This window comes from Rhinoderma darwinii, chromosome 11, assembly GCF_050947455.1.
Source record: "Rhinoderma darwinii isolate aRhiDar2 chromosome 11, aRhiDar2.hap1, whole genome shotgun sequence".
Taxonomy (NCBI): domain Eukaryota; kingdom Metazoa; phylum Chordata; class Amphibia; order Anura; family Rhinodermatidae; genus Rhinoderma; species Rhinoderma darwinii.
Window position 1 is genome coordinate 35,683,449 of NC_134697.1, and position 132,465 is coordinate 35,815,913.

The 132,465-nt window shown below is 42.0% G+C and overlaps 2 protein-coding genes across 2 annotated transcripts; one reads left to right on the plus strand and one right to left on the minus strand.

The window, feature by feature from the left end:
* Positions 1–22,020: 22,020 nt before the first annotated feature.
* Positions 22,021–61,240, minus strand: ARL3 (ARF like GTPase 3). The gene is made up of 6 exons (XM_075841073.1): positions 61,063–61,240; positions 52,568–52,711; positions 46,300–46,416; positions 45,334–45,384; positions 43,134–43,319; positions 22,021–24,125 (listed from the first exon to the last, which is right to left on the minus strand). The coding sequence occupies exons 1-6, from the start codon at positions 61,063–61,065 to the stop codon at positions 24,078–24,080; spliced, it is 549 nt and encodes a 182-aa protein (XP_075697188.1). The 5' UTR covers positions 61,066–61,240; the 3' UTR covers positions 22,021–24,077.
* A 27-nt stretch (positions 61,241–61,267) lies between these two features.
* Positions 61,268–93,001, plus strand: SFXN2 (sideroflexin 2). The gene is made up of 12 exons (XM_075841071.1): positions 61,268–61,453; positions 65,507–65,686; positions 70,389–70,559; positions 75,840–75,938; positions 78,712–78,787; positions 81,387–81,472; positions 82,460–82,520; positions 87,554–87,620; positions 88,315–88,364; positions 90,241–90,290; positions 91,431–91,478; positions 92,783–93,001. Exons 2-12 carry the CDS (start codon positions 65,526–65,528, stop codon positions 92,880–92,882), a joined length of 969 nt encoding a protein of 322 aa, XP_075697186.1. The 5' UTR covers positions 61,268–61,453; positions 65,507–65,525; the 3' UTR covers positions 92,883–93,001.
* Positions 93,002–132,465: the final 39,464 nt, after the last annotated feature.

A 132,465-nucleotide genomic window follows, 5' to 3' on the forward strand; every position in this document is an offset into this window, starting at 1 on the left:
TTCGCTACATTTAGCGTGTACATTGGGAAAACTCTTTTAATACATGATAAACGTGTACATAGGGCTCCATTAGCCAGACGGAGGCCAAAAGAGTGTCCTTTTGGCCACGGTCTGGCTGGTATACGTCAATTTCCCCCTTTTTTTTTTTTTAGGTATGGAATAGTTTAGCAGGCTGAGCTATTCCAACCTGCGGGATCCCGTAAAATAGTTTACTACGCGATATAACATATTTTTATCTCTGGCAGGCATAAATATTGCCACCTATCCTATAAACCACAGAATGCAACACAAAACATAAACGGGTATGTATGTAAGGCAAGAAATACCATAGAATCACTATGTATACCATAAGAGTATATTTTATTCAAAGTAAATATACCTCGTAAATGATTAAAAACACTTAAAAAGCATAAACATGCTCTACAAAATCTGGGGGGGGGGGGTTGCCATCCTGATTAAGTGGCCATCAAGCAAATACCCCCACACTTCCACCAAATCCCCTAAACATGCATGTCTAATATTCAAGCATGAATCTGAAGAAAATATTACATCAAACCATCTGCTGAAAACAGCATAATTACGTGATAGCCAGACAGGGGAAGAGGGGACTGAATGCCCCACACGTATAACATGGGAGCCATGGGTGACGTATGGCACTGTATGGCATATATCACATGCATACATTTAATGTACAGTATAGGTCATTGTCTTTTTAACAGGTTTTCATGATGTATATATAAAATGAATATTATTATAGTCTATGGTACCAGATTCCACTGTTTGAGCATCTGTCACAGCCTACGTTTAATGTTTACGTCGGGAGCTTTTTTTGTCGTATACGTCAAAAGTAATGCAATAATGTAATGTGAAGGGGGCCTAACAGATCAATTCGCAATAATGCAATAATCATGGTGATGTAATATTACTGGGGCTTAGGGGAGGTCCCACGTTTAGGATTTGAACTGGGACTCAAGAACTTCAAGCTACATATCACTTTACAGTAAATTGGCAGCCACATTTCCAGTAACACCTTTACCTTGTGTCCTTCTAATTTAGCATATTAGGATTAACTGCTGTCACAACTGAAGTTTAAATTTCTGTTAAGATTTATAGGCTAATACGTTAACCATTGCCACCATCAAGGCACTACAGGTAGTACTGCTGCCAGGGACCCAGGAACACAAAGTCTAAAAAAAAAAAGGGTCAACGTTCTCCTGTCTATTGCCTCCTGCTACCCACTTTTCACTTCTCTGAAAGTATATGGTCTTACTGTTTACCTCATGCATATCTAATAACTGACTGGCGATGCTGGAAGGGTGGTAATAGTGGCAATTGCTGATGGCTGTAAACAATTGTTTTCGGAATATTGTGTCTTGCCTTCCAGGCCAAGAGTTACCAGACATTTTCAAATGGTAAGTTAAAGGCTATGGACACCTTAGACATAAAAAAAAAAATAATGATTTTTACATATGCTAGTGGTTACCAGAAGTTAAATAAAAAGTTGTACTAAGTTTCAGACTGAAATCTTCATTACTTCATTCATTTTTAGACACTCTGATATGCAGTTTGCAACTTGCTCCTAGTTTCAAACTTTTCTCATGTTGGTGTCCCTTCCAGTAATGCATGCTGTATGTTAGGTCTGTGACTCCATAAAGTTGGTGTCTTCACTAACTCTCATGTTTATTCTTGTACTGCTTCCTCCTTCTTATACAACTGTGTGATCTGCTCTCCCCTGTACCTACACAGACATTGATGCTGCCTGCCTGTGTGAGATCTCTCCTCTCTCTCTACGCCGATACTGCCGGTGGGGGTCCCAGTGCTCGGACCACCACCGCTCAAAACTTCTGCCATTTCATTATGACAGGTGAATTTTTTTTTAAAAGTATAGTTACCCTTCAATATTATTCTACAGAGCTATGACAATTAATGCAAAGTATATTTATTCTACATTAGAATTTTTCCAATAATGTCAGCAGGGTATTATTTTAGCACGGTTGATTTTTAATAGGGTGCTTGTGAAGTGATGGAATGAGCTGTGCTCTAAGTGGTTGAAGTTATCCTGAACTCTCTCATACAAGCCCAAGAATGTTGGCATCTGTCCTTAGTCAAATCCATATACGCTAATAAAACTACAGGTCAACAATTTTTAAAAATGGGTCCGTAATGGAGATTATTTTCATTGTTTCGTTCTTAACTATTTCATGCATGGCAATTGGGTAATACGTCAGCCAAAATCTATCACATTTTATTTGTTTTATTTTGCAAAATAAAACTACTTAATATAGATCAGGATTTTTAGCACTGTACAGAAAAGGAGCAGCAAGCTGTGTCTCAAGCTGTTAAGAATCTGCAACTCATAACCCCACAATAGCTGTAGTGGAACAGCTTGCCTGCCTGATTTAATAATATAATAATAATAATAATGCACAGGTAGGTTAGCTGTGGCTCCTCACTGGCCCTAAAACCACAAGTCCCAACGCCTGGTAAGAGACGCTGAGACTTGTAGTTATTGAACTGTTGGAAAGCCAGATTGATTTTGCAGTGATATTTCGCAAGGTAATTCTGCTTTGACACTTATTAGGACACTAGACCTTAAAATCTGGCAGATTTTTACCTGACAGCAGAACATTTACCGTGTTTTTTGCGGCGTTTTCCACCCGCAGCCATTGAGCGCCACGGGCAAAAAACGCTGTGTTTAATACGATCTCTGCCTCCCATTGATGTCAATGGGAGGTCAGAGACGGAAACACCCGAAGAAAGGGCATGTCGCTTCTTTTTTGCTCGCGGGAAAAAAAAAAACGCCTCCACCTCCCACTAGAATCAATGGGAGGTGATTTCGGTCATTTTTTTGAGCCGTTTCCGCGACAAAAACAGCGCCAAAATACTCTGTGTGAACTAGCCCTTAGGGGTGCGCGACATGTACAGTAGCACAGGGCCCATCAGCCACCCCTGGTGAAAGGGGTGCCTGATACGCTTGGCTTGTAACCACTACAAATCTTCATATAAATTGTGTGGCAGTTTTATTAAGACATTTTATAGCACAATTAGTAGATTACTTGATGTATTGAGCTGTTATTTAGGCAACTGTATAGAAGTGTTATTTGGACAATGTATGGCACTGTTACTTGAGCCCCTATAATTGGACACTGTATGGTATGGTTATTTGTACACTATATGACTGTACATTATATGAGGTGGGGGCTCAACAGAAGGAACTGCCCCGGCCATTTTCCAATATAAGGCCGACACTGGGCTTAGTTTGCCTGTTCTTAATGCTTACAGATCTGCGGAGGAGGGTTTCTGCTGCAGCACGCTATTTTCTATGAAGGGACGAAGCAGTATATGGCCTGCTACTATTGCCAAACATATTGTTTCCCATCCACTAAATCTGTATGGGAGAGAAGGGGGTGGAATAAAATGGGCATATACTGAAAAATTAAAACAATTGCAATACAGGAGATAACAGGATCAGAAATTGTAGTAAGACAAAAAAAAACCCTAGTAACATCTATTGTGAAATGATAAGTGTTGATAGGACTTTTTTCCTATTTGTTAGAACTCGATAACTACATTTTTTCAATTATTAATGAGTGAGCGGAAATGGTCTGTCTTGTCTCAAATTTGTAAGCTGAGATAGACTGTGTGCTAGGGAGGCATCGCCTGATAAACACATATAACAGGTTGCAATTCTATGTACATTGGGCCTCATTTATCAAAACTGTCAACATAAAAACTGGTATTGTTGCCCATAGTAACCAATTATAGTGCAGCGTTCACGGTACCACAGCTTAAAGGATGTGTACAGCTATGAACCCAAAAACAATTATTTTAATAAATCAATGTTTTAAGTGATTTAAAGCAACTTTTAAAATTTAGTTAAATTATTATTATTTTTTTTTTTAAAGTGCACTTTTTAAGATACAGCTTCTATGTATCCTGTATACATAAAAGCTGTATAGTTCTGTGAAAGCTGATGGCTCGGCTGAAAGCTGGTCGTGCATGTCGCTGACACACAGGATCCAGCTAATAACAAATCACATCTAAGTTCAAGGATGCAGGACCAGCTTTTAGCCAAGCCGTCAGCTCAGCTGACCTGACGGATGCGGTTTTGACAGAACAATACAGCTTATTCTGTATAGGAACGCCGTGATTCTAGTAACCTCAAAATATGCAGAGAATCAAGGTGTCCCTATACAGAATGACTTATTCCATATGTTATGCTAAACATTTTATACTGTGATCAAGTGGAACCCCCCCCCCCTATAAGCAAGGTATATTTGGAACGTAAAGCAATTAGCACTTTGTCATAGACAAATAGAGGTATTTCTGTGCAGATGTTGTAGTCGATTCCCTTAGCAATTAACAGCTGTAGGTTGTACTATGCACATGATGGAGTGCATGACCGACGATATACTGTAATAGAGGTGTGTGAGAACTTGACAGAGTGTTTTACATGGATAATGTGTGGTGCTATGTGGTGACAAGCTGGAATGTTGCAATTATTGGAATAACATCTGGCCAAAATCCTAATTTAGACAAATCTGAAAAAACTGGCGAGAAGAATGTAAGGCTGATATATAATATTCCTTAAAGGATGATTATTACAACATAATAATGATGAGGGTTATTATTACTATTATAGTACCCGATTTGTTGCCTTCTTTGTCTTGTTTCATGATTCAAAGCAGTTCATTTGGATGTCGACAGGAGGGATTTTCTGGTACAGCTACTATTTGCCCAATAATAGCAGTAAAGCTTCCCATAACACATTACATTTTTGTCGGCAGGCACATATGTAGCGAGCTTCAACAGTACAGTCGGCGCACATTCTGTAGCGTTGGCGCTTGCTACATCTGTTCTGCAAATTTCCTTAGAATCCGTCAAAAATTTTATGTTTTTCACATCAGATTTAAAGCTCAACCAAACATGCACAGTATCATGGGAATCCGGTGTGACAACTTTGAGCCTAATTGTTTAACAACTATTTTATGTTTATGGCCACCTATAGAGAGGTAACTTATCGGTACACCTTAAAAACAATGGTGCACAATCTGATCCTTTCTTTGATTCATATAGACAAAGTTGAGAAAATGCCCACGAAAGCCTTGAATATCGTTACCAGACACCTCTTCCTTTATAAGCGCAGCCCAATCTGACCGGACCTGGGCTTTGTGGTGTCTGTTTACACCTGTAAGGAATTTGATTCTGTGGAGTGGTCCTATGTTTGTAAAGTACTCCGCGGGGATCAATATAGGTCCAAAATGTTTGTCATGGATACAAGTGCTGTGTAGTACTCCTACGGCCAGAGTCTGTACTAACCTAGACATCTCATAGTCATTCCTCCTTAGCTAATGCAGGAGACAGGGATGCCCCCTTTCTTCTCTCTTTTTCGCCGTAGCGATTGAACCACTGGCGGGAGCTGTCCGTCAATCTCAATCTATTAAATGTTTTCCGAGGGGGTCTATTGTTGAAAAACATTCCCTCTATGCAGAGGATACCCTTGCCTATCTGGCAAACAGGATGTTGGTCCTAACCTGATTTCCCTGTTAGGTCTTCTGGAGAGTTAATTGGGCTAAATCGCTTAGGTTTCCATTACTGTCCTACAGCGTTCCCTTTCTACTCCTCCCGGCTGACCGACTCAGTGTTGATCAATTTAAATATCTGGGGGTTCCGGTCACCACCAGCTTGGAGCAGTTCAGACAGCTTAACCCTAAACTACTATTAGAAGTTACAGAGGCAATGCCCTGGTTAAGTGGACAGAGGATTTGCCTTAGTTGGAGGAGGATATATGGGAAGAGCTACTAGACTTTTTTTTTACCCACAGTGGTAAGTGCTAGGGATACCCTATATACAGTATAATGTTATTCATAGAGTATATTACACATCTGCTAGACTATGGAAAATCTGCACCTCTGACTTAGGCACCTGTTTCCGCTGTGGTATCTCGGTGGGCCCTGATCCTGTAGACGTTTCATGCTATTAAAAATGTATCCGTTCCATGGTTTGTATATTGTTTTATTTTTTCGTATTTGGAAATAAACTTCAAAAATAAAGCCTTTAAAAAACAAACATTGGAGCACATTTATCAAGGAGTTGTAGGTAAGGAACTAGCCTAAAAGGCATTTGCCGTTTTTACCAGACAGCTTGTGCCTTTTCAATAATTTGTTTTCACAGCCACCTATACAGTAGAGTTGAAGGTGAAATGCACCAGAAGGGCCTAACACCACTAGCTTCCCATACCACTGCCTTGGTGATTTGGTAGAGAAGTTCATGATAAGTTAAAGGCCAAAAGAGTAAGCGGATTAGCATGAGACAGGGCTTACTACCTTCAAGAAGTCTGGAGAAGTAAATAAATCAATGGACGATGGGAATTAAACAAACAATGAAACTCTTCATCACCCGAAACCATCAGTCATGTTAATATTCATATCCCTTCATAACATTAGACCACTAGGAATGTTACCAAGGAAAACCATGGTTAATATGTATTAACCTCTAAACCACTGTAGACCACCAGAAATACTACCATTAACTTTTAGACCATCAGGAATAATATTATTACAACCTAAGGCACCCTGGATCACTAGGAATATGCAGCATTAAACAGTAAGATATCTCAGGCCACCAGGAAAGTTATGTATTTACCTTTAAACCAAATGCCTAGAATATTAGGTATTAACCCATGAGTAGTTTTAAAAGGTGTCATTGATGTATTCAGTTTATGATTACTTAAAAAAATTTGCTTTGGCATACTGTGCAGGTCAACGATAGACATTGGAAAACCCCTGCTGAAGGGCTGGTGTTGCAAGTAAAATAATTGTAGATATAGGCATGTTGTGGAACTGGTTGGGTGTCTAGGTTTAAGTCTCAGAATTCTGTCTTGTATAATGCTCTCAAAATGAATAGGAATTGACATGATATGCATAGATAAAAACGGAGAGATTACAAAACACAACCTCCTAGAGCTGCCTATACTATACTTATTTATATAGATTTCCTTTGGAAACCAAATAACCAGTATGTTTTTGGAGTGTGGGAGTAAACCAGGAGGAAGCACACACATACGGGCAGGAACCCAGGACCCTAGTGCTGCAAGGCAATAGTACTGACCCCTGAGCCACAATGCCTCTCCTTGTGTTGCCACCCTTGTACCTGTCCTAGTCTTGTTGTCCTGCAATTTGTCATTGGTAATGCGTGAATTGTCGGTGTAACGTCCATCTCTTCTTCTGATTGGTTGCTGCTGGCGCCAAGGCAGACAACCCTGTATGATGCAGCAACATGTCATATTTCTGTGGAGAAGTCTCAGGCAGGGGATTTCCGCTAGTACCTAATTAAAAGTTTAAGGAATCCCAGACACCTCAGCCAGTTAGAATTTTTTTTTATATCTAGACCATATCGGGCGTATAATCTGGTTGTATTTTTACATGGACAAGACCGACAGAGAACAGCAACCGAAATATGTCTAGTGAAGAGTTGATGAGGTTGAACCATAGGTGGACATAAGTAGTCTATGTTCTTGGTGTATTGTGAAGGAACCAATATCTGTTCGTCCATGAACTTACAGATTTGCTTCAGTGTCTTCCATTAGATTATCCTGAAACTAGAGGTCCAACGAACGTGGGTAGATTTCATGAGTTGATATATTATGTGACTCATAACCCTGAGGTTTCTATTCTTGAGGGTGACTGGGTAGGTTCAGGATGGAGTTTGTTTACTGGAAGGGTGACACAATGTGGCACCTTGCCCGAGAATTATCACCTGCATTAGATATAGATGTCTTCTCACTTTTTCATAGTGAAACCAGGAATGATGTGCTCATACACGCAAACCTAACCAAGCTGGTTTATCATTACAACCAAGGCAGTTTCTGTTACACAATTACTTTTGAGACAATTTCCTTTCTTCCTCTTTCTTTGCATGCAATTTACATATAAGGTACCTGTCAATAAATGTGCTAAAAGCTAATAAACACATAATAGCCAATAACATCCAAACTCACTCAAAACGTTTCTCTGAGCACTCGGTAATGTGCAGATGAGACGATGCCATGTGTCAATGTTCATATGATAGTAAAATAACTCAGCATGTAAAGTAGAGATGACACAAAAATTCTGATGAAATCCAGACGGAGGAAAATTGGTTATGCGTAGGTCCAATCTAAATTAGTCCCGCTATGACACAATGGATATCTAGTAAGGTGATGGAGAATGTAATGCAGATTTTTTCACAGCAAAACCAGGGAAAATCCTGAGTTATTCTACATGAAATACCATGCAAATTTACATGCAGATTTTTCTACAATAGGGCATGCTGCAGATTTTAATTTCAGAATATTCTTACATCCACATTAATTTCGTCAGGCGCCTGTGAATGGGGTTTCGAAAAAAACATTCAACTGAATTTACTATAGGAATTATGTGGACCCACAATAATGAGGCACAAGGCAAACGCCAAATCTAGGATTCATGACCTCACCATTATTAAAAATGTTACACAAGCATCTAAGACGTTCACTGTTGCATAGTCAATAGGAATTTCCATTCACATACTGTATTTATTTACTGCTGAGGTTTTGTGCCAGATTTAGGCCTTGTATATATTTTTACCTCTTATGCCGGCCATATACATTAGACATCAGTCAGCTATCTCTCCCTTCCATAGACACGATTCTTCTTTCCGCTGCCACCTTCTGTCGGGGGAACTGTCAGGTTGCCCAAATACCAGGAGAATAGCTATAGGGGCTGAGGAGGTAGATATTTTACTCAGGCACTGGTGCCCGAGTGGGGCCAAAGATCCCTCTCTGCCACATAAGAAGACACCATTATTATAATTGGTACATGGTAGGCGGGGGACCTGTGACAAATTTTGTATTGGGGTCCAGGAACTTCAAGTTAAGCCTCTTCCCCATACACATTCGATTGTCAGCTGATTCCACCAGTGAGTTCATCTCACTATAGTAAATGGGCAGCTTTAGGCATCTTTTTTTTTTTTTTTTTTTATAAGGCCCAATTGGTCTTTAGCCTTTCACTATAAGAGAGACTTCCCATTCCTTTTATTAACGTAGTTGCCCACCGTAAAAAAAAACCTTCTCCACCTTGCCTTTTCTGCTTTACAAAGTGGTGCCCAGGGGCGTGGCCAGCAGTCGATGGCGCCGGTCGCATAAACTGAGAGCTCCGCGCCCTGCCACGCAGATCCAGCAGCCTACAGCGGGGAAAGGTGCCTCATATGGGGAAAAAAAGACCCCAAGGGTCTAGACTCACCCCTGCAGCACAGCACCAGGTCGCCGCCGCTCCACCAACGATCGACGGCTACTTTCTTCGGCGGCAAGCCACGCCGCTCCCTCAGCCGCAGCCATCTTGGACAGCCTCGTGTCAGAAGGAAGGGGAGATGTCCGAGCAGGGAGAGGAGACAGTGCCCCACGTACAGGGTAAGCTGAATAGCCGGATGGCTAAAGTTCACCCTCCCAGCTCCCCTAAGCTGTCCTCCACCTCGTCCTGTGAACAGCAGGGAAGGGGGTCCCCTATCCCAGGAGCAATGGAGGCCAGGCCACGAGGAGCATCAGCTCAGTTAGAGGCCCCAGTACACCTGCTTGAACCACCAATGTCACAGCCCTCAGCACAAATGGCCCTACAGATTTGGCCTGCACCTAAACCTCAACGGCCCACGATCCAGCAGCCGGGGAGGAGAGACGATCTGGGGGATACACCATCTTTGACCCCCTATGCCCAGGCCCCTGTATATGCCTCAGATTCTGACCTGGAGGATTCAGCCTCACTTCCTTCAGATGTGCCCCCTATGTGGAGGGAATGTTTCTCACAGTTGCCCACTAAAGAGGACTTTAAGAGTATGATACAAGAAGTGAAGGCAGCTTTTCGTTCAGAATTGGCGGGGGTGTCGCAGCATATACAGCAGATTGCTACGAGGGTGGAGGCTCTAGAAGATGACCACGATGCCACTAGGCGCCATGTCTCTGTGATACAGTCTTCAGTGTCCTCCCAGCTGGCGTCCATTAGAGATATGCAACTGCATCTAGAGGATTTGGATAACAGAGGTCGCCGTCATAATATAAGGATAAGGGGCATACCGGAGCCCTCGGGGTCTGAAGATCTTCCCATCGTGTTAGAGACTATCTTTAACGACCTTTTGGGTGCACCCCCGTCTAATCGGATACCGCTTGACAGAGCGCATAGAGCACTGAAACCAAAATCCATTACATCTCAGCCCAGAGATATCATCTGCTGTGTCCAGGATTTCCGCACTAAGGAGGACATTATGCTTAAAGCCCGTCAGCGTAAAGACCTGGAGTATGCCGGTGTGCCGATTCAGTTATTCCCGGATCTCTCCTGGATTACGTTACAGAAAAGACGTCTGCTTCGTCCGCTTCTCGCAGCCCTACGGGACCACAATATTATTTATCGATGGGGGTTTCCGTTCTCCCTTACAGCCCGAAGAGATGGTGTTTCTGCAACCCTGAGGTACCCAGGGGATTTGCCTCATTTCTGTGACTCCCTTGGTATACCAACGCCCAAGATGCAGAATTGGGAGACTCCTTTGCCGCCTTCGTCTCCACCTCCAGTCTGGCAGTCGGTCCGAAATAAGCGGAGGACCTCTCCAAGACGACAGTCTAACCGAAGTTCACCAAGACCTGATTTGAATTGATGGACGCTGCGCAGATACACGGCACCTCCGTAATATATGTGAAGGAGCCTGGTCACCCATACCAGCTGCTCCCTTCGCCAGTTGCACTATCCTAGGCTAAAAATGCATTTAGGATTATATTTCTGATTTTATGTTGCTTCTCTTTAATTCGTTAACGTAAATTGTGGCAGGGCGCGATTGCCCGGGATACACTTGGCTCTTTCACCCCCTTTTTGTTTTTTCTCGGCCTGTACGTATTTATACGTACTTTTGTACTAGGTTCCTCGACTGTTGAGACCCGACCTCCTTTTTTGATAGGGGTAATTTGTTTTGCAGTTCTCCCTCTGTTTTTAGAGAGAGTTGCAAAGGGTAATATTGTATTACCAGTTTTCTTTTGCTTTAATATCACCCGCCCCAGGGTATAGTATTCTCCCTGGTAGTATTTTCTGAGTGTGTTTGAAATTCATTGATCTCATGCATTTCTCTTTGTTCTCACTGCAGATATGTGTATTGTCTCCCTGGTACGTCTTTACCCCAGTGTCTTTCCCTCCCCTCCTACTTTCATCCGAAATAACACTTGAGACGACAGTGAATCCTCCAAGAACCTCCAAGGTAGAAGGACGCCGTAGAACGCTGCTTGCTTTGAAACCGACATGGGACTGGCCCCGACATAACTGTGAGCTGTATACATCCGCACTTTCCACATCATTCTTTGCTCTTTCATACATCTTTGACCATGGTTAAATTTGTCACACTTAATGTCAAGGGTCTCAACTCCAATGTGAAGAGACGCTTGCTTCTCAGGGAGTTGAAATCGCTTGGAGCGGAAGTTGCTTTTCTGCAGGAAACACACTTAGATTCATCCGGAACTTTCCAATTTGCCCGAGGGGCGTATCCTGCTGTGTACTCTGCCTCGTCAGGTCGCAAAAGGGAGGGGGTGGCCATTTTGATAGCAGCTTCCTGCCCCATACAAGTTCACACCTCACATCTAGATCCGAAAGGCAGATATGTTATAATAGAGGGGACTTTGCTTGGACAGCCCATTGTTTTATGTAACGTTTACTCTCCTAATACCGCACAGATTCCATTCCTACGTAGACTCCTTTCTAAACTCCAGAAGCTTCCTAGGGGGGCATGGCTGGTGGGAGGAGATTTTAATGTCCCGTTCTCCACGTCCATGGATAGGGTCTCTCTTACACACGCTACTCCGACGCCCACCCTTACAGGACTTTCTACACGTTTTAGGCAACTAATTAGAGAGCACCAGCTCTATGATTTGTGGCGAGTGGATCACCCAGGTGATAGGTCCTATACCTTCTTCTCCCATACGCACAGCACTCATACACGCTTAGATTACTTTTTTGGTAATGTCCCTGCCCTCCGTGCGCTCCAGGGGGCGAATATAGACCCCATCTCTTGGTCAGATCACGCACCAGTTTCTGTGTCCCTACAGATAGGGAAACCAAATACGAGAGTATGTCATTGGCGCTTAAACGAAACTTTGATTAAGTCCCCTTCTCTTAGGGACAGCCTGGCCGGACATATGCGGGAATTTTATGCACTTAATGAGGGATCGGTTCCTTCAGTATCCACTCTTTGGGAGGCGCATAAGGCGGTGATGAGAGGGCAATGCATAGTAATGGGATCTAGATTGAAAAGAGACTCTCGGGCCAAGCGGGTGGCTCTCCATCGGACAATTACTAAGTTGGAGAGAGAAATGGGGATTAAACCGGCGGTCCCGACACTACGGAAATTGATAGAGGCTAGAGCACAACTCAAGGACTTAGCTATGAAGGGGGTAGAAAAGTCATTACTATACACAAAAAGGAAATATTACGACAAAGGTAATAAGGCGCACTCGCTTCTGGCCAGACTATTGCGGGATCAGGCGACTGTTCGTACTCCACAGGCGGTTCGGGATAAGGCGGGCATACTCCAGCATCACCCAGACACGATAGCCACACTTTTTCATGACTATTATAAATCCTTATACCACCTGCCAAATACCTTACCACCTGATCCGGCTCGTCGGAGGGAAACGCTGCAAGCATATCTCTCTTCCTGTGCTCTCCCTAAACTGAAAGATGAGGAGCTTTCATCCCTGAATGCCCCGATCTCTGCGGAGGAATTGTTTGATATATTGAAGGACCTCCCTAGTGGTAAGGCCCCTGGACCAGATGGCTTTACATATGGGTATTATAAGACCTTTGCAGAGATCTTGGTTCCACGGATGGCTTCGTTATTTAATGAATTCCTACAGGGTTCTCCCATCCCTCAAACATTCCTGCATTCTCATATCACGCTGATCCCTAAACCGGGTAAAGACCACGCAGAGTGCTCCAATTACAGACCCATAGCCCTTCTGAATTCGGATCTAAAAATTTTCACCCGTCTTCTAGCTAATAGACTCAATGTTTGGCTCCCTTCTTTGATTCATAAAGACCAAGTGGGCTTTGTGCCTCTTAGGCAAGGAGGAGACAACACACGAAGGGCCCTTGACCTCATTGATGCCCTCCAAAAGCAAAAGGAATCGGCGATCCTTCTTAGTCTAGATGCAGAGAAGGCGTTTGACCGCTTGGGATGGCCATTTATGTTCGAAACTCTAAATTCATTTGGGATTTCGGGCCCTTATTTGACAGCACTGCGTGGTCTCTACTCCAAACCGACAGCGGCAATTAAACTCCCACACTCCACCTCCCCTCCGTTTCAAATCTGGAATGGTACACGTCAGGGGTGTCCCCTATCCCCACTTTTATTTGTGCTATGCATAGAACCTTTAGCAGCTCAAATACGGAAATCCAGGGATATAGCGGGGGTCCAGATACAAGATAAAGAGTTTAAGGTTTCCCTGTTTGCAGATGACGTCCTCTTGACTATCACTAAACCTCATACCTCCCTCCCTAACCTTACTACAGTTCTCCGTAGGTATGGGAGGCTGTCAGGATATAAAACTAATACATCTAAAACGGAAGCGCTCCCTCTTAATGTCCCACACCAGGAGCTCCAGCTACTCAAACACAACTACACCTACAACTGGAAGGAAACCTCCCTGACTTATTTAGGAGTTCAACTCACTCCCTCCTATACGTCGGTTTACAAGGCTAATTTCCCCTCTCTGTTTGTAGAGCTACGTCAGCTAATGGCCAGGTGGGATCCTCTTCCCATGTCATTTTTTGGGCGCATAGCAGCGGTCAAAATGACCTTGCTCCCTAAATTACTGTACTACTTTGAGACTTTGCCGGTAGCAGTACCTATGAAGGAATTGCGGGCCATGCAGTCTTCTATCCTCAGGTTCATATGGCATTCCGGCAGACATCGAATTCCGAAATCAGTTTTATTATCGGGTCGATCTGCGGGTGGGCTATCGGTCCCTGATGTGGTGAAGTACTACTGGGCGGCACACCTCCGTCGCATACCCAGCTGGGTGTCTTTAAGGGCGTACAATAAATGGACCGAAATAGAGAAGCTATGGATGGCCCCGGTCCACCCAAACTCCCTGTTATGGGGTGACCCACTGGTAATGCCGACTGCATCTTTATTGGGTCCCATGAGATTTCAAAGGGAGGTGTGGGAAACCTGTAAAAACCGCTTCCATTTGGCATCGGGTTGCCCGCCCTTGACTTCGGTACTCTACACTCCCACTATTCCGGGGGGCACTACCTCCCGAATAGTCCGATTGTGGACGGGAATTGAGGTATTTCACCTGGCTGATATGGTTGATCCCCACACGCAAGAGCTTCACCCGTTTTCATACTTTCAAAAACATCATAATATTCCCTCCGCTGCGTTCTTTCACTATCTTCAGGTTAGACATTACATGCAGCAAACTTTTAGATCCACGCGGGTTACTGCACCTACAAGCTTCGAAAGGTTATGTCGGTATGCTACCACCACTAGGGGGCTTATCTCAGCCATTTATGCATTATTGCTATCCCCGGAGGGTTCCCCTCCGCCTGGGCATAGATACATGTTGAAGTGGGAGGCCTTACTGAATAAATCCATCCCGCTCTCATTGTGGCAGATTATTTGGTCGCAAGCAGCTAAAACCTCCATCTGCACTGCATATAAGGAAAACCAATATAAAATCCTTATGTTTTGGTACCATACCCCTGCCTTTTTGCATAGTTTCAATCCGGGTATTCCGTCGGATTGCTGGCGATGTAGAGGTCAGAGAGGTGATCTGTTCCATATTTTCTGGAGCTGTTCACTGGTACAACAGTATTGGTTGGAAGTTAAGAACTTGGCATTGGCGGTGTTGCAGCAGGATATTCCCTTAGACCCTCTTCATTACCTCCTAAATGTTCCCCCTAGGTCTTTGGGGAAATCACCAGCTCGACTCTTTCGACACTTTCTCACAGCCGCTAAGACGTTGATAGCGTGGAAATGGAGACAGACAACCCCTCCCTCCCACATCGACTTAGTAACTAGAATTAGGGAAATACGTACAATGGAGCATATGACGGCCTCTATTGACAATGAACTGGACAGGTTCAAAGTGGTGTGGGACCCGTGGGACAAGTATTGGATACAGGGAACTCAAGATTAGGTGGTAGGTGGAGCTCCGACTATCCCCCCCCCCTCACCCCCTTAAACCCCTGTGTTTTTTCCCAGATGTTTTGTCTGTCTATTGAAAGTTACTGTCTTACTATGTGAATTGCATGGCCCTTCATGCTGCTCTAAGTTATATGTATATTTTTGAAAAATGTTCAATAAAAACACAGTTGAAACCAAAGTGGTGCCCAAAACTTTAACCCATATTCAGAACCTCCCTTGTACGCAAAAGTCACAGGTGTCTCATTTTATAACAGAGAAATGTACAAAGAAATTGCTAAATATTAATGAAGTCAGAAATAAACAGCATCTGATATACAGTAGGTTCCATGTATTCCCCTTTCTTTTCACATTGAGTTCTGCAACAATAAACCATGACAGCTACAATAAATGGTGGGGCTACAGAAATCAGATATTAAATATCAAGACGAAATAGAAACATAAAAGTCAAATCACTCTGGTATTCTTCTTTACAAGACGGCAGATACATATAAACCGTGATACATAGAGCAATAACCCCTGTAAGATACGAAGAAATAAACAAAATTGCTTAAGACATAATGGGGTCCAGTCCACTTATTTGCAATGATGTAGCCTGTACAATACAATGAAACACCAGCATCCTGGAAATATGTACACAGTGCATGACTAGAAGGAAAAGGGAAATTCCTGATTTATTCGGATGGAAAATGATTGTCACTGTTACAAAAGTTTTATTTCCCTCCTGTGTGCTTAATGCCTACATGCACAACCTACAGCCGGCAATACGATCTAGGCAGCCCTCTGCAGAACGCTAGTCATAATCATAATGGTCAACAAGCGTCTTGCATCACTTAAATTAAAGCGTACCTCCAGCGAGCCACTTAAAAACATTCAACACAACACTTTTCCAGAGAAAAATGGCAATGAATGATGTCAGGAGTAGCCTGGCATTGCTCGGTACCCTGTGCTGTACTCCACAAATCAGCGGTATTGCAGTCCTCACCCAGAATGCTGATGTACCCAGAATAGAATCGTTGTCCTATTGTGGCATAGACTTATACAGTATTTCACCAGCCTTGCTCAACGCTCCAGAATAGAGTAAAAGGAGTTGTCCAGTTTCAGCAAATGAATGTTATTTTTTTTTTTTGTGTAATTAAAACTTATACAATTTTCCAACATATGTTCTGTAATAATTCCTCACGGTTTTCAAGATCTCTGCTTGTTGTTATCCAGTAGGAACATTCATTGTTTTAAAATTCTGCCCATGGTCATGTGATGGACACACAGGTGCACAGTTCGTTACAGTTAGGGTATGTTCAAACGGCAACGCAAAATGCGTCTGAAATTACGAAGCTGTTTTCAGGCAAAAACAGCTCCTGAATTTCAGACGTTTTGACAAGTGCACACCTTTTTCGCGGCGTCTCTTATGGACGGAATCGGAGCTGGTTTTCATTGGAGTCAATGAAAAACGGCTCCAATTACGTCCCAAGAAGTGACATGCACTTCTTTGAGGCGGGCATTTTTTACAGCGGCGCGTAAAAATACACATCGTCTGCACAGAACACCGCAAGACCCATTGAATTCAATGGGCAGATGTTTGCAGACGGTTTTGAGACGTTTTTTCAGGCGTAATTCGAGGCGTAAAACGCCTGAATTACGTCCATAAATAGGGCGTGTGAACATACCCTAACAGCATGTGTATCAGAACGGTGTTTTGTAACGATCTGTGCACCTGTGTGTCCATCACATGACCTTGGATAGAATTTTATCCACTGGAAGTAAGCAATGAACAACAACAATCCGATTTTTAAAATCAGGAGGTATTAATACAGAAAAGTATATTGGAAAATTGTGTAACTTTTAATTATACAAAAAATAAAATACATTTCCTAAAACCAGACAACCCCTTAGGGAGTTTTATATTAGTAAGACTCGATTAGTAAATGTTTCCTAAGTGCAATTTATACTGTGTCAAAAAACTTTTTGCTGCTTCTTCAAGTCATTGAAACTGATAATGTGGCCCTCGGTCAGAAAAAAAAAAAGTTGTTCACCCATGGTCTAATACAATATTTGAGATGGCATTACATAACTCCTACAAAGGCATTACTATGGCCATATTTCCAATATTTTAATTATTTAATATGTGTACAACCAATACCAACCCATAGTGTATCATATAGTTTGTATAATAACAAGGATCGCCAACTGTTAATGTGCTGCAATTCTAACATCCCATCAGGAATCAGCTTTCAGCAGTCTAGAATACTAGATGGATGAAGAACATTAACACTAATTATAATTTACGACTCGTGCACTTTCCCTAAAATATCCTTCATTTCATTAGATACAAAATTCTAGATTTTAGGAAAAATTAGCTGATTTATGTCCTAGGCATAAAGGAATAATTTGAATAGATTTCATCATCTGTACTGTGTACCTCAGTCTTCACGTACACTTTGTGTCTACAGCTTCTATACAGGAGTATCTTTCCATGGTAACTGACAATAAGCAAACCCTTTGTAGTCTGATACTGCAGTCATTATGTCTTCCACTAGTCCCCTTATTTTTACTAACATACAATTGTCAGGTATGCAAGAAGTAGATAGTAGGCTTGTAGTCTGTTACCATGGCAACATATAGGCCTGTATAGGAGCTGCAGATGCAAAACAATATAATATTTTTAATTAAGACTATTTTCAATAACAATATTATGGTTTTAGGTCAACATATGGGACGTGGCTTTTGAATCAAGTTACATTACATGGATATGGTTAATGTGTTAGGTCTGAGCACATAACCATATGATATACAGTAGTATACCTTAAGTTGCTTAATTTTTTAATTTAGATGTATTGGAACAAACCTGTCTTACATATTCCCATAATGGTTGTCTGATGTAACCTTTAACATGCATGTCCAGCTTTGGCCAAACATGCATGTTAAAAAAATACCCCCCCCCCCAAAAAAAAATCTAGTAGCACAACACTAACGATGATAATGATAACGATGCTATCCTCTTCTTTCTTGATCCCACCCAATTTCAGTTTGTAACCTGATAAATGGTGAAGAAGCATTCCTTTTATCTCCTACCTCTTCTCTCCTCTCCTGAGCTTAGGCTATGAAGATAATAAATTTGGATTTGGGCAAAGCGATGGGGCTTAGGCACGCTCCTTTAATTAAGCCCCACCCTCTCCGACACACCAGCCAAAACATGGATAAAACCAGGGTGTGAAATACTCCAGCTTCTCTGCCAGGTTTCTGTAAGATTGTTTGTTACAGGAGTTTGCGGGCGCCAATAGAGAAGGACAATAGGCGTTTGCTTCCCTGTTTATTTTTCCCCTTTCATTTCTAGGTTCAGCATTCCTGTAATTCTATGAGGGTGGGGAGATGAGCAGCTACCAGATGCATTAGATGCCCCTTTTCTCAGCAGAAATAATAGAATTGGACTTGAAAAGTACAACCTGTCATTTTCCCCAGACATCAGATGCTGGGTAAAGGAATGGATCAGTAAGGTCCATCAACAAATATCTATGGTCTGTGGCCATCTTAAAGGGGTTATCCCAGGATCTAAAGTTTTTTCAAAAAGCCCTGTAGCCTACTAACTTATAAAAACCGACATAAATGTTATACAACAAGCTTACCCTAGGCTTTTCTTCTATTCCTTCTGCCCCCGGTTCCTCCTTCTGTATGCACGAGGGAAAGGTGGTGGTCCTGCAGAGCTGCACTTGTAATTGGAAATCTCCTCCAGGCTCCTGTGCCAGTGAAGACTGCTAGACCGCACATGTGTCGTCTCAGTGCGGAGAGCCAGGAAGATATGGTCTATAGAAGACAAGCGGATCCAGACTGCGCGTGCTCGTCCTGAGCACGGCAGAACTACTGGAGGACATAACTTATAGCAACAAATTGATTGCATAGGGTACTTTGGGGGGTGAATTTCTGGAGAACTTTTCTGGGTATTAAATTGTATTTGCCAATTTTAATTATTTTAGCAGTGGGTGGGGGGGGGGGGGGAGATCACGGAAATTGGAAATAACGGTGATTCCTCCATGTTTTTTTGGGTTTCGTTTTTACAGCTTTTACCCTGCTGTAAAAACAAGAACTTAACTTTATTCTATGGCTCAATAAGATTACGGTGATACCAAATTTATATAGATTTCATATTTTACTACTTTTTTTAAAAAAAATTGTTCTGTTTCACCACATTCTGAGAGCCATAACTTTTTTATTTTTCCGTGGATTGAGAGGTGTGGGGGCTAATTTTTTGCGGGACAAGCTGTAGTTTTTATTGGTACCATTTTTTTGGAATGTACAATTTTTTGATCACTTTTTATTACATTTTTTTGAGAGCTAAGTTGACCATAAAACAGCAATTTTGGGTGTTTTAAAGGTTTTGTTTTTAAGGCGTTCAACAAACATGTTAAATAACGCTATATTGTAATAGTTCAGACTTTTACAGACGCAGCGATACCAATTTTGTTAATGTTTTTATTTTTTACATTACTTGAGGAAAAATGGGAAAAGGTTTTTTTTAACTTTTTTTTTTTTTAAACATTTCATTAGTCCCTCTGGGGACTAATGCAGTATATTGTCATTTTTACCAGCTTCTGTTAAGCCCTGCCACAGGCAGTGCTTAATGGAGGCAGAGTGAAGCCAGTCCTGGGGGCCTTCATTAGGCCCCTGGGCTGCTATGACAACCACGATGAGCTACCTCAGATCAATCACAGCATTTTAGGGGTTAAACAGCTAGGAGCAGTGCGATCGCTGTTCCTGGTCCTTAGTCCTGGGTGTCAGCTGTAAAACACAGCTGACACCCGTTGAATATGGAGCGCGCGCCATACATCACCCCCTGCACTATGACGTACCTGGCACGTCAATTTGCGGGAAAGGGTTATATATACACTGAGGGAATCTAAATCCCTGTTCTAACAAGCTCCTGTAGAGGATTGATGTCGGATAGGGATGGTGCTGCTCAGTATGTGAATTGCGAGAGTCCTGGAGCCTCTCCACAACATATACTTGATGGGCAGTTTTTATTTTTGCTGCAGACTAGTCTAAGCAGATACTTAACAAATCAGAACTCGTCAGAGAAATGACAGGTCCTCTGTAAATACCACACAATTTCTAGCATGCACACAAGGCTTCTACCAGTAAGGGCTGTTTATAGAGTAGGTCACATCTGAATAAACCTAGGTAGGTTTTATTTGTTCTACAGAGAATGTAAAGGAAGGCCGCACCAGTCTATTATTTCTATATGACTGCTATGAACGCAGTGTAACAACATGTTATCATATACCCTTCAAAATAATCAAGAGTATGTCATGCTTTAAAAGGCATAGATCCTACAGATTAAACTGGTTTAGTGTTATGTTTGTTCTTAGCAGACATGAATTCCTCAACTGGGAGACCGTGTCATGTAGAAAAATGGCAATTATCTAAAAATCAAAGACTGGATTTTGTATTTTAAGAGTATGTTCACACAGGACGGATGTGCTGTATAAAAGCACATGGAATTCCATCCAAAAAACCTCACCAAATTGTTGCGCAGTTTTTCGGCTGGAATGTCCACTGCGGAAGAATGCACATAAAAAAAAAAGTTTCATACTTAGGTAGCCATGGCGACGTATCTCTCCACCGTCCTGCAGCCCGGCCTCCAGGGTTGAAGTTTCATCTCATGTGACCGCTGTAGCCTGTGATAGGCTGGCCGGCCCGGACGAAGAAACAGAATTCTGGGTAAGTATAAGATTTTATTTTTTCCCGAGTTCCGTTTTTTTTGCAGCAGAATTGCTGCTTTTCCGCCGAAAAAAAACCCTGCAACATCTGCTATTTGTTGAGGGTTTTACCTCCTCATTGGATTCAATAGGGAAAACCGGCAACAAATAAGCAGCGATTACATAAATACAATTGACATGCTGCAGATTTAAAAAAAACAAAACACACCACAGGTCAATTTCTTAGCGATTTTTACGCTTAGCATTTACGCAGCGTGTGGATAAGATTTGTTCAATCCTCATCCTCACTGCTGCTACTGTATTATGCTGAGGATTTTGCACAACGAAACCCGTTGCAGGAAATCCGCAGTTTTTACACTATGTGTGAACTTACCCTAAGATGTCTGTTCTGAAGTTGGTTTAATAAAGTTTCACTGCTGCGGCTATGCTGTACTCGAGGGGGGGGGGGGGGTTATTAATCGTTCTACGACAGTTTTCTAAAGCGGAAAAGGTTCAAGTGCCACAAAAAGTTCCAAAAAGGAAGGACTACTTTTGCAGCATTTACGCACCAGTTTACCAAAATGTGGGTAGAGCTTAGTGAAGATTTCCCTTACGAGCGCACGGACTGCCAGAGAAGCATCTAATTAAGAGGCGTGTGCCCCTTAATAAATTAGGTGCATTTTATTCCAATTTGTGTGAAAATTCCGCATTTACAGTAACACCAAAGTGAATGAGATTTAGCAAATCTCAGCCACACACTGCGGAAAAAACACGCAGAAAAGTTGTGCGGAAAGTGCTCTGCGGTTCCACTTTCAATTTCACAGCATGTCAATTAATGCTGCGTATTCTGTACAGACGTGCTGCGTTTTGTCCCTTGAATGGGGAGCATAAATTCCGCACAAAAATACGCATGCAAGTTGAGTTTTGTACAGCAGAAACGCAGTAAAAAAAAACGCTGGAAATCCGCAACTGCACATATAGGTTTTCTTTAATCAATGCTTCACACTAAAACCTTTATGCGCAGCAAAAACATGCTATTTGGTGCAACACAGGGTTGCAGGATATGGAACACTAGTGCAGTCAATCCACTTTTTAGGGCACTGTTAAATATATGAACAAATAATGGCAACACCATGCTGAATTATATTGGAAATATTTAAGCTTTAATCCATGTAATTGATAACAAACACAAAACGTGCATTTTGGAATTGACTGGATTTCAATAAAAACGGTCCTTTTCTCAGCACACAAAAGAAACACATAATAAATATGTAAATTGATTCCTACTAGACAGATCCAACTTTTATTGTGATTATTATATAGAATACTCTAAAAAACAGCAATCAGAACGTGTGCAACATTGCAGTGTACCGACCGAGTATGAAGAAGTGGGGCAGCGAAATGTGCAGAAGAGAGAACGTGTACTAGTGAGAGGGTTTATGTAAATCTATTACAAACCCAAGAGCTGGTAAAAATGTCTTACATTTCCAAGGGTACGATGGCCAAATTATTCAAAACCAGAAATACTAATTAAATTTGAACAGCTCCTGGAATTGGTACCGTCAGTTAAGATCCATGAGCACTCATCTTTTACCCTGTGTTTATAAGAACGTTCGACATCCTTTCTAATACACAATTCTGGTCCTCCATTATCATCATCTTACATTATTCAACTTCTCAACATCTAGTACCTGAAAAACTTTGGTCATGTGTTATAGAAAATGTTCCACTTTTCAAGGAATGCCCCTAAAGCTTAACAACCCAAGACCTAAAATTCAAGGTTTGATTGGAGTTAAACTCAACCTCCCGTTTCTCCCAGTCATACTCAAGGGCTCCAGGAGATCAGGGCTGGCTTTCTGTAGGGTCCTCTTATCAGAAAGCTGCTTTAAGTGTCCTTGTACACAGACCACTGACATGCAAAAGAACAAGGAGGTCACCGGTGAGTTTATTTCCCAAACGCTAAAAGTCCATTATTTTGTTAGGGAAAGAATTTCACCAATAATCAACCTTCCATGTCAGTTGAGGACCAAGTCAAACTGCACCAAAGGTTCGATGCCTCCAGGACCCTGGAAAGTGTTGTTTATGTGGGAATATAGGACTAGGTGGATAGCGGTCAAATCTAGTCATTTTTAGGTTTTGTATACCTACTGTAAAAACGAAATAATCTAAAATGGTACACACAAAAAGAGTAGTTTAACTTTTAATTGTAGATTTTGGGTAAGTTCCTTGTGTCCAATGTAAATTGTAATTTAACCAGATTTTATATTCACCCAATAAAAAGGTATCAAACACAAAAATAACTGCCACAAATCAAGATAAATGTTGAAAAACTGCTTGCCGTAGCACTATATAAATGGCTACCATAGTCCAATTGGTTTAGATGACCCATAACACATTACACCACTTTATTAACCAAAGGCCTTTAGTGTTTTTGTTTTTTTTTGGGTTTTGGATTTGTCATATTATTTCCGTAGAGCTTCATCTCCCTTTTTATTGGCAGCTTCCAACTTCAGAGAATGAAAACCTTTATAAACCCATATCAAATTTATCAGCAAATCTGATTGACATTATTATAAAGATACGGTGTGTAGAAACGGAGCAGATGTGGTTGATATGAGTTACACCAAGTCTACTCCAAGAAGATGACGGAGTGAGAAGAAAACTACTGACCGTCCAGAAATGTTCCTTGGGATTACAGACAGACGTGACCACAAAAGTTACTGAAACTCTCTTATGGGAAACATAATTTGAATGGCATTTGTGGCAGATTTAATAACAAGAACTTCCATTTCCATTCAGTCCCCTGCACTCCTCTAATGGCGTATAGTGAATATAGGTCACTCGGGCATTAATACAGAGCAGCTACTATTAAACAGCATGCCTACGTCACCCACTGATACCAATGAATGGTACAAAAGGCATTTAACAAAGACCTTACCTACAATAGGTCTTCACTTACACTGGCGTCTAAATATACACGACTTTCATTGAAAAGATTAAATACATGGCAAGTAGGCTAAAACAGTGTAGACATGCTTGGTTTGGAATGAGCTACTCTTGGCCGGCAAATAGTGTTTATTTGTGTTTCATCGGGAATTGGTGCAAAAAGACAAGTTAGCTGTGACCTCTTAGTCCTTTGCAGGTGAGTAGAAAGCTGGTGTAGAAGTCTTGGGTGGATCCATTACTGTTTTCAGTGTATTACTTCTTCTTTGCATTAACATTTTTGCAAACCCAGTTCATTCCATCCTACAAAAGAAAAGCACATTTTTGAAATGTTATATGGGCACATGACCTCCCAGAACGTCGGCCAGATTACTGTAGGACTTGACAACTTTGCTCTCACAACTGTGTAGAGCTTTATTCAAGACTACTTTGAAAATGTAGTGAAAGGACTTTATGTAATCCTTGATACATCCTTTTGCCGCTACAGAGAAGTGTAGATATGCTGCATGATGAAATGATTAAACTGAATGTTTAGTCTTTGCCTGGGATAGTTGACATTCCACCTCCTAAAACCATACTGAAAGTTCCTTTACATGGAATGACGTTTTAAACCACCTACAAATAATCAATAGTTTAAAAAGTGGTTCCTGAGAATCTGACATTTTCATCAGGACGAGACCCCCCCCCCACAAGGATTGTCATTGATGCCTGGTGAAGGCTCCGTGGGTTATGCAGCAAGGCCATCTCTAAGTGTTGCTTTGAGCATTTACCAAATCTTGCCATCAATAATGACAATTTATGATCAAGATCAATTATAAATAATTGTTTTATCACGGATATTTTTCTTTATTTACACCGGCTAATTATCACTACGATCACTCTGAAACAACCTTGGATAATAGGACGTGGAGCGATTATAGGTGTTCCTGACTTAAATGGGTTGTCCTATTGAGACAAACCCTGTCCATATGCCAAATTAGGGACCTTATGGAGGAGACTCAGCCGCAGTACCAGGAATAGCCACAACTGTATGTACAGTGCTGTGGTTGTGTAAACAAGGAAGGGGAAATGGTGCTTGCTGGAGCGCTGCATCTCCTTCATTCTGTTGATCGGTGGGGGGCCCAGGAGTCAGACCCCCACCAATTAAATATTGATGGTCTATACGAAGTATAGGCCATTAATAATTTAGTCCTGGAAAACCTCTTTAACAACCAAAAACTATCCATAAATGAGGTTATGAGAAAATGAAATATTGAAAAATGTATCAATGTCCATTACAATACAGTATAGGAATACGATGGGGAAAAAAAAATTTAAAATAATAATTTTGCTTATTTCCACAGATACCATAAAGCCCATAAAACATATGCGACATGTAGGAAATAAAAACGGTTGAAGCATAGTAAGTGCAGTCACTACAGTCCGGGGAACACCAAAGTCTACGGCTTCACATAAAACCTTTGGAATATTACACAGGGTTTATAAGGCATAACAACAAAGCTGGGTGCATTACATTACCAGGTGATGGCCGCGGTCACATAGGATAAAACTTACCCTTTATCACTTGGCAAATATTACTTTAAATCTAATGTACTGAGTTTTTAAACGTAAATCTATACTGAACAATACTAGCTCAGCCACTATGGAGGCGGATAGATGTAGGAGGTGACAGATGGTGCTTCAGTGAAGATGTTGCTGTGTTAATGTTAATGCTGCTTGCTTGTCCCATAAAGTGGATTTATAGGTTGGAACAGGTAATGGTCTTAAAGGAGAAGTGACATGATATTATTATACAGAGTAAGATCTGCAGGGAAAGAATCGTGGAAGTAGATATTATACATACAGACCAATACACCTATGGATCGCCATTAAATCACTGCACTTTCAATATGACAGTATTAATAGTTTTAATGTTCTTCATCAAGTTCTTATGAGGAGTTCTTAAAATAATAGAGTAGATGATAATGTTTGAATAGAACTAATTCCGTAATAAAGTAAGAGATACAGGTGAGGATCAGTCAATCATGGGTCCATCGGAAAAGTAGATATCCAAAATGTTAGTCAAAAAATTTATATTTTTTTCTGAGGGTTGAGTTCTGCGAATTGGCAGGTGTTACAACAAGGAATACACAAGCCGACCCCTATAGACTTATTTACTTCCAAGTAAAAGTTACTAAAAAGGCCACAAATAGATGCTATAAATGTAACAGATCATTTACCTGCATGTCCGCAAGGCAATATATCAAATCAATATTGATTAAATCCCCAAAATTGGTGACCGATACACTTCACTCCCACTTCTTTATGGACAATTCCTCTATTAGAGTCTTACAATCATAATTATTGTAAATTAAAGTAGGACCTGTCACTAGGTCGTAGAAGTTAAACTGGTTTACAGAGCTGAATAGTGCTCTCTCTCTGATTTCAGCGCAGTTTCTTTTTTTTATTTTTTCTGACCACCCCCCCCCCCTCCCCTCGTTCCAGAGATATGGCCCACTGTGTTGGCTCTCTATATGCTAATTTGCTGTAGTTAGCCAACAGGGCATGAACTACCCTCATGCTGCCTCACACCGATTGGTCAGCATCAGAGGCAGGGAAGATAGCTCCACCCTGTTGGCTACCTCTCTGCTAATTTTCTGTCGTTAGCCACTGGCTCATATGTCTGGAACAAGGGATCCAGGAAAAACCCCAACAAAAAACAGGTCAGTTAACCAGTTCAACTTATATGACCTAGTGACAGGTCCTCTTTAAAGGCTTTTATATAAAGGGAATGAGATACCATTTCCTTTATTTTCAATCCATAAAACATATCCATAAAAACAGGGTCAAGTACGTTTATTGTTTCGAACACAAGGTAGGATGATTAAGAGCCTTGTCTTCGAAGCGCGTAAGTGTACTTGACCCTGTTTTTGTAAATATGCAGCATGTTTTATGGGTTGAAAATAAATGAAAACTTTTAAATCGAAATGGAGTTCTAAATCTTCTATTTCTTTCATCGAATATGTCTGCCTTGAGGAGCAGCGAGCATATCCCTGCACTTCAAAACTGGATGCGGTGCTCTAATATATAGGGGAAACAGTAGGGCATTAAGGTGATCTGGACTGTATGCGGTGTCATGTCCATGGCCGCGGGCCGTCAGCCTCACTCACCTCCTGACGGCCGCAGCCATGGGTCTGCGAGCGCTGGCCCCAGTCTCCTCCTCAGGAGACACCAGCGCTCACTTCTGCTCACCTCAGCCGGGTTCCGTAGTGTGCGCGCTCGTGCCCGCTCTTAAAAGGGCAGCGCGCACACCACACTTTAATGTAAAATTAGCCCATGAGTACCCTGGACTATAAGAAGGGCCCAGCCCCTTCCTCACATGCCTGAGCGTTGTTGTCATACCCAAAGTTTATCTATGCAAATGGTCTCCTAGTGTTTTCCAGTTCCCAGTGTTTCCCGTACCTGTATCCTATGCTATCCTGGTCAAGTGCCGCGCTGAGCTGTAGTCATGCTGTGCTGCATACCACTCCTGTCTTGCTACATCACGCCTGACGTCTGCCTGTTGCCTAGTCCCAGCCGAGCCTGCCTTGTTACTGTCCGAGCTGCCACAGGTACCCTATACGAACTATAGACTGTTACCTGCGCCCTGTTGGCCAGCTGCCATACCGTCAAGGCAGTACGGCCCAGTGGGTCCACAAACCAAACGTGACATGCTGTTTCTATTACTCACATCAGCCCCTGTCCATGATAGGGCTCACAGTCCAATTTCTATGTAAGTAGGGCTGGGCAATTATGGGCTAAATCAAAATCAATGATTGATTTAGGCCACACCCACATCTGGATACCACGCCCCTTATTTGCATGCTATGCCATTGAATTTTTATTCCAAGCCTGCAGTATACCACTGTGTATAATATACCCGTTGCCGCCACACAGTATATTGCCCCTGCTGTATACCACGGTCTATAATATACCCGTTGCCGCCACACAGTACATTGCTCTCCACACAGTATAATGCCCCCATAGCTGCCCCCACATAGTATAATGCTCCTATAACTGCCCTCCACACAGTATAATGCCCCACATAGCTGCCCCCTGGGAAGAACATGCAAACTATGTGCCCCCATGGCAACACATGGTCACGTAATCAAATAAAACCGTGCTCCAACCCAGCCAAACACACACTAAAAATCAAGCGCAATTCTAAGGCCTCATGCACACATCCTTGTCCTTTTATATACGGCTGCAAAAAATGGATCCGCAAAACACAGATCGCACACGGGTGGCTTCTGCATTCAGGACCTGCTTTGAGTCCTGCAGATCGGGCACACTGATCCGAAAAAAGACGTGTGCATGGCCCCATAGAAATGAATGGGTCAGTGTGCTATCGGTTAAGAAATGTGGATAGCACAATGAAGAAAATAACGGACGTGTGAATGAGTTCTAGATGAAACGCTAAACCACGTTAAGCTAATGAAACAATCTCAGAACTCAATTTAATATTTTTTTTTTTCATAATAAATATTCTATTTCGAAACGTCAAGCAGGCCAGTTGTTTGCCATGAGACCCACAATGTGAAATTGGATTCCTCAGAAGCGGTTAAACTGTGACATCACATTATCTGCATTCACCATGAGCCGGCATTATAATCAATAAAATATCTATCTTACATGCATCATCTCCTCTATCGCCTCACTGCGGTGAATAACGTGTGTGGAGTAAAATCTGCTAAAGTATCAGATGCGTCTCTGGAATGAAGTCATCCCATGCTTCTGTAGCCCGATATCTATCTGCCCGTATCAGGAGCCATCATGCCAAACATGAGACATGGCCCTTCATTAATTTTCAATGTAGGTTTATTGGCTGCACCAGAACAGCTGAGGCAGCTTAAAAACAATAAAGATCAGCGGAGACCTTCTCCTACCCAAAGCACTTACTCCATACACAACAATAGGTCCGCAACGCAATAAACCAGCATTGTCGGCTCGTCTACCTATCTATCCATCATATACATCTATTAAACAATGCAGTCTGCTCAAATACCGTGAAATCTATGGAGTGCTGCACATTAGTGTGAAAAAAAAAAAGGAGGGCGTAATCTGCAGTCATTTGAAAACCCAGCACATATAAAAGGGGCATGGTGCGTGGCAAGGGCACGGTGCAGAAATTAGGTAGGCACGTCAGCATTTTAACAAAGCTTTCACAAAAAATATAGCTCAGGATATGATAACCAAGAACACGGCCAGATGAGAAGGAGATCTGCTAAACTGCTCAGGATAATCACACCCGTGAAGCTGCATTTTTAATGGTTAATCATTTCCTGAGTCAGATGATTGAAATGCTATGACTGCAACCAAAACACACAACATCAAGAAGCAACGTATGACACCGTGCAGACTGGAGCATGACAAATCATGGAGGACAGTTGCAATAAGCTCCTCGAATAACAAGCAGGCCTCAAAAGCGTGAAGGCTCCAGCACTCGATATCTGTCAGCCTTAATGATATCTCACCCAGTGATACGATCAGAGTTCACTGCGACATCAGTGCAACGCCCTGCCAGGCCAAAGCAAAAATAACCACAGCATAAAATGCAGGATCAGGGACACAGCCATATAAGATTTATTCAATAGGATTTTTTACATTTTTATTTTTAAAGAAAGTGTTCAAGTAAAGAGCGCCTGCCAGCTCTCCTGACATGTCTGTTTTAGTAAATATTAAATTCCCCATAAGGTAACAAATCTGAAACCTATTTTCATGGAACTTTGCATTGTACCATTTCTCTGTTATTCCTCCTGGAAATGTTCGAATTACAAGATAGCTCTGTGATACCATTGCTTTTGTCAAGAAGGTGTGTCCCTACACAGTCTCACACTGTCCAAACAGTTGGGTGTCCCTACAATAGAAACAATTCGTTTTTAAATGGACCCTAACTTTTCAAACAATTTATGCTAATCTAGTATACCCGATCTAGATTAATTTTGTAATTTACTTACTGTTAAAATTTAGTTTTTTATTCATGCAAATTCTCTGTGAAGTTACTGCCACTAGGTGTCTCCCTTCCTGTAATCTTCTGTCGACCCCCCTTTGTCAAGCAAAATCCATCCCTAGTTTCAGAGCACAGGAGACAAACTGCAGGAAGTGGGGGTGTGTTTTTACACAGACTGCCCATAAAAGTCTATAAAGACGGTAGGGGGAACAGGAGGAGGGAGGGGCAGAAAGACATAGACACGCTGCCCATAGAAGTTTATGGAGAGGGGAGAAAGATATATACACACACGGACATGCAGTAGCTTTCTGGTAAGTGTTAGATCACACCCCAGATTCTAAGCTAAACTGCTCGTTACCGCTACAGAATCTCCTCCATGCTGCTGCAGCTAATATATATATATGATAGAGATATGAGTGCAGGATTCTCCTCTCCTGTGTGTGCAGTGTATAGAAGACATGATAGCAGCTAGGCTCCACCCACTAGCTCAGAGACAACTGATAATTAGAGATCGAGCCTGTAGAGGGGAAAACTGCAGGATACAAGTCATATAATGGCCAGAAATAGTGTTGTTCCTCATGCACACACATGACAGCTTATTTTGAAAAAAGTCACCTGAAAAGTTAGGTACGCTTTAATTTATTCATACATTTCCAGGAGTAAAAGGAGCGGAACAATGCAGAGTTCTAAGGAAATGTGAACCAGCATTGCTATTTCATGGATAATACAAGTATTTACTAACAGAGGAGAGCGGACAGGACCTCTTTCAAACAAGGACAGAAATATTGACTTGAACTACACAAAACAGATGTTGTGGATGTATTCCTTTTGCTGTATTAAAGGCCAACGGTAATTTTGCAGATTATTATTTTTGCTCCAATGCACCCTAAATAAAAAATACAAAAACTGCAAATAGTTGTGATTAAAAATATACTACGGTTTTGAGTTTACAGCTCCTATGCACTTATGTGTCTCCATGGTTACAGATTACAAATAAACCTTCTGTGTAGTTTGATCCTGCAGTCACGTGTTACTATACTCCCTCTGCCTCCCTATCCTATGGTCTGTAGATTATCAACAGGAGTTGTGTCTATAGAAATGAAGGAAATTTTTAAGTGAGCACTAAATGTGTTTACGCAATGCCTAAATGTTATTGTAGCCCCTTTCAATTGTACAATCTGCCCAAGTGGCCCTCTAATTAACAAAAGGGTAAAGACCCTTTTTGATGAGAAGATTCTCATCCGAAAAATCCTTGATGGAGCAAAAGAGACAGGTGTAAACACGCAGCGATCGAACGATCATCGATCTTTCGTTCATGTATCGGTGATCACGTATTTTTTGCTGACAAAATTATATTGTTCATCTGCAATAAATATGCAAGTGTAAAAAGGAACTGCTTTTTTTTTTCCACGACAAACTAGTAGGCGTGTTATTCTTCAGAGGAGGTGTGTCCAAGAATTTGTGAACGTCCCACTAATCGCAATTACAAATATTTAAACGTTAATATACACAATAAAACACAGCTCGTGCAACCCGTTCGATTGCGACAATTTTACGGCTGGTCTAAAAGGACCCTTATGCTCCCCTAGGTTAGAGTGCAATAAAATGCTATAAATAACTTTATAAGACCGGACTTCTATTTAAGCACTTTAATAATGAGTTAAGCGAAGCAGCTAACACTCCGCTAGCTTAGCAAAGCTTTAAAGGAACAGTGTCACCAACATTTTTTTTTTTATATCAGTTTTATGTTAGGGTTTTATTAAAAACGTTTATATTTATTTGTGTGTTTGTGTGTTACTTTTTTCTATTTTTACACTTTTTCTTCCCTATGGGGGCTGCCATTTTTTTTTCCATTTCTGTATGTGTCGATTAACGACACATACAGACATGGAATACGGCAGCTCCAGTCCCATAGGGACTGCGAACGGGGCCCGTTCCATCCACTATGGTGTACGCCGTGTGTGTGGGAACGGCGCATGCGCCGCTCCCACACAGTCCGATTTGAAATGCGCGCCGTCCGGCGCCATTTTCCTGTGGACCAGAAGTCGCGGCCGGGCAGTAAGATTACTACTTCCGGTCGCGGCTTCCGGACTTGTGCACATGGAGCAGCGGAAGCAGACGGAGTGGACGGACCAGCGGCGACTGGAGCAGGTAAGTGATTTCTATATATGTTTGTGTTTCAGTGTGTTTTACTAGTGTATGTAAACCTTCTACACTGTGTGTTAGCTCAAAAAATGGCGACACACAGTGTAGGAGGTTAGACCGTTCAAACCCCTCGTTTCTCCCGGCACTAGCCAGGATAAAGGAGGGGGGGGGATTCTGAGAGCTCACTAGAGCGAGGGATTTTTTCCCAATTTTGCAGCATAAAGCAATGTCGTTGCTTTACCACATGCAATGCTGCAATTTTGGGAATTGCTCCATCTAGTGACCAGTGCTGGGAAATATTATAAATTGAATCCAATTTATAATATTTCCTGACTCGTGAAAAAAATGAAAAAAATTAGAACAATGTTTAATCACCTACACACTAATTGTTTAACTAAAAAAAAAAAAAAACATGTTTTGCTGGCAACACATTCCCTTTAACTTGCTGTTCAGACTTCAAGTAACAGAGACTACGATGAAACCTGCAGGCTGGAAGTGAACGAAAAGGTCGCCATCGAAAGGTCACTCCACTGCCACCTAGTGGTCATCGTAGTCTATAAGCCTATGCTTCAACAGCAAGCCATAGAAACCAATATGGGAGAGAAAAGCAAGAGTTGTGGGAGGAACTGGAATTGATGGTGTTAATTTTCTGCGGCTGTCTCCTAATATTCGGGTACGATAGGGAGAAATCTGAAGACTGGCAAAGGCAGGCTTTCCTTAGATAACCTGATAGGAAGCCTAGAGCAGGATAAGGGGGGAGGCAGCCCCACTGGCAATGAAGGAAGGATAGATTTGGAGAGAACGGGTGGAAGAGGCAGCTGGGAAACTGTGGAAAGCAGCCAGGGAGAGAGTCAGCAGCATTCTGAGCAAGTAGATATTAATGCAAGAAACCCATCGCTACAGCAATGGAGCTGAAATAAGATGCAAGGCGTATACAAAGCCCGCTCTCAGCAGTTACCTAGTAAGGGCCTGCAATGCATTTTCCTTGACACACGCTCCATGCAGCTCCTCCCAAGAGGTCATGGAAGCCAGGTTCTTAAAGGAAAACCTTTTATTTGGCTGAAACATATTTAAAAAAAAAAAGACCTTGTTTGCTGCAGGAAGGAAGAGCAAAGGGGCCGTCAGCAATGTGTTTTTTTTTTTTTGTACATTTTTTAAATATGTGACAATATACATTGCCATTAAAAAAGTACCAGAAAATAACTTCTTTAATATCGACTTACACGCCAGCAGTAGTGATGATAGGGTTTTTGGAAGTTACTATGCGTAGAGATAGAAATACAACATTAGGAATTTCAGATGGCGGATTTCTGAATAAATTGTTGTTCATGGTTGGTCTGTAAAGGTTGTCATTCTGGACGACAACTTCATAAAGTTAAAACAACAAATCTAAGGCTCTGTTCACATCTGCGTTGGGGTCCCGTTCTGCCGTTCCGTCTGAGCTTTCCGTCGGAACGGGACCCTGAGCAGACACAAACTGACACCAGAGGTTTCCGTTTCCATCACCATTGATTTCAATGGTGACGGAGCCGGTGACCGTGGTTTCCATTGTGCACCAGACCAGTCGTTTTGCCGGAAGCAATACCGTAGTCGACTAGGCTATTGCTTCCAGCAAAACGACGGGTGCGGTGCATAAAAGAGACAAACGGAAACCATGGGCACCGGCTCCGTCACCATTGAAATCAATGGTGATGGAAAGAGAAACCTCTGGTTTCCGTCGGTGTCAGTTTGTGTCTGTTCAGGGTCCCGTTCTGACGGAAAGCTCAGACAGAACGGGACTCCAACGCAGATGTGAACAGAGCCGAACAACCCTCTGCTTAGCTCCAGCTTCCAGTAAACGTTTACCAGCACAAGTTTTACGTTCAGTTCCTGTTGGTTGTTTTGTTTATGGGTTACGCACGGTTAGCCCTCTTGGTAGAAAGCCACCTACATAAGACACTATACATATTGATGGACCGATCTGCGGAGATCAGGATGAGTTTCCCAGAAATCCCAACTTCAGCAACAATCAGTAATGCCGTTTCTTCCCTTAGTCCATTGTGGCCAATAAGACGCCTGTAGTCGTAGCTGGAATTCCGAGCACACTGAAGCTTCTATTATACAGCCGCTCCTTTAAACAGAGGACACTTATGAAATATGCATACTGCCAGGGAGCTGTAATGCAGTCGTGCTGTATGTATTTTTCATTAGAATCCTTTATCAATATGGTAAACCTATTTGGAGCACAGAGACAGACTGTGTGTGAAGAGGGAAGGGGGAGATGAGAGGTTGAGTGAGAAAGGGAAGGAGCATGATAGAAAGAGACACGCAGACAGCTGTGGAGCCAGTGAAAGCAAGAAAGGCAGTCACAGCGACAAGCTCAAAAGAGACAGCCAGCTGTTCGTCAGATTGAGATCAACATAATAAAAAGAGTGGGATGCGAGGAAGCTTGAAGGAGCCGTATATACTGGGTCAGAAGGAAAAGCTAAATGGGGTGACACACACCTAAAGGATAGACATTCAGAGGCAGCCCAGGACTGAACAAAGGCAAGAATATAATAAAACCAGAGACGGGCATCATTGAGGTTGGCGAGAGTGGCAGAAAACAATGGGAAGCAGTGAAGACAGACAGTGGTACACAGGTCATGGAACCCGTGGGAGAAAGGCAGAGTCAAGATAATGGGAAAACTAGAGGACTGAATATTTAGGCTCTGTGTGTTTGGAAAAGACTATAATTGTATGAATTCAAATATTTTTTGTACCCACTTTTCATTGACGGTGGAATATCAGACGGATTGAATCTTACGTTTTGCTGGGTTCAATATAACATGAGTCTTTTGGGGCTTGAATGTTATATGTAGGTGGTATATTTGGCACACAAAGTACTCTATAAACAGGTATTCAGCATTTAAATACCTACGAAATATCGAATACAAGCAATGAGGACTGGGTGATAAAAGGGTCAATCCTGTGTACATAATAAATAGGCCGCTTCCGATAATAAATACATTTTAGGAGCGGATATAAATCCCATTCTCTACCACACCTGCACATTGTGTATGTAAACTACCTCCCACACATTTCCCCAGTACTGTTCTGGTTCCCGTTGCTTCTGCTTTCCCTATAGGAACAGAGTGCCCTGAGTGGGCTGAAATGTATACATCTTAGCTTTTACCCCAAGGGGTGAGGACGACACAGCAGGTCTATAATAATACAGATGCCGTTATCTCCTATACAATTTCAGATGATAGAGGTTTTAAAATTTAGAACATGAAGCTGCTGGGTTTTTGATGAGACAATTTAAAAGAAAAACTATCCTAAACTAGGAAATAAAGGGGTTGGGGTGGTACTTGTGTATTTACGGACATGTAATATTGGTTGCTATATGGTTATGTGTAAGCATGGCTCTGTTCTCATCTGCATTGCGGTTTCTGTGTATTACCAAAATCGGATCAGTCGTATGACAGATACCACTGGAGCCCGATGAAACCCCCCAAATACAATCTGACAGAATATGCGACGGAGTCTTCAATGCAGATGAGAACAGACAAACTACAAACAAGCTCAAGGTGCTGGGATCCATATTCAGGAAACTAAATTTCAACTTTGGGGCATCTAATGCCCTTAAAAAAACCAATAAACTTAGATATCCAACTTTAATTTAAAAAAAACAAAAATATGCAAATGGATGCTTTTACCTACAAGCAATCCTTACAGGGTAAAATACAGCATGCAATGAAGCATGCCACTTTTTTTTCTGTCGGATTGTTCAAGAATCAGACAGAAAAAACCTCCATATAAAATGGGATACACAGAGGTTTAGAAAGGACCCATGCACCTCTATGGTTGCCTTGTTTTGGCTCTACAACATGTAATGCGGCGGAGGCCTTTGTCAGAGCAGAGAGTCTCTTGTTCTGGCAGACCTGGCCTGCATTTTCACAATGACTCAACCCCTGTAATGCATCTTCTGTTATAGCCAGAGCTTTGTGCCAGATTTCAAATGACAAATCTGTGACTAATACTAAAGTCTTCAGGTGGTTTATTTGTGAATTATGAAGGTCCAAAGTCATGGATGGCGTTTTTGTTTTGGTGACATAAGAAAAGATAAATGTTAAAAATAGATGCCCAGCCAGAAAAAAATTATTTAGAAAATAGTTGAGCAGGTTATAAAACAATAGAAGAAGTCATAGTCACCGAACCAATCCCTCGCTGCTCCGGTTTTGACATTGGTCTCTACTTCCTGCTCCAGTGATGATGTCTTGACACGGACATGTGACCGCTGCAGCCAATCATTGACCGTAGCAGTCACAAGCGTGTCAGGACGTCATCACCAGAGCAGGAAGTAGAGACCAATGGGGAGCAGCAGAGCCGGAGCAGAGGTGGATGGGTGAGGCAGGTAGGACTTCTTTTTTAATTTGATAACCTGCACAAAAATAATATACATGTCACATGCTTATGTTAAATTACATTACTAGTAGCTTAAATACTTCAAATGAGTGGTGAGAGGACCAATTTTTCTTGTATATTTACTATATTATCATTTAGAGGTTTTCCAGCTACTAACGACAGACCTCGTTAAATGATGGCATCCATAAGATAGTAAATATACAAGAAAAATTGGTCCGCTTACCACTCATTTGAAGTAAGGGCGCCATATTCCATAATTGATGGATGCACGGGCAAGAGAACTACGTCGGGAGTAGGTAGAAATCCAAGGAAAAAAGTTAGAGGTCCAGCACACGATACGATATGAAAAAAAGTGTCAGGAGACAGATAGATAGATTGTATCTTTTAATCTAAAGAGTTTTGTATTTTTTCATATCATATCGTGTGCTGGACCTCTAACTTTTTTCCTTGGATCCATAAGATAATGCCGATCATGGGGCTGTAAGAAAGCAAGACCTATATGATAAATAAGCATCCCCTTTCCTTCAGAGATCCCTCAGTAAGTGAGATCATGTGACAACCCTTTATCCATTTTATACGGATTCAGAGCGGAATCGCTGAGGGAAGGGAACCCCGCAATACCATAGAAGGCAGTATAGTTTTTGGACCCTGATCAGCACTTCAAGAATGAAGCAGGCCCTAAAGTGGGTGCTATTGAACACACAAGGTTAGTGTTATTATGGTATCTTATACACCGTGTTGCAAATTATTATGCACATTGGATTTAAGTGTCAAACATTTAATTATTAGTTTTTCAATTAAACTCATGGATGGTATTTGTATTGTGTCTTAGGGCTCTTTGGATCATTGTAATCAATCTCAGACACCTGTGATAATTAGTTTGCCAGGTGTGCCCAATCAAAGGAAAACTACTTAAGAAGGACGTTCCACATTATTAAGCAGGCCACAGGTTTCAAGCAATATGGGAAAGAAAAAGGATCTCTCTGCTGCCGAAAAGCGTGAAATAGTGCAGTACCTTGGACAAGGTATGAAAACATTGGATATTTCAAGAAAACTTAAGCGTGATCATCGTACTGTGAAAAGATTTGTGGCTGATTCAGAGCACAGACGGGTTCGTTCAGATAAAGGCATAATGAGGAAGGTTTCTGCCAGACAAATTAATAGGATTAGGAGAGCAGCTGCTAAAATGCCATTGCAAAGCAGCAAACAGGTATTTGAAGCCGCTGGTGCCTCTGGACTCCCGCGAACCTCAAGGTGTAGGATCCTCCAGAGGTTTGCAAATGTGCATAAAGCTATTATTCGGCCACCCCTAAACAATGCTCACAAGTAGAAATGGTTGCAGTGGGCTCAGAAATATATGAAGACTAATTTTCAAACCGTGTTGTTTACTGATGAGTGCCGTGCAACCCTGGATGGTCCAGATGGATAGAGTAGTGGATGGTTGGTGAATGGCCACCATGTCCCAACAAGTCTGCGACATCAGCAAGGAGGTGGTGGAGTCATGTTTTGGGCTGGAATCATGGGGAGAGATCTGGTAGGCCCCTTTAGGGTCCATGACGGTGTGAAAATGACCTCTGCAAAGTACGTAGAGTTTATGACTGACCACTTTCTTCCGTAGTACAAAAAGAAGAACCGTGCCTTCCGTAGCAAAATTATCTTCATGCATGACAATGCACCATCTCATGCTGCAAAGAATACCTCTGTGTCATTGGCTGCTATGGGCATAAAAGGAGAGAAACTCATGGTGTGGCCCCCATGTTCCCCTGACCTCAACCCTATTGAGAACCGTTGGAGCATCCTCAAGCAAAATATCTATGAGGGTGGGAGGCAGTTCACATCAAAACAGAAGCTCTGGGAGGCTATTCTGACATCCTGCAAAGATATTCAAGCAAAAACTGTCCAAATACTCACAAATTCAATGGATGCAAGAATTGTGAAGGTGATATCAAAGAAGGGGTCCTATGTTAACATGTAACTTGGCCAGCTAAGTTTTTTTGGATTGAAAGAGCTTTTTATTTCTGTAAATATGACCTCCTGATGCTGCAAATTCAACAAATTACCATTTTAGTTCTCTTTACAACCTTTAACCCCTTCAGGACCAAGCTCATTTTGGACTTCAGGACCAGACCCATTTTTTCAAATCTGACATATTTCACTTTATGTGGTAATAACTCCGGAACGCTTTTACCTATCAAAGCGATTCTGAGATTGTTTTCTCGTGACACATTGGACTTTATGATAGTGGAAAAATGTGGTCGATAAATTCAATATTTACCAGTGAAAAACACCAAAATTTGGTGAAAAATTGCAAAAATTAGCATTTTTCTAAATGTAAATGTATCTGCTTGTAAGACAGGCAGTTATACCACACAAAATTGTTGCTAATTAACATCCCCCATATGTCTACTTTAGATTGGCATCGTTTTTTGAACGTCCTTTTATTTTTCTATGACGTCACAAGGCTTAGAACTTTAGCAGCAATTTCTCACATTTTCAAGAAAATTTCAAAAGGCTATTTTTACAGGGGCCAGTTCAGTTGTGAAGCGGCTTTTAGGGCCTTATATATTAGAAACCGCCAAAAAGTCACCCCATTTTTAAATCTTCACCCCTCAAAGTATTCAAAACAGCATTTAGAAAGTTTCTTAACCCTTTAAACGTTTCACAGGAATTAAAGCAACGTAGAGGTGAAATTTTCAAATTTCATTTTTTTTTGCAGAAATTCATTTTTATTCTATTTTTTTTGTAACACAGAAGTTTTTACCAGAGAAACGCAACTCAATATTTATTGCCCAGATTCTGCAGTTTTTAGAAATATCCCACATGTGGCCCTAGTGTGCTACTGGACTGAAACACCGGCCTCCGAAGCAAAGGAGCACCTAGTGGATTTTGGGCCTCCTTTTTATTAGAAAATATTTTAGGCACCATGTCAGGTTTCAAGGGCTCTTTCGGTGCCAAAACAGTGGAAATCCACCAAAAGTGACCCCATTTTGGAAACTACACCCCTTGAGGAAATTATCTAGGGGTATAGTGAGCATTTTGACCCCGCAGGTTTTTTGCAGAAATTATTGGAAGTAGGCCGTGAAAATAAAAATCGTCATTCTTTCAAAGATTATGTAGGTTTAGCTAATTTTTTCTAATTTCCACGAGGACTAAAGGAGAAAAAGCACCACAACATTTGTAAAGCAATTTCTCCCGAGTAAAACAATACCCCACATGTGGTTATAAACGGATGTTTGGACACACGGCGGAGCTTAGAAGGGAAAGAGCGCCATTTGGCTTTTGGAGCTCAAATTTAGCAGGAATGGTTTGCGCAGGCCATGTCGCATTTGCAAAGCCCCTGAGGTACCAAAACAGTGAAAACGCCAAAAAAGTGACTCCATTGAGAAAACTACACCCCTTGAGTAATCCATCTAGGGGTGTAGTGAGCATTTTGCCCCCACAGGTGTTTCATAGATTTTATTAGAATTGGGCAGTGAAAATAAAAAAAATCCTTTTTCTTCAATAAGACGTAGCTTTAGCTCCAAATTTTTAATTTTCTCAACAAATAAAGGAAAAAAAGAACCCCAACGCTTGTAAAGCAACTTCTCTGGAGTACGGCAATACCCCACACGTGGTCGTAAAATGCTGTTTGGGCACACGGCAGGGCTCAGAAGGGAAGGAGCGCCATTTGCTTTTGGTGTACAGATTTTGCTGCATTTGGTTTCTGGTCGCTATGTTGCATTTGCAAAGTCCCTGTGGGACCAAAACAGTGGATCCCCCCCAGAAGTGACCCCATTTTGGAAACAACACCCTCAAGGTATTCACCTAGGGGTGTAGTGAGCATGTTAACCCCACAGGTGTTTTGCAGAAATTCGTGTGCACACGATGTGGTAGAATGAAAATGGGAATTTTTCCTTAGATACGCCAATATGTGGTGCCCGGCTTGTGCCACCATAACAAGACAGCTCTCAATTATTATGCGGTGTTTCCCTGTTTTAGAATCACCCTACATGTGGCCCTAATCTTTTGCCTGGACATTCGACAGGGCTCAGGAGTGAAAGAGTACCGTGTAAAATTGAGGCCTAATTTGGCGACTTATAAAGTATTGGTTCACAATTGCAGAGGCTCAGATGTGAAATAATAAAAGAAACCCCTGAGAAGTGACCCCATTTTGGAAACTGCACCCCTCAAGGCATTTATTAAGAGGTGTAGTGAGCATTTTCACCCCACGTGTCTTTTCCATAAATGATTGCGCTGCGGAAGGTACAAATTAAAATGTTTCCCTAGATATGCCAATTCAGTGTCAAATATGTCGTGACCAGCTTGTGCCACTTTTTTTTTTATATACTCCGTTCACCGTACGTTATAAACTACATGTTACCTTTATTCTGCGGGTCAGTACGATTCCGGCGATACCAAATTTATAGAACTTTTTTATAACTTTTTGCACAATAAAATTACTTTTGGAAAGAGAATGTATTTTTTCTGTTGCGATGTTGTGAGAGCCATAACTTTTACATTTTTTCGTCGATGGAGCTGTGTGACGGCTTGTTTTTTGCGAGACGAGGTATAGATTTTATCGGTACCATTTTTGGATACATGCGACTTTTTGATCACTTTTTATTTCAATTTTTGGAAGACAGTGACCAAAAAAACAGTAATTATGGCAGTGTTTTTGAGGTTTTTTTTTTTACGGCGTACACTGCGCTGGATAAATAACATAATATTTTTATAGTTCAGGTCGTTACGGTCGCTGCGATACCAAATATGTATGGCTTTATTATTTTTTTCAATAATAAATGACTTGATAAGGGAAAAAGGGCGATTGTGTTTTGTGTTATTATTTGAAACTTTTATTGTATGTTTTCCAACTTTTATTTTTACTTTTTTTACACTTTTCTTTAGTCCCACTAGGGGACTTGAATGTCCAACTGTTTGTTTGATGTCCTAATACATTGCACTACCTATGTAGTGCAATGTATTGGAACGGTCAGTTGTTCACTGACAGCAAGCTGATCAGGCTCCGCCTCTGGGCGGGGCCTAATCAGCTTACGTAATGGCAAACAGGAGTCCATTGTTAGGGCTCCTGTTGCCATGGTAGCAGTCGCCAGCCTTGCCATTGCATGGCAAGGCTGCCGATTTTCTACAAACCTCTAGGATGCAGCGATCACAATGGATCGCTGCATCGAAGGGGTTAATGCCAGGAATCGGAGCTAGCTGATGACGCCGGCTCAGAAGCTGAGCCGGAAGCTGAGCCGGCGCCATCTTGCCGATGGTACCGGAAGCCTCCTGGGCCCCGCCGACGACGGGACATAGGAGGATTCCGTTACAGGCTGATCGGGAGGTAAGCATTAGCCCTCCGATCGCCTTTGCAGCCACCGGCAACCCAGCGATCACGTTGCTGGGGTGCCGGTGGCTATAAACTCCTCACATGCTGCGATCTCTATTGAACGCAGCATGTGAGGGGTTAATCGGTCGGATCGGAGGCTAGCTCCGGTCCTGGCCGATACCTTAGGGTGCCAGCTGTAACATACAGCTGTCACCCGGTGGTGATGTCGCTGGCTCAGCTCCTGAGCCAGCTTCATCTCCATGACGTACAGTAACGTCAAAATGCGGTAAGACACCGATTTTAATGACGTTTATATACGTGATCCGGCGGGAAGGGGTTAAGGGTATGTGCACACAATGAGAGGCTTTTACGTCTGAAAAGACAGACTGTTTTCAAGAGAAAACAGCTGCCTCGTTTCAGACGTAAAAGCTCCTCCTCGCATTATGCGAGGCGTCTGTGACGCTCGTATATCTTGAGCTGCTCTTCATTGAGTTCAATGAAGAACGGCTCAAATTACGTTGCAAAGAAGTGCCCTGCACTTCTTTGCCGAGGCAGTCAATTTACGCATCGTCGTTTGACAGCTGTCAAACGACGACGCGTAAATGACAGGTCGTCTGCACAATACGTCAGCAAACCCATTCAAATGAATGGGCAGATGTTTGCCGACGTATTGTAGCCCTATTTTCAGGCGTAAATCGAGGCATAATACGCCTCGTTTACGCCTGAAAATAGGTCGTGTGAACCCAGCCTAAAATGTTTTGATCTCTGTTGTGCATAATAATTTGAAACAGTGCATTTTGAGTTTTTTACTTCTGTTATCATTAGGAGATTTGTTCAATAAAATTCACATTATACTCCAACGGTTAATGGCTTCAAGATTATACTGACTGTCATTTGCATCGACTATTTAGGAAAATCAGTGAAAAATAACATTTGCATAATAATTTGGAATGCGGTGTAGATGCCATAAAGAGGACTTGTCAACTATCCTGACATGTATATTTTAGTTCACACTTGTATTCCCCTTGAAATAACAATTCTGGAGCATCATTACTTAGAACTCTATGTTGTGCAGTTCCTCTGTTATTCCTCTTAAAAATGTATGAATAAATTGACAACTGGGTGTTAGCAGTAGGGGTGTGTCCCTGCATACACCGACACTGTCCAATCAGCACTGGCTGACTGTGTAGGGACACGCCCCTTTGACAAGAGAGATGGTAACACCCAGTTGTCAATTTATTCACAAACTTCTAAGAAGAAAATGAGGAAGAGGAATGGCTCAATGCAGAGTTCTAAGAAGTTCTATTTAATAGGGAATACAAGTATTTAATAAAATAGGACATATGAAGAGAGGTGACACTTTAATCTAAAAAAGATCTGTTAAAAGTGGTGTTAAATTACTCAGAAGATATTTGTCCCTCACATCCAAATGCTTCTGCCAAGGAAATTATAAGCAAAGTCAATTGTACAACATACACTATGTTAATATTACTATAGAACTCACTTGTACTCCCTCTCCTGTGAGGGCTGAACATGACTGGATCTGCCAGACTCTATCCCGAATCGTGTGCAAATTGAGGCCTTCAGCAATTTCTGAGGCCGGTGCAGCCGTCAGTAAATCCTGTTTATTAGCAAAGATCAGCACAGGGACTCCACTCAGTTTCTCCTCATCCAAGAGTTCAGCCAATTCCTTAAATAAAACAAAAATTAAATATAAGGAGATATGTTCCAGGATATTATCTATTTTGTTCTATGTATCAGATAGCCTGCCCTAACCAATATGATCTTAATACATACAAACCATCATTTGTACCCTCAGGAAATTGTGCCTTCCAGAGATTAGCAGTATAGGAAAGTTTTAAAAGAGCAAACAAGTTGATAGATTTTATGATGTCATTGCTTGGTGTAGGAAGATCACATTGGTGAAGTCTGATCTCGGATGACCCCTCATTTGCAGAATGGGCTCGATAGACCATTGAAATCCTTTGGCACTGCTCGGAGATATATGTTATTGACCTGCACGTTTCTTTGCTTAGAATGTTCTGTCATATTAGCAGACGTATTGGGAATCAAGAATTGGGAACGCTAAATCTCCACATGACAATCCTCTTTTCCCCCAGGAGAAAATCAATGCCAGGGGTGTTTGACAGTTCTTATTCCCCTCTTCCTATTGCAGTAAGTCTGCATGCTCAGTCGTTCCCAGCATGCATGTTTATGGGGGAGATCGCTGTGGGCTAAATGAGGCCATCGATAGTGTATGGTCAATCTGACCATTCAGGTAAAACCTTGCAGAGAAAAAACTGCAGCAAAGATGCCATGTGGAAACATGGCCAAAAAGTCTTGTAATAGACAAAATGTATTGTGCGCATGTGAGTATATGTTTTTTTTTAATAAAGTCATAGTCGTACATGGAGGTTTTTTCACAGTTTTGTAAATTACAGAAAACCTGAGTTTCGAGCATATTTGCAAAAGCTGTGCCGAAAATACATAAAATCATCGACATAACCTGTGAATACGGCTTAATACCAAGTGAAACTAATCTAAGTACTAATCTAGTAAATGTTATCTTCCTTGCATTATTTAAGCCAATGCTCATTTAAGATTCACAAGCAATGACCTAGGCCAGCTTACTGAAGGAAGATCCAAGTGATGTGAAGAAGGACCTTATTCACACACCACAGATTTTGCATTTTTACGTGGCTAAAGCATGAAGTGGATCCAGAAAGAAGGAGACCTATCAGTTTTTCATTTAGAAGTTTCCTTTATTTAGGATCTACTCCTATTTTGGCTTTTAAAAAAAATAAATAAAGAATACAACAAATAATGCAGACATTACTGTACAAAACCGCAAAAAAAATAAATCACCCTGATGCTTCATTTTTCCTTTAGCTTCGCTGCGAGGGGAAATGAAGGCGGCTAGATGTTACATGGGACTACAGAATATGAAATGTAATCAAAACCATATGCAGCCTATGGTTCAGAGCCATATGTATGCCCATATTTGTGGCTGTGATGAGAAGAAATAAAGGTGAACTATATATGAAAATTCAGAAGGGGAAAAATTCTCTGCGGATGCAAAAGGGATAGAAATATAGCAAACAAAATTTGCATTAGATGTCCATTCTTAGGATCAATGCACACGATGCGTATCATGTGAAGTTTTTCCACGCGGATTTGCGTGTGGCCAATCCGCAGCGTAATGCAGTACCAGCATAGTCAAAGAGAATCTAATGAGAAAACTCATGTACACGCTACTGTATTTTTCAGGACGGAAATGGAAGTGCAGTGCGTTTTTTAGCATCTGCAGCATATCAATTTACCTTGCGTTTCCGCTTGCGAATTGTATCTGCCTAGTGCTGTGGAAAATCGGACCAAAACCTGCAGCATGAAAACGTGCCGAAAAACGCATCAAAGCATAAAAACCGCACCGAAAAAACAAATAAACGCATGATCCGATGCGGTTTTTACCTGCATATTGCTACGGCTTTGGTGCGTATTTTCCACACCAAAATACTAAAGGTGTGCATGTAGCCTTAGGGAGATATGTCAACAGCCTTTCTATCTACCTGTGGGAATGAGACCACAATGCAGAAAAGTTAAAAGTCATTCTTTATTTGGCGTTGTAACTTTGTATTATTACAACATAGCAACAAACACAACAAATATTTAATAAAAAGACAGGCAATACAAAAGAAAATACCAACCTGACCCGTTTCTTCAAAACGCTTTCTATCTGCGCTGTCTATGACGTATATCTAAATGGAAAGATAAAATACCTTCATCATTGTTTACAACTTTATAAAGCATTGCAAAGTATTATTATAGATTTATGTAGCGTCATCAGCGTTCATAGTGCTGTACTTTGTAAAACAGGAAACGACAACAACAGCCCACACGTGAAAACAGTGAGAAGCAAGAAATAACAGTACAGCAAAAGAAATACTGTGTAGAGAGACCCCTGTCCATGAGCTGGCAATCTATTCATTATATTTGCTGTAAAACTCATTCACAACAAAAGAATTCCCCTATGGCTTTTTACTTTAACTATGCAGACATGTTACATTTTGATCAGACATTCATGAGATCCAAACACCTTAATAAGGGCCTGTTCACATCATCGTCGGGCTTCCGTTCATCGGTTCCGTTCGACCCTTCCGTTGGAGGAACCGATGAACGGAAAGCCAAATGGAAACCATAGCTTCCCTTTGCATTACCATTGATTTCAACGGAACCGATGAACGGAAGCCCGATGCTGATGTGAACACATCCGAATATCTAATGTTTTATTTATTTCCTTACAGGGTTTATTTTTATGGAATAGTTTAGTTTATGAATTTTGAAGTACAGTTTGACCAGTGAGGGCCCAACCGCTAAGAGACTCTTACAGGGGGAGGACTGTTTTAGAAGCTGAATGGAAACAAACACATGCCGGCAACTTCTCCAACAGGAACAGGCTATGCCGTTCTCCGTCAGACTCCTACCAATCAGCATTTATCGATCGGACTCGTCACCCAATCTGCTTTGCAAAAAATAAATACTTTTAATGATTGAATTATAAAATATTTTCAAGCAGAGTTTTTGTACTGTACACAAAAAACAAGGTGCTCTAAACCCTCTGCTTGATCCAGCTTAACTGTATACATATGCTTTTAACGAACTCAAACACTTACAAGTACATCAGTATTCTCAAAATAGTTCCTCCAGTACGGCCTGATTTTCCTCTGTCCGCCTATGTCCCATACGTTGAGTTTAAACCCCTGAGATTGTACACTCTTGATATTGAATCCCTAAAAGTAAAAAACAAATCAATTGAAAAAATGAATTAACAATGATCATTTAAAAGAATTACTAAGACAGTTATATGGCACTTTAGAAATTGGTTCCTTCACTGCACTTTTGTAGTAACATTATAAAATGACTGGCTGCAGTTCACCCAGTCCCAACTTTACATAGGTGAAATGATCCAGGGTTTCTGTAACCTGGTAAGCGTAATTTGTAGTGGAGGCACACTCCCTCGCTGCCTTATAATTTAGGGTTAGCATAAATCAACAGTACACAATCAATACATACAATTTTGTAATAGGTCTTATGAGGAGAAAGTGTCCTGCAGACTCCCTCAAATGATCTACTCAGTCACTAAAAAGTTTGTCTTTAGTGAAGGGGAAGGAGAAAAAAGGAAAAGGAGAAAAAAGGAAAAGGAGAAAAAAAGGAGAAAAAAGGAAAAGGAGAAAAAAAGGAGGAGAAAAAAAAAAGGAGAAAAAAGGAGAAGGAGAAAAAAGGAGGAGGAGAAAAAAGGAGGAGGACAAATGATGTAGCTGCAGTCTCTGTGCTTCAGACTGGAACATTACATATGCTTTAAAGGTTATGTACACGCTTGCAGGGCTTTTTTTTTGTATTATTCTTCTTTAATAAACAGATTAGTCAGTGTGTTTGATGTAACTTTATAGATTTTATTAAAAATTCGTTTTACTTTTCAAGATACAGCTGCTCTGTATTCTCTAGCGCTAAATCCTGCTCCTGTCAGGTCCTGACGGGTTCAGTGACAGCGTGTCTCTGACTCAGATGTGACCTAAGTTATGAACTTAGATGTGATAGATTACAGGCGGCTCCTGCATGTCAGAGACAAGAAGGACCCGCTGTCACTGAACCCATCAGGTCCGCGGGACTGACGGATTCAGGTTATAGCAAACGATACAGCTGTTCTATATAGAGAATACAGAGCAGCGGTATCTCGAAAAGTAAAACAAATATTTAATAAAAACTAATTTATAAAGTTACACAAACAACACTGACTAACCTATTAAAAAAGCAAAAAAAAAACAAAAAACGCCCTGCAAAGTTGTACATGGCCTTTAAAACTTACTGATCGTCTTCTAAATGCAGTTACCCCGTTTTGTCCGCTAGTCACAAAATTCAGCTTTCAAAGCGGTCTTGTTCGCTTACGTCACACATCTCCCATAATGCGGTTTGCCGCTGTGTACGGGTACCTCATTGATGAGTACACCCACAGTGGGCCGTCCTTTCTATTTGTATAATCGAGCATTCTCCAATTGGCCTGCCAGAAGCATGTTCAGTTTAGCGCTACTATTGTGCTCAGAGGTGTAGATGTTATTACATGTGGGTGTAGTAGACGGGCACTGAGAGATGGAGAAGGAAGGTGAATGGAGGAACAGAGAGGTGGGTTAGGTGGGCACAGGGAGGTGGAGGAGGCAGAGTAGGCGGGTAAAAGTTATTGAAGGGGGGGGTACTGGAAGTAAATTTCAGAGAGCTTTGGCTGGATATTGCGATGGAAGAGACGCCAGAGCTATGAGATGAACGGAAATTGACGTTAGCCGGAAATGTACTAGATAAACAAATGGAATCTTCGACTGGCTTCATGTGAACCGTCAGAAAAAGTTTAAAAATTTTTTTTTAAAGAGGATTTTTTTTAAAATTATGTCAGAAAACCATTCAGGGTAGACTAGATCCCTAGAAACTAGTCTATCTCAGAGTAGAGTCTATTCAAACTTGCGTCATGGTTTCGATTTTTTACAAGATCGCTGACGGACATGACAGATGAGTTATGAGAAGTTTGTTTTATGTTTATCCTGATTGACTCCTGGCCAAGTTCACACAACATATTTGACATAGATTTGGCCGAGATTCGATGGTAGAAATCCATTTTCTGCCACAGCTTTTCAATCAAAGTAGGTGTATTTTTGCTCACAGATTATCCTAATTCAATGGGGATAATCTGCATGGTTTTGCATTGGAATTCACATCAAGGAGTAACAAGTTATTTATTTTTTTCCAGCCAGGTGGTTAGCAATACCACCTGCTAAAAATTGAATGCATGCTACACTATTCTGACCTTCAAGTAACAGAAACCTAACCTCAGCTCAAGACACGCAAGGGATAAGAATGGATACCAGTACACAAATAACACCATGCTCAGTCTTGCACTGCCGTATTAATCAGCTTTTTAGCAGAATAATCGCCATGCTAAGCTGTTGCCGTAACTCCCGACCACCTTCTCAGACAGTGGCCGAGGAGCAGTGGCAGTCGGACATGGTCGGAAAGGGGTCAGGGTGCCCCGTTCTAGAGATAGGTCCGGGCCCCAGAGGTCAGACTTGGATTTATTAGACAATTATGGCATATCCTGTGGATATGCCATAAATGTTTAAGATGGGAAAACCCCTTTAAAGGAAAACTCTTACCAACACTAAAGTTTATCAAGTGTTCCATTAAGGAATCCATGCATCAGTCTGCTACCTGTTCTTTTTCTTTCCTGCTTCTATCACTAAATATCACACTGGTACCGTTGCATAGCAACAGTTTTGGATTAGGCTTCGGTGACACTTTTTCTACTTGAGTTAATGGGAATATATGTGTCACTTATACAGGCACCAGAACTTCCTGTATGATGAAATTACATGGACTCTTCCACACAATCTCTCCACAGGGGGATAGACAAACTCCTATCAAAGTTATGGCTAATAAGACAGGCTCCAGTCACACAGTTATAATGTAGACGATCACAGCTCAGCCTCCCTGGCTCTATACTTATAAACTATTAGTTTATTTAGAATAATGAGGGAAGGATAAATCACACTGTTCTCCCAGATGGCATAGTTAAGGCCCTTTTACATGGGCCAATGATCAGGCAAAAGCTTGTTCATCGGACGATCGTATCGTTTATGCAGAAGAAAATATTATCATTGTCTGCAGCACATCTCCCTGTGTTCACAGGGAGATGTACTGCCGACATGATTGTAATGCATGGGGACGAGCGATCATAGTAACGAGAACTCATCCCCATACATTACTGATCATAGCTCCTTGTGAATGGAGCAAACGAGCGGCGATCAACGAGCGGTCTTGTTGATCGGTGCTCGATGTTACAGCTGAAATTGGCCGGTGTGAAAGGACCCTAAGTACTGGCTGTAGCAGCTGAGGCATTATGGGATTGATAGCATAGCACAGAGGAAGAGGCTGGATTACAGGGAAGTACAATATACATAAAAGAAGTGCAAGCTGAATAGACAATCAGGTGGAGGGAGCAGAGATGGTAACCGGGGTTACATGTAAATAGCATTATCTGGATATTCCTTTTAGAGAGCATAAAATTCATGATTGAATAAAACACAAAATACTTCTATCACGATTCTGCTATGCGTTAAGATTCTCAGCATTCACATTATTATTTTATTCACCGATTGGAAGAATTAAATACGTTTCCCCAGGGCTGGGTATCGCCTAATTTTTCACTGAATAGTCACCGATGGGGGATATAATTTTGTTAAAACATACACAAAAAAATAAACATCCGGTCTGTCGAAACAATTTAGACGATCGTGTCAATGCAATTTGAAAAACCACAAGACTTTCACATATATATTAACCCGTTAGTGACCGCCATTACGCCTTTTAACGGCGGCCACTAACGGGCTTTATTCTGATGCATGTGCCTTTTTACGGCACTGCATCAGGATAAAGTAAACAGAGCAGGGAGCTGTCAAATCTCCCTGCTCTCATCTGCCAGAGGCAGCTAAGGGCTGGGAGCGTCCCTGCTCTGCCGGGTGAGATCGATATTAGTATCGATCTCACCCGTTTAACCCTTCAGATGTGGTGCGCAATAGCGTGCACCGCATCTGAGTGGTTTTGGAGAGAGGGAGGGAGCTCCCTCTCTCCCCCACCGACACCCGGCGATACGATCGCCGAGTGTCTGTGTCTCTAATGGCAGCCGGGGGCCTAATAAAGGCCCCCAGGTCTGCCTGGAGCGACTGCCTGCTAGATCATGCCGGAGGCATGACCTAGCAGATGCCTGTCCGTTTTAAACGGACAGGCAGTAATACACTGCAATACAAAAGTATTGCAGTGTATTACAATAGCGATCGGAGAATCGCATATTATAGTCCCCTAGTGGGACTAGTAAAAAAGTAAAAAAAAAGTTTAATAAAGTTAATGAAAAAAAAAAAAGTGAAAAAAAATGAAAAACCCAGCTTTTCCCCTTACACAATGCTTTACTATTAAAAAAACAAAATAAAGTAAAAAAGTTACACATATTTGGTATCGCCGCGTCCGTAACGACCTCGACTATAAATCTATAACATTATTTAACCCGCACGGTGAACGCCGTAAAAAATGTAATAAAAAACTATGGAAAAATTGCTGTTTTCTGTGAATCCTGACTTTAAAAAAATGTTATAAAAAGTGATCAAAAAGTCGCATCTACTAAAAAATGGTACCAATAAAAACTACAAGTCTTCCCGCAAAAAAAAAAGCCCTCATACAACCGCATCGGCGAAAAAATTAAAACGTTACGGCTCTTCAAATATGGATACACAAAAACAAATAATTTTGAAAAAAAAGCGTTTTTACTGTGTAAAAGTAGTAAAACATACAAAAACTATACAAATTTGGTATCGTTGCAATCGTAACAACCCGCTGAATAAAGTTATGGTGTTATTTATATCACACGGTAAACTCCGTTGATTTAAGACGCGAAAAAAAGAGTGTTGAAATTTCAGGTTATTTTCTATTCCCCCCCAAAAAAAAGTTAATAAAAGTTAATCAATAAATAATATGTCCCCCAAAATGGTGCTATTAAAAAGTACAACTTGTCCCGAAAAAAAAAGACCTTATACAGCTATGTCGACGCAAAAATAAAAGAGTTATAGCTCTTGGAATTCGACGATGGAAAAACGTAAAAAATGGCTTGGTCATTAAGGTCTAAAATAGGCTGGTCATTAAGGGGTTAATATATTTGTATCACAATTGTTGAAGTTCTATACAAACAAAATATTTAAGGTTATGTTTTAACAAAATGTTATCCCCATCGGTGACTATTCACTGAAAAATCAACTTAAAGGTACATTATTATATGTTAAAGAACAAGATATGTGCACAAACAAAAGCCAGCTCTATACAGAAAAGTAGCAGTGTGGACCCAGCCTTATACGCCTGAAAAAGGGTGGATTAGCTCCCAAAACGTTGCTTATTCACATCGGCGGTACTCAAATAGCGTCCATGCTATTGTATTGTGAATAAATGCAAATTTGTGGCATCACGTGCTAGTTTTTGTATAACCTGTAGACCTGCTAGATTGGCTAATTTTATGTTTCACTTGGTGAATTTAGCCTATTATCTCAAAAAAGTAAAAGCAGTTTCAAAAAGTGGAATTTGGCCCTAAATCAAGAACAATTGCATTATAACAAAATAAAAGAAATTGTATAAATAAGTTCCCTAATATATTCTATATAACGAAATGACTCCCCATACAGATGGAAAAATGTAAATTCTATGCAGACTTTATGACAGCCTGTAGCACACATGCTATTTTATGACAGCCTGTAATCTGGGTCTTATCCACAAAATAGACTGCTGTTAAAGTCAGCCTGCAGTCTGCTAATGGATTTCTGTGACATTGAAATCCTCATAGGCAGAGATTTCAATAAGAAATTGTGGTTTATACAATCAAATGTGAATCCACAATTTTATGATTTGTTAACTTCCTATGTATCTACAGAGCCACTACTATTATGGGAACTGTGGTCTAGACTGATTTACTTCTAATCGTAAGTGGTAATGATAAAAATCACTTTTTTAGCCAGGGCTCCACGGCAATATATTGGGCACAATTGTACGAAGTTGGGGGGGGAAGTGTCCTCAATTGGATTCAATCACATTGGCAAAAAATACAGCACTTTTGAATTTTTGTGATCGCGTAATCACAGATGCATGACATCGCAAATACCCACGCAATCCCATAGTGTATCATTGCATGCAATATCGCAATGCTATTTACCATCCAGAAGCGATTTTCGTCCACATTTAAATGCCTAAGTGTGGTGCCATGTGCAAGATGGGACCGAAGAGGTCTATTTCTTCATCTGGATAACAATTCTAAATTTGCATGAAAAGATTCATTTAATCTCCATTATGGCACGTGCTACTCACCTGTGTTGGAGTGATGTGACTAATGTCCTCCGATGCCAACTGTTTTAACAATGTGGTTTTTCCTGCATTATCGAGACCCAGGAGCAGGATTCGTACCTCCTGATCTGGAGCACTTTTCAATTTACGCAAGATAGACAGCAGACCCTGAGAAGGACAAACAGCAGCAGAATTACAGTCATTTAATAGAATGTTTTTAGGATTTATTATTTTTAAAACTAGTAAAAGGTGGGGCCGTTGTCCACAGCAACCGTTCAGATTTCAGCCCATTGGAAAATCAAAGCAGGGACCCAATTAGTCACTATGGGAAACCGGCCTCTCTGCAATTGAACCCATGCCCATCTATACAATCTGACAAAAAGCAGCCGATTATTGATCTGGACAGCCAAATGTTAGACATAAACCAGTGGTGAAGCCCCCATCCTGATACCAGTGGTGAAGCCCCCATCCTGATACCAGTGGTGAAGCCCCCATCCTGATACCAGTGGTGAAGCCCCCATCCTGATACCAGTGGTGAAGCCCCCATCCTGATACCAGTGGTGAAGCCCCCATCCTGATACCAGTGGTGAAGCCCCCATCCTGATACCAGTGGTGAAGCCCCGTGCAGGGATAGAGAACAAACCGGTGCGCCATTCTCCATCGACCCTATTGCAAATGCAGAGGCTGCCTTGATGGCACCGTTGGTGTGCGATTCCTAACGTATTGTCTGTTGTATAAAGTAAACCACCAAGATAAGCAGTCAACATTAGGATTTATTTCCCCCAACCCGTGAACAGAACACTGTAGGACATACCATTTTGTATATCCATTATTCAGCTCCAAAATTACTTAACATAATAAATAATAAATTATTTTATCCAAAAACATTTCGTTTCTCTGTATTAAAACAAGAAGTATAAAGGCCCGTCCATCATCTTAATTCTACAATTGACAAGTAAACAAGAAACAAAAGCTGAAACCTTCTGTAACATTGCTGGGCCTGGCATACACAAAGCAATATCTTATCCGATACACAGAAACGTTAACTTTTTGCATAAAATGAATGAGCTAATCCAGTACATTCACTGTGTATGCACATAAAAGCATTTTATAGTAAAGAAATAGATTTTAAAATGGTTGCTGTGGTGAAAAAAAAACAAAAAAAAAAAAAACACAGCAAGATGCACAACCTCCGACCCTTGGTTAGTACTACCAGAGGAACAAAAATCACACAGGCCGAGACTAAACGCCAGTAAAATGGAAGTTATCAACCTTTCCACACGTACGCTCACACAATTTGAAACAATAATCCTGAAGAAGGGTCTCTTGTTGCCACAAAACTTTTGAATCTTTTGGGCGGATAAGAAAACTACAGTGACACAAACACATCACTACACAAGCCAAACAAAACCTGCGTAGAACATAGGATAGAACTGTGATTTATCAGCAGTGACTGACAGGAGTCTGGGGCCCTTTATCACCCTGAGAGCAAAAATAATGAAAATGTCACTGATGGTAAATAATCGAAATATTGAGATATTTCTCAAACGGATGTTAAAGAGGCTCTGTCACCACATTATAAGTGGCCTATCTCCTATATAAGGAGATGGGCGCTATAATGTAGGTGACAGTAATGCTTTTTATTTAAAAAAAACGATCTGTTTTCACCACTTTATTAGCGATTTTAGATTTATGCTAATGAGTTGGCTTAATGCCCAATTGGACGTGCTTTACTTTAGACCAAGTGGTCGTTGTACAGAGGAGTGTATGACGCTGACCAATCAGTGACCAATCAGCATCATGCACTCCACTCCATTCATTTAGGCAGCGCATAGGGATCCTGCTAGATCCTTATGTGCTGTCTTATACTAACACATTAACGATACTGAAGTGTTTAGACAGTGAATAGACATTCCACGGAATGTCTATTCACAATCTCTGCACTTCGTTACTGTTTCTATGGTAGTTACAGCAGAGGAAGCGTGATCTCGTTCTAACCTGTCATTTACCTCGTAATCTCGCAAGATCATGCTTCCTCTGATGTAACTACCACAAACAGAGTAACGAAGTGCAGAGATTGTGAATAGACATCCCGTGGAATGTCATTTCACTGTCTAAACACTTCAGTATCGTTAATGTGTTAGTATAAGACAGAACATAGCGATCTAAAAGGATCCCTATGCGCTGACTAAATGAATGGAGAGGAGTGCATGACGCGGATTGGTCACTGATTGGTCAGCGTCATACACTCCCCTGTACAACGCCCACTTGGTCTAAAGTAAAAACACGCCCACTTGGGCATTAAAAAACTCATTAGCATAAATCTGAAATCGCTAATAAAGTGGTGAAAACAGATAGTTTTTTTTAAATAAAAAGCACTGCTGTCACCTACATTATAGCGCCCATCTCCTTATGTAGGAGACAGGACACTTATAATGTGGTGACAGAGCCTCTTTAAGTGAGCTTGATGAATTAAAAGGCAAAACATTCAAATCCTACCACAAACGAAATAAGGGCACTCAGGTCTTTGGAAGAGGACAGGACCACGATCATAAAATCCTCTGGCAAAGAGGGTGAACGTGGCGGTACTGGACAAACACAGGGACATGTGTCAGGACATTTTATCAGATCCCAACTTCTAAAATAAATTACGAGAGAATCCCATTACCCATTTCTCCGCTGGACTGGAAAACATTCTATTGAAAGTCTTTAGAAATAATCTCATCGATGAGGGTATGTTCACACGGCTTATTTTCAGCCGTTTTTCAATAAAAAAAGACCCCCTTATCACTTGCCATGTACAGATGGTCTATGAAAGCTATGAAACTGCTGCCACCTCGTAGTGTTATTTTCCTTTTCTTTTCGGGGTGTTTCAGAACGATTTATTTTTAATAATGTAAAGTAAAACCTACTTTTTAGATTGTCCCCCACCACCCCCGATTCTACCAAATCTACCGATGTAGAACTCTCTAATCACATAAAAACAGCCAATATCAGATGAATCCAGCTGTACATAGCCTGACATCCCATAGTCAGAAGAGCGCAATATCGCCCCCTACATGTCCTAATCCTAGGCCCGAATGTAGTTTCAGGCAAAGAATTCAGGCTGTGTATGGCCAGCTAAAATCAAATAATTTCTGAAAGCTTTAGGGTATATTAACAAGGTGCGGTCATATAATGGGTTTTGACAATACTGAACTGTTTAGCCACAATTTCATAAAAATGGTGGCAATAAGCGCTATTTGACCGCACCGTGTGAATAGACCCTTGCAGTCCAGGATTTAGCACATTTTAGCTTCCTAGACAGAACACAGGACTGGTTTCAGAAACAGGGTTATTGTGCTGTCAGCCATTGTCCACCTATGGCCCAGTATACACAAGTTGTGAAACGCAGAATGCTTCCTAGCGCTGACTTGGCTGTAAAACATACAACGGCTTTGGTTATTATCTGATCTTGAAATTCACGTGACCAGGAAAGGTATTAAGTACTTTAAGATGGTTTAGCTGATAGCTACATCGCTTCTGTGTCCTGGCCATATGTTGTAGCAGTAACGGACAGAAACGAAGACCCAGTTTGGAGCCATTACAATAATTAATTTAGGAAATTGCATAACTAGTAATCCCATTATAATCACTGACATATAAAAGTAGTCTATAGAGAAAAAAAAAAAAAAAAACAAAAAAAAAACAGTATACCATGAGGGCAGAGAATCTGTAAACCAATACCAAGATTTTAGTTATTGAATTAAATCTAATTTACTCCCCTGAATATTTTCTGTTATAAAGTCGAATCTTCATTAATATCCAGGATTTTAGAATTAATGGCCTCACTATTAGATTGGTTGGGGTACGACTCTCAGCCTCCCTGCCAACCACCTGTTTGAAGTGGCCACAAACCTCGTGCGGGCGCAGCAGCCTCTTATGATTTACATCTCGCCGTTACTTTCGTAGCGGCTGTGGATGGTATTGAAGCATTAGTTCATTTAGGTCCGTTAGCCACGACAGGAATGACTGATCCGTTTTCAAATGGATCCCGGCGAACCCAGGCAGACCCCATTGCCTTATGACAGCAACCCCTGACAAAAACGGCATAATACAGATGTGAACAGAGCCCTAGACTTCTGTTTACACCTGTCTGGAGATCATGGAAATTCTTGTTCATAAATTTCATCAACGATAAGCAAATTTTATCCCTTTTCGCTGAATATTTGGCGAATTTCCATTATGCAATTATTGTTGTGAATGTTCAATGTCATTTAAATCCAACCGTTATTCACAGACCAATTTACACCAAGTCTGATAAACTCTGGAAGATACAAGAACAGGTTATGAGACGTGGAAATTATTCAGTATTGCTGTAATATCTAAATTATTAATTTGTCTCACTATTTCCAACTTCAGTAGCTAGTGTGCCAGGACTGTCTCCATAATTGTGTTTTGGCATGTTGCCTGGGCAACAAAGAACGTCCCATGAAAAAACAACACGGATGAGAGCGCGGGAAATCTGCAGCATAATACAGTAGCAGCAGAGTGGAAGATATTTGAACAAATCTCATCCACACACTGCGTAAATGATGAGCGGAAAAAAACGCACAGAAATTGACCTGAGGTGCGGTTTTTTAATCCGCAGCATGTCAATTGTATTTGCGTAATCGCTTATTTGTTGCGGGTTTTTCCCATTGAATTCAATGCGGAGGTCAAACCCGCAACAAATAGACGTTGCAGTTTTTTAACAGCGGAAAAGCAGTAATTCCGCCGCAAATAACGCAACTCAGAAAATAAAAATATCTTATACTTGCCCAGAATTCTGTGTTTCTTCGTCCAGGCCAGCCTTCTGGGATGACGTTTCATCCCATGTGACTGCTGCAGCCAATTACAGGGATGAAACCCTGTGTGAACATACCCTAAAAATGCAGACATCGGCTTTAAAGGGGTATTCCCGAAGTCATAAATGATCACCTATGCACAGTATAGATGTTTTGATCCCTGGGGCCCACACCAATCGTGAGAACAGGGGTCCTGGAGGAGCTTGAATGCTGCAGCAGTCGAGCATATACCCTTTAAAACGGATGTCTGTATTTTTATAAAAAAAAGGTTTATTAAAATTAGTGCTGTACATACAGGTTTTTTTTCCATTTAATGTAAGGACAATAAAATATATTTTATACTAAATAATGACTTTTTTGTGTCAACCTTTATTTTATTTTTTTCCGGTTAATTATGTAACATATTTTTTTTAATCTTATGAAGGGATAACTTTTTACTTACAATGTATTAATATTCTCCTGTATCTAATGTGTCACTATGACAAGGGGTGCTGTTAGGGCTGCATATAGTGTTCCCCAACAGCAGGCTTACTAAACACAGCCCTGGGGGCCTTTCTAGGTCCCCAGGGCTGACTACAGAGGGTTTCTCCAGTCTCTGAATACGTCACCGGGTTCTGATTGTTTTAATCATAGAGGGGAATTTCCTTTGATCATGCCACTGTCACGACCGTGGCGATCAAGGGGTTAAATAGCTGGGATCCGAGTTTCCTCCGATCCCAGCCGTATTCAGGAGGCTTCTCCAAGTATGAGAGCTGTTAGTAACGTCTCCTGCTTAAGGAATGAGTACTCATAAGGCTCCATGCACAAGAACGTATTTTTGCGGCCACAATTCACCCGGTGAATTGCGGCCCCATGTTTTCAATGGGCCCATGCACACGACTGTGGTTTCCACGGTCTGTGCATTGCCCAGGAGCCTGGACCCCAAAAAGAACGGACATGTCTTATTACGGCCGTGTTTTGCGGTCCAGGCTCATAGAAATTAATGCACGCGGCCATGTGCACGGCCCGAGATATGCGGGCGGCCGCGGGTGACACTCCGCGTCCGTCCAAGCCGCAAGTCACGGCCCGTGCACACCACTACGGTCTTGTGCATGAGGCCTTAGTCTTTTCTACAGCGAAATCAAGATGCCGCTGTAGACTCAGGGCCTGCACCGCCTGCCATCAAAAAGACAGTGGGTGGCTGAGAATGGGTTAAACATGAAATTTCACATAAATACCAAACCATTTTTGAATCACCGACAATAAATACAGTAGGAAAAGTATTAAAGGAATTCTGGTCTTCTGAAGTTTATTGAAACAATGTAATATAGGTCCTGGACTAGTTTGGTAACAAAGAACATCTATGGAGACAGCGCTACATTAACCCCGTTGTTTGTTTACATCCTACCAATTCGGTCCACGGATTCATGAAGTTCCCACAAATAGCTTTAGGTGACCTCATTACATACATATACCGAGTATGCACAGAGTTCATTTCAATAAACTTTATTTATAAAATAATTAATAAAAAAAAAAAAAGTAAGCTCATGACAACATTTAGGGTATGTTCACACGGCCTATTTACGGACGTAAATCGGGCGTTTTTGCCCCGAATTACGCCCGAAAATAGCGCCTCAATAGCGCTGACAAACATCTGCCCATTGAAAGCAATGGGCAGACGTTTGTCTGTTCACACGAGGCGTATATTTACGCGCCGCTGTCAAATGATGGCGCGTAAATAGACGCCCGCGTCAAAGAAGTGACCTGTCACTTCTTTGGCCGTAATTGGAGCCGTTATTCATTCACTCCAATGAATAGCAGCGCCAATTACGGCCGTAATTGACGCGGCGTTCAAGCGCCTGCACATGCCGGTACGGCTGAAATTACGGGGATTTTTTCAGGCTGAAACATCCCCGTAATTTCAGCCGTAACGGACGCCCTCGTGTGAACATACCCTTAGGCCTAAACCTTCATGGTTGATTTTTTTGAAGCATGGGCACGCCACTAAAATCACAAGTGACCAATCCCCTAACTTGCAACAGTCACTGGTAAAAGTAGCGCAATATCCCATTATTATGTGATGAATAACAGACAGTTTTTTTCAATAACGTGACTAAAAAAAATTATGTTAGGTTTATACAACTAATTATCATCAAGTTGTGTAGTTAGGTTTCACATTGACAGATATTTTAATATGATCTGAATGCAATAAGCACACCTATGCGTTACATGGACTACCCAATCATTTTAACGGACACTTTGTAATGCTTCATTTCTCCTGTGGTGGCGCTGCAGAAGAATTAAACACTTGATACTGGGTTCCACAACAGATTACAACTGATCGCAGTGGGTCACAGCATTTGCACTTCTTAGAAAATTGGATAGTAAAAAGCAAATGAACCATTTAAAGGGGTTGTCCAGTCCCTAAAAATTAAAGGACTATCCTCAATTTTGTAAAAGTATGCAGCTTATCCAACCTAGAACCTGCAGAGAATTCCGGCCAAAAGACCGCAGCAAATTGTGGTGCAGATTTTTATCCGGAATCGCCCATGCAAAAAAAAAAAAAAAAGCCAATACTTAGCTTCACTGTCGTTGCCATAGTGACGCATCCCTCTGGTCTCCGTGCAGCCCGACCTCCTGTAATGACGCTGGGATGTCACATGAGATGAATCGTCACCCCAGAAGGCTGGGCCGCACGCACCAGATCCAGGAAACAAGGAGCCGTCGCTATGACAACGCCAGGGGGGTAACTATAGACTTTTTTAAATTCAATTTAAACTTGAAAAAGATTTTTATTTTTGTAGATTTGCCATTTTTTGCAACGGAATCCCAGCTTTTTTGCCACAAAAAAATCGCAATAATTGCTATTTTTTGCAGCTTTTATCTCCCCATGGAATTGAAAGGGGAAAAACCACAACAAAAGTGCAATGTTTCTGCAAACACCATGCACCAAAAGTGCAGCGTCCCTTAACATGATGCAGATTAAAAAATACATCGCAGGTCAATCTATGAACATTTTCTCAGCAGATTTTTCCTGCATCGTGTGGATGAGATTTGTTCAAAGCTCATCCCCTTTACCACTACTGTAAAATTTCCGCAATGAAATCCATTATGGAAAATCCACAGCTAATTCAACCCGTCTGCACATACTCTATAAATAAGCGTATCCACACCTGAAGGTTTTTGTTCAGGTTTTTTTTATGCAGTTTTTGTAGCCAAAACCAGGAGTGGATTTAACTAGTATCTATCCTTGTGCTTTCACTCCCATTATGATCCACACATGATTTTAGCTTCAAAAACTGCATCAAAAACCTGAGCAAAAAGCTGCAGGTGTGAATGTACCCTAAAACTGACTCTATAATGACATAGTGAGCAGCATCCTCCCCAGACATAAATGAAGCGCTTCTAGGAGAACTAGGAGCCTGTTGCTTAGCTTAGACTAGTGGACAAGGATGATCCCCAGCACAGCTCTACGTGATTTGATCCTCTTACTAAGAGTCACCCAGGATGAGCAACCGACGATGTCCCAGCTCCCCCTTCCCTTCTAAGCATCATGGCGTCCCAGCAACAGAAGAGCCCTCTCCTCCACCAGGTACTGGGGATGCTGAGACCTTCCATCTACGGCGCTCCGTCAGCTCCCTACACCACTATCCGATCACCCGTTATCCCGATCTACCGTTACAGATAACCGATAAACCGCTCCGCATCACTCACCATCCTCTCCACGACTCTCCAGGTTACCAGGGGCAACTACGTCACCCAAGCCGCTGGTTACGCGTAACGCCGCTGGGCGTGTCACGCTCTGTACGCTGGTTGCCTAAACACACGTTCTTACCACGCCCACTATGCGCCCATAAACCAGACCGTATGCGAGTAGTGGATCTGTTGCACGCATGCGTGAAGAATATCTTCACTCGTTGCCGAATGAGTACAGTAAAAGTGGGCAGTGCCCAGTGCTGTCATATTATTGGTTGATGGCGCATATCCTGTCTACTGATTGGCTATGACGCGTCAAGTAGCTAGCGTGGACGGAAGGGCTGAGTAAATGGATAGTAGCGCATGCTTGTATAGAGAAGGAGCTGGCAGTGTTGGAGCAGTGGTGCAGGTATTGTAAATACAAATTAGTGAGCTGAACGTTTATATACGCTGGAATCATGCATACATAATAACAGCAATAGGGTAAGGGTGTAAAGTAAAGTCCAAACATATTTTTGACAATAGATATTCAATATAAACATTTCTTTCTGGACAGGTGGGTTTATTTGTATCTCTTTTTTCCTATTCTCTTTGTATCAAGTTTTTGTTGCATAGAATATAATTTAGCACATACTGGATAGAAGGACCTATTACTGATGTCTGATAAATTGCACTTTTTTTTGTACTTTTGTCCTGGGCTTCCTAGAAAATGCACAGTGAATTCCAGTGTTATTCATTCGATCTCTACCGTGTTTGTGTGTGTGTGTGTGTGTGTGTGTGTGTGTGTGTGTGTGTGTGTGTGTGTGTGTGTGTGTGTGTGTGTGTGTGTGTATATATATCTAAACAAAGTACTTGCAGTACCCATAATATGCAATATTGGTCCAGGGCTCAGGAGGCTTTCTTGTTTATACCATATGGAGAAGATCTGTATAGATTCCTAATGTCAGTTGACAAGACCTATGTAAACAAATAATCCCTGCAGCCGCTACATTTGAGATCACTAATCGGGACAATATTTAATATGGTACATATTACAAAGTGTGAACACTAAGGTATATTTACACGCGGCAGATTTGTTGCAGAAGTTTCTGCCACTGACATTTCAAAGGGGTCGTTTCTGCCACAAGACATGGGTTTCTGTAGTTCTATTCAGATGAATGGGACAGTCACAGAAATTTTAGCAATAAATTTGCTGCACATCAATATGCCCATACTGCTCACACTTTTTAATACATACCCTGTTAAAAACTGGCCGCCATTTGACAGCTGCGTGTGTCATCCTTGTCTGATGCGCGGCTGCGTGATTTTCGCGCAGCCGCCATCATAGAGATGAGGCTTGTCAACGCCCGTCACTGTCCAAGGTGCTGAAAGAGCTAACTCTTTCAGCACCCTCGACAGTGAATGCCGAACACAATATCGAAAAACCTGTTGAAAAAAAAGAAAAAGTTCGTACAGCAGATTTGTTGGAGAATTGTCTGCAACTGAAAACCTGTCCCGTACATGTGACTTTGGTTGTTCCTGCAGCACGTGCATGGATTTCTGCAAACCACATTCAGAATAATAGAACGGTCACAGAAATTTCTGCCACATGCTACTTATTCTCACAGATTTTTGTTTTCAGCGGTGCGGACAGAAATCTGCAAAGATTTTTTTCCGCTGCATGTGAACGGGGTTACAAACATTCAATTTACATACACTGAGTGCAGATTGTCGTCGTGTTTGACGCAGATTTTGGCCACGTCAAAATCCGGGTCAAATCCTGAACGTGTGAATCGGGGCCTAAAGTTGGCTGAAAGTAATATCTCAGGCAGCAGCTGCTGAAATTGTAGGATTTTATTTCCCCTGGACAGTGCACCTGCTAAGAGGTTTTTCGTGGCTAGTAGAGGAGAACGATAGGTATATTTGTACGTTGAACTCGCCTTTCCAGCTTTCACCTTTCTGAATTGTGTAGATGTAGAACAGGTTATTTCAGGCCATTACTTTTTGACAAGCCGTCTTCTCTACTTACATTCATTTATCTGGGTAATATTTGCCCGAAGGTCAATGTTACAGTGTTTCTTTCTTGTTTGCTTATTGTATATAAATAATTTAGCAAATGATGGTGCAGCTAGTCCCATGTCATGTACAAAACAAACATGATACAAAGGTCTTGTCTGGCCAACTGTCTATAACTCCAAATGAATTGAACCCTGTCATATCTGTACACTAGGCATGGATATAATTTCAGCATACAGAGATGTATATAAAGTTATAGGGCAGAGAGAAATAAAACAAGCGCTAGGTCCAGGTTACACTTTGTAATTTTTCTCATAGTAACTTTTGCTAATGTATTGCTATGGACTACATCGGTCAACAGTTGCAGTCCATAGGACAGTTGAAATTGGAGAACTAGAAGTAAACTAAGAAGTTTAGCTCCAGCTTTAAGGTGGTCATACACCATAGATAGCTGTTGGCTCAATTCTCATTCAGCCGACAGCTATTCCTCCCGAATCCCCCATACACATGCACGCTCGGCCGAGTAATAAGGGCAATAAGCCACTGCCAGATACCTGGCAGAAACATATCTCCTGTAGGAACAAAAGATCTGGCATGTTGAAATCCAACATCCCCGATTCTTCTTTCCCCTGGCATCTTTTTTTTTTTTTTTTATTGACCGGCCATCAATATAAAATGTACGGTCATGCTAGCATGTATGACATGAGACCGTTGAGGTCAGTGATTGGCTGCAGCGGTCACGTAGATGAATGGTACGTCATCACTGCAGGAAAAGTAAACAAAGACTGGCAGGGACCACCAGAGCATCGGCGCTGGATCGGTGGGGGATTTAACAGATGAGTAACCCTTATATATTTTATAACATTTACTGCAGTTAGTTTAATTTTGTCAAATTCTCAGACAACCCCTTCAAGCAGGACTGTTTTCAAAATGTTGGTCTATATCCGTTTAAAAAATCCTACAAAATGCACACCGAGCCAATTGTACATGTTTGTGGGGGATTTGCGAGAGATGGCTTCTGGACGAATGAATGTTCGTCTAACAGCTATCTAATGTGTATTGCTGGCTAAATCCTAGCTCTCAAATTATACTAAGGCCGTATTCACATGAACGTGTTAAACTTCCGTGTGACGGCCGATGAAACAACGGCCGTCACACGGACCTATATAGTTCAATGTTGCTGTTCACACGGCCGTTGTTTCAACGGACCGTGTGAAGGGTCCGTCGAGAAAATAGGAAATGTCCTATTTTTTCACGCTTCACGCATCCCTCCATAGACTCCAGTCTATGGGGGATGTGTGATATCGCGTCCCGCAGCGTAGAGTACGGATGCACCTCGGACGTGAAAAACTGCAGTTTTTCACGTCCGAGATGCGCAACGCTTGTGTAAATCCGGCCTAAAGGTGTTTGATAGAGTTGAGGTCAGGGTTCTCTGCAGGCCAGTCAAGTAAGGCTGGACTCACACGAGCATGTTCGGTCCGTAAAGGACGGAACGTATTTCGGCCGCAAGTCCCGGACCGAACACACTGCAGAGAGCCGGGCTCCTAGCATCATAGTTATGTACGACGCTAGGAGTCCCTGCCTCTCCGTGGAACTACTGTCCCGTACTGAAAACATGATTACAGTACGGGACAGCTGTCCTGCAGAGAGGCAGGGACTCCTAGCATCATACATAACTAAGTTGCTAGAAGCCCGGCTCCCTGCAGTGTGTTTGGTCCGGGACTTCCGGCCAAAATACGTTCCGTCCTTTACGGACCGAACATGCTCGTGTGAATGCAGCCTTATTCTTCACTACTTACTTCTCCAAATTAGACCGGCATTGTATGCTGTATAATACGATTTTTCTTCCTTAGAAGGCCATACAATAGAGATTTCGGATAACAAAAAGGCTGCTTTCAACCATTTTCTGCCAGCGCCTTTTCACCGAGCATCACAGACCAGGATTAAAGACAGATATCTGTGGAAAAGTTGATCTGCTGTGTTGAATTTTTTTGGTCGTTGTTGGGCGCAATCCTGTAAAGTCTTTCATCCCAAACATCACATCTGCCTCCCATCAATAGAATACCAGGCCACAGATCAAGACAGAGATTGATTATTGATTTTAACTTATGATTTTGTCGTCCAGAACGAGAACCTTGAACGACCAGTTATTCAGAAAACGGCGGTCTGAAATCCCTAATGTATGGCCAGCTTTAAGGACCCAAATGATGAAACAGCCCCGCACCAGTATTTCTTCTACAACCAGCATTACAACTGAAAATGGGCATCCAATAATCCAGTCCAAGATGGTGTGCTTTAGATTACTACTGCCAATGTTTGGCATTGCACATGATGATCTCAGTCTTTAATTCTTGATTTTATGCTCCTGTTAGCAATGGATGAGGATGAAATGAATGACATGAATTTTACCAAACAGTCTTCTATACATATTTATCTAATTCCATAATAATTCCTTATTCTTTTTTAGTTATACTAGGTTTACAAATATGGAAGTCGATGTTTCCAAGTTTAATATTGATGCCCCAAGATGGGACCAGGGTACGTTCATGGGCAGACTGAAGCATTTCTTCAACATTACAGACCCCAGGACAGTGATTGTATCAGAGCAAGAGCTGGACAGAGCAAAAATGCTTGTTGAAGCATGCAGGTAATTTCAAAGGCTCACATACTATAGGCCTTTTTTATTTTTGAGGTTATAGACTTATTGTGTGTCACATTGTGCGAGTCCTACTCTGTGCCATCTGTAGCTTTCCCTTGTTTATGGAGTCACGTATGTGGCCTCCTTTCCTAGAGGAAAAAAAATGCTGTAACGTATTGATTTTCTTTCTAACTTCAACAAAAATTGTTCGAGCAGCTGGTAGATGTTCTTATAGTTGGCGTAACTTTGCCAATTTCTCTAGCATTCTTATGCCATTTTATGGATTGTGATATTGCAAAGACACTGTGACATAGGTGTCAAACTACATTAACAGCTTATAGCGATGTATCACTTTATTTGTTTTAATTTTTTTGGAATATTTTTATGTTTTTTACAACCCTTTGATTATGGCATATGTCGCGGTCAGGCCTCTGGACAAGAGCATGGACCCACTGTGACTATTCGATTCAGCTTAGGGCTAAAATGATAGTAGAGTCTAAAGAATTTAGTAGTCTTCACCTTAAAAAGCCCCTCACAAGGGTATGGACATTGTACAGAGAATACAGCGGTTGCATTACTGGAGTAGTTTCCCATAGCAACCGCTGGCGGCTTGCAGATGGTATCTCTGAAGTGGGTACCATAACTGATAAACAAAAGCATGGGCTTACAAATCTGAGATCAGGACTGGCAGAGTTCATTCAACACGATAGTCCGATACAGGTCAGGGCAGGCAGCGATGGACAGGAACCAAGAATCCTAGTTTCTCCGGCAAGGAGTGACAATTCCGAGCAGGTTTAAATAATTGATCAGCCACAGGCTGAGCACCAACAGCTGAAATGTGCTTGTCCCTTTAAGATGTTGCGTGCTGCTATGGAGATCCCTTTGGGGACCCCAGCGATCAGAAATTTGGATAAATTCTGATTTTGTTAATACCCCTTTAAAATTTTCTTTATCGTTCATTTTTGTATGCCCTACTTCGTCCATATTTAATCTTTCCCTAAATGTATCTGCCACATACAAGTCTGTGGTATAGAGACAGAGAATCATGTAAAACTAAAATAGACACATATTATATATTGGAGTGTTACATGCTAGAAATGAACCCCTGTACACGTATTTGGTATCATTGTATTAGGGAAAACTTTTGCCAGGATATGTTTAATAAAATTAACCCAAACACATAAGAGTGAAAAGGGAGAAAACATGGAAAATAATATTTTTCTTATTTGTTCATGATGCTGAAAATACATAAAATATGATGGTTCCGTTTGGCTACCAAATGAAATGTATTGCTTGTATGTATAGGAAAGACAATGGGGTACAGTAAAAAAATAATAAAATGACTCCCAATTACAAAAGGGTTACATCTGTACAAGTGTTAGGCCCCATTCACACGTCCGTGCAGTACTTACGGTCAGTAAATACTTCACGGATAGGCAGTGGAGTGTGCTCACAGTAATAAGTATAGTCGCACGGTCCGTAAATGCGAAAAATAGGATATGTCCTATTTTTTGCGTCTCATTTCTACGGCCCGGACACACCCGTAAATATACGAGAAGGTGTCCGTGGCCGATAGAAATTAATGTGTCAGTTTTCAATAATAAATACTACGGACGTGTGCATGGGGCCTTACTATGTAAAAAAAATAAATATGTTTTAAGGTGAAGCGTCTTAAAACAGATTTCTCTTTAAATTGCTTGAAAACAAATGAAACCGTTTTGTAAATGGAAAAAGTGTGGGAGCGACTCGTATGAAATGAATTTTTTCCTCACTTTTAAGAGTTAATGAAACGCAGGTAGAGCGTTGCCAGGCAACAGGGACAGCTGGGTATCAAAACATCTCTAGTGCTCGGGATAGATCAATAAACCTGTCAGATTTTAATGATCAGCTTTTCTGTGAAATCCATTAAAGAGGCGCTGTCACTTAGAAATTCACTTTTCAGCTAATTAAAATCACGTAACAAACCCCTTTATCAAACATAACAATATTAACGGAGAATATTTAAAGTCTATTACTATGCTAGAGGAAAATACTGATCCAAGCTTTAAGGCCTAGTTCAATCAGAGTATTTTGCAGGTAGAAAAATTGGACCTCAAAATTCCTTCAGGACCCGCCTGCACTTTCTTGCCGCGTTTTTTGACTGCGTTTTTCACCCATGACTATTAAGCACCACTGGTAAAAAACGCTGCGAAAAACACTTTTTCTGCCTCCCTTTAATTTGAATGGGGGGGTCAGAGATGGAACTGCAGCAAGAAAGGACATGCCGCTTTTTTTTTCCTGCGAGTGGCTAAAAGCCGCCCAGCCAAAAAACGCCTCTGCCTTCCATTGAAATCAATGGGAGGCAGTTTCGGACGTTTTCTTTGGTGCTGATACCGACGCGGTTTCCACATTAAAATCGGCACCAAAAAACGCAGTGTGAACAGGGCCTAACCGTAATCAACTATCGGGGAGTTGTAATATGGTCGTCACTATGGACAACCGCGCTGGTTTTATTTGTACAGTACCAGTACAGGACTGGAGGACATTCGACTCTAAGTCTTACTTGTCATCACCCCTGGATTGTCCAGGAGTCTCCCGAAAAAAAAGGGGAGCCTTCTCATAATGTAATTATGTTGTATAGTACTATTCATGTGGGCTTTGTTGCTGTTTGACTGGCACTATAATCACAAGGGGCACTCTGGCAGTGTATATAAGCTGTTGTTATGGAGGGATGGTGTCTTTTTGGACACATGGCTGGAGTACAGGTGCTGCATCTGGGGGTCTCCTTAAAAACATTTAATAATTGTGGTATTGTAATACATGACAACGGGTTCCATAGGCCTATCTAAATTTAGTCAGTAGGAAAAAATAGCAGGCTTGAAAAAGTGGCTCCTAAAAACGTCTTTCTTAGGGCTCATTCAGACGAGCGTAAAACTCGTCCGTGTGCTGCAAATCTCCCACAGCACACGGACCTATTGATTTTAATGGGGCTATTCACACTTGCGTGAATTTTTACGCAGTGCGAGTCCGTTACATGAAACTCACTGCTTGTCCTATATTGGTACGTTTTCACGCACCTACTCGCCCATTGAAGTCAATGGGTGCGTGAAAACCACGCACCACACACGGATGCACATCGGTGTGCTTTGTGTGATTTGCGCATCAATTCCATTGAAAAGTGCTTTGTGAGTGCATGAAAAACACATGCCACCCGCAAAGCACACTGATGCAATGACGCAACACACACAAACAGATTTATGCGTGTTATTCATGGGCATAAATCTGTCACGTTCGTGTGAATGTAGCCTTAGGCCTGAATCACCCTAGGCATCATTCCAAAGCCCCCTCCACTTCACTCCTTCCATTTTGTTTTTAAAGTGTAAGGCTAGATTCACGCGAGCATATTACGTCCGTAATGGACGGAACGTATTTCGGCCGCAAGTCCCGGACCGAACACACTGCAGGGAGCCGGGCTCCTAGCATCATAGTTATGTACGATGCTAGGAGTCCCTGCCTCGCTGCGGGACAACTGTCCCGTACTGTAATCATGTTTGCAGTACGGGACAGTAGTTCCATGGAGAGGCCGGGACTCCTAGCGTCGTACATAACTATGATGCTAGGAGCCCGGCTCCCTGCAGTGTGTTCGGTCCGGGACTTGCGGCCGAAATACGTTCCGTCCTTTACGGACGTAAAATGCTTGTGTGAATCCAGCCTTAGTAAACGTTCAACAAACTTCTCGCATGTCCTAGTGACATGTCAGAAGTTTTGATTGGTGCGGGTCCGAGCACTGAGACCCCCACCAATCGCTAAAACGAACCGGCAGAAGCACTTGTGTGAGCGCTGAACCGCTTTGTTTCTGTGCGGCTTTTTCCGGAAAGCCAATGTAGCAGTGTACGGGCTCATAGACTTTCTATTGAGTCCGTACATCGATTTCCGGAAAAAGCTGAACAGAAACCAAACGGCTCAGTGCTCACACAAGCGCTATTGCCACTTTGTTTTAGCGATTGGTGGGGGTCTCCGTGCTCGGACCCCCATCATTCAAAACTTCTGACATGTCACTATGACATGTCAGAAGTTTGTTGAAGGTTTAGTTACCCTTTAAGACTCATTTTCTTCGAATCCATTGTTATGCTGCATCATATTTGTAGAGTTTGCATTTTCAGTAATGCTTCACACTGAGGAGATCTGGACCTGTCCTATTCTTCTGGTGGCAATGCCCTTTGTATAAATACCATCTAGAAAAAGTTCTCTTCTACTCCTCCCTAGCTTTTTATCATTGGCTGGGACAGAAGAATTTATACATATATGCCCAATATAGTATATTAACTAGCGGGGCCCTAGCAGCTTCACATTTACAAAACAAATGGGCCCCATATTTGGACACCATAGTTTGGGTCCTTCACTGAAGTACCGCCTGTATAGCGGTCGTGCTGCAGTAATGCAGCTCTGCTCCTATTAAAGTGAATAGGAGCATAATTGCAGTTCTGCAGCATGGCCACTAATGCAGTGTACTAAGCCATCTACAGTGCATAACATCTGGAGGCAGCCGGAGCAGCTGATCGGTGCGGGGTCCAGGTGTCGGACCCCCACCGATCATATACTGATCTATCCTGTGGAAAGGTCATCAGTATGAAAAAATATTCCATCCCCCGACAACACCTTTTTAATATTAATGAATTATAACGTTCAATGCTTTCCTTAGCCCAGATTAGACTTTGTGTTCTGTGTTCAGAGCAGGTGTCACTCCACCCGGCACCAGTGTACAACAACTCCACTTTGCCAAGAAGCTGTACGACTCTGCCTTCCACCCTGACACTGGGGAGAAGATGAACCTAATCGGAAGAATGTCTTTCCAGGTGCCAGGAGGGATGGCGATCACCGGATGCATGCTACAATTTTACAGGTACAGTCATCTTATGGATTCACTTTTCCACCTTGACCACCCAGCTGCGTTCAACATTAATGTTGTGCAGGGACGGACATAGGCAGTAGGGGGCCCAGTTAAGGAATAATTTTGGGACCCTTGCACTCCAACTGCTATGAAATGAGAGTGAAGGATATCTCAATAGAATTCCTTACTGGTGTGCCAATCTACCTAGTAATTGTGAGCCATGGGAACCAGTAGTAAAGCCTCTTGCAATCACTCTAGTTGGTTTAGGAAGCATAATTACTGTCATTTTAAGGTGGGAAATGGGCCCTATTACCTAAAGGACTTTTGTGCAGCTGCCCAGGTTGCACATGAGATTTGTCCTTCCCTATTGTGGATGCCTGTAACAATGAGCTTATCAATAAGTTTGGGTAACTCAAAACTTTAAAACTAAAGATAAACTTTACATGTCTGCCATACCTTAGCAAAGTGTCTAGTTTAAAACATAATGTTATTAAGAAAGTTGTGCTCAGCTGTAATACAAGACACAGCCTGTGAACAAGAGTGGTGCTGTTTCTGGAAGAAAGCTGCAATGTTTTTATCTTTTGTAACTTCTTTAATTAATGTTACTAATAATTTTCATCTAATATTTTTCCTAGAAGGCTCCGGTCTAATATTGTTAGTTCGTAACTCCATACCTTACCCCAACGTACTGGTGGCTACTAACATTTAACTATTTAGCTGCTGTGACCATTTTGACATACACAAACAAAACCTAAATAATACAGTTTAAAATATCATATTATACCTCCATACGCACAATATTTATAAAGAGACACCTTACACATTGTAAAAATGGCACCTCTCACTACACTCATGGACGCCTTCATGCAATTTTGCAGCTAAGTGTAACGTTGTGTAAAAAATGCATAAAACCAGTGGTGATCTTTCTTCCTGCTCTCACTTGCAGCTTCCCCCCTCCCACCTCTCGATTATAGAGACCCAAAATGTTTCTGCTCCCCGACTTCAAGATTGCTGCCCCCATAATATTGCATCTAGCTACGATTTTTGGCTTTAATATTATGCCAAGATCTAAGCTTTAGCCCTTATATTCTATTCACGGCAGACATGTCCTTGGCAGTGAAACGGTTAAAGAACAAGTTCCTGAAGAAAAGCTGCATATTATGGGTCAATGACTTATTGATCTTAAACTCCCAAGACATGACGAGCAAACGTTCTACTAGTTTGAGCGGAGGGGATTCAAAGCAGTACCTGTTTTTATATAAATAAAAATGAATTACATTTCTGCAGCTGTCGAATATATATATTTATATAGTTACAATTTAAAAAAAAAACGTTTGACATGTCAGAAGTTTGATCGGTGGGGGTCTGAGCACTGGTACCCCCACCGATTGCTAAAATAAAGCTGCAGAAGCGATGGGAAAGCCAGTCCGAAACGTAGCGCCACAGTGCTCACTTGAGGCGTTTCGGTCGCTTAGTTTTAGCGATTGGCGGGGGTCTTAGTGCTCAGAACCCCCATCGATCAAAACTTCTGATATGTCACTATGACATGTCAAAAGTTTTTTAAAAATGTAATTACCCTTTAACTACAAAATATATACTCGACAGCTGCAGAAATAGCATTCATTTTTATTTATATAAAAACAGGTACCACTTTGAATCCCAAAACGGAAAACTGGCGAACAAAGATTTAGCGAATGGTAATTCTAACGGAACCGTTGCTTCCCGTTTAATCTTTCAATCCTCTCTTCCTCTGACAGACGAGAGATAAACGTATACTAACGGTAGTGTGAACGAAGCCTAAACTGTCTGTACCCCAGACTGAAGCGTTTTACCTTCTGTGATACATTGTAGCAAACTATCAAGACTAGTGCGATATTTGTGCTGCTTATGTATTTGGCCTACAGAGAAGTATCTAAACTCGATACAACTGTATCAAACCCTCAGCTGTGAAAATTTATTTATAGAAGACTGGACAACACCTTTAAACTTATACTTTTTAAAGTAAATCTGTACAAGAGGTAAGGCTTTGAAGATAGTGGACCCCTGCCTTATGGAAAACATTGCAATGCTTTATTAAAAGATATAGCCCTTGGATTAATATTACAATGTTCTTTCTGGGAGCGCTCACCAGAGTCATTAGGACTCTCTATTGGGCCATTTCCTGTAAATCACCCGTCTCCATGTTCTGAAGAATTTATCTGGTTAACTTTATCCTGACATGTTATTTACGTGCTGTTTAATGTACTGTGTTTATACTGCGCTTTGTTTATGCTGTGTTCTATACAAAAAAAAAATGAAGTGTCTGGTTTGACCATCGTAAATATTTTTGCTTTCTTAACTGTAGCGCCTCCGCAAGTAAGACCCAGAGATTTCGAGAATGAATTTGTAAAATTATAGATCAGAGAAATGTTGCAGGGGTCAACTATTCATTCTAATTTTTTAATATAATTTGGGCGGAATAGTAAAAGTCGGCAGTGTTTTGTATCAGTATTTGTAAGTCAAACCCAGTAGTTGAACCTAAAAGGTAGAAAGTATAATGGATAGATTTATACCTCTTCCTACTTTTGGACCTTCTCTTAGTTTTGGCTTACAAATACTTATATTGTTAGAGGTACACGTTAACATTTGTAATTAATGGCTGAAGAGGTAATAATGCATCTTTTACTAGTAACCTCCGTTCTCCTCCGATATCCCATCAGTCTACACTACTAACTAGAAGAAATCAGGTGGATTGCATGGTTTTTTTTTCTCTATAGGGAGATGGAGATAAGTGGAATCAGATGTGTCTGGCAGCTACTTATCTCCGGTTTGCCCAAATAATATACTCAAATTATATGATACAGCTACTACATAAATTGTCTTTCTAGGAATTCTCTTTTTATAATAACCTCTGAATCCCTCCCTTTAGTAGCATCGGCGCACTGATAATACACGTCTCCTGATTCATTCACGCAGCTACAACGAGAAACATTATTTTTTTCCTACATGTGTATGAACAGGAAACGTCCACAGCTAAAGAGCGGGTTTCAGTAATAAGTAAATATTAAGGAACCGTTTATGCGATTACCTGATATATTCCTGTTAGTTCACCAAAAGTGAACCTACCCTTTATCTGCTATATTATGTGAGTCCTCAATGTATGCCCAGCTGGTACTCAGATGTCTGCCCACCAATGCCTTCTCACGGGTCGGTTAATCATTGCCCATATTGTCTGGTAGAGATGTGACTAATGTGCTTCAGTTGAATTTAACAAAAATGTGTAATGTTTTAACCTAATACTGTTGACACTCTGGTTTCTGTATGGATCTTTGGTTAATAATACATCAGAGAGCACCTATGTTTTATGTGGTCTGCAGTATCCATTTATCCCTGTTATAGCTGAAATGCACTTACATCGAAATTTTGCATTCAGAATTCAGATTTTCCTTTGAATAAATGTTTGCATAATCCTGCTGAATATTTATTTCATGTTGCTTATACAACACCAACATATTTCTCAGCACTGTACATTCACACTAGTCCCTGTCCCCAATGGGGCAGTTTTTGGGGTATCGGAGGAAATCAGCGTGCGCAGAGAAAACCTATGCAAAGACGGAGAGAACGTGCAACTCCATGCGGATGTCGTTCTTGTTGGGATTTGAATCCAGGACCCCAGTGCTGCAAGGGACAGTGCTAGCCTATGGGGACTTGGCTATAGCAGTCAGGACTCTAGAGTGGAGTTCACTGAGAGGGACATCTACTCAGAAATTATGTGTTCCTTATGGTTCTGTAATATTCCTTTAATGTTACAAAAATATTAGATGATTGCCTTCTATAGACCGTAGTGTAAAACTCTGTATATTATTGGAAAATACAGTCCTTAACATTGAAATTGCAGCCACAAGATGGAAAAGTTTTGGAATTGTGTAAATCTCGGGATCGATAGACATATTAATGATATGCAAATGATAAGAAAAAATGGAAGCAAAATATTTCAAACGTCTCGATTTATTCAGTATAGAGTATAAGCGCACTTCCATGCCTTGGCAGCTATCAATGGTTGTCTGAGGAATGTTATACCACGCTGAATGCACTTGGGCACGCAAATTATCAAGATTGCCTGCTGGCAGCTCCCTTTGCAATTGCCGACCAATGACATCCCAAATGTGCTCGATGGTAGACCAGTCCGGAGACGCTGCAGGCCATTGTAGCACGTATAGGCCAGGCTGGCTGCTCACAGTAGCACGAGCAACATGCGGCCTGGCGTTGTCCTGTTGAAAAATTGTCTTCTGGGACATTGTAGAAACAGACGTACCACTGGTTCCACGACCAAATCAATGTAACGCCGAGCTGTTAGTGTACCTGAAATGAAGATTAGAGGGGTCCTCCATTCCAGCCTCCATTGCCATCTTGCTGTGCCTTTGGGAGCAGTGATGTGTGGTCAATGGAACACCTGTAGCTAGATGTCTGGCTCGTAGCCCAATATCGTGCAAACGCCTTCTGATAGTTTGTGCCGACACTGGTTGCAGGCCTAGGCTTGGGATGTGATGTCCAATTTCATTTGCAGTACTTTATATGGGAGTACGGGCCGAAAATGCGGATGGCTTTCTGCAGCCAGCCATGCCCATAATCGCGGACCGTGATTGCGGGCACGGCTGTGTGCATGATGCCTTGATGACCTGTCATCTACGGATAAATGAACGATTACAGTTGGTAAATGCCAAACCCTATTACAATACTAATGTGGGCATCATAGCGTAACTTTGTGGGGCCATAATCTGCAGTTCTGCTGATTTTCACGTTTTTATTTTATCACCATCATCTTGGAAGAAGACACAACTCTACTCTGAGTGAGCCGCCTACCAGTTTTGTAACAACTGATTTATATTGACCTAATGATACTAATAACCTAATTTATCCCATCATTTATGTAATACGACGTTGGCAGCCCTGTACGTACCTTTTAAAAAATGTTGTAAAACAACCATTGTACATCTGTATTCATCTTATATAATATTTACTTCCATTTATTATTAAACAGGTTTCATCAATCTGTATGTTTTAGGCTCTGTTCACATTTGCGTGGGGGTTTCCGTTAATATCGGAAACCACAACACATCAGCCGAACGACGGACCCCATTGATTTACAAGGGTTCAATTGGGGGCTGTCATTTTGACTTGAAAAATAGTGCCGCATGCAGCATTATTTTTTGCATCAAATGTGACGGAATCTGTGAACATTGCCTTAGTTTAATCTGATAAAGTCATTAGTTGTATAGATCTTTATAACTCTTTTGTTGTACATTTAAACAGGACAGTTCCTGCAGTAGTGTTTTGGCAGTGGGTTAACCAGTCTTTTAATGCACTTGTAAACTACACCAACCGAAATGCGGCTTCTCCCATCACTCCGGGGTAAGTCCTCATCGATGTTACTTCGTATCTCTCTCACACAATGTTTTATGGGTTCTTCACTTCTTATTATTTACTACTCTGCTGCCTATGAATTCCCGTGTCTCTAAGTTTTGAAGGCGGATGTTCTGATATAAAAAAGGCACCTCCATAGTAAAGCTCAGGAAATGTTTTTGCTGATAACAATGTTGACTTGAAATAAATAAATAAATACAAAGAGCGGTCGTCTTATTAGGTACAAGTATGAAATGGTCAGGGAGTCTCTTCTGGAACATGCTCTCTACACAGGTAGCAGGACATTTAAGGGATTACCAAACCCAGTTTACACCCTGCTAATGAATTCTGATTTCATAGAATGGGATTCCCCATTTATGGCCCCCGTCTTTTACACATAGTGGAGAGGGGCCCTGGGTGACCCGGCACGTCCATGCCTTTACACAGACAGACAGTCTATTGATTGTCATGGGACCTTTGTAATGTTATCACTGGGGTAGGTTTAATTAAAATATAACTTTTACTTGTAAAATATAAAAAAAATGTGCATACATGCGCACAAAGTAGATATAGATCAACACATATGTTTCTTTCTCCCTGTTGCAGGAACAATCAATGGAATTATTTAGTCTCTCCCATATTGGTAAGTGGTGCAACCAATAGATGCAATTGTGCAAAGGAGTCCCTTAGATCTGTTCACAGGGTATATGGAAAAAAATGCTCCAAGATATACAATATCGATTTACATCAAAAGGCAGAAATTTTAATATTGCTTTTTCTTGGGTTGTACACCCCCCTACCCGTTCCGTGGTTCAGTGGGGGTCCATTACTTTCCATTATGAGTACTGGGAAACCTCTGTCCTTTTTAAAATACAATATTTTAAAAAAATAAAATATTTTATTTAAAAAAGGACAAAGAGGTTTCCCAGTCCCCATACTGGAAAGTAGAATGGACCCCTGCTGAACCACGGAACAGGTAGGGGGGTGTACAACCCAAGAAAAAAACAATATTACATTTTGGGTGACAAAGGAAAATTTCTGCCTTTTGATGTAAATCGATATTGTATATCTTGGGGCATTTTTTCCATACACCCTGTGAATAGATCTAAGGGACTCCTTTGCACAATTGCATCTATTGGTTGCACCACGTACCAATATGGGAGAGACTAAATAATTCCATTGATTGTTCGTGCAACAGGGAGAAAGAAACATATGTGCTTTTATTAAAAATTCTGCGTACCTGATGGGTTCAGTGTCAGCGGGTCTTGCCTGTCTCTGTCACACAGGAACGACCTGCAATCTATCACATCTAAGTTATGAACTCAGATGTGATGGATAACAGGTTGATCCTGCATGTCAGAGAGAAGCAGGACCCGCTTTCACTGAACCAGTCAGCGCCGCGGACCTGACGGGTATAGGATTCAGCGTACAATACAGCTGCTCTGTATAGAGAATACAAAGAAGCTGTATCTCAAAAAGTAAAAATAATTTTTAATAAAAACTAATTATAAAGTTGCACCAATCACACTGACAGGCATTTTTTTTTTACATAAAAATGTCAAATGTTTACATCGCCTTTTAACTCAAAATTAGTCATGCTCCTTTTTTTAACAATGAAAGAAAACAAGAGGAGTTGGTTTTCTTCGAAAGACAAGTTGTGAGGAAGGATGGACACCGCACCCAGCATTTCCCTGGGAAAATGTGTTACCCAATAGATAAATGTAGAACATAATGAAATGAAAACTATTAAATTGGATGTTCGCAATAAACGTAATGATTATTTTAGTATAACTCCATGTGATCACCGACAGTCATTCTTCCATCAGCCTCTCAAAATATTGTCCTGTAATTTTTCCAAAAAATGCAGCAGAAATCAGACCATAGATATGAGATACCTTATTAGACAGATCATTCAGCCAACTGTCCAGTTTGACATCTGGTCAATCATTCTAGGCCCACCATAATATTAAAAATAATGGTTGATGTTTTTGGTTTGTTTGTTTTTTAAAAAAACCTCACCTAATCTTCATTCCCCCTGGCTCCTGCCGTTCTCAGTGACGTCACCAACTTTGACCACCCTCTGCATTCACTTAGACTGTGCTGAGATCTAGGGCCTCATGCACACGACCGTAGCTATGTGCACGGCCGTGATTTTTTCCTATGAGCCTGGACCGCAGAACACGGCCGTAATAAGACAAGCCTGTTCTTTCTGCGGTCCAGGCTCTTGGGCCATGCACGGACTGTGGAAACCACAGTCGTGTGCATGGCCCCATAGGAATGAATGGGGCCGCAATTCTCCTGGATTTTCGGGGGAATTGTGGCCACAAAAGCACGTTCGTGTGCATGGGGCCAAACTAAAAGCATCAGCACACTCTCAAACTAACACTCCCATATTAATATTGGGGAGAAGCAGTAGTCTAAAAGAAATGGCAAAATCCATCTCTGAAAGCCACCAGCGCAATCCTACAGGAGAAAGGATGTCAAGGCTGAATATAGCTATTCAGCCCTAACATCATGTTCTGACTGGACAGTCCTTGTAACCCCTCCATTAACACAACTGTTTGACCCACTATAGAGTGAGGTATATAAGTGACTGTCAGATACCTCCAGCAGTCCCCATAGACATCAGTGTCGACACTTTTGACGGGATCTTCTGACAAAAATATGTCTACGGCCAATTCTCACGTACATTTTTTTTCACATCTTTGTTTCTTGTAAGATTTTGGCAAGCGTTAAATGTAGATTACGTGTTATATGAAAATGTGCTGTTTTACACTTGCAGCCAGATTGGAGTTGCCTACCTGACGGCCACTGGTACTGCTCTAGCCACTGCTGTTGGACTTAACCTGTATACTAAGGTATGGAAGTGCTTTCATGTTAAAGAAAACAATTATATTCTGTCCAATGCAAGTTCATGCTCACCATTGCCCTCTGCAAATTATCCACAATTCTATTTACCTTACCATTACTCTTAGGCCTGATTTACACGAGCGTGTGCGTTTTGCGCACGCAAAAAATGTGGCGTTTTGCATGCGCAAAAGGCACTTAACAGCTGCGTGTGTCATCAGTGTATGATGCGCGGCTGCAAGATTTTCGCGCAGCCGCCATCATTATGACACTCCGTTTGGATGTTTGTAAACAGAAAAGCACGTGGTGCTTTTCTGTTTACATTCAGAGTTTGACAGCTGTTGCGCGAATCACGCAGTTGGCACGGAAGTGCTTCCATGCGGCATGCGTGGTTTTCACGCACCCATTGACTTCAATGGGTGCGTGATGCGCGAACAGCGCACAAAGAAAGGGCATGTCGTGAGTTTTACGCAACGCACTCGCCCTGCGCAAAATTCACGCACTGTCTGCACTGCCCCATAGAATAATATAGGTGCGTACGACACGCGTGAAAAGCACGCGCGTATATTACGCTCGTGTAAATTATGCCTTAGGCTATGTTCACACAGCAAACCAAAAACGTCCGTAAATTTGGAACTGTTTTCAAGGGAAAAGAGCCCCTGATTTTCAGCTGTATTATAAGCAACTTGCTTTTTTTGTGGCGTTTTTTTACGGCTGTTTTTGGAGCTGTTTTTCTATTGAGTCAATGAAAAACGGCTCAAAAAACAGCTCAAGAAGTGGCATGCACTTCTTTTTTACGGGGGAATTTTTACATGCCGTTTCTACAAACGGCGTGTAAAAACGCCCCGTGGGAACGAAACACAGTTTTTCCCATTGAAATCAATGGGCAGATGTTTGGAGGCGTTCAGCCCCTGTGTTTTTCAGGGTGTTTAAGGCACGAAAAACGGCTGAAAATAGGCTGTGTGAACATACCCTTATATTTGCTCACAAGAACATACTTCGTAGACCTTGCAGCTGCTATGGGCTCCATGAAAAGGTGGCCACAGCTCAAGATGGTCATATCCTCTGTCCTTATTAGTAGTGTTTACCAAGACGGGCACCTCTCAAAAGGGGAAGGGGGTAATACCATCCTTCTTTCCTACGAGTTCAAGGTCTCCTATCCAGGGAAGAAGGGTGTGGTGGAATAAAACAGGATTTTGATTTAGCCCCCTGTAATCAATATACACTCCTGACTGTTTATCGTTGATTATTAACTTTTTGCCTATTATATAGATTTTGCATTCACTAAAATTTAACGGCACAACCTTTCTAAGTGATCTAGTAGAGTCCTTTTTAGGTAACTCATTAACAAGTTAAAATTAAACTTACATTAAGGTCTTACATTGAATGTTTAAACAAACCACCTATACTCAGGAATACATTTAGGGCTCATTCACATGGACGTGAATCTCGTGAAATAACGCACAGCATACAGCCCCATTGATTTTAATGGGGCCATTCACACATGCGTGAGTTTTCACGCAGCGAGTGTCCGTTGCGTGAAACTTACTGCATGTCCTATATTGGTGCGTTTTCACGCACCTAGCCGCCTATTGAAGTCAATGGGTGCGTGAAAACCACAGACCGCACCAGGATGTACATCTGGGTGCTGTCCGTGTTTTACACATCAATTACATTGGGAAAAAAAAAAGCGATTGCGACTTCGTGAAAAACACATGCCACTTGCAAAGCACACGGACAGATTTTTTTCGCATTTTTTACGCGCGGAAATCTGTCTCGTTCATGTGAATGTAGCCTTACAGTTACATACTGAAGATCGTTGCAGAAAAAAAAGTAACTTTTGGATGGCACAATAATTGCAAAAAAACAAACAAAACCCAGCTCTCTATAGGTGTATTATTCCTACCCATTTGCTGGTCATTCCTCGTTGTGTAGCAGGAGACTGTTTCTATACAGATCAACAAAATTGGCACTCTTCAAGGGCAACACAGTTGATGCCAGGGCTTCATGGGAACTTGGCAACACAATGGCATGTGAATTAGATGGTGGTGTAACTTTGTTTCTGTTTGAAATGTACTAAGGTTCTGTTCACACTTGTGGTTTTTTTCTGTCCAGTTTTCTTTGCTCTAAGCTGGGCAAAATAATACCGTTCTATCGAGTAAAAAAAAATAAAAATGGAAATCTGACAGACCTGTTAAGTCAATGGAAACCATCAGGGATTAATGATAATAATCTGTTCTGGCACTTTTTAAAAATGGAAGCTTTACCTCCAGTGGAAACAGAACTTTAGTTCTACTAAAAGCGCAGTTCAGTATCAAAGTTTGCAGTTTGCTGTCACAGTGGCATGCACAGCCAATCCGAGCCACAACCCATTCACAACAGGACACCTAATCTGACTAACAGATCTGGTAACAGCAACTTTTTGATGGTTTCTGGGAACCCTATTGGAGGTTTTTGCTTTCTACATAGCACAGACCACTATGTAGAAGCCGTAATAAACATATGCAACAAAGGTGCTAGATTTTACATTTCATGACTAGATCCAGTGGTAAGACTCTTTGGTTGACCATTGTTTTTCTAAGATATTGAAATAAACTCTTGTGATTTTAGAAAGCGCCGCCATTGATTGCTCGTTGGGTTCCTTTTGCTGCTGTTGCTGCGGCCAATTGTGTAAACATTCCTATGATGAGACAACAGTAAGTTCAACCCCAAACTATATCTACCTCCAATTGTTCACCCAATTAATATTCGTATACTCTGTTCACAGACTGCCACTTATTTTTCATTGTGTATCGCCTTAAAGAGATGTTCCCAATATAAACATTTATGGCATATCCACCGGATATGCTATAAATGTCTGATAAATGCGGGTCCTAGGTCTGGGACCCGTAGCTATCCCTAGGAGTCACTCAACCACCGTCCTGGTGAGGCGACCGTCACATCTAGGCTGAGAATGAATGGATAGGTGTGCGCTCTCCATTTATTCCTATGGGAGTTATAGAAATAGTTAAGCATGCGAAGCGTGACCCCCCATTTATGGCATATCCCGTTTAATATGCAATAAATGTGCAAGTTGGGAATACCCCTTTATGTATGGAGCCAGTTCTTGTCTAAAATGGATCATTTATAAGCTGGTAATAACAGAGAATGTTTTCTAACTTGTTCAATAACTTTATATAACCTGTTCAATATATATTTTTTGTATATACACTATATTTGTATATACACTATATTTTGTATATACACTAAATCAAGGAGATTTATAATTAAATGAATTTTCCCAACATGCCAAACTGAACTGGGGACACCTGTAGATAAAAAAAAATTAGGGGACAAGTACAAAATCATAGCGTAGCGAACGATCAGTTATGATCAATGAATTATGCCATAGTCTAAAATTATAATTTCACACGATTAATAGTCAAAAATCCTAAATTTTCAGCAGACATTGGTCAAGTGCGAGTCTTTTAGAATTATCGTTGGGCAGTTTTACACATCCATTTGTCTATGGTTTGTTTTGCATGACTTGTATTTGCATGAATTACCATCGATGAGTGAGACCATTGATAAAGACCAAGTCAATAACAATGCAGATATTCATCATCTTTCTATAAAAGATAGATATATTTTTGGGGAGAATATCTGTTTTATGAACTGATGTCATAACTTGTGTTTTTGCTTAGGGAAATTCTTAATGGTATTTCAGTCACGGATGAAAATGATAATAAGCTTGGACACTCAAGGGTAAGAACGTCCTGTTGAGACATTTCACTATACACCGATGATTGAGGAGCCAGGAAACAGACCTTCAAAAACAGCACCGCACTTGTTTATGGTCTGTCTGGTATTGCAGCTCAGCCACATTCACCCAAAATGTGACAGATCTGTACTAGGGAACCTGTAACCGGGACAAATTCTATTTAAAATAGGTCTTGCCGTTGCCCTGTCAATAGTGAATTACTGGGCATTATGTAAAGCATTAAATCCATCACCAAAGTGTAGAAAGCATGTCAAAAAGTAAAGTATATTATTTATTTTTTTCACTTTCCTGACTGAAACAAGGTGGGATTGCTGAATGCCCGAAGTGATCAGCCCTAAATTGCACCCCTGGCTTAGTACTTTGGAAGCTGCACTTAAGAATTTCCCATTACTACCAGCTAATGCCCAGTTTCCATAGTACAACGCGCCAATTCTTATGCTGCATGTTTATTTAACAACTCACGCTCCCAGCTAAAAAGTAAATAGAATAATTCTAGACTTTGCATATAAGACGTTAGGGCATCTTTAACTGCCTTATTTCTTATGTAAATTAGAAAGTAGAACCTTTTTTTTTTTATATGTTTGGTTACGCTCCTTGTCACTCCCTTAAATATGTAAGCCCCACCATCAAGACAAGAAGGAAAATAAAAGGCGAACACAGAAATACCCGCTCACACATTCACGCATGGATGTCTACTCGGTCTTTCCGTTAGGGACAAGTGTACACTACCACTATCAAAGTACCAATATAGCAAATTTTACCGCCATAGAGTGACCATATAGTGGTCTGATGCCAGTATCCTCACACTGCAGACTACACAAGATAATACAGTACTGATCAGAAACAGGTAGAATACATAACTATTAAATCCAGTGGCTCACAGGTGATGTCTTCTCTGATTGAAGTCGTTGTCTTCCTCCTCTTCTCCATCCAGCCAAGACCTCCATGACAACTTTTCCCAACAACTTCAAAGTTTGCTGCCCATACATTTTTGACCTCTCTCTTCTGCAGGCCATCCCCAACCTCTATAGCAACACAAACCCCCATTCCGTTGCCCTCCTAACACTGCCATCTTGCTGCTACCAGCAATACTGTGCCTGGTGCTACTTCACTAGTGCTACACCAGGTGCCGCCATTACTGTACCTGCAGTGCTCTTTCTAAAGTCTCCAAATACTATACCGCAAAAAGAATAGTGCCTGAGGATGCGGATACAGTTGAAAGCCAGTGTGTAACTAGACGGGACCTCTAAATAAATTCAGATCCCAGACCCCTAAATCAAATCAAGCCCTAAACCAAACCTCTGAATTCTCTAAAACCGCCCATGTGAGAGTGTGCAAAACAGTCAACAAAGCAGTGTCTGAAAACAGTGCTGTATTGCTTCACCCCCTATCCAAGCTTCTTTGAGCTAAAAGTATGCGTAGGAGTTAATATTTATATAGATTTTAACCACAGCCAGTTAAATTTTTCAGATTAAGAATACTAGTTGTGGTAGCAAATATATTTTTTGTATGTAGGCCTGCAGTGTAGCTGTGAGGCGTCTTTACTTGTCATATGTTCTACAGCAATAGAGAGTCTAGATGGGGAATACAGACTATCTAGAAGAACCTAAATTTCTACTGCAGTGCAGCCATACTGAAGTGCTGGTGTAAAGTATCTGCTGTGTTATTACAGTAATCCGCAGACAGAGGGCAGCACACACCTGCAAACTGTGCAAACGATTGTCGATGAATACAACGCTGATTCTGCCATATTCATGTCGCCAAACAAAAAACAAATCTTTCACATTAAAGTCATACCCTAATAGAAGAGGCGTAGTAATTCCAGTCTTGTTCTTATCGATTGTATTACCCGAACACAAAGGGGGGATTTTCACTGCCTTTTAATTATATCATTGCCAATGACATTTGGTGGATTTAAATTATAATATACCACTAAAGTCTATCAGCTATTTTGGTATAGATGAAGGATTGAAACGCCATTGAAAGAAAGCTAGGATGTACTTATTTAACCCCTCAACGACCCGGCGTAAAACCTTTAATGCCGTTTTATATGCAATTTATGTGCGGTGGCATCCTGAACATTTTTCTAATATAGTTTTATTTAAAAAAAATGTTAGTTTAGATCTGCAACTTTTATTTACTATACAAAGAAGCTGCATAACATAGTTGTAAGCCAAATCCATCAATGAGCTAGACTGACGGCTCGGCTGACAGCGACTCCTATGATCAACTTTGATTTAATCAGTATTCGGGTATGTTTATACGTAGCATAAAGACTGCGGATTTTCTGCAACGTATTTCATTGCAAAAAATCCGTAGCGCAATACAGTAGAAGCAGAGCGTAAATAATGCGCCGAAAACAAGCCCATAAATTGACCTGCGGTGCGTTTTTTTAAATTCGCTCCATGTCAATTTATGCTCCGGAATTGCAGCTTTTCCACATTGAATTCAATAGGAGGTAAAAACCGCAACAAATAGCAGATGATTTTTGCAACGGAAAAACTGCATTTTCGCCACAAGAATTGCAACTTAAAAGAAAAAAAAGCATGCTCATACTTACCCGTTCTTTTAGGGCACATTCAGACGTGGCAGATTGTTAAAGGATCTGCCAGGCACAGCTTCTGTGTCAATGCCCATAGGTAATCAGTCTGCACCTGCTTCTATGTCTGGGAGACTAACTCCATCTTCCACCACTCAGGAAGGCAGGCTTAGGAGTGGGAGAGCCTATCACAGCCTGGCCAGACGGAGCTAGCTCCCGCCCTCTGTCTATTTATACCTGCCTTTCCTGTTCCTCCTTGCTTGTGATTCTTCTCGTTTGGTTTCCTGGCCCTGCTGCAGCTTCTTGAACTATTTGACCCTGCTTCATATTGACCCTGGCTTACTGACTACTCTCCTGCTCTGCGTTTGGTACCTCGTACACTCCTGGTTTGACACGGCTTGTTCACTACTCTTGTTGCTCACGGTGTTGCCGTGGGCAACTGCCCCATTTCCCTTAGCTTCTGTGTACCCTTGTCTGTTTGTCTGTCGTGCACTTATTGAGCGTAGGGACCGTCGCCCAGTTGTACCCCGTCGCCTAGGGCGGGTCGTTGCAAGTAGGCAGGGACAGAGTGGCGGGTAGATTAGGGCTCACTTGTCTGTTTCCCTACCCCCAGCATTACAAATTGCTGTTGAATTCCGCTGCAGACAGTCCACAGTGGAATTCTGCAGCAGAAGTTTTTTACATTTCTTTCTATACATTTTTAGGAAACTTAGTTCAGACGTTGCAGAAAACAACTGTGCAGAAATTAGACTGCGGTGCAAATTTTTCCTCCGCAGCATGCTCATTACATTGCGAAGAAGAAGCGGAATTTCACTGCGGATTTCAGCCTTTGCAATGCAAATACTGAAATCTGTGGCAAGTCCGCTGTGATATCTGCAATGTCTGAATTACCTGTCAAATATGCAAATGTTGGTGCAGATTCATTGCGTAATTGCCCCGAATCTGCACCAACATTTGCAGCGGAAAAATTCCACCACGTCTGAACATGGCCTTATACTCCATCAAGGCTGGCCTCCTGGGCTGACATTCCACTTGACTGCTGCAGCGGTCACATGGGCTGTAGCATCATCCAGGAGGTTTGATTGCATAAGGAGCAAGTATAAGGTTTTGTGTTTTGTTTTTTTTTTACTGGTGTTTTCCGTAGCGGACATCCCGCCCAAAAAACTGCACCACGTTTTGTGGGACGAGATGTAGTTTTCATTAGTACCCTGGGGGCCTATGTTAGACCCCCAGCTGCCATGGCAACGTTTCGGGGGCCTGTTATTACATTAGCGGGCCGCCTATGGGTGACAAAGGGAGCCCCCTCCCTCTGTCAAACCACTTAACCCCTTAAACTTACTATAACAAACTCTGTATAAACTCACTGTTTCTACTATGCATGCATCAGGCAGAAAAATAGCAGAAAAGAGGATTTAGAACATCCGCAGTAGAAACCAAAGGACAAGGGCCATGGACTTGTGGGTCCCTCCCCTCTCTCCCGGGGCACGATGTCAAATGGATGAGAATTGACACATTACCAGTAGAGTATGTTGGGGGCACAGTAACAGGAGATATCGGAAATTCAGCAGAATTCAAATAAATGTGTATTAGTAATCTTTACAACTTTACAGCCTATGTTTAATTAAATCTATTTATAAGAAAGTGGTCAAACCCTTTAATCTGCTAGAGGAGGAGGAGACAGCTGCTTGTAACGGGTTAATAATCTAGATGAGAAGGACACTACTGCTTGTAAAGGGTTAATCTGAGTCTCTCACTACATACACACAGAACCAGCAGCCGCCACTGAGGAGAAAGTGGTACAAAAGATGTGACAGGATTTACCTTCCTTGTATTTATGGTGTTTTATAAGTGAGAGACTCCTCAGATTATCCAGTGACCACCTCTGCTCCATAATACACAGGCATTCATCTTACATTGCTGCTAATATAGTAACAATCAGCATGAAGAAAGATAGCAGCAGACAGAGGCGTAACTTCAATCTCCAGGGCCCTAATGCAAGGGCCCCCATTCACCATATATTATTTTTAATACTGGTGACTTCTTATGCGGCTGAGGGGACTTCGTGCCCTCTCAGGCTTCAGGGCGCAACTGCAACCTCTGCACCCCCTATATACCCTGGCAGCAGAGATCTTCGCTGCACACTCCGTCTCCTCCTCAGTGTAGACTCTCCTAGCTCAGAAGCATGAAGTCTCAATGCTTGCACTTCTCACTGCCTTATGTGGAGAGCCGACTTCAGATGAAGTGGTCTCCGCTTATAAAGGGCTTGCCTTTATCACTAAATTATAAATGTCTCCTATTACTGGAAGTGATAGGCCATCTTTAAGTTGCTTGCTTGGGGTGAAATTTTGATATAAAAAAACATTCCCAACTCTGTCCAACATATATGTAGACAAAAAAGGAATATGGCATTACACCTTAATTTATGTATATATTTAGTTCTGCAATATCTAAATTTTTACAACGAATTTGTGATTTTAGAAAGCTGCCTTGAAGGGGATTAGTCAGGTGGTAGTCTCCAGAATTGCAATGGCTGCTCCAGGGATGAGTAAGTATGATTATTGGCACATTATTGGAAGAGACAAAATTATATTACAAACTTTTAAGTCTACTGCAAAAAGATTATCAATCATCTTCTACTTATTGAATTCGGTCATTTCAGCCACACCCATTGTTAAAGGGAAGGTCCACTTTGCAAATAGTCATGTTTAAAAATCTATAGTTTTGGGTCTACTGCTCTTATGCAGACCTACTTGTCGTCATGGTAACAGACTGCGTAGTCTGATACTTTAGTCATACTTTCTTTCATCTGTCCTTTATGTCTTGTGAACGCTAGGTTAGAAGCTGACAGATGGAGGCCAATATGACTGCTGGATGACCGTACACATGGCTGTAGTTTATTACCATGTAGACACATAGGCCTACAAAGGAGCTGTAGACATTAAACAATTTTTAATTAAGACTATTTGCAAAGTTACTTTAGATTTGATCAAGTCAGTCTGTTAGATTTTGGTCTTATTCTTCTGTTGGTAAGGTCACCAAACATATTAGAAAATGTTTGGTCTAAATTATAATGAATGATCGGACGGACTGCGTTACCAACATGCTTGAATATCTGTCGTCAGGCAAAACAATGTGGCCGATATTTTTATATATTTATAGTTTGTCAACAATATTTTTTTCTTTAGTAACAGCAACTTCTATTTGTCTCATTATTATTATTATGTTGTGTTTCATTTCAGTCTTGCTGCCTATTCTGATGCAAAGATTAGAGGCGTTTCCCTTTATGAAGGTAAGTGGTAAACATCCATGTTCTTTACAGCTGATTTCCTCTGAGTAATGTACTACCGATGTGTGAATACTGTTCATTATAACAATTACTCTACAAAATATGTATGTACACTACAACATTGTACCGAATAAAGTCCAGTTCAATTCACGATTTTAGCGCGTATGCCAGGAAAGCACATTAGCCCAACAGAGGATAAAAATAGTCTCCTTTTTTCTCCGTTGGGCCGGTATACGTCAGTATACCTTTTTATATTTTAGGTATTAAATAGACTATGCTATTCGATACTACAAGATCCTGTAAATAGAGTATACCATGTGGGAGCCTATGGATGACATATGCCACTATGTGGCATTCAATATGGCATTCGTTATACGTAAATGTCATGAGCTTTATTTAATGTACCGTATAATGTACTGGAGAACTGGAACAAAAAATATTTGTGGGGTAGAATGTGAAAAAAACTGCACTTTTCCCCATTGCTTTTTGGTTTTATGGTGTTTACCATTTATGTTTTACTACGGTTACAAAGAAAAAGATGAATACGTATTCTGAGAGCTATAACTTTTTTTTATTGATTGAGCGGTACAAGGGATTGTTTTTTGCGGGGCAAGATGCATTTTTCATTGGTACCGTCTTGCGGTGCATGCAACTTTTTGATCACTTTTTATTAAATTTTTTAGGGGGAAGCAAGGTGACCAAAAAACAGCAATGCCTCTGGCAAGTCTTAATAATAGATCACAGAAGGCAGACCTGAAGGCCTTCAATAGGCCTCCAGCTGCTATGGCAACCGATCAGCACCCCATGATTTAGTCGTAAGGGTACAGATGGAGCCCCATTCCTCTGTCTAACTGCACAGGTGTCGCGGTCGCTATTGACCGTGACATCTGAGGGGTTAAACAGTTGGGACCTGAATATTCTCCAAACCTGGCCGTTGCAGGCAAATGTCAACTGTTTGAAACAGCTGGCACCCCGCTGCGTATGGTGTGGGCTTAGCTCCTAAGCCTGCACCATATTGTGATGGCATACATCCAACATAATAGTACGCCGGATGTCACCGAGGGGTTCAAAGAAACGTTAAACCTAGAAATTCATTGTAAAAGTAAACCGGAAATAAACTTGTCAGTCTGAAGCAAAGTCTTACATAAATCTTGCAAAGAACACTGGTGTTAATTTCCTCTTGATCTCAATTTTCACACAGCTAAGGGGCCGGCTTATTATTTTTTGTTTAATATTGCAGACTGAATATTGGGGAGGTTCCTTCTGCAGCCAGTTGTCTCACAGCCAGGCAGAGTATTGTGAGAAGGAGGAGGGGACATGGCTGATCTCCTGGGATACATATAGCAGACTTTTTTTTATGTATTTTTCAATTTTTATTGCATTATGAAGCAGAATAGGATCAAAGGAAATTAGGAAATTACTAAGAAATGAAGATTTTCGAGATTGTTTTAAATTTTTGTAGTGTGTATTTTCTATGATTATTATTCCTTTAAAGAAACAGGAGATGTGCCGAGACAAATCTCCTGCCAGCCTCCCCTCTCTACCAAACCGCAGCATAAATAACATTGTTTACGTAATTAATAATCTGCACCCCTGCTGGCAGACCTCTTCCCCTTATGAAATGAAGGTTGTCTAAATTCTGATATAATCTATAAATCGCCTCCATAGTGAATGGAGGAGCGGTGTCTGTGTTTCCTTTTGCTATTCAGTCTCCCTAACTTATTCCTCCATTGCCTAGCAAGTACTTAACTTGCAAGAATTATCCATTAGCGATTCTGAAGAACTCGCTTACAAATAATTAAAATCTTAACCTTTAGTTAAAATATTTTAATTGAAACTTGTATAATTCAGAGTTTTTTTTTTTGTTTTTTTTTTACAGAAAATCCGTTTTCTCCATGCTCCCCTGCAAGTCACATTGGCAGGTGGATTGTAAGTATATTTTCAAGAATTTTCCTATTTTCTACCATTAGTAGTTTTCTTAAAGGAAGAACTAATATACTGTGTTTTGGCAAGTGCAGGGCTGGAGGGAGGCAGTGGATGACTCGCCAAAGATAGAAGTTATGCTCTGCTCCTTCATGCCCTGCACTAGTTATAACCCAGTGCGGCAGATTTACTACTCAAAATGCGCCCCATTAATTAACTATTTTAGACACTTCTTGTGCTGTGCTCGACAAGGGTCTGTGGCTCCATGTGTAATGTGTGTGGTATAGACTAAAAGGGGGCATGGCTTAAAGGTGACGCTGTGTGCCAAACTTTTGGTGAAAAAACTGGCGTAATCTAAGCCAACCAAGAGGTGGTGTAAGGAAGAGAAAAGTGTCTAACATGTCTAGCAAGATGTACCAAATTTATCACACCGCATGTGTCACTGTAATAAATTTGCTGCCTCATCTAAGTTTGTACTATCTAAAATTTAGAGAGTATTGGTAAATCTGCCCCAGTGTATCCGTATTACTTTGAGTGTTCATTTAATATACTTTGATTGAACATACAGAGAACTAAACACTGCACATAAAAACTACAATATTTTCCTACCTTCTATGTATAACCTCAGCCGAGAGCTGGGTTGCCACGACTCATCTACCGGTCATGACATATCTGATCGAAAGTTGGAGAACCCCTTTTATTCTGCATCCTCCGCATCTTCTGACTATGAACATCTGGTATTGCTTACGTTTAAAATCCATATCAATAGACTTTGTACCTATTCAATACAATGTTGGTCTGGTATACTGTTTTGTCTTTCATTGTATTTACTCGATTACTAAATTAGCTTTTTTTAATTGCTGTTTCCTGCCTATTACCTATCACTTCCCTTAGTGATATAGAGTTCGTAAATATGGTGCGACATGATAACATGACTATTCTGCTGACGGTATATGCTAGTAGATTCCTGCATCGGTCAGACCCCTCCTGTATTCTGCTGATGGTTCCTGCAGGGCAATTGCGGGAGTTTTGAGATTCCATGCAAGATGTCATTGGTTCACTCCGATTTTAAGCAGCAGTGTTCTTTTCTGTGATCCGACCCCCACGCCTTAATTGCCTGTCTTCTGCCTGTCTTCTGTTTTACAGCTTGCTGTTCATGGTCCCTATTGCCTGCTCATTGTTTCCACAGCGATGGTAATTTTTTTTTTCCTAATTACTCATCATAATGTGTCTTCATTTGAATAGAAGTATTCGCTTTGTGTTGATCAAAAATATATGGGAAATTTACTGAAATCACAAAAAAGTACCCACAATGAAGCTGCAGTTGTAATCCCTGTAGTATATGATGACCACATTTTATTTAAAAACCACATAAGTAAAGTAAAATTGTGTAATTGACTTTGCTGTAGATGTGTCCGTATTGATTTTCACAGAAACAACATGAGGCTTCACAACGAAAAAAAAAAGTCTGACATAGGTTTACACGATAATAATTGAACTTGTCGCAGTGAAGTATAGCCGACCTGTTTTATTTCCTAGCCACTATATCTGCAGGGCTTGATTTATAGGAGGGGAAAATGGGAAAATTGTCCACTACCACACATCCCCCTAAGATGAAGCATCCAAACCGAGCACGCAGTAAGGGCTGATAGTTTGTCCTCGCTCTCACCAATGATTATTGTATGGCTACTGCTGGTAATAGGTTGTCGGTTAATGTGGGCACTCTAAAGTGCTGTTATTTAGGTGCTAACAACACTCTGAGGGCCACACACCATTGGTTTTTCACAGACCTTGATGTGGCCCTAGCAATCTTTTGCAGTTGGCTGCAGCAATCTATTGACTCTTTGTTGCATTGCACCCGTTTATTGACAGGTACAATGCAATGGTCTATAATGTAATACTGATACAGTGTTGCTATGTATCAACGTTGCACTCTATTATACAGTGCACATTAGCATTCATCCTATATATATATAGCGCCTTCTTAAATAGTTTTATTTTGTAGCAATAATAAACTAAAGGGTAGATTCAGCTATGCTTTATCTGTGTTTGGAATGCTACTTTGATAAGCAGTAGAGATCAAATGGCTCTGTTCACACTTGCAACAGTTTTTTTTCCGTCAAGTTTCATTTCCTTTTTGATGGTAAAGCTCTGTTCACACTAGCATCATGGCCTCCGTTCATAAGGGAGCCATGACAAGTTTGAAAGATCCGTTTTTGTACTGGAACAAACTAATCCTGACAGATCCCATTGACCTATAACGGGATCCATCAGGGTGCCATTATTTTTTATGGTAGGTATAGCGATGTAGACTCTGCTATTCAGCCCTTTAAAAAAAAATACTGGAACCCCTGATAGGGCATAATGCAAACAGATGCTTAGAATAATATAGCATGCTGTGGTATTTTATCCAGTAAAAAAATAAATAATTGTAAATTGTACAATTCAGAATTATTGAAGTACTTAACAACCTACTGTAACATTTTCTTTTATTTCAGTTCTATGGCCGTGAACCATCTAGAACCTGAGCTTCGAGATTCCATCTGGAACCAATATGGAGACAAAGTTCAATATGTTTATTTTAACAAAGGCTTGTAACCACTGGACATTAACTCTTGAAAATCTGGGAACCAGTTGTATTCTGAACCTAAAATGATGCTATAATTCTCTTTTAAAACTCAAATATGCCAAAAATACAGAGACTCATTTTAAACTGACTGATATCCTCCTGAAGGATTTGTATGCCATTTTTCTTGGTTAATTGTGAGATTATGCAGATATGTGCGATGATATATATGTACAAGATCTAAGCAAGCAATTTACTGTTTACAGTATTTCTTTATCTGTATGTATAGTGTGATGAACAGGCCAGAAGTAGACGATGTTGCTGTAAGAGTCCATTCTTCACCCGGAAGAAGTGCGGTGAATATGGATAGACAAAATGTTCCTCCAGGAGATCTTTATCCGACATTGCCTTTCATTCAATGTACTATAGAGTAATAAACCAGAGGTTTGATATCAATATGCTTGTGAATCCAACCCTCTATTCATTTTAGTTTAAAGAGTACCTGTCCGAACTAAAAAAATAAAATAAAAAAACTAAATTCCCAATTCCTACTTAGGCAGCGGTAGATGTATATTAAATGTAGAGAAGACAGAAATGTTATATCTGATCTGCATATTTAGGTTTTTTACTCCCTTCTGTAAATTCACATTTTCTGTTAGGGATCTGCCAGGTACTTCATCTAGCTATACTCCTGGGATTAATCAATCCACACCTGAGGCCAGACCTGTTCGACTGACACCATCTCCCACCAACCAGGGTGGCAGGCTCAGGAGTGGGAGAGCCTATCGCGGCCTGGTCTCTCGGAGTTAGCTCCGCCCCCTGCCCTTTATTACCTGCCCTGTGCTCTCCCTCAGTGCTTGTAATTCTTTTGGATTCCTGGCCCCACTGCTGCTTGCTCCAGCCTGCTTCTGCCGTGCTTCTGCCTTGCTGCAATTCTGCTTGACCTGCTTTGCTTGCCCTGGCTTGCTTCTGTCTCCGTGCCCGCTCGGGTGTACTCCTTCGTCCTGGTCCTGACTGTTCGTTCGCCGCCCCGTTTCCTCGTGGCGTTCCGTGGCTACTGCCCCTTCCCTTGCGTGTTCCCTGTTTGTCTTCCTGTGCACTTAGCCAGCGTAGGGACCGCCGCCCAGTTGTACCTCGTCGCCTAGGGCGGGTCGTTGCATGTAGGCAGGGACAGGGCGGTGGGTAGATTAGGGCTCACTTTCCCTTCACCTCCTTCCTGCCATTACATAATTACAAGCCCTTACCTAGTCTACCATTTCTCCTACGCTGACGCTATCATGGACCCCCTTGAGACCCTGACCCAGCAGATGCAGGGCCTCTCCCTACAGGCCCTGGCCCAAAGGGTCAATCAGGGTGACGCTGCTTTAGTAGTACCCCTCACCTCACCTCTAGAACCCGACCTCAAGTTACCTGACCGGTTTTCAGGGGACCGTAAGACGTTTCTCTCCTTCCGGGAGAGTTGCAGACTGTATTTCCGCCTAAAGCCCCACTCCTCAGGTTCCGAGAACCAGCGGGTGGGTATCATCATATCCCGACTCCAGGAAGGGCCCCAAGAGTGGGCCTTCTCCTTGGCTCCTGACGCCCCTGAACTTTCCTCTGTTGATCGTTTTTTCTCTGCCCTCGGACTCATTTACGACGAGACTGACAGGACTGCTTTAGCCGAGAGTCAGCTGGTGACCTTACGTCAGGGTAGGAGACCGGTTGAGGAATACTGTTCTGATTTTAGGAAGTGGTGCGTAGCTTCTCAGTGGAACGATCCGGCCCTAAGGTGCCAGTTTAGGTTAGGATTATCTGACGCCCTGAAGGATCTGCTGGTTAGCTACCCCTCGCCTGACTCCCTTGACCAGGTTATGGCCCTAGCAGTACGACTTGACCGACGTCTCAGGGAACGTCAGCTAGAACGCTTCAGTGTGCTCCCCTCTGACTTTTCTGCGATTCCCCCCGAGGTCCCGTCTCCTCGCCCCTCCACGGAGGACTCGGAGGTACCTATGCAACTCGGGGCCTCCATGTCCCCTCGACAACGTAGGGAGTTTCGCAGAATGAATGGTCTCTGCTTCTACTGTGGGGACGACAAGCATCTACTGAACACCTGTCCCAGGCGCAAGAATAAGAAGCCGGAAAACTTCCGCGCCTAAGTGATCATCGGGGAGGTCACTTGGGCGCACAGGTATTTCCCGTTAATGTGAAACGCAATAAAATTTTGCTTCCCTTTCAGGTCTCGTTTGCTGGCCGGTCTGCCACGGGCAGTGCTTTCGTGGATTCTGGCTCATCTGCTAATATCATGTCTGTGGAATTTGCTATGTCTCTAAAGATGCCTTGTATTGATTTACCTTATCCTATCCCTGTAGTAGGAATCGACTCAACCCCCCTTGCTAATGGTTATTTTACTCAGCATACTCCTGTTTTTGAACTCCGTGTTGGCTCCATGCATTTGGAGCAGTGCTCTGTACTGGTGATGCAGGGATTATCGTCTGATCTGGTATTAGGCCTTCCCTGGTTGCAGTTGCATAATCCCACGTTTGATTGGAATACTGGGGATCTCACCAAATGGGGTAATGAATGTCTTATGTCATGTCTTTCTGTTAACTCTATTTCTCCCCGGGAGGAGGTAAACACGCTTCCTGAGTTTGTTCAGGACTTCGCCGATGTGTTTTCCAAGGAGGCCTCCGAGGTGTTGCCCCCCCATAGAGATTACGATTGCGCTATCGATTTGGTGCCTGGTGCCAAGCTTCCTAAGGGTAGGATATTTAATCTTTCATGTCCTGAACGTGAAGCTATGAGGGTGTATATCCAAGAATGCCTGGCCAAGGGTTTCATTCGCCCCTCGACTTCTCCTGTAGGTGCTGGCTTCTTCTTCGTGGGGAAGAAGGATGGTGGTCTTAGGCCGTGCATTGATTATCGTAACCTGAATAAGGTCACCGTAAGGAACCAGTACCCACTTCCTTTGATTCCGGATCTTTTTAATCAGGTTCAGGGAGCCCAATGGTTTTCTAAGTTCGATCTACGGGGGGCATATAACCTTATCCGCATCAAAGAGGGGGATGAGTGGAAAACTGCGTTCAACACACCCGAGGGTCATTTCGAATACCTGGTCATGCCCTTTGGGTTGTGTAATGCCCCTGCTGTCTTCCAGAATTTTATTAATGAAATCCTGAGAGAGTACCTGGGTAATTTTCTTGTTGTGTACCTTGATGACATACTGGTGTTTTCCAAGGACTGGTCCTCCCACGTGGAGCATGTCAGGAAGGTGCTCCAGGTCCTTCGGGAGAATAATCTGTTTGCTAAGACTGAAAAATGTGTCTTTGGGGTACAGGAGATACCATTTTTAGGGCAAATCCTCACTCCTCATGAATTCCGCATGGACCCTGCCAAGGTTCAAGCTGTGGCGGAATGGGTCCAACCTGCCTCCCTTAAGGCGTTACAGTGTTTTTTAGGGTTCGCCAACTATTACAGGAGATTTATTGCCAACTTCTCGGTCGTCGCTAAGCCTCTTACGGACCTTACCCGCAAGGGTGCCGATGTCCTCCATTGGCCCCCTGAGGCCGTCCAGGCCTTTGAGACTCTCAAGAAGTGCTTTATCTCGGCCCCCGTGCTGATTCAGCCCAACCAAGAGGAGCCATTTATTGTGGAGGTTGACGCTTCCGAGGTGGGAGTGGGGGCCGTCTTGTCCCAGGGTACCAGCTCCCTCACCCATCTCCGCCCCTGTGCTTACTTCTCTAGGAAGTTTTCGCCCACGGAGAGTAACTATGATATTGGCAACCGCGAACTTCTAGCCATTAAATGGGCTTTTGAGGAGTGGCGGCACTTCCTGGAGGGGGCCAGACACCAGGTAACGGTCCTTACGGATCACAAGAATCTGGTTTTCCTAGAATCGGCCCGGAGGCTTAATCCTAGACAAGCTCGGTGGGCACTATTCTTTACCAGATTTAATTTCTTGGTTACCTATAGGGCTGGGTCCAAGAATATTAAGGCTGACGCTCTGTCACGTAGTTTCATGGCCAATCCTCCTTCCGAGAAGGATCCCGCTTGTATTTTACCCCCTGGTATAATCGTCTCTGCCACGGATTCTGATTTAGCTTCTGATATCGCGGCTTATCAGGGTGCAGCTCCCGGGAACGTCCCTGGGGACAAACTGTTTGTTCCCCTGCAATACCGGCTGAGGGTACTCAGGGAAAACCATGACTCCGCTCTATCTGGTCATCCTGGCATCTTGGGCACCAAACACCTCATTACCAGAAACTATTGGTGGCCTGGGTTGCCTAAAGATGTTAGGGCTTACGTCGCCGCTTGTGAGGTTTGCGCTAGGTCCAAAACCCCTAGGTCCCGACCTGCGGGCCTACTACGTTCCTTGCCCATTCCCCAGAGACCTTGGACCCATATCTCCATGGATTTTATCACCGATTTGCCTCCATCTCAGGGCAAGTCGGTGGTGTGGGTGGTAGTCGACCGCTTCAGCAAGATGTGCCACTTTGTGCCCCTTAAGAAGCTACCTAACGCCAAGACGTTAGCGTCTTTGTTTGTGAAACACATCCTGCGTCTCCATGGGGCCCCAGTCAATATCGTTTCTGACAGAGGGGTACAATTTGTTTCCTTATTTTGGAGAGCTTTTTGTAAAAAGTTGGAGATTGATCTGTCCTTCTCCTCCGCCTTCCATCCCGAAACTAATGGCCAAACGGAAAGGACCAACCAATCCCTGGAACAATATTTAAGGTGTTTCATCTCTGACTGTCAATTCGATTGGGTCTCATTCCTTCCCCTTGCTGAATTTTCCCTGAATAACCGGGTCAGTAACTCGTCAGGGGTCTCCCCGTTTTTCTGTAATTTCGTGTTTAACCCAAGGTTCTCCTCCGTCTCCCCTGGTTGTTCCAATAATCCTGAGGTAGAGGAGGTTCATCGGGAACTGTGCACTGTCTGGGCCCAGGTTCAGAAGAACCTAGAGGCGTCCCAGAGCGCACAAAAGATTCAGGCGGATAGTAGACGTTCTGCTAACCCCCGGTTTGTCGTCGGGGATTTGGTCTGGTTGTCGTCCAGGAACTTGCGCCTTAAGGTCCCGTCCAGGAAGTTTGCTCCCCGATTTATTGGACCTTATAAGATCATTGAAGTCCTCAACCCTGTATCCTTCCGTCTGGAGCTCCCCCCATCCTTTCGCATACATGACGTCTTCCATGCCTCCCTCCTTAAACGCTGCTCCCCATCCTGGTCCCCCTCGAGGATACCTCCTGTTCCCGTTCTCACCCCTGAGGGGGTGGAATTCGAGGTGGCCAAGATTATGGACAGTAGGATGGTCCAGGGCTCCCTCCAGTACCTGGTCCATTGGAGAGGATACGGGCCGGAGGAGAGGACTTGGGTACCTGCCCGTGATGTTCACGCTGGGGTATTGATCAGGAGGTTCCACCTCCTCTTCCCCACTAAACCGGGTCCCCTTAGTAAGGGTCCGGTGGCCCCTCATAAAAGGGGGAGTACTGTTAGGGATCTGCCAGGTACTTCATCTAGCTATACTCCTGGGATTAATCAATCCACACCTGAGGCCAGACCTGTTCGACTGACACCATCTCCCACCAACCAGGGTGGCAGGCTCAGGAGTGGGAGAGCCTATCGCGGCCTGGTCTCTCGGAGTTAGCTCCGCCCCCTGCCCTTTATTACCTGCCCTGTGCTCTCCCTCAGTGCTTGTAATTCTTTTGGATTCCTGGCCCCACTGCTGCTTGCTCCAGCCTGCTTCTGCCGTGCTTCTGCCTTGCTGCAATTCTGCTTGACCTGCTTTGCTTGCCCTGGCTTGCTTCTGTCTCCGTGCCCGCTCGGGTGTACTCCTTCGTCCTGGTCCTGACTGTTCGTTCGCCGCCCCGTTTCCTCGTGGCGTTCCGTGGCTACTGCCCCTTCCCTTGCGTGTTCCCTGTTTGTCTTCCTGTGCACTTAGCCAGCGTAGGGACCGCCGCCCAGTTGTACCTCGTCGCCTAGGGCGGGTCGTTGCAAGTAGGCAGGGACAGGGCGGTGGGTAGATTAGGGCTCACTTTCCCTTCACCTCCTTCCTGCCATTACATTTTCTCTATAACTGCTGAGTGGGCGGTCTTTTCCTGGTGTGGAGCTGGAGAGTTGTGCGGTGACCAATCAGATGTCGAGTGCACCCCCTTCTCCCCTCTCACAGCAGGAGTCAGACACGCAGGAGGAAGCAGAGAAACTTTAATGGTCCTCTACTCTGGGTATTCAATTATTATTTTAATGAAGACCAACTTCTTAGTTACTAGGTTTCTCAATGATAATAATAATAGAGATCCTTAGGACAGAGAAAGGAGAACTACAAGCTGGTAACTACAGGGGAACTACAAGCTGTAACATGTTTTACTGATTTATGCCCAAAAAATTAGAACGACAAGTACTCTTTAAGGGCATTACCAAAGATATTGGATGAACGTCCTCTATATAAACATACATATTTTCTAACCATTGAAATTAATCTACTGTTTGGATTTTATTATCTAAAATGGGAGGCACAGTACAAATTTTTGGTAAGGCGGATCTTACAGAAGCAAATCTAAATCTGACAAATAATTCATAAGTGTTCAGATCCTCCTACTGTCTGGTTGTACTCCATATTCATTTTGAGGGTTTCTTGACTTAAAGGTTACCTACTAAAATAAAAATTAAAAAAAGTTCTTTCGCGTATATCAAAAAAGTGAAAATTTTGTTTTTTAATACCTTATATGCTTAGAAATGACCGCTTGAAGTAAAAAGCCTAAAGCCTGAGACAGAACTACTGAGAGATACTGATAGCATTTTCTGTTACCATGAAGACCTTATAACAATATCTACTTCTTACCGGTCTTTAATTGATGTGAATCTATAGAAGGTCCCTATGACAACACTGAACCTGAGAGAAATCAGAATAGACTTGCTCTTCAACATTTAAGTCATCTTATGTTATTATTCTTCACCACCTGAAGGCCTTCACTCCACAGGCTAGCTGTAGCCTAAGGGTAAGTTCACACATAGCGTAAATACTGTGGATTTCCGCAGCATAATACAGAAGTACCAAAGTGGATGAGATTTGCACAAATCTCGTCCACGCTCTGCGTAAATTATAAGCGTAAAAAAAAAAACGCTCAAACGTTTTTTTAAATCCACAGCATGCCAATTGGATTTGCATAATCGCTGCTGTTTTGCTCCGGGTTTCCTTCATTGGCTTCAGTGAGGAGGTAAAAACCACAACAAATAGCAGATGTTGTGATTTTTGCAGGGGAAAAGCTGCAATTTCGCGGCAAAAATCGCAAGGAAGAAAAAAAAAAAATCTCATACCCATTCTGTGCTTCTTCGTCTATGCCAGCCTCCACGGATAACGTTTCATCCCATGTGACCGCTGCAGCCTGTGATTGGCTGCAGCAGTCAGATGGGATGAAACATCATCCCAAGAGGCCGGCGGCAGAGATGCGTCTCCATGGTTACGTAAGTATGAAACTTTTTTTTTGTTACGTGTAGTTTTCCACAGCGGACATTCTGTCCGAAAAACTGCACCACAATGTAATGCGTTTTTTTCGGCCGGAATTCTCTGCAGCGCCCAGGTCGGATACGCTGAGTGCTTTTACGTAGCATATCCTCCCTGTGTGAACATACCTTTTATAGTCCTTTACAACTATGGCGTGGTTGACAAATCCACTTTGCTGCTGTTGTTTACCCCTTGGAATAGCTGTGTTAGTAAGCCATAGCTGTATGAAGTCGGATGTAGTGACTGGTTGGAAATATAGTAACCAATATTTATTTTTAGTTTAGTTAATCATCAGTTGCATTTTAGTAAGTATTTCTATAATTAGTATCAGTGTGTTTTGTGCAACTTTTTCAATACTTTTTATTAAAAGTTATTTTTTAATTAAAAGTATTTAGAAAGTTGCACAAAACACATTGTTGGCTGTTTTTTTTTTTGTTTTTTTAAATGATTTCAAAAGGTGTACATGGCCTTTAAGTGTCTGAAATATTTTTCTTCAATTTTTAGGAGTTTTTTTCTCCAGACCTATCAGTGTTTAGTCAATTAAAACCATGGAGCAGCAGCCTGGTCTCATTTTTTAACCCTTTTATTGACCAGGCTTGAAAGGGCCTTAATGACAGCTAAAGTTTTTGCCTCTCCATTTCAGCAGCAATTCCTTTTTTTTTTTTTTTTTCATTGACGTTGCTGTATGAGGCCTTTTTTTATGTGAGAGAAACGTTTTGTTTTTTTTTGGCACAGTTTGGGGTAACGTATAAAAATAACGTTTATTTTTTATAGCGTTTACTTTTTACTGTAAATAACCTTATATTAATATGTTTCTGTGGATACCTAATATGTGTAGGGTTTTTGTTTTTATGTAATGCTTTGCCAATAAAATTTCTTTTTTACCCAAAAATAATTTTTAGCCCTTTTTTTTTATTATTACTTTTTTTTTCATCCCATTAAGGGATTACTTTTTTACAACTTTATTTTATACTTATAATATATTTGCATACTATGTCACTATGACACTGTCTGCTTTTGGGGCAGCAGGCTTACTGAACAGACAGCCCTGGGGTCTTTTCTAGGTCCCCAAGGCTGATTGCAGAGCGGTTCCCTAGTCACAGAGCAGGTCACCAGGAGACTGGTCTAAGTGCAAGAGCTGTTGGTAACCGCTCCTGCTTAGAGTATGAGCGCTCACTGTTAGGCCGGAATCACACGAGCGTTGCGCATCTCGGACGTGAAAAGCTGCAGTTTTTCACGTCCGAGGTGCATCCGTGCTCTGCGCTGCGGGACGCGAGGTCTTGCCTCCCCCATAGATTAGAGTCTATGGAGGGATGCGTGAAAAAATAGGACATGTCCTATTTTCTTACAGACCCTTCACACGGTCCGTTGAAACATCGGCCGTATGAACGCCCACGTTCAATTACAAAGGTCTGGGACGGCCGTTAAAACACGCTCATGTAAATAAGGCCTTAGGCTCATTAGCCATTTCTACAGCGATGCCACAAGACATTGCTGTTGAGTAATTTGCAGTGTATCTAGCATACAAAATACACTATCATCTTTTGCTTCCTTGTGTCCCCCTTGTTGTTGCTGCTAATCCAGGCTGCTGTGGGATGATCTCTGGTCAGAATCGGGCTCCTTCCCCCTCTTGCAGCTGACAATATAGTCCATTCTTACTTACTTAATTGCCAATCCAGCTTTACAGTCCTAACATGCTGTGGAGTCTTTTCAGCTATACTGCCATGTTACTGCAGAGGCTCTGCTCCTTCCCTGACGAGCAGAAAGTTGTTTTATTTTTGGCTGCTCAGCAGTAAACAGAGGATTAGGATATGTCCACACGCTTAACAAAAAACGTCTGAAAATACAGAGCTGATTTCAGAGAAAACCGCCTCTGATTTTCAGGCGTTGAAGCTGAAAATGAAGCTTCTTTTAATTTGGAGCTTCTTTTGAGGTGTTTTTTTTTAGGCGTTTTTCATAGTGTTCAATGGAAAATCAGCTCCAAAAAACTCCCCAAGAAGTGACATTCACTTCTTTTATGGAGTGTCTTTTTACGCTGTGTTTTTTTAAAACCGCAGCATAAAAAGACAACTCTTCTGAACTAAATGCTGTTTTTCCCATTGATTTCAGTGGGCAGATGTTTGTAGGCGTTCAGCATCCGTTTTTTCAGGCATTTTTCGAGGCGTAAAGGCCCTGAAATACGCCTGAAAACATTGCGTGTGAACATACCCTAACTATGCAGGGACTTGGCTGTGGGAAGAGTGACTGAGCATGCATGTCCACCAGTACTCAGTAGGTGAATGTGCACATTGCTATACACTTTGAACACCAGGTGGAGCCATACTATGTAAGTAAATGAAATAACTCATCCCTTTTAATTTTTATTTAAATACTATATTTATTATAAGGATATGTTCACACGCCCTATTTACGGACGTAATTCAGGCGTTTTACGACTCGAATTACGCCCGAAAAAACGACTCCAAACCATCTGCAAACAACTGCCCATTGAATTCAATGGGTCTTACGGGGTTCTGTGCAGACAGGCTTTTTTTTTTTTACCCGCCGCTGTCAAAAGACGGCGCTTAAAAAGACGCCCGTCTCAAAGAACTGCATGTCACTTCTTGGGACGTAATTGGAGCTGTTTTTCATGGACTCCAATGAAAACAAGCTCCAATTACGTCTGTAAAAGACGCCGCGAAAAACGTGTGTGCACTTGTCAAAACGTCTGAAATTCAGGAGCTGTTTTCGCCTGAAAACCGCTCCGGAATTTCAGATGTAGTTGGCGTTGCCGTGTGAACATATCCTAATGGTGCTTTATTTAAATCTACATAATATTCTTCATAGGATAACCCCTTGCCGCCGCATCCATTTTTCATTTTTATTCTTCATTTTTTTTTTCCTACCAGCCTTCCAAGATCTATAACTTTTTAATTTTTACAAATACACAGCCGTTTGAGGGCTTTTTTTTTTTGGGCGACGAGTTGTCGTTTTTAATGTCGCCATTTAAAGTAACATATAATGTACTGGGAAACTGAAAAAAACATCCTCCATTGTTTTTAGGTTTTGTTTTTACGCCTTTCACAAAAAAACGTTGTGAATTCTGAGACCCATAGAGCGGTGCGAGGGCTTGTTTTTTGGGGCGAGAGCTATAGTTTTTATTGGTACTATTTTGAGGTACGTACGACTTTTTGATCACTTTTTATTACATTTTTTGGGCGGGAGAAAGGTGACCTAAAATGGCTTTTTGATTTATTTATTTTTTCCCACAGCGTTCATCCAGCGGGTTAAATAACTTGATATTTCAATGTTTTTTACTTATACAGACGCATCAATACCAATTATGTTGTTTTGTTATTATTTTTTACTACATTACTTTAGGGGAAAATGTTTTTTGTTAACTTTTTATTTATTTCATAATTTTTTGTACATTATTAAGAATATTTTATAACTGTTTGTTACTATTCTTTTAGTCACCCTAGGGACTGTATTGCAGTGTATTGTGCTATTTACTGGCTCCTATTAAGCCCAGCTTCTGGCAGGGCTTAAAAGGAGCAGAAAGATGGCAGACCTGGGGGCCTTCATTCGGCTTCCACAGCAACCATCGGCACCCCACAATCACGGGTGAGGCAATGGTGTGACGGAGGGCCCCCCTCCTTTTTTTTTTTTTTTAACGGCCTAGATGCCGGTGTAACTATTGACTGCGGCATCTAAGTGGTTAAACAGCCGGGATACAAGTAATCTTCGATCCAGCCCTTTACAGTGAAGTGCCTTCTGTATGTTACAGATGACACTTACTAAATATGGAGCGGGCTCCGCTTGTGAACCTGCTCCATACTCCCCCCTTCCAGACTATTACGTATAATGTAGGGAAGGGGTTAAAGGGTATGTATCGTCAGAAAATTACATTTTATTTTGTAAAATACATTTGATGTGACTGTCGGCATAAAAGAAGTCTTGAAATATTGCTGTTTTCACACTGGACACTAGAGCAGTAACCATAAGCTGATATTTCTGGTATATACAGGCACAGTATGAGGAGAATCAGCTCATTAGCAGGTGGGTGAGTTAATGACAGGTCTATTGCCTAGATAAGGTAGGATAGCAGCACTATATACACAGATAGGCTCTGTATGCATTTCGCAAGGTCTCTGCAGGAGGGACTGTACTCATCACTTCCTGGAGACAGAGAATTCTCATAGATATTTACAGTCAATTGACTCCCACTGATTTCAGGAAGAATGTGTACGTCTGCAATATGCCCGCCCAATGGGAAGTTCTATACATAGAAAAAAGATATCTACATTTAAAAACACTCTTCTTCCTGATTTATTCCTCTGACGGAAGCCTCTAACACTATGTGAACAAATCAGGATCTAGCAACAAATCAGGATTTTCTATTGCAGTGGTAATGACACGGGTTAGATAAAAATGTAAGGGTAGCCCTGGTTTACCGAGCACCTTTGTACAAATGGAAGGTTTGTTAATCCTGATTGTGTCAGAAGGGATTCCCTTATTCAAAGAGAATTGAAAGAATCACTCCGTCAAAAACTAAAAATTAAGCTTCATGGCGCTCTACAAACTCCCAAAGTTTCAAGTACCTAAACTTCTTCTGTGGTCCCCATTTCCCCTTTGTCCTGGTGTGGTTTGTCTGCATCTATGTTCCCCCATGTCTGTTTGGTGCAGGCTGTTCTTTCCTCCCTCTTGTCCAACTGCTTCTTGTTACCAATAGGACATCGTACTCGCAGCTGGGGAGGGGGGGGGGGCAGGAAGGTGAAGCTGAGGGGGAGAGGGCAGGACAGTTGGTAGTTTGATGTGGCGCCATTGCAGAAGAGAGAAGTAGAGACTGTATGCCCAAAAACTAAGGCTGGAAGTTGCTGTGCCCGGTGCCGGGCTGAACCAAGAAAAAGAGACTGGCAGACTTATGGCCTGCTGAGGTGCATGGAGAGCCCATCCTCTTGTTCCCTGGGCTCTCCACCCTTAGGGTATGTTCACACGCACTGTTTTCAGACGTAATTCGGCCGTTTTACGCCTCGAATTACGCCTGAAAAGATGGCTCCATTACGCCTACAAACATCTGCCCATTGCTTTCAATGGGTTTTACGGTGTTCTGTTCCCACGAGGTGTTATTTTACGCGTCACTGTCAAAATACGGCACGTAAAAAGACGCCCGCGAAAGAAGTGCATGTCACTTTTTAGGACGTTTTTTGAGCCGTTTTTCATTGACTCCATAGAAAAACCGCTCCAATAACGTCCGTGAAAAACGCGAGTTGCTACAAAAACATCTGAAAATCAGAAGCTGTTTTCGCCTGAAAACAGCTCCGTATTTTCAGACGTATTTTGCTAAGCCGTGTGAACATAGCCTAATTCTTTCAACATAAAGCATGAGCAGGCTGTTGGGGCATAAAGGGAATCCATGACTAGTCCTACCTACAGGGGCAAGCAAGAAGTGCAAATAACCGGTTTTAAATTCAAGATTAGTGAGCCTCCTCCTGTGTATCTGACAGATGTGTAGAAACAAGTAGTTTTGCAAACATCAAGTGTTTTATTTCTGTTAATTGCAAACTGTTGAGTGGTCCTTTTAAAGAGGCGACATCCCCACTTAAAACAGACATGGACTAAGTACTGTGTATGCCAATCTGTGGCTTGGGGACTGTACTCCTGGATATGCAGAGTGTATTGCAATCTGAACGCTGGATGGTTGCAGCCGAGGGGGTTAGGGTTTGTGCACACGACAACGCCAAATACGTCTGAAATTGCAATCCTGAATTTCAGACGTTTTTACAAGTGCACGCGTTTTTCGCGCCGTATTTTACGAACGTAATTGGAGCTGGTTTTCATTGGAGTCAATGAAAAACTGTTCCAATTACGTCCCAAGAAGTGTCCTGCACTTCTTTGACGCGGGCGTAATTTTACGCGCCGTCTTTTGACAGACGCGTAAAATGACAGCTCGTCTGCACAGAACATCGTAAGACCCATTGCAAGCAATGCGCAGATGTTTGCCGACGTATTGGAGCCGTCTTTTCAGGCGTAATTCAAGGCGTAAAACGCCTCCATTACATCTGAAAAGAGGTCGTGTGCACATACCCTTAGAATATGTGAAAGGTAGTGGTGTTGCTTATATTTACATATTCGAGATTTTGCTATAGATTTTCTAGTATACGAATGGATTAGAGGTGATCTCGTAGTGTGTGAACAACTCTTATTGTACAGTAGATTCAATACTTGGTAACATGTCTGGTGCTTATATAGTTGGCCTGTAAAACCAGCGATGTGATCTGCTGAATCATCAGGAAAGTTCTGTGTATGATGCACTTTTTCTAGACCAGCTTCTGTTTTATATATTCTGTGATGGTATCGGTAGATATTTGGACAGGGCGAATGAGGATATAAAGGAAGGTGTTCATTATGTTCGTGTCTCCGGCTAAAAAAAACATGTGGGAGAAACGGTGAAGGGATTCCATTTCTACCTTATTTTCTCCTAACATGCTGGGAGCCATATTCTTCTGTACCTTACGGCATGAAACGGCTTGGTCCAGTGAGTGTTATTTTTAAATAATCACTTTTCAGGGTCAGGCTTGTATTATATCTGCAATAACTTTAGCCAACTCTATCTCTTCAACTCATCCCCAGCAATAATGAGAATCAGGGACCTCTCTTCTCTGCCAGAAATATTTTTTAACCATCACATATCAAGGTTTAGGGTCATTTCAGGTATATATAGTTCCCCAAAAGACATTATTGTATGGCATGGTATTCAGATGTAAACCAGCCAAACCTATGCCAAAAGGACACGGTTTTCCGATGTGTCTCCACAATAGAAGCCTATGGGTAATGTTCAGAATACATCTATATACTTTTTCACGGTATGCATCTGATGTAGGGCAAAAACTTGTGAACCTAGTCGTGAACCTATACTGGCAGCAACGTTTCCTTGAAAATAATTGTAAAATTTCTTTAACCGATCCAGATCATTTGCGTTACCAGACAAGTTGGTTGATCAGTGCACCCATACGTTGCATATCCACCCACTGAGTCTAATGGATCCCAATCATACATCATTCCTTTTTTTTACTTTTTGTGGCAGTTAATAATACCCTGTTGATGAAAACGACCTGCATATAGTTTATTTAAATGTCATTGTTGTTTTTTTACTTTTTGTGCCATATTATGCGTTTATGCCCCATGTCTATATTTGGAACGACTAAGCTGGGACTTATGACTTGTACCATAGAAAGAAACCATTCCTCATTATCTCCTGGAATATGGTTTCTAAATGTATTCAGAGAATGACCTTCTATATACTAAGATCTTGCCTCTTAGACAAGTGTATAAGCTAAAAAGCTACATCAAATAACATCTCTTCTAAACTCAGTATCTTTCTTCTGGGATCTGTACAACCCTAGATAAAATATTAGATTTATATAAAATGTTATATTGCTGAATATTTTTTTTTTGTGTCTGCTACAAATCTGAAATCTAAAAGCAAACAGAAATCCTTAACATGAATATTTAAAAAAATATCAATATGGGTTACATTTTCAGTAGAATTTTTTTTGTCCACAGAATAAAGCAAACTCCTAGCATGACCAATTAGAATAAAAAAGTATAAGGTAAAAGAAAATGTGCAAAAAAAAAAACACGACTACAGAGCAAAGGAAACACAAGGATATAGAAAGAAAACAAAACCATAATATAATAAATATATTGTGCAAAATACACACAACGTCCCAGAAGAAGATGCATATGTAGAAAAAATCCTAAGGGTATGTTCACACGCAAACTCAAAAACGTCTGACAATACGAACCTGTTTTCAAGGGAAAACAGCTCCTGATTTTCAGACGTTTAAGTCACTCGCGTTTTTTGCAGCTGTTTTCAATAGAGTCTATGAAAAACTGCTCCAAAAACATCTCAAGAAGTGACCTGCACTTTTTTACGGTTGTTTTTTTACGCGGCCGTTTTTCAAAATCAGTCGGAACAGAACGCCGTTTTTCCCATTGAAATCAATGGGCAGATGTTTGGAGGCGCTCTGCTTCCGATTTTTTTTTACGGCCCAAAAACGTCCGAAAATGGCTAATAAACATTAAGTAGATAAGCATGAACTAGAGGACCGATGGAATCAAGTAAGGCTGCAGGATCTGACTACACAGGGCTTGTTTGTGGTCTGTAACCTTGGAGACGCATAGGTCTATATAGGGGCAGTAGATCGAAAGTGTAGGACATTTTTAATTGAGTATGTCCAATTTTTCATTTAATATGCATTGGAATAATAAATAAAAAAATGTGGTGGACATAATCTTCAAATTTGGATCTTGAGCCCTATGATTACATACAGGATATCAATTCCTAGAAAAATTATGACAGTGCTATGACACTTCATGGCTGACATTGATAAGTTTTACTCCTGGCAGGTTGTTCTTTCATTAATTTTATTTCAGACCACAAGAATGACTGATGTACTTACAAACACTGAAAAAAAGTGGAATCTGATCTCGCTGCACACTTTAAGTGCAGCCCAATGAAATATTGGAAATCAATAAAACTCTCTGGAGTGCTTTGAGCCTCTTAGCTTATGGTAAGGGTATGTTCACACGGCGGGGGTCCGTAACGGCTGAAATTACGGGGATGTTTCAGCCTGAAAACATCCCCGTAATTTCAGCCGTACCGGCATGTGCAGGCGCTTGTACGCCGCGTCAATTACGGGCGTAATTAGCGCTGCTATTCATTGGAGTCAATGAATAACGGCTCTAATTACGGCCAAAGAAGTGACAGGTCACTTCTTTGACGCGGGCGTCTATTTACGCGCCGTAATTTGACAGCGGCGCGTAAATATACGCCTCGTGTAAACAGACAAACGTCTGCCCATTGCTTTCAATGGGCAGATGTTTGTCAGCGCTTTTGAGGCGCTATTTTCGGCCGTAATTCGGGGCAAAAACGCCCGATTTACGTCCGTAAATAGGCCGTGTGAACATACCCTAAGAGTCCTGAGACCAAGTCCCCTGCAGTTACAACAGTACAAACATGGTAAATTACAATGGGTACTATCAGGTGGGTAACATTTTGCAGCTCTTGTATATTGTGTAGTTTGAAGTCTGGAATCACCTATCCAATTTGACATTATTCATAATTTAAACCCATTGAATAGGCTCTATATGGTATTTAGTAGCAATTAATTGTATTAGTTATAGTAATGTAATATGGGACGGGGTTCTATAATATGAGACTGAATTTACCAAAATCAATAATTCGAGGACTTTTAAAACATTGATGTCATATGATGTGTCCTTGACACCCCAGGTCAATGTGGCTTGTAAACAAGAAATCTCAACGTGCTAAAGTCCAAACTTATTTGACTTTAGAGTAAAAGGTGTTTTCTTAAAATCTGTAGTATTAGGGTATGTTCACACGGCGGGGGTCCGTAACGGCTGAAATTACGGGGATGTTTCAGCCTGAAAACATCCCCGTAAATTCAGCCGTACCGGCATGTGCAGGCGCTTGAACGCCGCGTCAATTACGGCCGTAATTAGCGCTGCTATTCATTGGAGTCAATGAATAGCGGCTCCAATTACGGCCAAAGAAGTGACAGGTCACTTCTTCTACGCGGGCGTCTATTTACGCGCCGTCATTTGACAGCGGCGCGTAAATATACGCCTCGTGTGAACAGACAAACGTCTGCCCATTGCTTTCAATGGGCAGATGTTTGTCAGCGCTATTGAGGTGCTATTTTCAGACGTAATTCGGGGCAAAAACGCCCGAATTACGTCCGTAAATAGGCCGTGTGAACATACCCTCAGTGTCGGAAAAAGGTGCTTATAATATATAACAGAAAGATGCCTGAGGACAAAGCCTGCATAATAACACAATAGATGTGTAGTGGCAGTATTTCTACACTCAAGGGCATACATACTGGGAAGGCAGTCCATGGGGCAACTATGGGGAACCTGGAAAGAGAAGTTGGTCTCGATCCTATAATAATGTGTGGTGACAACCTGCATAGGCATGTGGTCTCTACAGGTTTTGCAATGTTAGAAACCAAGGAAAAGTAAAAGATTAACTGGAGTCATAAAAATATGATCGGGACACCCAGGACCTACGGTCCCTGGAGGTTTAGAGTGTCCTGGTGTCAAGCAGCACCTGAAAGTCACAGATTTTTTATCTTTGCTATGGCATCCCCTGTCTTATGTACACCATTGGAAACACCTTTGTTTCACTGCATCTTATATTTGCAGGAATTCAGGACTAAACTGCTGTAGGTGCATATCAATATGTGCTACCAACTTTCCAACATGATGGACAGTGATGCTACTGGATCTTAAACAATGGCACAAATATATCCAGTATTCTGATGAGCAAACTGTTGAGGAAAAATATATATTAATTAGACAGTGTGAACACTTCCCTAATTGAATAATTTCATTTGAAGACTCCCTTTAATTTTATAGTGAAATGATTGATAGCAAAGCTGAACAGCATAGAGAAGCACTGTGCTATAATTCAGCAGATTATAATACATTATCTGGCCTAAATAATACCTGCATTACCATTTACCATAATCAACCAATTAAGTTGTCCATAGGCGGCCTACCGAAACATTCCGTAATTGCTGGCTGAAAGACCTATGGCTGATTTCCTTATTAACGGCTCGGCTGCGGGAAGTGCCTGGAAGCTGACACATGACTGGGTGATGATGCTATTTTCTCTGCTCTCTTTATGACTCATGCACAATAGGCTGTACAGGTGATTTGAGGATACGGAACAATGCAGCGTGACTGATGGATCACTGAAAGGTAGATTCTGGAACATTTACTATAATAACATCAATACACAAACAAAGCATTTACAGAAAGGTGATACAAGATTACAGGCGTTACCACTCCGCTTAGGAGCACTATGCCTAAAGTGTGCAGTTTCATAGCGTTTGCTCGTTCATCTGCTGATCGCTGCCCTCTTTACATAGGGCAGTGATCGGGAACGAGCGTTCATGAAACTGCCGATTGTATCGTTTTAAAAAAATAAAATATCGTTGACGGCAGCACATCTTGCTGTGTAAGTAGGGAGACGTGCTGCCGACATAATGTATGGGGACGAGCGATCGGATTAACGAGAACATAGGTTCTTGTGACTGGAGCAAACTATCGCTGATCAGCGCGCTGTCTCGTTGATCGGCACTCGTTGCACCGGCCAAAATTGTCCGCCTTAATGGGACGTTTACAGTAAGGCGGCTTTCAGACAGCTGTAATACAGCTCTATACAAGAGTTGCATATTTAGTGCCAAGAAAGGGATAGGATAGGATCCTGTCAAGTCAAAGCAAGGAACCGTTACCAAGTAAAACTTTGGGAAATGTTTTCCCTGTTTTGTCCTGAGAGAATCCCAATCCTGTTCCATATGAACAGGGCCTGTGCGGCTCCATAGTTTGGCTCCCTTGTGCCGGACAGGCTCTGTTGGGTGCAGAATGTAAAGAGATATTCTACCCCAGAAGCAATGTTTCTAGGGGAGTATACCTCCGTACAGGGCCTGCTCCAGGTTTATGTTGGCCTCTGGGCGATAGTCACAGTGGGCCCTCTTATGCATCAACATGTTGCATCCACCCAATATTAGGCCTCATGCACACGACCGTGTTTTTGCGGCCGCAATTCCCCCGAAAATCCACGGGAGAATTGCGGCCCCATTCTTTTCTATGAGGCCGTGCACACGACCGTAGTTTTTGCGGTCCGTGCACGGCCCGGGAGCCCGAACCGCAGAAAGAACGGGCATGTCTTATTACGGCCCGGTTCTGCGGTCCGGGCTCATTGAAAACAATGGCCGCGGCCATGTGCATGTCCCACGATTTGCGGGCGGCCTGCGGCTGACAGTCCGCTGACAGTCCGCAGCCGGCCGACCCGAAAATCACGGCCGTGCACACGGCTACGGTCGTGTGCATGAGGCCTTATATAACCAATTATGTTGCTATTATTGTTTTTTGCTTGGTGTTTGCGGCATTTTTTTTCTGTAGAAAATAAACAAAAAGCAAATATATTTTTACCAATGTCACATGTGAACATACCATAACTAGGAGAGAGGCAGCTGTATTCCCCCTAAGTTTGTAGTTTAACCCTTCTACTGCCGAAAAGTTAGTTTTTTTTTGTCATTTTTATATCAACATAGCTTCTATTATGTTTTGATTTTTGCAATATGAACTATATTTTTTAGGTATTTTGTTATACACATAAATAAGCGTTTAATTTTATATTATATTTTATTGTGTTTTACTTAGGCCATTTACTGATCGCCATAAATATGTTCAATATTGTATGGCTCGGTACGGTTCTTGTGAAATAAGTCTGTTATTTTGTTTTGTGATGTTAATTTAATAAAGTGTATTTTTTTAAAAATAAAATAAAAAAATAGGAATTGTTTTTGTGCCGTTATTTTTAAGTAACTTTTCTGAAAAAACTGACTTCACAATTTTTTTTTTAATGTGCTGGCATATAGAGATATGTCTATGTACCTGTACTTTATGCTTATGAAGAAGAATATTGTTTTTTAGGCTGAGAAAGACCTCTCAGACCTGTGGCTCACTGTTAGGTCTCATGCACACTTCCGTTGGCCATCATATGTCCGTTAATGACGGATCCGTGAAACATGGACCACACCTGGATGGCTTCCGTGTGCAGTCCGTTGTTTCACGGACCAAATCTATGAAAAGGCTGAGACCGTTCCGTCCAAAACGGACAGGAGTACTGTGCATGGCCCTATTGAAATGTGTGTCGGGGTGCTATCAGTTAAAAAAACGGATAGCACCCTGAAGACAATAACTGAAGTGGGCATGAGGCATATTTAGCTTTTCTGTCTCCAATAAAGCAGGTCCTGAGTTAAAGACCTGGTTAAAGAAGAGGCTAAATAAAGTTAAATACATAGAGGCATCCCCCGTGTTCCGTCAGAATACTGGGTAGGGCTCAAGGTCCTGTGTAGAAGAAACTCCACAGGAGGTCAGAACATATCAGTGTCCTGTGTAGTTCCTACTACTGTCTTGTGTAAGAGAAACTACATACGGAATCTGATGGAGACTGTCAATTTTTTATGTCGAAAGCCAAGAGTGGATCCCTAAGGCAAGAAAAGCAAAAAAAAACAAAAACTTTTACTTCTCTTTTTTTGTATTCACTCCTTGTTTTGACAGGACTAAAAAAATATGCATCAACAACTGCACTGTATGAATCTAGCCTTATGGCAAAAGGTCTTTTAACTATGATAAAAAGAAAAAGTACAATTTTCCACACAAATTTAAAAAAAAGTGCAATATTTTGTGTTCCAATCTTATCTTTTGATGTAGCATTGTGCATTGTTTTATTAATTCCTTTATCTATATGTGGCACTGGGACATCTTGTATATTTACTTGATGTTTTGTTAATTAAGGAAACTGGCTCAGCAGCATGTACCAGCGGCACACCTCTTCCCAGCCTAGGCTGTATAAATATCCAGTGATCTTAATGTGAAATAGTGTTTGGCAAAAATAAGCAGCACGTTGCACTCTATAGTTACACAACATGTTGCAGACTAAACACCTATCGAGTTCCCAGTAAAGTGTCCTATCAAATTGCTAGTAAAGTAGGTATGTGTGCATAATCATAGGACTGGTGTCTTCTAATAAACACATTACAAACACGACATATGTATAGACCATATAATAAATATACATAGAACACAATTGATAGAACACTATGCATTTTACTTACATTTATTTTTGCCATTTAACAGATGTTCTATGTATTGTGTACAAAATGAAGGGCTAATATACGTTTACATGAAGGAAATAAGCGTACCTGTCATTATAAATCATTAGTACGTGTTAATATATGAGACTTTGTAATATATCTTATTAGCGGCTACTACCGCACCTTCCAGTAACCAGTTATCCCATGTCCTTGCCTGTGCTATGCCTTTTAGTAACACAGTAAGGGTATGTTCACATGCAGTAGCAAAATACGTCTGAAAATATGAAGCTGTTTTCAGGCGAAAACAGCTCCTGATTTTCAGACGTTTTTGTGGCAACTCGCGTTTTTCGCAGTGTTTTTTGTGCCGTTTTTGGAGCAGTTTTTCAATGGAGTCAATGAAAAACGCCTCCAAAAACGTCACAAGAAGGGTCGTACTCACTACCAGACTTGGCGCTAGCTGCCCGATTCGAAAAGAGGCGGCCATCTAGCCCTGCTATGCCCCTGAAGGAACTAGGGCCCTGCCTAAAGTGGATAAACCAGCAAGATAACCAGCCTAGCTAGCAGATCTTGAGTGACATCCTTTCATCAAGCAGCTGCCGACAGGTAGAGCACTCAGACTAGCCAAGGTTAGCAACAGCGGTAACGCAGTACAAAAGATAAATCAACCTAGTCTAGGTCATACACAATGATACCAAATCAGGAGGCAAAGAAATGTCAATCCGGGTCATACACAGTACCAATAAGGGAGAATGCAAAGAGGGGTAAACTGGAATACTCACAAGCACAGAACTAAAGAACCAGGTAGCAAAGTAATAACTGTCAAGGAGCCCTGAGTCAGGACGCTTTATAAAGAATTGATCTAATTGATTGATTATGAGACTAGAGCAGCTGAGAAAAAAACGCTCCTAGACTTAACCCTCGCCTACCTTTCTGTCTAGCTTCAGAATCAGAAGACATGATAGCTGGCTGAGCAATCTAGGTAACTCCCATAGACTTCAGTGGAGAGGGCCACGTGCATTCGAAGCCGCCTCACCTTTATGTGGTTGCGATAGAGGGTCAGATGGGGTCTCTGTCCCAGAGGTGGAATTTATTTTTTTAAACCTTAATCAAGCCCTTCCTAAATATGTATAGATTCTATGAAACAACCACAAGATCAATATCTAAATTGTGTGGGGGCGTGGTCTGGATGCCGAACGGAGCAGTCGCATCCCTGTGAGCTCCGTCCTGTGACCTCGGAGCAACTAAACTAAGCACTGTCAGAGCACTTACCTGCACCTCTCCGGATCCTGGTCAAGACCCCTGGGACACCGGACCATGATGACCCGTAAAAAGGCTCTAACGATGGGGCCGAAACGCCTCACGGATTTCTTCGCCTCACGAGGCACTAAACATGGCGCCGGATCGTCGTCGTCCTCTGAGGGCGCCTCCCCTGCTTCCTCGCCGAGAAGAGATGAGGCCGGTGATCCTGCGGCTAGAAGGGGTGAGTCAGCTCTCACGAGCGATGAATTGAGGCGTACTTACCCGCCGATGTCACCAAGACAGCCTCCAGCTCTCTTTCTAAGCGGTGCTCCCTGTCCTGCAGCAATGGCGCCTGTACAAGACACACTCCCCAGCATCTCCCCTCTAGCTGGCCCAGAAAAGCAACAGCCTGAACTAGAAGGGATGTCCCAGGAGGGGGATAGCTCCAATTTGGACGTAGGCCCGGACCCTATTGAGGAGATACCTTCCTCAGACCAAGTGGCTTTGGAGCACTTCATAAAGTCCTTGGTGATGGCGCTCAGGGGTTCCTTTCAAAAAGATATGGTGCGCTTTTCTACTAGAATGGCGGCTACTGTGGACGACTTGGGTCACAGAGTTGACCATATTGAGACCAAGATGGGGGAACTCACGTCGGCTCATAATGATATAAACAAAAACCTAAAGTTCGGAGTCTGACACACCAAAATAATTTTAAAACAAATTTCTTTGCAACAAAAGTTAAAACAGAGATGATTTCCACAGTGCAGAAAGACAACTAGATTAATTGTATATGATATTTCCAAATATATGGGTAATGGGCAACACTGTTTAAATACAGGAATACATCCACAGTATGTTACAATTATATGATGTGATATTCATATTCTGATACATTAATCAGCAAGAAAAGCTGTTCAGCAACAAGACAAATTTTCTATATATATATCTCTCACAATTGAAGTATGATTTAAGTAAACATAAATTGATGAGTGTGCAACAGTATAAATACCCCTGAATAGAGTCAGATGCGAAAATCAGTAGTAGTACTATGCACGAGTAAAATACATGGCTCAGTTTAAACAGGTGAACAAAAACACATGAAGCAAAAGCAGGGCAATAGCTGTATTGTCAGCCCCAGTTGCAGACACTCAATGCCCAATAGGTTTAATATAATAAGAAAAAACTTTTGCTGAAAAAAATGCATATGCTGAGAGTGGAGCTCATACCCATTGTAACAGGTCACCGTCTCTGGTGTCAACCCCGACGTGCGTTTCGGCCCGGAAACCTTCGTCTGGGGGTGATAATGATATAGTGGATGCTCACCATACCCTGGAAGGGACAGTGGCGAATCTTACATCAAAACTGGCTGACCTAGAGGACCGCAATAGGAGAAACAACGTGAAATTCAGGGGCATTCCTGAATCTATTCAACCAGCTGCGTTAACTGCTTATCTCCAGCAACTTATGAAAACCGTTTTGCCTTCTGCTCAGCAAATGGATCTTACAATTGATAGAGCCCATAGGCTTCCTAAGCCGAAATCGCTACCACCTGAAATTCCACGGGATGTTATTGCGCGCATCCACTTTTTCCAGACGAAGGAGTCTCTTATGTCGCTCTCTAGAAGATCGAATACGCTACCGACGCCATACGAAAAAATCCAGTTATATGCGGACTTTTCCCAACTGACTCTTCAAGCAAGACGACGTTTTATTATCTCTTTGACCACAGCCCTGAGGAAGAATAATATAGCCTACAAGTGGGGCTTTCCGACCAAGCTGCTTATCCACAAAAATGGAGTGCTTCATGTCGTGACGACGGTGGATGATGGTGAGGCTCTGATGGGGTGCTGGCAGGTCGCCTTAACGAGGTCCTCTCCGAAGAATGATAGGATTTCCCCGACACGAATCCCGCAGGATTGGCAGTACGGACCGACTCATCGCTGAACTGTCGGGTGTCCTGTTTTTTGAACGAGGTCATAGGGGTCTTCAGATGGACTTTCTTACCCCGTTCTTTCTTGGTAACAGCCCACCAAAGGATTTGGTGGAGTTATGCTGGATTGCATACTGTTAATTTTGTTTTTCTGATTTTGTTACTACCTAACCCTTCCTTCCTTCCCTTGTCTACATCAGGATGTATCTATTGGGTCTATACGGTATACGTAACTGGAGTTGTGCATGGGGGGTTCCCCGTATTTGTCCTTAGCTACTATCAGCTTTTCCTACCGCTAAAGTATGGCGATTCAATTTATGTCCTTAAATGCTAAAGGGTTAAATTCCCCGTTCAAGAGGTCATCGGTGTGGAGAGATGCACTCTCATCTCAGGTGGATGTGCTCTGTATTCAGGAGACGCATTTCACTCAACAAGCTAGCCCTAGATTCTCACACCACAAATACCCTATCATTTATAAAGCTAACGCTGCACAAAAAAAGGCGGGAGTTTTGATTGCCTTCCGCGATTCTGTATCTTTTAATTTAACCAAGTCTATTGTTGATGAGGGGGGACGATTCATTATTTTGGTGGGACTTCTCAATAATGTCCAGATAGCGATTGTTAATATTTATGCTCCTAATTCCTCTCAAATTCGCTTCCTAAACAAACTCATGAGACGAGTTAAAAAAATTGCATGTGGGCAGCTTATTGTCTGCGGAGACTTTAGCTTGATCTCGGACGCTCAGTGGGACACTACATGTCAGAGCGGGAGATCTTCCCCCACACTGTCTCCTTGGTTACACAACACAGAACTGTATGATACGTTCAGGTGTCTCAATTCCTCATCTAAAGAATACACATTTTACTCTCCGAGACACCGGACCTTTTCTAGAATTGACCTTTTTCTGGTGAACAGAGAAACGTTACGACAAATTAGATCATCGGATATAGGAGTCACAACCTGGTCCGATCATGCCCCCATTTATCTGCAAATAGAACTCTTACAATCCACTCGTCCTATAGCAACATGGCGAATTAATAATTTTCTCCTTAAAATACTTACATATAGATATAGCCCTAGGCATTCCTTGCCAATAATTAAACTAGCCAGGCAGGTCTGGTCACATGTTAAGAAAGTTCTGGAATGGGAGGACATAGTTGCAGAGCGTCCACTTTGGTCTCATCAGGGTCTTTCTCATTTTAGGGAGATGCAGGATTCTGATTTTTGGATTGAAGTAGGTATAACGCAGGTGCAAAACCTGATAGATGACGAGGGTCATATGATATCAGCCAGAGAGATACAGGATACATTCCGGGTCCCTGAGAGAGATGCATTCCGTTGTGTACAGATTAGGCATGCTTTACAATCCCAGTTCAGGGAAGATCAGAGATCCATTTCTTCACTTCCACTCATTGGTATTCTGAGAACACAGGGACCAAGGGGGATGGTATCTGCCCTTTATACTTACCTCCTGTCGCAGAGGGTCGCTCACGCTGAAGTGTCGGTTGAGGTTGGATGGAGGGGTCTTATTCCCACACTATCCAGTGAGGACTGGGGGGAGGCCATGGGATCACATCTCTTGGTCTCGCCTGCAGCGAACAATAAATTGACGCAATTGTACATCATACACAGATGCTATATTACCCCTATCAGATTATATCGGATGGGAAGGGCACCTGACACACGATGCCCTAGATGCTCTCAAGATCAGGCTGGCTTTGATCACATGATGTGGTTATGCCCAGTCATAGCCAATTTCTGGAAAGAAGTGACGCAAATACTGTCCTCAATTATGACCAACCCGATTCCATGTGAACCAGGTATATGCTTATTGGGGCTGTTGGGAGAGAGGACCCGGACACACTATGAGGGTATCTTCCTGCGAGAAGCCCTGTTTTTATCCAGGAAAGCGATAGCTATCCGATGGATGGGGGACACTTTTCCAGATACATCACAATGGAAAAGCTTGGTCAATGCCATTCTCCCATATGAAAATATAGTATATAAACATAGAGGTTGTCAATATAAATTCTTGAAAATCTGGGGAGAGTGGTGCTCCTCACCTCTTGCCTCCTTCAGCGTGGGTGACCTTAGAGAATCCTTACCACTTCAAGTAGGAGGGATCTGAGATCTATTTGACCAGGTATTTAATGCCCTAGGTGTGAGAATGGAGCCGGGTTCTGGTAAATAACTGCGACCTGTATGTCTACAGAATCACAAATAAGTGAGATATTGACCTGCCTGCGTGCAGTGAATATTTGGAGTCTCCTGTGACTCGCCTTTATGTATAAATGTCAATTGCAAAAAAAAAACAAAAAAAAAAACTTACATATAGAGATAACATTGCATCTAAACTACAAGAATACTTTCAATTTAATGCTGTGGAGGATACCAGTCCTTGCTCGGTGTGGAATGCTCACAGAGCAGTGATGAGGGGAATTTTAATCCAGCAGGGAGCCCGATATAAAAAACAGAAAAATTCACATCCCTGATGGATCAAATACGCTATCTTGAGGCACAACAGCAGGAGACGACAAAATCTATGTCCGGTCATGATGATCTTATGTCGTCAACTTAGGTCTTTGTTACTAGATGATTATGATAAAAAGGTTACTTCCCTACGCATGACATATTATACCTCTTATAATAAAGCCAGCAAGCTAATGTCCCAGAGAATTAAGGGAAGACGTCTGAAATCCATTATACCTAATCTGATCTCACCGGAGAATGGCTCCAAAATTATACACCCACAAGACATAGTTAACCAATTTGGTGTTTTTTATTCTAAACTTTATAATCTTAAAGAGGGTCCGTCTGTCCCCCAACCCACTGACATGAATATCAATGCCTTCTTAAACTCAGTGCAACTACCAACTCTAAAGCCAGATCAACTGTCCCTATTAAATGCTCCTGTCACTCCCCTGGAGGTTTCCAAAATTATTGGTGTACTGAAATCGGATAAAGCAGCAGGCCCTGATGGTTACTCTGAGTATTATCGCGCTATCACACCGATTCTCTCTCCTCATATGACAGCGGTATATAACCGTGCTCTAGAAACGGGAAGTCTCCCTAACGAAATGCTACAAGCCACAATAGTCACCATCCCTAAACCGGGAAAGTCTCCCAATTCCCCCGGCTAATTTTCGACCGATTTCCCTCCTCAACTGTGATACGCAAATATATGCAAAAATTTTAGCCACTCGTTTGATAGAGATTCTCCCCACACTGATACATTCGGAACAGGTTGGATTCACGAAGGGGCGACAGGCCTCTGACGGCACCAGACGCATTATCAATCTCTTAGCAAAAGCGGGGGGTAGTAGGACGCCTTCTCTCTTCCTTACCCTGGATGCAGAGAAGGCGTTCGACAGAATACATTGGGGTTTTGCTTTTGAGACTCTGCGTAGATTTGGTTTTGGAGGTCCTATATTACAGGCTATCCAGGCTCTATATACATCTCCCTCAGCTAGGGTATTGTCCAACGGTTCTCTCTCCACACCTTTTAATATCACAAATGGGACACGACAGGGGTGCCCACTCTCACCGTTGTTGTTTACGTTAGTTATGGAACCATTTGCGGAATCTATTCGCTCCAATATAAATATAAGAGGGATACCAATAGGATTCCGTCAACATAAACTAGGTCTATTTGCAGATGATGTCATCCTGACGGTTACTGACCCTTTATAGTCTCTCCGAGAAATAATGCAGGTAATATCGAGATTTGGATTAGTCTCATATTACAAGATTAATGCCACAAAATCCCAAATGTTAGGGCTTTTCATCAATCATAAGTTGAAGGGAGCCATTCAAGCTGAATTCCCTTTCAAATGGGAGAACACTTCTATCCCTTATTTGGGGATCCAGGTTGGGTTCCCACTTTCTCTGATGCCTAGATTGAATCTAGAACCCTTGCTGACCTCTATCCAGGAAGATCTCAACAACATCTCTAAACATGAACCTTCCTGTTATAAAATGTTTATCTTACCTAAAATTTTGTATTTCTTAAATACTGTATCGGTCCCTATACCATCTTCTATTCTCATGAAGTTCCAAAAAGAACTTAGAACATTTATATGGGGAGGCCGACATCCGAGGATAGCTACATCCACCTTGATAGCGAATGGACGTAGAGGGGGGTTGGGGATGCCTAATATTATTTCCTACCATAAAGCATTGCTTGTCGAGCAACTATGTGCCTGGATTTCCCCAACCTCACTGGCTAACTGGACTTCCATTGAGCAGAGTCTCACGGGCACTAATTCTCTTAGGAGTGTCCTGTTAGCTTATGCGGTAAATCCATCTCTACCCCTTCCAGTGGTTCCCACAATAAAGGTATCTGTACAGGCTTGGTTGTCTCTCTTAACGGCCACTTCCGCCACCGAACGGGGAGCGCCATTTCCCTTACCCCTAAACGTTCTTGAAGTGATGATTCCAGGCTTGAGGGTGCAGACATGGGTAGGGTGTGGTATACACCATATATCTGATTTGTATAGAGGGGATAGTCTACGTCCATTCCCAGATCTCGTTGATATGTACCGAGTCCCAGATAGGGAGATATTCTGGTATGTGCAGATTGCATCTTATTTAAATATGTTTCCAACTAGTACGGCCTCCTTACCACAGTTTATATGTGATCATCTCTCTAACCCCAGCAAAGGGGACCTGAATTTTACAAAACGTATATATGACTGCCTAAATGGGGATGTGGAGATCAACAAGCGGGCTCATTTTCTAGGGTGGGAACAGGACTTGGGACAGACGTTTACCAAAGAGCAGTGGGCTGCGGCTATCAAATGGACGATGAAATCCTCCTTGTGTATGAATCTCTTAGAGGTCTACCATAAAGTGTTGATGAGATGGTATTATACACCATCCAAACTTGCTAGGATTTACCCTCACATGTCGGCCTTATGCTGGAGGGGATGTGGCCAGATAGGGTCTATTTTGCATATTTTCTGGAGGTGCCCTATTATAATGCAATTGTGGGAGGATGTATTTCATCTTCTTTCCTCGGTTTTGGGAATCCCCATTAACAAGGATCCTGCGTTGGCTATACTGTCAATGGGGCTGGAAGACATTCCACATGATTTTAGGTGCTTGGTGGGCAATGTGCTTCTCACAACCAAACTGTTAATAGCCAAGGCTTGGAAATCTTCCACATCTCCTTCCTGTAATGAAGTAATAGGGAGAGTGTCCAATCATTGTACCTATGAACGACTATTTTATCTGAGGAATCACAGATATGTTGTCTTTTCCACTATGTAGGGCCCATGGATGCGCCACTTTGTGGACTGTAGAGACCAATTACCTATACCAACCAGATTTTTTCCCCTTCCCTTCCTGTCCTTCCTTTCTCCACCCTAAGTTATGAAAACATGTTTGACACTTTTCATGTGACTTGCTGTACATTCTTGGATATTAATGTATTTGATATTTGAGCATTGGTTATGAATATTAATGTATTGATTGAAGATGTCATACTCAATAAAAAAAAATATGATTTAAAAAAAATAATCTAAATTGTGTGGAATTAGTGGTGGGTTTAGATGTCGCCAACTATCAATGACTGGGACATTTCAGTGAGTTAATTATCTGAATATATACAGTGCTATCATCCCTAAATATACTTTAGTCTATTGCAGTACGATTATTGGACGTCCTACTTAAATTACAGAGAAACTCATCAAGAAATATAAAAATCTACATGAAAATATTTAACCTAAGTGAAAAAGTTATAAATGTCAATGTTCTAAGAAAAAAAAAATAGTTTGGGTGGAATCTGTTCTTCCCTGAAAAGTCCTCTATAGGGATCTGCATGGATGTGGTTTTGCATGGTCCCGCATACACCCATCTCATGTCTCCTGTTTCCTGTGTGCCTTGGCAATTAAATATATCGCTGGTCCAAACACAGCTGCAAGTCTGACAAATTACAGCATTGAAAGCAACTAGGAGACTCTCCGGCAAAATGTGTTCTTGCTCCTGTAGCGCTAACAACACTGTGGTTTGCAGTTGAGAGAGAACAGATGTAGGACAAGGTAAAGCCCCCCAGCTTCATCCATGTCTACCATCCTCAAGTACACAAAAAAGATAAATACCATAACAATACTTCACAAAATCGAAACTCATAATTCACTCAAAACTTAATTTTCAGTTTTGATTGTTACTGCCCTTTACAATTTACTGTCACCTTTGATGAATAATTACTACATTGGGAAAATGCAGACATAGCAATTCCCTAATGTACACCCATTCAATGGTCACCATTGCTAAACTGGCTGTATCAACATCACAAGGCATGAGCCGTTTCTGCTGTCCATATACACTTAGTGTCTATTCACACAGTGCGTCAAATCACGTTTTTTTAATGTGATTTTCAAGAAATTGCGGTAAAACCGCCGCGATTTTGTGAACATAGCAGCAAAAACTATGATTTGACCGCACAATGAGCAAAATATCCGCTGAATCAAACTAAGGAAACTTTTTTGAGACTTCCTTTTGTATTATTTTAATAATAATATTTACCTCGCTTAGGGTATGTTCACACGCAGTGACCAAAAACGTCTGAAAATACGGAGCTGTTTTCAGGCGAAAACAGCTCCTGATTTTCAGACCATTTTGTAGCAACTCGCGTTTTTCGCGGCGTATTTTACGGACGTTATTGGAGCTGTTTTTCAATGGAGTCAATGAAAAACGGCTCCACAAACGTCCCAAGAAGTGTCCTGCACTTCTTTTTCGCGGGCGTCTTTTTACGCTCTGTATTTTGAGAGCGACGCGTAAAATTACACCTCATGGGAACAGAACATCGTAAAACCCATTGTAAGCAATGGGCAGATGTTTGAAGGCGTATTAGGGGCGTTTTTTCAGGCGTAATTCGAGGTGTAAAACGCCCGAATTACGTCTGAAAACACTGCGTGTGAACATACCCTTAAATGGTTAATGACCAATCCTATGTGGTTTTAGGGCAACCTTTAGGGTATGTGCACACACACTAATTACGTCCGTAATTGACGGACGTATTTCGGCCGCAAGTCCAGGACCGAATACAGTGCAGGGAGCCGGGCTCCTAGCATCATAGTTATGTACGATGCTAGGAGTCCCTGCCTCGCTGCAGGACAACTGTCCTGTACTGAAAACATGATTACAGTACGGGACAGTTGTCCTGCAGCGAGGCAGGGACTCCTAGCATCACAGTATGGGACAGTTGTCCTGCAGCGATGCAGGGACTCCTAGCATCGTACATAAGTATGATGCTAGGAGCCCGGCTGCCTGCACTGTGTTCGGTCCGGGACTTGCGGCCGAAATACGTCCGTCAATTACGGACGTAATTAGTGTGTGTGCACATACCCTCAAAGAGGACCTGTCACCTCTCCAGGCATGTTTATTTTAGTAAATACTTGTATTCCCCATAAAATAACAATTCTGGAGCACCTTTTCTTACAACTCTACATTGCGCCACTCCTCTGTTATTTTTCCTAGTGTTACCGTTCTCCTTGTCAAAGGGGCGAGTCCCTACACAGAGATGAAAGGTCCTCCTTTAACAGCCAATTTTCATTTTTTCCACATCGTTGCACTTAACTTTTTTTTTTCTGTCGACCATTTAATGTAACATATAATGTACTGGGAAACTTAAAAAACAAATGTTGTGGGTGGAATGGGGAAAAAAAACAGTGACTTCTCTATAGTATTCACACGAACGTGTTTCCTTTTTGCGCGTGTAAAAAAACACAGCGTTTTTCTTGCGTTGCAGTTCCGTGTGACATCCATGTACGGTGCGTGTCTGCGCTTTTTTACGCGAGTGTCATCCGTATGTGGCGTGTTTTACGTCAGCAAAATAAACTGAAGGAGGTGTTTTTCTTGTTCTCATAATTTCTTTACCAACTGTTGCGTGAGTCACGGACAGCACACGGATGTTCGTCCATGTGCTGTCCGTGATTTTCACGCACCCATTGACTTCAATGGGTGCGTGATGTGCAAAAAACACACAAGTATAGGACATGCAGTAAGTTTCACGCAGCGGACACACACTGCGTGAAAAACACTGAATGTCTGAATGGCCCCATTGAATTGCATAGGTCCGTGTGACGTCCGATGTTTTAACACGGACGTGAAATACGCTTGTGTGAATAAGGCCTAACTCTATTCTGTGCGTCACTACAATTATAATGATACCAAATTTATATAATTTTTCTTATGTTTTACTACTTTTACAAAGAAAAAACTATTGGTTAAAAAAAATTATTTTGTGTCGCCATATTTTGAGAACCATAACTTTTTTTTTTTCGTCGATGGAGTGGTCTGATGGCTTCTTTTTGTACAGGATGGTCTATGGTTTAGGTTTTGGTATTTTATTGGTTTGGTTGCATTCTTGGGTATATAGGACTTCTTGATCGCTATTTATTTCATTTTTTTGGAAATAGCAATGCTTGCGTTATGATTTTTTTGTTTAACATAATTTTTTTAGTCCCCCTAGGGGACTTTACCATGCAATCTATGGATCGCTCATGCAATACTTATGTATTGCATTATATTGCCCTTATCTGTGCTGTACAATGAGGCAAGGCTTAATAATAAGGCACTGATGGCAGACCTGGAGGCCTTCAATAGGCCTCCAGCTGCTATGGCAACCAATTGGCACCTTGGAATTTGATGTGGTTAAGTGGTCAGGATCAGAGTAAGGCCGGATTCACACGAGCTTGTGCGTTTTGCGCACGCAAAACACGTGGTGTTTTGCGTGCACAAAAGGCACTTAACAGCTCCGTGTGTCAGCCCCGTATGATGCGCGGCTGCATGATTTTCGCGCAGTCGCCATCATTATGACAGTCCGTTTGGATGTTTGTAAACAGAAAAGCACGTGGTGCTTTTCTGTTTACATTCATAGTTTGAGGCATCATTTAGACGAGCGTAATATGCGCGCGTGCTTTTCACGCGTGTCGTACGCACCTATATTAGGCTATGGGGCAGTGCAGACAGTCCGTGAGTTTTGCGCAGCGTGAGTCCGCTGCGTAAAACTCACGACATGTTCTATATTTCTGCATTTTTTGCGCATCACGCACCCATTGAAGTCAATGGGTGCGTGAAAACCATGCAAGTCGCACGGAAGCACTTCCGTGCGAGCTGCGTGGTTCGCGCAACAGCTGTCATTCTCTGAATGTAAACAGAAAAGCACCACGTGCTTTTCTGTTTACAAACATCCAAACGGAGTGTCAAAATGATGGCGGCTGCGAGAAAATCTCGCAGCCGCGCATCATACACTGATGACACACGCAGCTGTTAAGTGCCTTTTGCGCACGCAAAACGCCGCGTTTTTTGCGTGCGCAAAACGCACACGCTCGTGTAAATAAGGCCTGACAGCTGTTGCGCGAATCACGCTCGTCCCACGGAAGTGCTTCCGTGTGGTGCGCGTGATTTTCACGCACCCATTGACTTCAATGGGTGCGTGATGCGCGAAATACGCACAAAGAATGGACATGTCGTGAGTTTTTCGCAGCGGACTCACACTGCGTAAAAATCACGCAACTGTCTGCACGGCCCCATAGACTAATATAGGTCCATGCGACGCGCGTGAAAATCACGCGCGTTGCACAGACGTATATCCCGTTCGTCTGAATAAGCCCTTAGGGTGGATTCACACGAGCATGTTCGGTCCGTAAAGGACGGAACGTATTTTGGCCGCAAGTCCCGGACCGAACACACTGCAGGGAGCCGGGCTCCTAGCATCATAGTTATGTACGATGCTAGGAGTCCTTGCATCGCTGCGGGACAACTGTCCCGTACTGTAATCATGTTTTCAGTACAGGACAGTAGTTCCACAGAGAGGCAGGGAACCAAGCGTCATACATAACTATGAAGCTAGGAGCCCGGCTCCCTGCAGTGTGTTCGGTCGGGGAAATACTGCTGACATACGGTCCGTATATCATGGACCGAACACGCTCGTGTGAATCCGGCCTTAGGGCTTGTTCACGCCTGCATTCGTTTTTCCATTGCTCTGCCTCGTCAGAGTAGCAGAACAACAAAAATACTGAAAGTATGACGGATGCCATTGGCACCCGATGGAAACCATTGACTTTAATGTGTGATATGTCAGAAGTTTGGATCGGTGGGGGTCAGGGTGCTTATTTGTGATCTACTCTACTCAACTCTACTAAAACCGAGCCAGTGGTGTATGGTCTGAATAGGAAGTCTATGAGTCCGTACACCGCTCGCCCGGCTTTCAAAGAGAGACGATCAGAGCTTATCATAAATTAAGGGGAACAGCACTTAGCTAATCGCTTCTGCTCCATGCATTAAGCCTTATTTACACGAACGTGTGCGTTTTGCGCACGTAAAAAACGCTGCGCGCGTTGCAGTTCCATGTGTCATCAGTGTTTGATGCGTGTGCGTTATTTTTGCGCGTATGGCATCCTTATGTCAAGTGGTTTCGTATTCGTAAAATACGCTCGTGTAAATAAGGCCTTATAGCGATAAAAACTTCTGCCATGTCACTATGCCACGTCGAAAGTTTTCAGAAAGTTTATTTAGGGTATGTTCACACGGCTTATTTTCAGCTGTTTTTCAGGACATAAATACCCGAAAATACAGGGGCTGAACGCCTCCAAACATCTGCCCATTGATTTCAATGGAAAAAATGGCGATTCGTTCCGACAGGGCAGTTTTTTTTCCGTGGCCATTTGAAAAAACGTTGCGTAAAAAAATGGCCCGTAAAAAGAAGTGCATGTCACTTCTTGAGCCGTTTTTTGAGCCGTTTTTCATTGGGTCAATAGAAAAACAGCTCCAAAAATGGCCGTAAAAAAAAACGCATCAAAAAACACTTGATGCTTAAAAAACGGCTGAAAATCAGGGGCTCCGTATTTTACGGCCGTTTTTAGTTTGCCGTGTGAACATACCCTTACACTTTAAGAGTATGTGCACACGTAGTGTTTTCAGCCGTTTTTTGGGACGTAAACTTCCCGAAAAACGGCTGAAAAATCGGAAGCAGAACGCCTACAAACATCTGCCCATTGATTTCAATCGGAAAAACTGCGTTTTGTTCCGACGGGCCGTCTTTTTCGCCACCGTTTTCAAAACGGCCGCGTAAAAAAAAACGCCCTGCATGTCACTTCTAAAGCCGTTTTTGGAGCCGTTTTTCCATAGACTCTATAGTAAAACAGCTCCAAAAACGGCCGTAAAAAAACGTGAAAGGCTTAAAAAAGTCTGAAAATCAGGAGCTGTTTTCCCTTGAAAACCGCTCCGTATTTTCAGATGTGTTTGGTTAAGTGTGTGAACATACCCTAAGGCCTCGTGCACACGACCGTAGCCATGTGCACGGCCGTGATTTTCGGGTCGGACGGGGGCGTAGTGTCACCCAAGAGACGCCCGCAAAACGCGGGCCGTGCACATGGTTGCGGCCATTATTTGCTATGAGCCCGGACCGCAGAACACGGCCGTAATAAGACATATCCGTTCTTTCTGCCGTCCGGGCTCCTGGGCCATGCATGGACCGTCACGGTCGTGTGCATGGCCCCTTAAGAATGAATGGGGCCACAATGCTCCCGTGGATTTTCGAGATTCACACACAGCGTTTACCCACGCATCTGTTTTTTGTTCAAAAACGCTGTTTCTTTAAAGTCTATAGTGAAATATGCCCCAACATATACTCCGACTTCCCCATATGTCACCATGCATGTACTTTTGACATATGCTGGGCACAAATTTTTTTTTCACTGTATAGAAAGCAGAGTCTGCCTCGCTTTCCTAATGCAGTGGGGCACAGTAAAAAAAAAAAAAACCTTACCATGCAGCTGACGTGTCCCACTGTATGTCATAGGGACGTCGGTGAATTATCCCAGTGTGTACCTCTGGCGTGCCTGAAAAATTGGATCCGCACGGAGCCTATAATATATGTGATTTAAAATTCTGAAAAGAAAGTTTGTGTGCAAGAGGTTTAAAGGGGGGTCTGCAGGGGAAATGTAGCATGACATGTTCAAATGATGCACTGGGTCTACTAGACTGTTCTAGCTCATAGACCCGAGTGCGTGACCCCCTCTATGGCGTAATAGGCAGGTGGGCTGATTTTGTACAGTACATCAACCACATCTGATGCCCTCCTTCACACGTTTAAACGGTGTGAAGTAAAAACGGATCAAAAAACTAATTGCGGCAGATTTAGCAGTGTATTTAATGCCGCTTTCTGTAATTTTTTTCCCCAAATCATACGAATGTGTCAAAAAAAGTTGTTGGGTTCCACTCAGTTATCAAAGTTTTGTAGAAAACTGTCAGAAAACAACATCAGGTGCGACAGACATGCCCTGGCACACTTTACCATTGTGTGTAGAGAACTTTATGCTCTGGGCTACTGAAAAAAAACGCCACAAAACCTGACCTAAATGTCGTGTGTGAACCTGGCCTAAATGAGATAAATAACGCTGCATAAATCAGCATCATGCCGCTATCTTCTCTACAAATACAGAGCCCTGTCAATTAAAAACAAAAGAAGCCTACATAACCACATAGTTTAGATTTCTACACAAAGGGAAATTCACCACCGCTGCATAATGTCTGCACATATGCAAAACTCTTTATAGGAAAGCAAAACAGCTGAACAGGACTTCCCACATCCTGTCCCTTTAAACCAAGTCAGCTGATTTCTGCAAGAAAACAAACCGACTACGCCCAGGCCAGATTCTCGGCGCAGTCTACCCTGCGGCAATGGCCTCGCTAACCTTAGTGGAGTGAATAGTACAAAAGGTGATTGACAGATGCATGTGTTGCCATAGGGACTGAAAAGAAGTGTCTATATACAATGCAGAACTGAGATCCATGGCATCAGCCCTATAGGTGTGTGACACAAACCCAGCAGATCTATAAATCCAGGAGAATATACCATCATTATATATAACTACAATTCTACAGATTGCGCTTGTTGTCAGTCATTGTGAAAGAATGATCAATTTATTTATTATTTAGTTGGAAGATTTAAAGGGATATTCCCACTGTAAACAATCATGGCATGTCCACAAGATAAATGTCTGACAGGTGCAGGTCCCACCTCTGGAACACCCACCGATCTCGAGAACAGCGCCCGCAACTGTCATACGTTTATAACCAGGACATGATTGGCTATAAAGCAAATACCCCTGTAGGATGGATTTCTGCACATTCCATTGAGATGAATGCAACTGATTTTCAGTCGCTGAAAATTTCTGCAACAAAATCTGCCACATGTGACAGGAGCAGAAGGCAGTTCACAGTAATTCCAGGAATTCTGGGAGAGCATCTTGCGCAATTTTCCATGTGTTTCTACTGAAGCAACGAACGTGAGGCAATCAAAGTGGTTTTTTTATGATCATGCAGCGCAAGTTCATCATAGACAGGAGCGCAATCTGCCTGCCAAGGGCTCGTTCTCACAATTCAGGTCCACGTTCTGGTTTACATTTTTTCCTAGAGGAATAGCGACGGGTATATAAACCTGAAATACAGTTAGAACCTGTTCTGTTGCATCCTGCTGCCATTGACTACTATTGTACAAACAACAGGATCTGTCCAGTTCCTGTTCTCCTTTAGGACAGAAAAAAATAGCTTGCATCATTTTTGTATCCTGCCGCAACCTGTGATATTTGACGACACCCCCCCCCCCCCAAAAAACAAAACAAAAAAAAGAAGTCATTTTCAACAGGATTCAAAAATGTGATGTGAACCAAGCCTAAGACATGTCAGATAAAATATTTGTGGGGATCCGTAGGCATTCTGTATGAGGCACCGTATTCTCCTCCAGGAGTAAGACTCTGTTCACATCACGTTTTGCATCCTGTTGAAGATACTGTTTTATTCTCTGGTCACATTTTAGGCTGGGTTCACACGACTTATTTTCAGACGTAAACGAGGCGTATTATGCCTCGTTTTACGTTTGAAAATAGGGCTACAATACGTTGGCAAACATCTGCCCATTCATTTGAATGAGTTTGCCGACGTACTGTGCAGACGACGTGTCATTTATGCATCGTCGTTTGACAGCTGTCAAACGACGACGCGTAAAATGACTGCTTCGGCAAAGAAGTGCAGGGCACTTATATACATTATATGCAGGACACTTCTTTGCAACGTAATTTGAGCCGTTCTTCATTGAAGTCAATGAAGAGCAGCTCAAGATTACAGGCGTCAAAGACGCCTCGCATAATACAAGGAGCAGCATTTATGTCTGAAACGACGCAGCTGTTTTCTCCTAAAAACAGTCTGTCTTTTCAGACGTAAAAGCCTCTCATCGTGTGCACATACCCTAAACTTACACCAAGATGCAACAGTATACAGAATGGCACCAGGATGTAACAGTATAAAAATCCTGTTGCATCCAGTATTAAAGGTACCTTTTCGTTTTAATCTTAGCCTAAGGACTCGTCTACGCGTAGCGAAATTGCAGTATATTTTCAGTTCGTAATTGCAGACGGAAAATACGGAGTAGAATGCGGTAGCAGAAAAGTGGGTGAGATTTAACAAATTCATCCACGTGCTGTGTAAATATTCAGAGAAGAAATTGACCTGCGCTGCGTATTTTTCGTACTGCAACATGTCAATTCCTGCTGCGGAAAGTGGACTGAATTGCGGTGTTTTTCAGAGGAGATGTCACCATCTCGAACATTGAGAAAAACGCTGCAAAATAAGAACCATTTTCTGCCGTCAAAAACGCAGGAAATGGTGCGTTTTTGCTGCAGTGGAAAGTCTGATACTTTCAATGGAATTTTCTGCAGCAATTCAGTTACGTGTGGACAAGCCCTAATACTTCAAAGGGGAAATACCTCCGTAATACGGCAGCAGATGGTGTATGCCATGATTATTTTTGCAGATTCATATGGCATTTATATAAAATCTCCTCTGTATAAAATTGTACAAGGACAGTATGGACCTATAGGAGGCTTTAGGTGCCGTCTGATGGATCCATCCTGAGATCTAAGGGTCTGCAACACAACAGGAAGCACTGCACCCGTTCAGCATCTGAATTTACTGGGCTTTGTTATGGAGTATATCTGACAAGGCATTATGCTCCTATGAAGAAGCTTAAAGAGGCTCTGTCACCAGATTTTGCAGCCCCTATCTCCTATTGCAGCAGATAGGCGCTGCAATGTAGATTACAGTAACGTTTTTATTTTTAAAAAACGAGCATTTTTGGCCAAGTTATGGCCATTTTTGTATTTATGCAAATGAGGCTTGCAAAAGTCCAACTGGGCGTGTTTAAAAGTAAAAGTCCAAGTGGGCGTGTTTAAAGTAAGGGTATGTGCACACACACTAATTACGTCCGTAATTGACGGACGTATTTCGGCCG

Bases quoted from the DNA above. Each gene is read 5' to 3' on its own strand.
- SFXN2 (XM_075841071.1), top strand. From the start codon at position 65,526: ATGGAAGTCGATGTTTCCAAGTTTAATATTGATGCCCCAAGATGGGAC. The intron at 65,687-70,388 runs GTAATTTCAAAG...TTCTGTGTTCAG, and splicing joins ATGCTTGTTGAAGCATGCAG to AGCAGGTGTCACTCCACCCG. The intron at 82,521-87,553 runs GTAAGAACGTCC...TTGTGATTTTAG, and splicing joins ATAAGCTTGGACACTCAAGG to AAAGCTGCCTTGAAGGGGAT.
- ARL3 (XM_075841073.1), bottom strand. The intron at 46,417-52,567 runs GTGAGTAGCACG...TTTTACTTTTAG, and splicing joins GTCACATCACTCCAACACAG to GGATTCAATATCAAGAGTGT. The intron at 24,126-43,133 runs GTGAGTTCTATA...TTTCTTTTGTAG, and splicing joins TCACAGGAGAGGGAGTACAA to GATGGAATGAACTGGGTTTG.